General features: G+C 43.5%; 2 protein-coding genes and 2 non-coding genes across 8 annotated transcripts; 2 read left to right on the top strand and 2 right to left on the bottom strand.

Annotated features, from left to right (window-relative positions):
• Positions 1-27,099: 27,099 nt before the first annotated feature.
• Positions 27,100-71,366, bottom strand: CSNK1A1 (casein kinase 1 alpha 1). 5 transcript variants are annotated; one of them, XM_069483938.1, is made up of 11 exons: positions 70,452-71,366; positions 69,700-69,806; positions 53,438-53,564; positions 49,147-49,245; positions 46,663-46,746; positions 41,925-42,064; positions 40,493-40,571; positions 38,835-38,909; positions 36,001-36,107; positions 34,893-35,041; positions 27,103-28,095 (listed from the first exon to the last, which is right to left on the bottom strand). In XM_069483938.1, the coding sequence occupies exons 1-11, from the start codon at positions 70,572-70,574 to the stop codon at positions 28,088-28,090; spliced, it is 1,098 nt and encodes a 365-aa protein (XP_069340039.1). In that variant the 5' UTR covers positions 70,575-71,366; the 3' UTR covers positions 27,103-28,087. The 5 variants fall into 5 exon arrangements, with proteins under 5 accessions (XP_069340042.1, XP_069340039.1, XP_069340041.1 ...); XM_069483940.1 differs by having other exon boundaries at positions 27,105-28,095; positions 34,929-35,041; positions 70,452-71,365; XM_069483941.1 differs by lacking the exon at positions 46,663-46,746 and having other exon boundaries at positions 27,100-28,095; positions 70,452-71,362.
• A 15,625-nt stretch (positions 71,367-86,991) lies between these two features.
• Positions 86,992-132,468, top strand: ARHGEF37 (Rho guanine nucleotide exchange factor 37). The gene is made up of 13 exons (XM_069483937.1): positions 86,992-87,066; positions 100,262-100,458; positions 101,665-101,788; positions 109,840-109,987; positions 115,118-115,317; positions 116,727-116,857; positions 117,524-117,628; positions 119,682-119,792; positions 120,476-120,805; positions 122,385-122,513; positions 126,160-126,355; positions 127,832-127,989; positions 129,479-132,468. Exons 2-13 carry the CDS (start codon positions 100,273-100,275, stop codon positions 129,686-129,688), a joined length of 2,028 nt encoding a protein of 675 aa, XP_069340038.1. The 5' UTR covers positions 86,992-87,066; positions 100,262-100,272; the 3' UTR covers positions 129,689-132,468.
• Positions 108,552-108,656, bottom strand: LOC138393298 (U6 spliceosomal RNA). The gene has a single exon (XR_011235124.1). It is a non-coding gene; the product is annotated as a U6 spliceosomal RNA (small nuclear RNA).
• Positions 110,617-110,723, top strand: LOC138393313 (small nucleolar RNA U13). The gene has a single exon (XR_011235139.1). It is a non-coding gene; the product is annotated as a small nucleolar RNA U13 (small nucleolar RNA).
• Positions 132,469-144,179: the final 11,711 nt, after the last annotated feature.

Below are 144,179 nucleotides of genomic sequence, written 5' to 3'. Positions count from 1 at the left end.
CACTGCATTATCTCAAGTGTTGGCAGACAAAGAAAATCATATGAGCTCAGCTGGAGATGAGCATTTTCCTGATTCTGAATTTCACAATGAATTCCTTCACACAGGCAATTAAATCCTGGGCATTTCCTGACATGGCAACATAGCTCCACCTCCATTTTTATATAGATACGGAGACATCCTTCAAGTATACATTTCACAAGTTGCCCACCCTTGAAAGCCAAGGACAGAACATTTTACTGCCCCAAGAGAAGGCAATTTCGCAGGTTGCTTGGCACACATGTTCCTGCTGAGAGGCTTCCAGATATCAGAATGGTGTCTGTCAGCATAGAGAACGGAGAGGCTGTCCCTCTCTAATATCAGCCATCTCTCTGAGCCTTCCCTGCCTTCCCTCAGCAGTCTTCCTGCTCCATGCCACTCAAGTACCTGTTTTGGGCCTAGGGCAACTGTTCAGACCTCTGCTATAGTAATAGAGGATGGGGAACCACAAACTCATGGACTTTTAGAGCTAAAAGCGCTGAAATATCATCTACGGAAGAGACTGCTGATTGTTCCTCAACATCCATTCTCCTTTTCCACAAAGATGGATTTGTTAGCTGAAACAAACGGCTACCCAGAATAAAGACTACATTTCCCATGCTCCTTTGCCACTAGGCACGGCCATGTGACTAAATGCTGGCCAATGAGATGAGAGCATATTCATCCCATGGCAACTTCTGGGAGCCTGCCTTTGCCCTTTCCATCTTAGTCCCTCATCCTTTCGACTCTGTCCCTTCTTTCATCCTGCTTCCTGAAATGTGGATATGCCAGCCACCATTCTGGACCATGAGGATGAAGGGCCACACCACAGGGAATGTGGGTGTGAAAAAGAAGGGGCATGGGCCCCCACAGATCAGGCAGAGCAGAGCTACCACACCAGCCCTGGACCACCCATTTGAGACTTTTATGGCAGAAAGAAGGCAGCATTCGTGTTGTATAACCCATTGCTGTTTGGAGCCTCTGTTTCCTGCAGTCAAGTCTAATCCTAATTGATGACACATCATCTCTTCTAACTTTTCCATATCTTTTACCACCATCATCCCCCCCAAATACAAACATCTTCCATCCAAGGCTTGAATCCTCTCCAAACCACTGTGTAAAGGGTAACTAACTGTGTAGTCCACACTACTAGAGTGATGGGTGCTCACCTCTCAAAGTGACTTCACTTTGGAATCGACTTATTAGAAAAGTGTTAGAAAATTCTTCATCATATTCATCCAATCTGCATACAAACCAAGTTCTGTCCCTTCTGAGGGCCACCCAGTCTTGTAGACAGTGCTCAGGGCTCCCAGGGCTTCTCTTTCCTGTTCCCTCAGCTTTTCTGCAGGACTTGCCTGCTTTCAGCACATCCCTCATGACATTTCCTAAAGCCACATGGAAAAAAATGCCCAATATTTGCCTCTCTGACACATGGGTGAGGCTGTAGATTTGCAAGCTTTTGATTCCGTGATGTAATATATTCCATATCAATGCAGCTCCAAGACACTTTGAATATGTGATAAGAATTCCTCACATTGGCATAGCAGCTTACACATTTGAAAGCATTCTCCCACATTTTCATTTTTCACTTGTAAGAGACTCACACATCATAATAATAACCGTTAATAATAATAATGTCCCCTTAACAGAAATGTAAAGGAATACATAAAATGTACCATGAAAGTACAGGCTGGGCATGGCAGCTGAAGTATAATCATCCCAGCACTTTGGGAGGCTAAGGTGGGAAGATTACTTGAGGCCAGGAGTTCGAGACCAGCCTGGGCAACATAATAAGACCCTGTCTCTACAAAAAATAGAAAAATTAGCTAGGCATGGTGGTACGTGCCGGTAGTCCCAGCTACACGGGAGGCTGAGGCAGGAGGATCGCCCAAGCCCAGGAGTTTGAGGCTACAGTGAGCTATGATCTTGCCACTGCACTGCAGCCTGGGTGACAGAGGGAGACCCTCCTTCAAAATAAATTAATCAATTTAATTAAATTTAAAAAATTAAAAAATAAAAACAAGAGCAAAAGAACACAGAAAACCAAAGAGAAGTGGGTAATAAAATATAACCAGACTAACAGACAGAAGTCATACCTGCACAGAGCATGACTGGGTACTTCAGTGTCATTTACTGAAAGCTCAGTCTTCATAAGGCCCTGAAATAAGCAGGGGGTGCCACATAATTAAGTCCTTATGGTATCGCTAATTTAGCTTTGCGCGGTGACAGTATCGTAGCCAATGAGGTTTATCGTAGCGATTACTGCTAATTGAAAACTTTTTAAAAAATAAAAAAAACATGATATCGCTAATTTGCAGATGATGAAAATGAGACGGGGTGGGTAAGGGTCCTTCCCAAGGTCCCACAGACTGGATGGTGGAACAATCCCTTAGCCCCAATTTTCCCAACCGACTTTGTACCTCATTCTGCCGGACAGGCTGGGCCCCTCGGCCTGGAACGCTTTTCCCCAGCCGTTTCGTGACACTGGTAACATGTCTTCCTCCACCTCTCAACTTAACTGTCACCTCCTGGCCCAGGTTTTCCCTGTTCCCTCCCTCACAACTCTTCAGCGCACCGCAGTTCGCGATTAGGTATCCGGTCAGTGCCCGTCTCCCTCGCTGAGGACGGGGGCTGCACCTGTCTCGTTTGCTGCTACACCTGCAACACCTGGGAGGAGCCTGCCACTGGCGCTGAGACCGCCATCAGTGCATGGCGGCCAGTGCTCTAGCCACCAGGTGACCCTGCCTTCAGAGGAGGCCTCACTCAGGCTTCGACTCCCTGGAGGGCCTCGGAGCACACCTCACCCAGTCCCCTCATAATAGAAAGGGGAACCCGAGGCCACAGCAGGCAAGAGACTCATCAGGGCCTCGCAGCGGTTAGATACAGACCGGGGGAAGGGCCCTGGGTCCTGGCTCCAGGCCAACAGCCTGACACCAGCGGGTTGTCCCAGCTGTGTCAGGGTTTATATCTGAGGAGGGACAAAACGAGGCAGGGGGAGCCCAGAAATGTGGCTGGCAAGAGAGGCTGCCTAGAACAATTGCAGCCAGCTTGGGGAGGAGGGGGGGAGGCCTGCTGGCCGGGCAGGGAAGGGATCCAGCAGGGTCTTGCTGGGTTTCCTCCAGCACAGGGGAAGTAAACACATTCCTCCGCTGTCCCTGCCTCCAGCCGCCCCGGCCAGCTGTCAGAGCTCCGGTCCGGCCAGGCGCCAGCTGCACTCAAGAGGGGAGGGCCCAGAGAGGGGCCATGGCTCACCCGGGGTCACAGAGCAGCGCGTGGCCCCTACCCTTTGCCAGTGCCCCTCCTGTCCCAGTGCACAGGGAGGAGAGAAGGACATTAGTGTCTCCTTTTCCTCCAGTCTTGGCTGGAGCCTTGCAGAGGCCCAAGGAGAGCTGAGCTAGCTCCCCCCAGGCTGGGCCTCTCCAAAGACCAGCATCTGGGTCCCCTCCATTGGCCAGGAGAGTGCGGAGGATGGTACCGGGGACCCCTGAGAGGGCAGGAACGGCCTGTAGAGAGCACCCAGCCCTGCTGCCCTACCGAACTGATACGGAACCCAGGCCCAGAAGGGCAGGGCCCTGTCCCAGGCTCCACAGCAAGCACGTGGCCAAACCAAGACTAGAACTCAGGTCTCGTGGGCCATGGCTTCTCATGTCCCTGCTGCCCCCAGCCCACCCCATTCTTCCTGCTGCTCTGCCTGGTCCTCTACTCATGCTGATTCTTCTGCCCGGAATTCCCCCCTTGAACCTTCTCACCCAGGCAAACTCCTACGTGTACTTCAAAACATTTTGTGCTTCCCCACCACACAGGCCAGCACAGCCAGGGCGAGGGGATCCCACAGCAGCAGTAGCTATCCTGAGATGCCAGCACAGGGCTGCAGTCACAGCAGCCAGGAATGACTCAAAGGGAGTGGGAAGACAGGAAGGTTTGGGTGTCACCCTGCATAAAAATTCTCAGTGTCGTGAAAAAGTGCCTGGGATCTGGCTGGGGAGACCTGGTCCCAACCTGCCTCTTTCCTCCGGCCGTGGGGCCTCTCTGAGCCTCTGTGCACTGGGAGATGTCACCAAGGCTCAGACTTCTGTGTCTGGAGTTAGAACCACAGGGCAATTTTTAACTCTTGTGCCATCGCCAGTTGACTGATAGTAGCTGTCCAGGAGCTGCGTTCAGATAGTAGCTGTCCAGGAGCTGCGTTCAGGATTCTAAGTAAGGGAGCCTCATGTTCAACTGGCCATTTTTTGACACCCCTGAGCTGCAATGTCTCTCTAGGGGCCTTGTCTGCCCGGGTGGATTTCCCCTTCTGATCCCCTTCTGATCTGAATCAGCAGCGCTCCAAGCTCAGGCAGGGCCCCTCCCTGGCCAGGCAACAGGGCTGGGCCCACCTCCCAGCCTCCCCCTCCCTGCCATCACACACAGGGAGCCCAGCCTCTCCAGGGAGATAAAGGCTCTTCCCAGGCAAGGGGGCCTCTGGCCGCAGGCTCCAGCCCTCTCCCCTGTGTGGGCCCCAGATAAGCATTCTTTCCAGCTTGTTCCAGCCACTGGTTTTCCTCCTAAGCTGCTGCTGCCGCTGCTGCTGGCTTGTTCTGGCCAGGTCAGCACAAAACAGACCTCCCCGGAGCATTAGGCTAAGCCGCTTCCTGCCTGCTGCTGGGAAGGGCTGGGGTCCTCAGGGCTGGAGATAGAGGGGAGGAGGGCTGGAGGCTGAAGTCCAGTCCCTGAGCTGATAAGCAGCCTCGGACATTGCCCTCAGCAGGAATTTCCTGTTGTTACTTCCTCCTCTTGAGCATGGCTCACATCCTTCTCCGGTGCCACAGTGGCTGGTCACGGTTAGGGACACGGAAGCCTTTTGTAGGTCAGAGAGCTGGGTTTGAAGCTAGCTTGCCATGTGGCTTTGGGCTGGTCTGTGCCTCAGTTTTCTCATCTGTTATGTGGGAGAAATTAACAGCACTAAATTCATTCTGATGAGGTGACGACTAAGGCATTTGGGGGGATAGTGTCCCCTAAAACTTCATGTCCACCAGAACCTGTGAAGGTGACCTTATTTAGATACAGGGTTTTGCAGATGTAATCAAGTTAAAATGAAGTCACACTGGAGTGGGGTGGTCCCTAAATCCAACGTGACTGGTGTCTTTATAAGAAGAGGGTAATTTGGACACAAAGACAAAACACAGCTATGCACAGAGAGAATTCCATGTGACGACAGAGGCGGAGACTGGACTTACTCTGCCACAAGCCAAGGAGTGCAGATGCCACCAAATGCTGGAAGAGGCAGGGAAGATTCTCCCCGAGAGCCGCTGGGGCAGTGGGCCCCAGCTGACACCTTGATTTTAAACTTCTGGCCTCTGTAGCTGTGAGAGATACAAATTTACGCTTTAAGCCGTTCAGTACGTGGTGATTTGTCACAGCAGCCCTAGGAAATGAATGCAGGAGTGTCCATAAAGCATGGGACTTGGTTCCCAACACACAGTGGGCCTCCGCAGTGACACACAGTGGGCCTCCGCAGCGTGGCTGCCGCTGCTGCCCCTGAGGCTGTTATTGTCCCCTGCCTGGCCTCCCTCCTCCATCCCTGCCTCCCCACAAAACACCCAAGACGCAGTGGTCTTCCTGACTCACAGCCCTAACGCTGCCCTGCTCTTGGCCACTGGCTCACAGGCCAGCCATGAAATGTGATAGCGGGACTAGATGTGAGGCAGATGGTGGTCTCCCAAAGGTTGGCTGGGACCAGACACAGAAGAGACCAGTTTCCCCACAGTGTGAAAGATACACGTGCGGCAGGGGCCTTAGTGACCGCTGAATGCTAGACTGTAAGCTCTGCAAGGACAGGGGCTGGATCCACTTTGTACCCTGAGCACCAGGCACAGGGGCTGCCATTTAGTAGGATGGGTTATGTGCCAGGCGCCATTCCAAGTGCTTCCACTTATCCCTCCCAGCAACGCTGGGAGGAGCAGTCACCACCACCATGCTACAGCCGAGAAAACCGAGGCGTAGAGCGCCCACCTGACTTGCCCAAAGTCACACCACTGGTAAGGGGCAGAACTAGGATTCAAACCCAGGTGGTCTGGGTCCCGAGCCCAGGCTTTTTAAAAATCTATTCACCATCAATATTTATTGAAGTAACGAAAGGGCCAAACCAGACTGCAGCTGTGAGAAATTTATACACATTTTCTTAAGGTCAAATCACCGCCCCAAGACAAAGAGCTGTTACTAGACCAGGCAGATGAAGACAGGTGGCACGGGGAGGATGTCATGCTCTACCCAGACCCTCTGTGGCCCAGGAAATAGACAGAGCACAGGTTCTAACTGAAGTCATCTGTCACCTCCTCGGTGATCTCGCAGGGAGCCCATGTAGACCTGACACCCACAGCTGGCGGCTGGGGCTGAGCAGGTCCGGAGGGCGGGCCCCAGCCCTCGGCACAGGACAAACCCCTTTAGCCAGAAATAGATTCAGTGGGTAAAACACCAGGCATTTCTTCTTACCCTCCCACGCCCGCACCCACGGCAACTCCAGGGAGCTGCCTTGCCAGCTGCGGGAACTGGGAGGTCATCACGCCAGGGTGTATCATCACCCCCACTCTCTCTCCCTCTCTCCATCTTGCTCTTTGTCATTTTACAGCTGTTCTGGTTACCAGCTGTTCTACTCTGTGCCTTGAATTCTCATTCCCCAAAAGATCTACTTGATCCAGTTAATTTTCCCATCAGTCTTCCTCAAAGACTCGTGAATCAAAGACCTGTTACGAGACCTGTTACCTGTAGATGGGTCCCCACCCATGTCCAATCAGCTGGAGAGGGGGTCACCTGCCACCAGCCTGGAAGCTTCTGAGAGGGAGGCTGTGGGAGTGGCAGGCACACCAAGGCTGGCCTGAACATCCTGCCTTCAGCTGTCTCCCGCACAATTCCACCCCCTTTATAAACTGCAGGGCCCCAGTTCTCTCTCATGGGCTCGCTCTGGCCCACAGACTAGATTGAGGATGTCAGCTAGAGGCACAGGAGTTCGAGGCACAAGCAATGGTGACTCCTTGTTTCCCAGCCATGGCAGCCATTACCAATCGACCGATTCTGGCCACAAATGCAGAATCATTCCCAACAGTGCCCTCCAGGAAGCCACTGCCAAGCGACTCCCGCTGACATGAAAGAACTAGACAGAATGGGGTGATCTCTAAGTTGCTCTGGGCGCTGGTGTGGTCTGAGTGAGTCAGCGCTCTCCCCCTGAGCAGAACACGCAGCCAGGGAGGGTCCTGTAACCACCGGTCAGTGTTCTAATTACCTATCACCCTCAGGATATTGGCATCAGCCAGGCTTGTAAAGGGACGCCCGGGCCAAGGGCAAGGCTAGGGGTGAGATGCTGACTCACTGGCTCTGGGTTTGAAGTTCGCCACTTGATCTTTTGTCTCTGTCTCTGCTGTGAGTCAAACAGGCAGCTTTCCCTGCCTCCCCCGCCCATTACAGGGGTGCTCCTCAGCCACCTAATTGACACCTGCCCAGTGCTTTGAGAAAGCACCAAAGCATAGACGCTGGGGAAGCCCCCACGGTATCAAATGGGGACCATGGAAGTCCTGCTGCTTTAAGAAACAGCAGGACTTCTCAGAGCCTTAATATGTTCATGTGGTCTGTGAATCAACAAGAGGAGGACATACCTGCGTGGCTTCCTTTGACTTATTTTGACATACGGACTACACAGGAGTAAAAACAACAACAACAACCACCCACCTGTGGAAGGAGGCAGAGAACAGAAAGAGAGAAAGGAGGCGGGGGATACGGAAGCCGGTGGTTTAAAGCTGCAGTCCCCAGTCCCCGGGCCACAGACCCGCACAGCAGAAGCCGAGCTGTGCGCGAACCCCGCCCGCGCCCACAGCCGCTCCCCATCGCGCCATCACCGCCGAGCCCCGCCCCCGTCACGCCAGCGGCGGCATCAGACCCTCACAGGAGCGGCGCCCCGCTGCACACTGCGCGTGCACGTGCGACAGATCCAGGTTGCGCGCTCCCGTGAGCATCCAACGCCTGATGATCCGAGGTGGAGCCGAGGAGGCTACGCGCCCCGCTGGTCCCTGCAGTCAGTGGAAAAACTGTCTTCCATGAAACTGGTCCCTGGTGTCAAAAAGGTTGAGGATGGCTGGTTTAAAGGATCCCGAGAAAGGGCACAGGGCTAAATCAGGCCAAGGGACTCAGCTCTTGCTGAGTTTTTCTGGGAGCGCAGGCCTGGTGCTACAAATTTTCCAATAAGAGGAAAAAAATCCAGATTTTTTTTTTTTTTTTTTTTTAGACAGAGTTGCCCCGAGTGCAGTGGCATCAGCCTAGCTCACAGCAACCTCAAACTCCTGGACTTAAGCGATCCTTCTGCCTCAGCCTCCCAAGTAGCTGGGACTACAGGCATATGCCACCATGCCTGGCTAATTTTTTTTTCTATTTTTAGTTGCCCAGCTAATTTATTTCTATTTTTTAGTAGAGACAGGGTCTCCCTCTTGCTCAGGCTGGTCTCGAACTCCTAAGCTCAAGCGATCCTCCCGCCTCGGCCTCCCAGAGTGCTAGGAGTACAGGCATGAGCCACCGCGCCCGGCCAAAAATCCAGATTTTTATGTGACCTATTTTAATTTTCCCATTTTGACAACTACTCTGGAACGTAGGTGGTTCCAAAATGTAGTCCTGACAGTGCCGAGTGACATCGGGATCCGCATGATGTGCCAGACCCCCTGGGTGGGGCTGTGTCTCGTGTGTGGCCGCGTTGATGAAGACGGCAGCTTTCTAGCTGGGAGGCAGCAGGCCATCACAAGTGGGCGTAAGGTAGCTCAGGCTCCTCATCTGGAAGCCCAGATTGAATCTCTAATTGCTGCCTGCCTTCCGCACTTAAGCTACTTCCTCACTCAGCACTTCGTGAAGCTCAAGTTCAAAGTCCTGAATCAAAGACCTGATAATGAGTCTGACCCAACAAGGATACAAAGCTTTAATTATAGTGCTTGTAAAAGGATCCTGATATACGGGTACTTCCTTGTATTTCTTTTGGGTTCTAGTTGCTCCCCTGTGCCCAGTTATAAAAGTATTTTGAAAGTTGCAAGAATGGAGGCCTGAGCCAGCAGCCCGGGAGAGGTGTCGAGAGCTGGCCAGGAAATAGCTATGGACTGGTGTGTTGGGCAAAGATCCCATACCTCCTGTTTGGAGGAGTGTGCGGTGGTCTAAGCCATAATAAAAATAACTTGCATTGCCAAGCGCCTACCACGTTGGAATACCAGCCTCCTGGGTCATTTTACTGAATCTTTACAGCAATACCACATGGTCAATAGTATAATTATGCCCACATTTTACAGATGAAGAAAAGAAACGAAGGCTCAGTGAATTGCTCAAGGTCAACTTGCCAAGAAGTGGCAAATGAGCAATTTGAACACAAGCCTGATTCCAGGGCCCAGGCCCTCGCCCATGATGCTGGTCTGTTTCTGTGGGTGCCGCAAGGCACCCAAGGATGGAAGAGAGCAACCAAGTGTCTCTCTGGCCTGTGCATCCACATAAAGCCGGAGACCGGAGAACTGGGCGAGTGGGGGGCCTACCGTGTCCCCTGTTAGACCTGATGGCCTCTCCACTCAGGAAGCCGTGAAGAGGAATACTATGCAGCAGTAAAGAAAGGTTGACTCCTGTGAGTCACAATGTGGGTGAACCTCGCGGACGCAATGTTAGGCAAAAGAAAGCCAGACCCCAAAGAGCATGTCCTGCATGATCCCATTTAGGTAAAGTTCTAAGATAGGCAAAGCCAATCCACGGTGATAAAGTCAGGGAGCTGGTTACCTGTGGGGGAGCCCCCCGGGCGACAGAAATGGCTCACGTCCTGAATGGGGTGGTGGCTAGCCAGGTGGACAGACATGGGAAAACCCATCAAGCTGTATACTTCATGTCTGTGCCCTTTATCAGTGCTAATTTGTGCCTCAGTCACATTAAAAATGATGTGAAGAAACCAGAAAAGATTCAGAGAAGAGTGATGATTAGGACAAAAGAGTAAGACTAAGCTTGTTTCAGCAATGGAAGTATGTCTGGGGTAGGGGTGGGGGCGGTGATTGTCCCCGGTAGGTTTCATATCTGAGATCCTGACCCACGGTTTGGTCCGTTCTCTCTTACAAGAGTCCACGCGTTGCCCTTTTCAGGATTTGCACAGCTGGGAGGGAACCTCCCTCACTCCCAGGAGGGAGCAATAGCTTCTCATCACTGTCTTAATTAATTAATACATCACTTGTCTTTCCTTTCAATATTCAAAGATGTTTCCGGGGGCCGGGCTCGGTGGCTCACGCCTGTAATCCTAGCACTCTGGGAGGCCGAGGCGGGAGGATCACTTGAGGTCAGGAGTTCGAGACCAGCCTGAGCAAGAGCGAGACCCCCATCTCTACTAAAAATAGAAAGAAATTAGCCAGACAACTCAAAAATATATAGAAAAAAATTAGCCGGGCATGGTGGTGCATGCCTGTAGTCCCAGCTACTCGGGAGGCTGAGGCAGGAGGATTGCTTGAGCCCAGGAGTTTGAGGTTGCTGTGAGCTAGGCTGATGCCACGGCACTCTAGCCAGGGCAAGAGAGTGAGACTCTGTCTCAAAAAAAAAAAAAAAAAAAAAAGATGTTTCTGGGAAGTCCGCTGTGTGCCAGGCCCCGTGTTGAACAAAGCAGCAAAAACATCTGCTGTCATGCTGACGTCATCCCAGCTGGGGCTGAGACTATCACTACTTTAAAATAAGTAAAGTATGTAGTATGTGAGTTGGAGAAAAATAAAATGGGGCAGGGGTGAAGTGTGAAGGACAGCTTGTACCTTCACACAGAGTGGTCTGGGAAGTCCCACTGAGAAAGTGGCATTTACAAAGATGGGAGGCAGGATCCAGGCTGACTGCAGGTACAAATGCCCTGGCGTGGGCCCAGGTCTGTGTGTTGAGAAAGGGAAGGAAGGAGAAGGTCAGGGTGGCTGGAGAGGGTGACAAAGGGACAGCCACAGGGATGACATCTGGGGAGTGACAGAGGGCCAGAGACTGCAGGGCCTTGTTCTGACCTGGGCCTTGCTCGACCAAGAGGAGGCTTTGATGGGAGGGCTGCTGTGACCTGGGGAATGTTTGCAAAGGATCACTGGCGGCCACTGCACTGGGGAGAAGCCACGGGAGCACACAGCCAAGGGAGAGGAGAGCGCTCAGCCTCGCTCACTGCACTGTGCCCGGCTCTCCCAGCCTTGCTGTCCGGTCCCGTGAGTGGTGTGGACCTCAGCCTGCCGGGGCAGTGGAGAGAAGACAAGGAGGGGGCCTCTGCCTTCCACTCTGGAGGCTACCGGGAGAGGCTGGAAGCGGGTGAGGAGCAGCCTCAGCCTCTCTGGACATGGAGTAAGCAGCCCTTGCTGAGTGCAGCACGTAGGATGGACCCTGTTTCTTTGTATTTCTCCTGGAGGCTTTCCAAGGAGGCAAAGGTTGCCCAGCAAGAAGCTCCTGACTGCAGCCAGAGTGGGGAAGATGAGGCGGAGACCATGACATCATCTCAGGCAAGGCGGCACCCTCCTCTCCAGGATCTGCTGACCTCACCTCCTCTCCCTGAGCTGGGAGCCGGTCGCTGTGGAGGAAGGGCTCTTGGGCCTGGGACAGGTTCAGAGAGCCTTGTTCTGGCAGGACAGAGCTGTCTTTTACCTGCAGCACAGCCCTTTCTCAGGGGGGCCAGTGGCAGTGATGTCCACTGGGTGAGGGGGAGGCTGGGGTGAAGGGAGCCCCTGTTTCTGTGGGTCCGGCTCTCCCACCACCTGCTGTGCGGCTTGTGCACATGAGCTGTCACTCTCGGCTGTTCTCTGTGCTGTAAAACAAGGAGCTGGGTTAGAGGCTCCTGCCTTTCCTTCCACTCTATAGCCCTGTCCAGAGAGCCCCCTGCACACCTGGTCTCTGTGCTGGGGACTTGGCCTCAAGGAGCTCAGTCCAGGGGTCTCCTAGAGCCAAACCTAGGGTCACCTGTTGGCTTCTTACCTCCCCAAAGGGTGAACTGTGAGGCTGTTACCTGCTTGTGGGTGCATCCCAGGTTGGCTGAAGTTTTGCATTGTCCTCATTGTCCATGTCACCTCCCCAAGGAAACATGTCAAGCCTCACATTTGTTTTTTTCATTTTTATTTTATTAAAAAATATTTTTTTTTAGAGATAGGCTCTCCCTCTGTTCCTCAGGCTGGAGTGCAGTGGCACCAACATAGTTCACTGTAACCTTGAATTACCGGGCTCAAGCAGTCCTCCCACCTCAGCATCCCAAGTAGCTGGGACATGTGCCACTGTGCCCAACTAATTTAAAAATTTTTTGTAGAGACAGGATCTCACTATGTTGCGCTGGCTGGTCTCAGACTCCTGGGGTCAAAAGATTCTCCCATCTTGGCCAAAGTGCTGGGATTACAGGTGTAAGCCACTGTGCCCAGCTCCAAGCCTCACATTTGAAAATACAGAGCCCTGAAGTCATCCTCTAACCTCCTGCAGGTGCATTCACAGGCTCCCTATGACCTAGGAAGTAAAAGTCTCTCTGTATCTGGTATTTGTGACTCCCACAGTCTAGGTCCTTCCTTCCTGCTCCCCCTCTCATCCCCTGCACTCCAGCCCTTGGATCTACTCTTAACCTCCTCAGTCCTCATAAGGACATCTTTTCAGCCTCAGGCCTTTGACTTGCTTTTCCTGGAATGCCCTCTTCCCTCAACCCCTCCAGCTAAATGTTTGCATAGTCCTTTATATTTACCTGTATTTTACAAAAATCACTGAATTCTCATAAAAGCCCTGGGGGGCAGGAATCCTTCCCCCCTTTAGTGCTGAAAAGTTCAGCGATTTGCCTAAGGTCACACGGCTCATAGGTGGTGGGGCCAGAATTCACTGAGTTCTCCACCACTCACACTTGCCTCTCCCAGCGCCTGCTTAGATGTGGGGTCTCTGTCCTCCGAATGGACCACAGTAGACTGAGGGTGAGGCCTGAGCCTCCTTGGCCTCCCCAGCGTGGGCCAGCGCTATCCAGCACGTGTTCTTTCTCCTGCTCCACTGGACTTCGGCCCATCGTCTGCCTCAGGCCTGGGGAGAACAGGCTCATCTGGCAGCCACCCTCGGGCAGGCCTAGATTTCCCAGGTGGCCCCATAATTTCCTCCCCAAGGCAGGCAGGGCTAGCTGCTGTGCAGACATGCAGGTACCATGACTCATCCACAGCCTGGGCGCCGCCCTGGCCGGCCCTGAGAAGAGCTGTGGAAACAGGCTGGGTGGGTCCAAGCTGGCAAAGCAGCCCATCCACCACGCTTTTCCTGCCAGCCCAGGCCCCAGCAGTGTGGCCCTTGCTTTTCCCACTTGGTCAATGGACTTAAGGAAATAATACTTTAACCCTCTAGGTCTAGCCCACCAGAGATGTGTCTTCCTCCATCAAAACCCACCTAATCCACCACATTGCCTGAGATCATGCTAATGAGCTCCTTGTGAACCGGCCTCAAATTCTGGGGAATACTTTCCACTTGGATATGAATAATGGCCATTCACATTCACAGACAGCTATGTTCTTGGAACTCTAGTTCTAAACACGACAAAGCTTCTGTCTTATTAATCCTTGATTCCTAGATAGGAAGACAGGACAGAATGAAAATTTGTACCCAATTGCTTGGACACAAGAACTGAGTCTCAGGGTAAAGAAGGGAGTTAACGTGGGTCATTGTTAGTGCCCAAGTGAAATCTGTAATTTGGCTTCTGTCTCCACAAGTTTTAGTGCTATTTCCAAGGCATCAGTCTGCCTCCCAGGAGGGAAGGGGGTGCTGCTTTTGTTTTAGAGCAAAGGTTAATGCAAAAGAAAGGTACTAATATATGCAGCTTTTGATGTGATTTCACCTTTATCAGAAATGAGAACAATATCAAAAGAGAAGGAAAGAAGACAATTAAAAAAAGAGAGAGTGAGAGAAATGAGAATGAGGCAAATAAAGGGTCCTGGCGAAACCTGAGAAATTAATGTGGTCGGTCAGAAAAGAGGCAAGAATCCATTAGATTCAGATACAAAAGCAAAGTTAATGGCCTGAACTAAAATGCTAACGGAGGCGAGTTAGAGGCCAGCACCACACAATTTTCCAGAGTGTTTTAGTGAATTGGGTAGAGCCTGCTAGTTCCCTGCATTGTGTAAGAGCTGACAGTAAATGGCTCAAACAGCTGACACTGAAAGCTTTCAGCAAACTTGTCTTTTTGAAACCGGGAGGCGAGTGTGGTAGGCTAGCTTTCCCAGGCCACCTCTGTTGTTGATGTTGTTTTTAAGAGCAGCATTTTAGATCACTGGCTTGATTTGCTAATTATATAGGGTGAGTCTTTGTTCCAAAGAGGCAGTCAACTCAGGGGGAGGGTTACTAGGGTATGAGGCAGAAAACAATCTTGATTTTCAGCTCAAAGAAGTTTCAGGAGCCAGATCCAGAGATTGAAAAGTAAAGAGGGAAAAGAATAAGGAGAGCTGGAAGAAAACTATTGTGACCCCTTGTTTAGGACTCTGGAGTCTGAGGGCAGCCCAGCCCAAGAAGCTCCTACTCTCATGGGCCCCCAACCAGTGGGCATATTGTAAAACCACTCTACTTTATTCTAGAAGCTTGTCTTAGTACATTTGGGCTGCTATAACCGAATATCTGATTGAGTCATTTATAATGAACAGAAGTATGTTGGCTTATGGTTCTGGAGGCTGGAAAGTCCAAGATCGAGGAGCTGCATCTGGCGAGGGCATTCTGGCTGTGTTATAACATGGCGGAAAGGCATCACATGGCAAAAGAGAGAGTGTGAGAGAGTAAGAAGGGATCAAACTCAACTTTATAACAAACCCACTCCCGTGATAATGGCATTAATCCATTCATGAGGGCAGAGTCCTCATTACCTAATCATCTCTTAAAGGTCCCACCTCTTAACACTGTTACAGTGGGGATTAGGTTTCTAACACATGAGCTTTGGGGGACAAATTCAAACCATAACAAAGCTCCTAGGGAAATAGCCTTAGAGAAAAGAGGTTGCCATGATACAACACCACAGGAGGATCTGATGGAGTTGTTCACTGATTTCTGATAAAAGATCTCCAAATGATTTTTGGCACATATCTTGGAAAGAATCCATCCAAAGAATTGAGCAACACTGTAATATCAAAACTCCTTCCAGTTCCACATAATTTTGTGAACAAGGCTTCTAACTCATGCATGGATTAAAATTTAAAATAGAGATAGTATTGATAGTGACTCCTATCCCAATCTAGGAATAAATAACATTTATCAATGTATATATGAACATACATTTAAAAAATCTATCTCAATAAATAAAATGTAATTCTCTATATTCAAATTGTTATCAAATTTGTAATGTACATATGTAGTTTTGATCAATTATGTCTAATGGCAACTCTAGCCAGAAGAAATAACACTACAATGTTTTTATGGTCATAAGAAATTGAAAATTTCAATTAGAATTTAAGGTATTACATATAAACTATACAACCTCTTTGGAAAGTAGTATAGAGATACCTCAAAGAACTAAAGGTAGAACTACCGTTTGATCCAGCAATCCCACTACTGGGTATTTACCCAAAGGGAAAAAAAGACATTCTGTAAAAGAGATATCTGCACTTGCATGTTTATAGCAGCACAATTCACAATTGCAAAGATGTGGAAACAACTCAAGTGCCCATCAATAAAGTGCAGTATATATTTTTTTAGGAAAATCTGAAATGTAACTGAGTAAGTGCATATTTTTGTTACAAAAAAAATACAATATGGCAATCATTAAAAGACAATAAAGCATGAAAATGAATTGCATGTATGACTTAATCCTGTGGGGAAAGTGAAATGGAAACAGAAATTCAAGGAGAAAAAAAGAACAATGTAAAATTTCTGAAATTTGTCCATGTTTTCCAAGGATGATGGTAAGTAGAGCTACGCCAGGAAGGTGTGGGCTCCAGTTCCTCAGTAAGTCCACCAGCCCAAGATAATCCCACTCTGGATAGCTTTTATTGACCTTCCTTGGGACATAATTAAAAATAGAAATTTCAAATTTGAATCCTAATGGTGCTCAGAAAAGTCTCACACCCTGTAGAAACCCTCCAACCACATCCTTTGCAACTAAAATTATGAGAAAAAAAGTTGTGGCAAATCACTAGAGCACAGAATGGAACCAAAGTAACAAGCCACCTTAAGCGTGGGCTCTAGGGTGAGTTATTAAATAGACTGGACTAAGTTTTCAAGTCATCTTCCATGGTCTTTTGGGAAGCAGAAGGATGGTAAGTCCGTGAACAATAGGCAAGCACAAGAAAGCACTTCAGTTTTAAAGTCTGCATGAAAGGCCAGCATGAATTGGAAAAAGAAAAAGAATTAAAGTTGTCAGATTTAGGCCTGCAACACTGACCTTTTGAAAACATACTTTAAAAAATAAAACAAGAGCCAAGCAATGTGACGTGTGCCTGTAGTCCCAGTTACTTTGGGAGGCTGAGGCAGGAGAATCACTTGAGGCCAGGAGTTTGAGGCTGGAGTATGCAATGACTGCACTTGTGAATAGCCACTGCAGCCTGGGCAACACAGTGAGACTCCTCTCTAAAAAAAAAAAAAAAAAAAGCCCTGGATCAAGTATTGGTAATGTTCTTTTTACGGTTAGGGAAAGGATTGCAATTCAAGGAGCTGAATCTAGGGGGATTTTGCTGATCCTTTTGGGGGGGGGGGTACTGACTTATGGTGGGACCACTTTAAAGCTTTGAATCTAAAATCAGCATGCAGGTAAAACTATATATATATATACATACACACACACACACATATATACGTATATATATATATATATTTTTTTTTTTTTGGCGTAAGTCCAAGATAAATGTGGCCTGGAAACAGATCTTGACTAAGAGATAATGCAGGGTTTTAACTGACCACAAATCCAATAAGTCAACAGTCAATAATACTGCTGAAAGAAAGCTAATACTATCCTGATCTACATTAACATTCAACAGAGGTTTTTACTGATCACCTTCTTGTGCTAGACTCTATGAATACAAGGAAAAAAGGAGATATGGCTTCTGCCTTTAAAAAAAAAACAAAAAACCTTCCTATTCTAGCAGAGGAGATACATACTGTCTTGTCTTCCTTATTCCTATGTCACCACCACAGAGACATAGCCCCCAAAAGTCAAACAGCTGTTGGTCATTTACGGGAAAGTTGCAATGCTAAACCCTCAACAGATGGGCAGATTATTTCTTGCTATGTTTATACATTTCCTAGCAACAGAGAACTGCATGGCTTGTTTTCCTATGTGACAAGCCCTGAAAGAGAGGCAAGGAGCCAGTGGAGAGTCATCTGAGTTTACCAGCCTTGAGGCTCTGACTTCCTGGAAGATACAGCCTGGATACCCGAGGGTACAAACAACCAGAGACACCTCCTCTGACACACCCGATTTTCTCTACCATGGTACATGCAAACAATCTGTGACAGAGGACATTAGAACTAACCAAATACCTATCCCTCTAACTTTCCCTTAAGCTCCCTCTGTAAATAGATTGGGGCTGACTAGTTCTGGCCAATGGTCTGTGAAAAAGTTGTCATTTTCCAGCGGAGGCAGTTCATTGCTTGTGTGCCTCCACCGTTTCTTTTCCCTGCTGCTTCAACATGGAAGGCCTGGAGTTCCAGATGGTATAGTTAGAAGAGGGAAGGCAGGCTACTTGGCTCACGTTAGGGAAAAACACATACTGCATAAAGCTATTATTCAAGAGTTTGTCCCTTGCAGCAATTAACAGTTAAGTGGCTTGACTAATAATACAGCTTCCTCCTTCACTTCTGCATAAGGCACTGCTGACTTTCTCAATGTCCTTTGTGACTACTCCCGTTCTTCAGTAATTCAATATTCTTTATCTTTACAACTCTCAGAGATCTGTTCAACCCTATTCACAGCCAGATCAAAACTCTGCAGCCTGGAAGAATTCACCTAGCTCTGGAGCTTCAACTATCAACTTTGTCATAACACCTGCCAAACCTGCCATCTCCGGCTTTGGGCACCTCTGACCCCATGCCTGGGGAATGCGGGGCTTCACAGGATTCAGGTATATTTGGCTTTCATAGAAAATGAAGTCCTGTTAAGATATATGAGCTAGATTTCTCCCCTAAATCAAAGGAATTCGACAATCACTCAAGAAATAATTTTAGCTAAAGTCCTCATAGTTACAAACTAGGAAAAAAGAAACTCGAAGAGTTTGTATTCTGGAACCAGTGGTGGGCTGGTAAACCAACTGGGGATGGGAGGAAGATCCCGATTGTAGGGTTTTCCAATTTCCCACTGCAGCTAATTTCAAGCTACCAACATGTCACCAAACAGAGTTGGGAAGAGATGAACAATTTTTGTGAGCTAAGATACTCCTTCAGCTTTCCACTGTCTGGGGCAAGTCTTTACCTATATGGCATGAATGACTTTATACTATAATCACAACCAACACCAGAGTGACAATCTGGGGATTATTCCCCTTTTATTATTTATTTTTTATGATGACCCTTTTATAGATGAGGATACTGAAACAAATCATAGGTCTGCGCCAAGCCCCTTCCCAGTTCATTCTGCCATCCTTTTGCTTTCATTCTCCTTTGCCAGTGGTTCGCAAATTTTATTGTGCATCAGAATCACCTGGTGGAAGGCGGGGGGGGGGGGGGGGCAGTATTCTTAAAACACAGACTGCTGGACTCCACCCCTGGAGTTCCATTCAGTAGGGCTGGGACAGAGCATTAGAATCTGCACTTCTAATGCCCAATGCTGATGCTGCGGGTCCCGGAACCATACTTAAGAAAACACTGCCCTATGCTTAGAGCAGCAGTTTAGTGGCAAAAGGGCACCACCTGGGTTCTTTCTTGGCCCTGCCACTAAACAGCTCTGTGACCTTAAGCCAGGTATTATCCCTCAGGAAGATCAGAGCTTCAAGGGTCAATGATCTCATTGTTGACTTTCCATGCGCTGCCATTACCTTCTCATTTAACCCCCTTAGCATATCATCATTCCAAACATAGTATCGGGAGACAAAAAAGCACAGGATAGGGTATCTATCTAGATTTCACAAACAGCAGAAGTCCCCCTGAGGCTTCACATTCCCCTGGGTGACAATACACATTTGAATGTGACTTTACAAAAGGCTCCAGGAATCACTCAGAGTAAAATTAATGTACCGCATTTTCCTTCCTGATGTCCGATTACAAATAAAGCACACTTTCCTCTAAGGATAGAAATTGAAGACAGAGGCATTTAAAAAGACATTAAAATATATTTATCCCATAGCGGAAGATTATCAGCCTTAAAACCCAAAACTTTCTTCAACATGTAATAGAAACCAGAGTCATTAACCACCAATTTATGAGGTTATTAAAGTAACTGTACCATGAACAGGACTTTTTAGGTTAGACTACTTGGTGTGAGGCCATGAGGAACTTCTGATTCCCTACCAGTGATCAGAAAAATGCCCCATCAATGTTCTACCCTCAGGACTGCTGCCTGCTCTGAAAACCATACTATTTCTCCCCCAACACATCTCCCTAATGTTGGGTTTATGCTTGCTGCTTGGCTTTTCTCAGACCTTATCATCCTTCTCTGTCCCTAATATTTAAGTCACTTATGATCTCATTATTGTCGTTCCCTCCTCCTCAGTGGCAGTGCAAGGATTTGTAGACCAATAAGACTGTCATTGTATAGGGTCGTGACTGGCTGAGGCTTCCTTTCCATATACTTCCTATTTCAATTTTTGGCAAAAATTTGTGTATTACGGATGTGCAACCAAGGGCACTCTCATTATTGAACACGTGAACTCCAGCACGCACCTCCTGTGCCAATTAGTTGGCTCTGTGCTGAAGGAATGGGTACTCTGCTGGCTACAATGAGTCGTGGTTGTTTTGCCCCCATTCCTCCACGATTAATTTCCTCAAGGTGAAGTCAGTCGTCATTGTCTGGTGAAATCTTACTCATCCTTCCAGATGCAATTCATAGATTACCTTCTCTGGTCTCCACCTGCTCCACTAGTGTTGCATCCATAATACCTCATATTGCTATACAGGCACGTATGAACTGTCGCCCACAAGTTTTCAGGGACTAGCAGAGTGCCCGGCACTTAAGATTGTCAGTAAATGCTCTTTTTTTTTTTTTTTTTTTTTTTTTGAGACAGAGTGTCGCTTTGTTGCCCAGGCTAGAGTGAGTGCCATGGCGTCAGCCTAGCTCACAGCAACCTCAAACGCCTGAGCTTAAGCAATCCTACTGCCTCAGCCTCCCGAGTAGCTGGGACTACAGGCATGCGCCACCATACCCGGCTCATTTTTTTTTCTATATGTATTTTAGTTGGCCAGATAATTTCTTTCTATTTTTAGTAGAGACGAGGTCTCGCTCATTGCTCAGGCTGGTCTCGAACTCCTGACCTTGAGCGATCCACCCGCCTCGGCCTCCCAGAGTGCTAGGATTACAGGCGTGAGCCACCGCGCCCGGCCAGTAAATGCTCTTTAATTAATTAATCTGTGAATAAAATTAATCCCTATTACTGTTGGTATAGAGTTTGTTCTTTTGTCATAGGCAAGAAAACTCCACAAAAAAACCCAAAAACAAAAACAAAGAAAACCATGCATGCCATCATATGAAGCAGTAACTTACACATTCTTCTTTTTTGCAGGGGCAGGGTAGTCAGCAATATTAAAAATTAATAGTTACTAAAAATGTTAAAATTTAAGTTATTTTTAAAATATTAAAAAAATTGTCCATTTCACAAAGTACATGAAAGTACATACTTTCACCTTTTTTTGTGGCACAAAAAGAACTAGAGGATAATTTTATCAGTTTTACTGTCTAAATCTAGACTAACAAACTCTTTTTTTTTTTTTTTTTTTTTTTTTTTTTGAGACAGAGTCTCACTTTGTTGCCCAGGCTAGAGTGAGTGCCGTGGCGTCAGCCTAGCTCACAGCAACCTCAAACTCCTGGGCTCAAGCGATCCTCCTGCCTCAGCCTCCCGAGTAGCTGGGACTACAGGCATGCGCCACCATGCCCGGCTAATTTTTATATATATATATATATATATATTTTTAGTTGTCCATATAATTTCTTTCTATTTTTAGTAGAGACGGGGTCTCGCTCTTGCTCAGGCTGGTCTCGAACTCCTGACCTTGAGCGATCCACCCGCCTCGGCCTCCCAGAGTGCTAGGATTACAGGTGTGAGCCACCGCGCCCGGCCTAGACTAACAAACTCTTAACAAAACATTGCACTCTTAATAAAAAGTCACATATGTTAGCACAGTGCAAACCAGTTTTGCAACAAACTATTTACTTAGCAACTGTTAGGAGCAGTTCCTGAAAATACCTACCTCCCCCCTTTCTTCCAATGCTAAATATCTAATGCAGCACCAAGATTTGTGCCCCTGCCCACTGGCACACAGAACCAATGGCTGGCTGCCTGAAATGCACAGAAATTGTTTCCAACAGTTATTAAAACTATTTTACCTCTCTGAACTAGTAACACTGTAGACTTAATATGGTAATGTTGAAAAAAGGCTGTATTTTTTTTTTTTTTTTTTTTAGAGACTGGGTCTCCCTCTGTTGCCCAGGCTGGAGTGCAGTGGCACTATCATAGCTCACTGCAACCTCAGACTCCTGGGTTCAAGTGATCCTCCTGCCTCAGCCTCCCAAGTAGTTCGGACTACAGGCATGTGCCATCACACCCAGCTTAATTTTTAAATTTTTTGTAGAGACAGGTTCTTGCTACATTGCCCAGGCTGATCTTGGAACTCCTGGCCTCAAGTGATCCTCCTGTCTCAGTCTCCCAAAGTGCTGGGAATACAGACGTAACCACCATGCCCGGCCAAGAAAAGGCTACATTTTTGTACCCTAGAGAGTCTACTAACATAAATGATAGGCTATAAAGGTACCACAGTACTACAGGAGAAAATACTTTCCATGAATACACTGGTATGTTACATCTGTATAAACCTGAGTGCATGGAAATGCTCCAAAAGTGTAAATTAAATATTACTAATAATTTTAGCCAACAGTTTCAAGCTGATTTATAAAAAACATTATTCCAAATTTTAATAAGATGGCTAAGAAGGAAACTGACATTTTACTTTTTGCCATCAGCACAGTATTGATAACCAGGTAAAGGTTGGCTAATAAATGCACTATATAAAGCAATCGCTCTACCTCAGTGCTGCCACTAGGAAATACATACACGTTTTTTTTTGTTTGTTTGTTTTTTGTTTTTTGAGACAGAGTCTCACTCTGTTGCCCAGGCTAGAGTGAGTGCCGTGGCGTCAGCCTAGCTCACAGCAACCTCAAACTCCTGAGCTCAAGGGATCCTCCTGTCTCAGCCTCCCGAGTAGCTGGGACTACAGGCATGCACCACCATGCCCAGCTAATTTTTTCTATATATATTTTTAGCTGTCCATATAATTTCTTTCTATTTTTAGTAGAGATGGGGTCTCGCTCTTGCTCAGGCTGGTCTCGAACTCCTGAGCTCAAACGATCCGCCCACCTCGGCCTCCCAGAGTGCTAGGATTACAGGCGTGAGCCACCGCGCCCGGCCTACATACACGTTTTAACGTTAAAAACTATTTGGCCTGGGTTCTAGTCTTAGTTGGAGAACTTGACTACATCTGTACATCTTTTGGGGCTTCATTTTGGTTAAATGATCTCCGAGAGACTGAAGAAAAAGAGGTCTAATATTTGGTTTTCATTCTACTGAGACATGAAATTACCAAACAGGTCAGTTGGTAAATTAGTAAAAAGCCTGATTATTTGTCCCTTTCTCTTTTGGACCCTAGATGTTTTTAGTGGATGGATGAGGGGTAAAGAAGTTTAAGGACTCCTTAGGAATGTCAAACCTTTGCTATTTGAAGGCCAGTGGAGCAAGACACCAGCACAGTCTTGTAGAACATACAGAATTACTTTCACAACATAGACAAAGTATTTTCCTGCCTCCTTGACCTCCTAGAGCCATTCCCTCATACTTTTTTCATCAAGGCCCTCACTCCATTCTGCGCAAACCGTTCACATGCCTCTCCCTCCACCTCAATCCCCAACCCTATCATGTAGCAGCTTTGTGCACACAGCAGACTCAGTTCCCATCTGGTGGATGTAGTGAATAATTCACGACTAGATTGGAAAATTTCTAAGACTTTTACGTAAGTTAAAATATTAAGAAAAATATTCTGCCACCTACTAAGATTAACGTATCTAAGTAGTTCAAAGATAGGCTTATCCTGTTGTTAAACCCATTGACACATTTGTTTTAATAGCTGAGCTGTTATTCTTCTGCAACTCTTATTTTCTGACTCTAAACAATTAAGCAAACTGATATTCTCTAACCTGATGTACATCAACTAATAAGTCAGAAAATGCTACAAAGAAACAAAGCCAAGTTACCCCAAACATTTTACTTAAGCCCAACATTGCTTTATTACTTTCTGCATGTGGGTTCAGGAAAGCTACTCACCGCCCTTGCCTTTTTCTTTTTTAAGAGATGAGGTCTCACTATGTTTCTTAGGCTGGACTAGGGCTGGGCTCAGGTGTCTTCCCACCTCCTGAACAGGTAAGACTACACAAGCATGCCACTGTGCCCAGCTTGCTCTGGCCTTGTAAAGTGCCTGGATCTTAAGGGTTCAAAAATGCTCCAAGAATCAAGGTATTTCATTGTTTGTGTAAAGTTTAGGACACATGCAGAAATTATCCACTTGCTCGTTATAGATGGGTTCTGCCCTGCCCAAGTTTGAGGGGTAGGGGATGGAGACAATATAACCAACACAATTTTCTGACCTGCAAATTAAGCAGATCCCATTTTCAGCCAATTTAATTTTGCTAGAGACATTATAAAACACATCTAAGGTAAAACAAAACAATTGCAATTTAAGAAATCTGTTGCCCACTCTCCCAGTCTTTAAAAAATAAAGTTTATAAAAAATCCCTAATCTCACCACTTTAGATTTTAATCCTTCTGGACTGCCATCCTATTTATTTATATTTTATGCAAGACATACAGACAATATAAATTACTTAAAAGGGTAAAGGTACGATCTTATGAGAATGTAAGGGAATATAATTACCTCCCTCCAGCCCTGTGCTTTGGTATCCTCGCATGTAACATGGAGACACAACTCACTTCATGGGAAGGTAAGGATTAAGCGAATACATGTAAAAGTACTTAGTATAGTGCCTAGCATGTAGCATTCAACAAATGATAGCTAATCTTACCTGAGGTTAAGAGGGTGATACAACAAGAGCACCACAATTTGGTTTAACAGTATGAAAGCCAAAGGGAGTCAGATTTAGGTCCTGGCTCAACAAAGGTTATCAAGATGCCCCAACTTGGGTCGCCACATGTAAGAATCCTGAAAACCATAGTTTGCAAAATGGTGGTTTTTCTTACTCATCATTCCTTTGACCTTTATTAGTTGACTTTCTACTTCAAGGATGAGCTTCCCTTCTCTCCATATGGAATCACAGAATCTTACTCAATGAGTTATAATGTTGCTATCAGCTTACTTCAATAATGGTAATTGACAGGCTTAGCCTGTACCAACCCTTTAAGGTCACATTTATCCACCATTTTTTGAGATTTCCTTTCAGGCACAATAGATGTTCCAGGTTCATCTTCTCTTTCTCTGCCCTAGCCCTGACATTCCTCCAGGAGCCACAGTTCCTTTCATATTTAGCTCTTCCACTGCTCCACATTTTGAGTATTTTCTCAAAACTGGTCGGTTTGAAGATTAAACACAAAAATGTATGGGCCCAATTAGATCAATTTATGCTTGGCTCAACTTCATCTTTGGCTGTTTATTTCCTTTTTTAAGAGATGGGGTCTCACTATTTTGTGCAGGCTGGTTTCAAACTCCTGGCCTCAAGCAACCCTCCGGCACTGGCCTCCTGAGTGCTAGGATCATAGGTGTTAGCCACCTCATCTGGCCCATCTTTGAAGTATACTGTACTAAAAAAATTGTCACTAAAAATATTACAGAAGTGGAAATATGGAGGGATCCCCAAAATGTTGAGCAATGGTACTGCATTCAAAGTACAGATTAACAGAGTCTCCTTCGAAAGATGATAGCACACCTGGGGCTTATACATACCTGTTTACACTTCTTTATTATACTTCGTACCAGTTTCCTCACATCTTGGTCACTTGCTTATCACTGTTTAAAAACTGGCAAAGAGAAAACCTAAAATATTGCTACATACCAGCTAGGCACAGAAAGAGCCAAACTATACCAGACTAGCTGAGAAAGGGCCACCAGGAGTTCACCTGCATCGAGTACCGCTGAATTTTCAGCTGAAATAAAAATGTCTAGGCCAGCCCTTCTTAGAATTCCCGTGGCTCATATTATTCTTGTTATTCTACCAAGCTTTAGGGAAAACTACCTCATTGTCTTGGATTCTAAAATCCTTTTGATATTTTTATTACAATGGAATTCTTATAATTATTACAGTATGATCTGCTTGAAACATTTTAGCAGTATTGCAAGGACTAGTAGAAACAGGAAAAATCTCAATATTTGTTGATAGAAAATCATAGTAAAAGCAAACCTCCAAATACCCATTTGTAGGCCGTAAGAGCGTAAGCACAACCATATGGGAGGAGATAACCAGTCTCTCCCTTCATATATATTCTTTTTTATTTCTTGTTATACCTTCCCAAAACAGAGACATTCAACAGTAGTTAGAATGGCCATCTCCCAACATTTAAAAAACTGCACCCCCCAATGGGTGAACAAAGTAAAGAGTAGTAACCTAGAGTTCAGCTGAGTAAGCCACTGTGCAGCCTTAAGTGGTGAGGTCTTCCAATTTCAGAGTGATGTGTCTTCAACTTGTATCATTTTAGTGGAAAAACATAATTTAATTTTGCTGAAATGAGATTCATCTCCCGACAGGATTAGTAACAGCATTCACTGAATTTCACATTCTTCTTTTGTGAAGTGTGAAGAAAATGAATGGTAGCTAGAAGATCAATGGGATTCCAGCTCCAGCTGCAGATGGAATGAAGATATACCAGGACAGAAACACCTATATTTTGATTTACAAAGCTAACAGCAGTTTTAAACCTGCAACTTAATTACAGACCAACTACACCACAACCTTTTCAAATGGCAAAAATACAAAAAAGTGTTACAAAAATATTTCAGAAAAAGTGCATAGTCTAAGTGCATAGTAAATAAAAGCACTGAAAAATATCTTGCTAGAGGGAGTTTAGCTTGGAAGTTATTACCAAAGCTAAACATTTTTATTTTACACAAACTATACTGAAAAATAGCTTTATGAGACTGATTTCTGGCTAAAAGTATCAAAGGGTTTATTAATCAAGAAACAAATACCTTAACTGACACGGGTGGATAGGAAAGAAACAAAGAAGCTGCCCACCCCAAAATATCAGACTTAGAAGATTTCTTCAGTATTATGGTACTAATATATCCCTTAATGGCAGAATATGGTAATTATGGAATTAATTATTGCTAAAGTAGTTTTCAAATTAAAAAAAAAAAAGAAAGAAAGAAAACAAAAACAAATTAAACCTGACACAATCTGACCAAACACGTGTCGATTTACAATTTCAAGGTTATTTTACAAAATACCTACATTTACACAATAGGCTCCTGGCAGCATTTCCAGACAAATGTTCTTTTAATTTATCCTGACATGCTATAAATGAATAAATTACACTATTTAAAGAATTATCATCAATAAGTTCCCCTTCTTTTGAGTCGGAGAAAAAGAAAAGAGCGTGCAAATAAGATTGAGAGAAAGCGCACGCATACAGGTAACTTAAAGGGACGCAGGAGGGGTTTAGGGAGGGTCAACAATCACTGAACCTCACGCAGTGTGATGCTGTCCAAGGAAGAGAGTCAACTGCTCATAGCTGTTTCACAAGTATTTAAAAAAAATGAAAAACGTTTTGTAGTCAAACCCTTTAACGCTTTCATTCCTATTCAAAATCAGTCCAGCTGCTAGTCAGCGGGCAGGAGTTACAATACTAAGTTCTGGCAGTTGCAGTACTAGGTATTATGCCTGCAAGTCATTAAGAAAAGAAAAATGAAAGAATGCCTTTCTTCTTCAGACAAAAAAAAAAAAAAATTACTTTTAAAATTAAAAAATTGAAGAAAAGTTATAACACTAACTCTAAACTGACTTGCAAAGGAATATGTAACAAATGGCTTGATGTAGTCTATCAAAAAACTGGGGGAGATTTTTATTTCATAGTGAGTCAGCAAGGCATTTTGTTGTTTAAAAAAAATCTCATTTCTTTACAGAAAGTTTTTAGTTTTTAATGAACTTGTAAACAAAAAAGCTCCCATTTCAGAATAAAAACAAAATCCCAGATCATATAGATGTTTACAGTGATTACATTTATCTAAGCAACATACATACATGTTCAGTTGTAAGATGTTAACTAAATTTCTGTGACAAATATGCTTTTTTTTTTTAATACCAAGAACATTATAGAGTTAATGCAGAGTCCTAAGGATAATCTAGTAGTCACTAAGTTTTTCTTAAGTCTTCACTTTAAATGCTGTTATTTCTAGCACAGGTAAGCAGGCAGAGTCTTTCATATGCTCAAACACTGGAATCTTTGGTTGCTACCATCATCAGCTGGCTTGCAAACAAGAAGCCAACCATTTTAAGAATGTTTTAAGTGAACAACTTGCAAACCCCAGGGATGGAAAAACCCTAAGAATGCACAATTGTGAGCATTTACAACCATCACAGCTGTGGCTGAAGACTGTTCATGCCGTTCTTCTGAAATGAGATCTCAAAGCAGTATAGTTCAAAATAAAAGGTTTTAACAAAAAATTGGCATATGCACAATTTCTCCACCAATTTGTATGTGTCAACCATTTAGTTAACTTTTCCACTGAAAAAATGCAATAGAAAACCGGACACCATGTTTCACTATCTCAGTTAATATTCACAATTACAGCGGCTACAACTCGGGATACAGCATCATCACTGCTGCCCAGAGTCAGTTTATACTGAAATTAAGTTCTTTACACCAAGTAAATGGTTGTCCACAACCACTGGCTAGTGTACATATGAACTAAAATTTCTAGATTTGGGGAGAAACAAATGCTGTTCCAATCATCTGCTCTGCTTCTTCTGTTCCTCAATTCATGCTTAGAAACCTGGTAAAAAAAAAAATCAAAACAAAGAAAAGAATGTTAAAATTCCAAGCTAAAAAAGTTTGTTTAAACTACACCCAAAATAGGGAGATTGGGTGGAACTGGGCCAATAACTACTTTATAGTGGCTCATGTTATTTTCATCTATTTGAAAATCAGTAGCTCAACCTTTTACAACAGAAATACATGAATCTATAATTGAAACAGATTTTTCTGTTTAGGATGACTCTAGGAAGGAGCAGTGTACAGTGAATTAAAGCCTCTCAGCATACAATTCTCAACCTAGAGAATTACTGGTAATTCAAATGAGCATTTCTGTTCACACCTGTATTTTCAGTGCCTAGAACATATGTTCAAATATTTGTAAAATGAATAATAGACTGCTTTAACAACTGAAGAGTACAGTTTTAATCCTATTAGGAGCACAAACTTTTCTGCATAGTTTCTCATACAAATTAAAAACAGTAACCTTTAATAATAAATGTATTTAAGGCATAATTATGAGTTACTCCACTAAACACAGATTTGAGAGATATATGACTTCTGTACAGAAACTTTAGCTAGACCAGTAAAATTTCTCTACTTCCACAAGCTGCATTTAAAAGATTAAGTTTCACCCCTAATTTGAAAATGTAAACAAATGATGCTCTTTGGGCTCTATGTACTTCTCAAGTCTTCCCATCCTGCATATACTCCCCTCATCCCCTGTAAGTAGACAGACCCCTAGGGCTTCTACATAAAGGCAAGTTGGAATACAAGAAGGCTTCAGGCTATAGTAACTGCACGCTTTATCTAGGGGTAAAGGCTAAGAGAGTAAATACGCCTATCTCTTAGGAATAGCCTGAAAATCCTGTAAGCACCTTCTTCCCCTCATCTACAGCCACTCTTTCTTTGAGGCGCCAATGCCCTTTTGTTCATCTACTTCCAAACCCTTATAGACCTAATTATAGCTCATTCTAGCCTACTCTGATCTCTCCTCACTTTTCTTTAGCACAAGCCATATTCTCATCACTCAAACTGCTCCTTTTCTTTTACTTCTCAAACATTTGTTGAGCCATCTCCTATGGGCTTCGCGGGATAAATAAAATATTTCTATTATTTACTTTTTATGCACATTTATGCCCTAGTTTTTGAAAATAACCTCAAATATTCATGCATCGTTTCTTGGCCAATATTCTCTCACTTGTTAACTAGGAGCTTTTTCATTTGAGGGCAGAAACAATCATCTTCATTCATTTATAAATAAATATATTGTGCCAAGCCCTGAGGACAAAAATATGAGTGCCTTTACTTCTTTATCTCTCCATAGTGCCTATCAAAGTGGGTGCATAATAGACCTTTGGCGCCTGGATGCTAAGTCCATGAAAAGTAAATGCCAAAAATGAAAGATAACGAAACTCTGAGAATGTACTTCACCACAGGGAATATTTTCTATCTGATGCATGTTATTAAATAAGATTAGCAAGTTTAACATTAAAAAAGGATGCCAAATAAAACTGCAATTAAATTTAAAAATCTGACTGTATTGTGACCTAATTCTAATGTTGTAATACAGGATAAGAAGCTGTGCAGGTTAAGAAACTACGGATTAGCTAAACAGAAATGACCCTTACCCCATCAGGATTTGGTTTCAACTCCTACAATCATTCTTTAACATGACCAAAAGAAACATGTTTTCTTAACTACTAAAGTCACTGGTTCATCTTTTATCATAGTTTGCTTATGCAATCTCATCATAGTGAATAGATTGAGATGAATATACCAAGTGGCTTTCAAAAGGAAAACCACCATCATTAACAAACTAAAAAGGAAACATAAGTTACACTGTCAAACTATTAGAAAACTAGTGTCTTTAATAATAGGGAAGCTCTAGGATTAAGAATTATCTGTTCATCTTTTAATCTGATATTTGAGGGATTTCTGGGTCAATTAACAATTACAACTGTTTAGGAACTAGTTAAAAGCTAGCCTAACAATATTCCAGGTAGAACAGAGCAGTCAAATCCAGATTTAACTCTTCAGATGGGCCAACGGTAGGATACTCCACCCAGGGATCAATGTTACTCCAGTGAATCGTCCTAAAATGTCATTGAAGTTTGTTTAAGAAAAACCTCAAAAGGAACATTCAGCAGATATTCATCCTTCAATCTTCAAGTACTAAGGATTTTTTTCTCCAATGTGCATTAGTCCTTGGTTTTAATCTTGCTACTTGAGTGGCTTCTGCCGTCCAAGAGTTCAAAAACCCAACTTCACTGTAACATCAGTTAAAATGAAGGATGGATCCCCTTGTTCCTAAAAAAAAAAAAAAAAAAGAAGGGAAAAAAACTTACAAAAGGAAAAAAATGTTTATTTTTATATAACAAGATTCTATCCTTTCATCTAAAAAGTATCTGTTCTTATTTATAAATTAACTTCAGGTGCCCCTGATTTTTTTTTTTTTAATAGAACCAGAAACCAGTTTAAAGGTTTATTAAGTAGTAGTAAGTTTGGCGATGGGCTTTTGGAATTTAAGTTCCTTTCATACTATAAGAAAGACATAACTTTTTAAAAGTTATTTTGAACACAGTATTCACTACACAATGCTATTTGTATTAATTTTTCCTATAACATGCTAGTGTGCTTCTTTTTGTCACACAGAATTAAGGCTGGAGACTTCTGAATCAGATTGGCAGTATCTGAAGTTAAAGAAAAAAATACCAAAATATGAAACTAAAATAACTTTTCCTTTGTCACAGAAACTACAAAGTATTAAATTGAGAAAGATAAAGAAAGTATTTTATTTTTATCACTACAAATGAGATGACAATTTAAGCATAGCAGGTAGGTATCATTCCTAAACTGCATTAAGAAACAGACTGATGATCTGAATTCTTTTGTCTTCCCTATTATAGGAATGCATTCTATTACAGATTTCAGAGGTTATTGAGTTTTAAAATACCTGTTAGAAATGACTCCTTCCCCAACTGGTAGATGGTCTGCATTAAACACCGAGTCACAGCAACACTGTATTCTTCTAGGCCTTCTGACAGTTGTACCATCCAGACAATCTGACAAGTCGCAATGTTTAATAGGTCCAGCAAGCCTGGAGACGTGGGCTCCAGATGGGCACAAATCAACTTCTGCGCTTTTATGTGCATTTCTTGTTGGGTTATTTATTTATTTTCTCTCCAGCTTTATTGCCCACAGTGAAAAAAGCTGACAAAAACTCAAGATTTCAGCAAGCAGATGTCGTTCTTTGGTACTTCTTTGGACTGAACATATTCAGAGCAGATCAGGCAGTCTCTCCAGATTATTTCAAGATCTTCCCCTGTGATTTGGGTTACGTTGCTGAGTGACCAACGTGTTCCTTAGCAGCAATTAGTGAAGTCAGAAAAAGTTAAGCTAGACATAAATGGTAAGTAAAGCCCAGTAAATACTGGAAGGTAATTCAAGGAAGACCATGGATATGTGGTAGGTTAACATGACAGAAAATATTTCTAATCTCCTTTAAATGCCAACAATTTGACATCTATCTATATCATCATGATAAAACTATGCTTAGCATTGTGGCTGAGGCAGTGAACAGATGGGTTAAGTAAGATGTTATGAGCACAGAAGAGAACTATGTCAGGATCCACTTTTGGCTTCACTACTTTCTGAAATTCTCCCCCACCTCTGCCCTCAACTAAAGAAATGGTGAATTGAACTGGATTTTGAATGTCATAAAAATACTTCCTTTTCTTCGGCTACTTTTTAAGTATCTTGAAAAATACTTTTCTTATAATCACATATAGTTGAAGAAAATCCAGTGAAATGGATTTGGAAATGTGTCGGGTATGGATCTTATATATTTTTCTCTCAAATATGAATAAAAACAATCATAATTTTGTGGTACTTGAGCACTGAAAAACTAGTACACATCACAATGGGCATCAGGAGAAAAGCCTTGTCTTTTGGATAGGCTTTCGAATGGAGTATTTTAAAAGATCTAAAGAAAAGTAATCAAGACAGAAGTCTGCCAATTACATAATAAGCCCACATTAGCCAAATAAGCCACGCTTTAAGGAATCTTTGGACATTCTTGGTGAATTGCTACAACAACTTAAAATTTTCCATAAAGAAACCTTAGATACAGATTTTTTCAAAAATAACCATATAAAATACACTAGTGAATGCCACCATTTGGGGGATTTTTCCATAAATGACTATTTCTGCAATAGTAGATCTCTATCTACTTGCTGAAGATTTGTGAAACCTAATTTATTGATCTGAAAAGTACAACTTCATGAAGAACAAATGATAAAATGCATTATAAAAAGTACTTTCTAAAATTTCTAACTATAAAAATGTAACATGGTGCTTTCATCATCATTGAAAGGATTTCTTGGGATCAATTTATTACTGAGCTGCATGAGCTCTTCCTTAAGAATCCACTGCAGTGGACCCTACGATACTATGCTTTTAAACACCCTTATTACTTGGAGATTGAAATCAGGAATAACCTAGAGCAGTTGCTTTCAAACTCCAGACTTGCTAAGATTTCTTAAGGGATGACCCAGATACTGGGCTGGGGGTAGAGGTTAGGGGAATAGGCTCCTCCTCATGCTTATTCCATGCCACCCTCAGACCAGGGTCATATTTTCATAGTTTTATATAGAAAGGGTTTTGTGAAAGATTCATTTGGAGCAATCAGTTCTGTACCCAAAATAATATAGATGTTTCCAAAAAGTCAAAAGGCAGAAAGATTATTGTTTGTACTATGTTAAGTGGCACATTTTAGTAGCAAGTGATAGTTTGCTTGGAGTCAAAATATATTGCCTGGACATACATCTCTGAAAACAGTCAGTGATACACGCAGTGTGTTATAAAAAGCCTGATTTTTCAGAATGTTTCCAGTCCATGTTTATGAAATAATCTGTATGACCACTGTGTCTAATGATGCTATGAAATTTTTATAAGATTTTTAGTTGCTGTTATGAAAAATAGCTCCAATACAAAATAAGGATTAAATTTAAGTTTAATTACAATTTTTTTTTTTTCAAGAAAACATACTAACTCTGTGGATCCAACTTCTCATCTTTAAGACCTAGATAAGGCAGGACAAAAATTCTGCTTATTTATTGAGTAAGAGATAAACAGTAAACAACCAATAAAACTAGCTCAAAAAAAGGTAATTCTTTCTGAAGGCTGCTGAATGCCTGAAGTGATGTTCTAGGTCAGATGAGATTTCAATCTAATTTTAGTTCTAGAAACTACAACTCGTGATGATCCTATTATCCCAGCTAGCTTTACGCAAAAATTGGTTTCATTTTGTAAGAAAACGCTATAACAAGTCCTCAGTTTAGATACTCTATTTGGTCTTACCTAAATGGTAGGACAGTTTCTCAGTGGCATTAGCCATCCACCTCATTAACGAACTTCTTGGCACTATGTTTAGTCATACAATGATTACAACACCAAAAGGGGGCAATTGGGGCCCAACTGAGACGTAGAGGCAGAGCATTAGTGTTTGCTATTCTGAGCTTAAATTTCATCATCTGAAAACTCCCATTACGATAAATCTTCAATTTTGAATCTTTCCCAAATACAGAAATATGGAAGGGAAGCATCTTAACTTCATTCCTAACAGATGAGCTGCTGGGATAAGGATGACATCAGTTAATTATATTTGAAATTCCTCAAATTAGAAATGATTTTTGAATCATAATTTTGTTTAAATACAACACTAAAAATACGGAACAAAGATTAATTTGTGAAGGCCAAGTTCAGACTAGAGCAGTCATTCAGAAATTAAAAAATCAGAAACCAAATCTTACCTACCCACTACTTCGAGAAAGTAGGCAGGTATCAGGAGGTAGGCCCCAGAAGGGGGCAAATTAAAACAAACAGAACAACATGAAAAGAGGAGTTGAACTGTATAGCAACAGTGATAAGAAATAAAGCTGTGCCCTAACAGTTCTACTCCTCACAAGCACTAATAGTGCTAGAGAACGAGAAAAGGAAACAGCAGTTTCAATGGCATTTGCCCCAGTTATCTTCAATTTGCAAGGCCTAATTAACTGCAGACTTCAACTCCACATCAAACACCTAGAGCCTGATATTTCCAACATTTCCAAAAACAAAGCAAAAACAAAGAAACCATTTTGAAATTAAGTTCATATGTAGTTAAATTGCAAGTATGAGAAATTTATTTTTGTAACTACGAAAGCTGTGCCAATAAACTGTGCAGTTATTTGAGCATTTAAGAAAGTAAATGAGGTGCTCTGCAACTGAGAAGATAAGACACTATGAGGGCAATGCCAGACTCATCTCTTGAAATTAGATTTTCTTCACAATTTTCCATTTTAAATGCTAAAGCATTAACATGCAAAAAAATTCTTAACACTGTTAGTCTAAAAGGAAGTCAAAATACCATGGCTAACCAGATTCATTATTAAAAATCAACAAGTGTTAGGTCTAGGATTTTGGATTGATTGAATATATTATATTCCCAACACCAAATGTTTATTTTGGAAAAGGGTTAATGAATGAGTAAAAAAGATGCAGTTGTTAAAAATGACCCAAAATCCCAAGAGAAATGATATAATATACACACATATATGTATATACAAATACATATACATATATATGAACAAGGACATTTGGGTTTAAAGTTAGTAGTCAAATTTTCCAAGGACGTCTTTTATTTTTTTTTAACACAGAGCCGAATTTTTATGTATTTTAAAGCCACCTCCTTGATCTAACACTGTTAGAAATAAATGAGTTACCCAATTTTGTATTCAATTTTTTCCCTGTAACGTCACTTGGTTCTTGGCTACTAACCTTTCATGTTACTCTTGGTTTTGTCAGTTTGCTTGCCTGTGGGGGTTTGGGCCTGCTGACCCTGCCCACTGGAAGAGGCTGCCTGCTGTGCTGCTTTCTGCTTTAACATTGTCCAATCAAATGTGTAGTCATACTGGTGGTTCAGGGTCCTGGAAAATATAAAATTATGTATGTTAATCCTTTAATAAGAATCTGGTTAAATAACTTGACTTACCATGAGTATTTCCTTTTAAGTGTGGTAACTTCTAAAAAATTTCTCTCCCTATAGATGATTTTTTAACACTGTTACATATAACAATTGAGGAAAAATGATGTCACCACTCTATTTTGTTGTACTGTAAAAAAAAAAAAAAAAAAAGTCCTCTTCCTTTTTAAAATAAAAGCTGACTATAAACTTCCTTGCAAGGGGCAGGTGAGTGGCAATGAAAAGGCAGTGTGAAAAACCAAAGCACTGAGCCAAGCAATTATTTATCTAGGGCGATGTTTGCAATAGGAGGTGTAATTCTTAGAAGTTATTAATAGCAGGTATGGAATTGGAAGCCTGTGAGTGAGATGTCTGTGCTGGTGCCTTGGGAAGACATTTTTTGGGCTAAAAGATTACTTCAATTCTTATCCTCTTCCAACTAAGAGTTTGACTATATGTGATCTATTTGTTCCCCTTGTTTAATGCTAATCCTGGGTTGTACCCAAGGAACCCTACTTTTGGACTGCTTCCACACTATCGGACTCCATGACTAAGTGGCATCTTAATTGCTTTCTTATTTAGTACTGAACAGTCTTTGGTACCAAAGCTGGAGAGTTCCGGGGGGCACTGACAGCCACTTATTTCTAGTGTGAATTACAATTATTTTAGAAAAGTTAGATCCTGCTTTGAGTTTGATTCAACTGTCTCTCCACTCCAAACTAAAATCATCTCAAGAATAGTTGCACTACACGTAGACAAACGCCAAATTAGCCAAAAAGAAATCAGTTTCTTAAAACCGTTATTCATATTGGTTAGATCTGCTTTACTTTAGTTTACCACTTATCAGAACAGATATGTTAGATGGATTTAACCAGTTTCCCCTCACTGGAGTTTACAGTCTTAAAAATACCTTAAAAAACTGACCTGAAAAGAATGCGGAATAGCTGCCTCAGATACATGTAATCCGGGGCTTCCTCAAAGCGCAGCCCACGACAATAGTTTAAGTACATGGCAAATTCTGCAGGAAACCCCTATAAGTTCAAGGATTAAAACAAAGTAAAAAAAAAAAATATTTTAAGATAGGAAAACAAATGTATTTAAGTACAAGCAAAAAGTGTATTTGAGTAGGGTATTTTACCAATTTGTAGGAAGAAATGAGAGCTAAAATAATTATGACTTGGTTTCCTTATAAATTTAAACAAAATTTCATCATCCTACCCACTCTATTATGAACAATAACTTCTTACATTGGTAGATAAAATACTACATGCTATGTTCTTAAATAATTTAGATATCCCATTTGTTGATTTATCATATTATTTTATCAAAGTCTAATAATCCAATGGCGATAATGAATAAATGGGAAAAATGGAGGCCAGTAATGATTCTTTGTCAGAACATGATAATGAACATGCACTTTCTACCCACCCTCAGAAGTTGATTACTTTCTTTTTTCACAAAAGTACTCTATAACCATTAAAAAAAAAAGAATTGCCTAAACTAAAAGCTACAAAGCAACCATTATTAACATTTGTGATACGTGTCAACGGATACATTAGGTTTTTCTTTTCTTTTTTGTGTAACTGTTATCCTGTTGCATACATAGTATATTCTGCTCAGTTCCATTAACATTATATTGTAAGTATTCTCTTATGCTATTTCCCACCTCTTCATAAACATCTGAATGGCTGCATGATATTCTACTGAGTAAATACACCCTAATTAACTTGTTCCCTGTAATTGAACATGCAGGTGGATTCTAATTTTTCTCTATTAACAAAATACTGCTAAGGACATCTGAGGGCATAAAAGTTCTCCCCATTTAGTTTCTTAGGAACGATTCTCAAAGATATATAAACATTTTTAGGGCTATAGATATTAGGCACCAAAAGGATTTTGCCATCAGCTGTGTAGAAGTGCAAAGTGCTATTAAAACATAGCACAAACCTCTACATGTCCTCTCCTGCGGTCAATGCAAGTGTAGAGAGAGTTAAAGCTAAAGTTAAAGGAGGACGTCTCTTCCCATCACCTGACAATTTTGAGAAATGTCTCACATTCTGGGGTCATGGCAGGATCAAATGGAAGTATCTGCAACATTTTTTATTGATTGCACTGATGTAAATAGATTTAATATTTACAAAGTACTCTTATGCTTATTTCATTTTTTGGGTGACCAACTGAAACTGAAGTAATTTAGATGTTATACATTTAAAAAAAAACTCTTAATAAGACTTTTAAATGGTCTGTGTTAATGGGAAAGAGCATAACCATGAGACTGAAAAACAATCCCACTACTTATAATACCTCATACTTCTGTGTTGACTCCATACTAAATCAATTATTTACAGCTAATCCAAAAAGGCACAGTTCACAACTTCTAGATCAAAGAAGCCCACAAGCAGAGAATGTACTAAATCCTCTCCCTTTTCCCTATAAAAATGGCTGGTTTCCAGGGAATCAAATGAATCTTTCTCTTGCATAGAGATAGCACTGCACAGAAATTATGATGTTTTGCTTCCCGAAGGTGTACAGACTTAAAAAATTTATTTGGGCAGAGTATACATGTAAACATTTTATTCATTAACCTAAAATGTACTATTTCCTAATTTAAAACAAACCCCAAAGAGTTTCAGAAAAGACCATAGTATCCCATCCATCCCTCCCTTGCTGCAGATATGTAGGAAAGGGAAAAGCAATTTGTGGATAAGAAGACACATGAGGATATCTCCACTTACCCGCCTTCCACAAAGCACTGTTTTAACACTCACTGATCCCTCCTCCTTTCTATCACCCAACTATTTATCTGTATACTATTTTCTAATTACTTTCAGGTATACAATTCTTGTCTCAAATTAGAACATATGGCCTTCTTTCTATGGAAGAGATTATAGTTATGCATCCTAATGAATACCTCTCCATTCTAAACTCACTTGCCTTTCTATGGAGTTTGAAATTTCAAAGAAATGAGCCTGTCTTCTATATTTCTTCTGTATTGTTGGATAACTGCTATTTTTGCTCCAATCTGTCTGCCTATTTTCCTATTCCTCCATGTATCAATTGCTGATATCCCTTCTTTTCTGGCACTGGTTTAGGGATAAGGAGATTATTTATTAATTTAATTTTTCTCATCAGTTAATGAGGTTCTACTAGAAATGTTTACCTGCCCTGCTAATTTTCCTCCAATTTTTAACAGATTAGAGAGCCCAATCAAACCAGAAACATAAAACACTTATTTAAAATGACTCATATGCTAAGCCATCGTTAAAGAAAAGATATTTATAATAATCAAAATGTAAATATAGGCCGGGCGCAGTGGCTCACGCCTGTAATCCTAGCACTCTGGGAGGCCGAGGCGGGTGGATTGCTCAAGGTCAGGAGTTCGAGACCAGCCTGAGCGAGACCCCGTCTCTACTAAAAATAGAAAGACATTATATGGACAACTAAAAATCTATATAGAAAAAATTAGCCGGGCATAGTGGCGCATGCCTGTAGTCCCAGCTACTCGGGAGGCTGAGGCAGTAGGATCGCTTAAGCCGAGGAGTCTGAGGTTGCTGTGAGCTAAGCTGACGCCACGGCACTCACTCTAGCCTGGGCAACAAAGTGAGACTCTGTCTCAACAACAAAAAAAAAAAAGTAAATATAAAATGGTACATAGGTATCTATTACGATGTTTATGTTCCAGGGCTGGCAAGTAAAATGTTTCTTTTTGTTCTTGGATGATACTTATACTTTAAATAATATTTATCATGCATACTTACCTTACATAAAACTTCAACAGGAGTGGACATCTTCTTTTCACTAATCTTTTCATATTTTTGTTTCTTTGTTGCAGCCTGTGGAATCAAATCATAAAGATCTACTCAGTACTGCTTAGTAGAACCTGCATAGTTCAACACATTAGGCATATAAACATACACCTGAAATTCAAGAGAAATTTTAACACAGAATTAAAAAGAAATCCAAGTATAATACATCTAAAAATTTTTTCCCCCTAAACTATTAGGTAACTTTTGATGAGTATCTATTTAAAGACCATAATTTTAGCTATTAGGAAAGGGTGAGTCTAATAGGATCATCAGGAGATTTTTTTTTTTTTGGAGACAGAGTCTCACTCTGTTGCCTGAGCTAGAGTGCCGTGGCATCAGCCTAGCTCACAGCAACCTCAAACCCCTGGGCTCAAGCGATCCTCCTGCCTCAGCCTCCCAAGTAGCTGGAACTATAGGCATGCGCCACCATCCCTGGCTAATTTTTTCTATATATATTTTTAGTTGTCCAGCTAATTTCTTTCTATTTTTTTTTTTTTTTTTTTTTAGTAGAGATGGAGTCTCGCTCTTGGCCAGGCTGGTCTTGAACTCCTGAACTCAAACGATCCACCTGCCTCGGCCTCTCAGAGCACTAGGATTACAGGTGTGAGTCACCACGCCCAGCTAGGAGGTGAGTGAGATTTAAGTAAAAATAGGTGGTGTCGAATTTAGAAAGCATTTTTTAACTCTTTTGTTGTTGCTGTTTTTAGAGATGAGGTCGCATTATGGTGCCCAGGTGGAGTGCAGTGGCTATTCACAGGCCTAATCATAGCCCACCGAGGCCTTCAACTCCTGGCATCAAGTGATTCTCCTGCCTCAGCCTCCCAAGTAGCTGAGACTACAGACGCATGCCACTACACCCAGCTTAAGAACATTTTCTTAATCCACGATCAACACAAAGGCAAAGGCATAAAGCAGACCAATACAAAAAATGTGTTTATTATTTAGTGACATTAATAACTACAGTCAACTGTAAGTCACCAACAGTTTTCCAATGTAACAATATTGATATTGGATAAAGCTGTTCACACAAGAACTGAGCACTGTGCCTAGCATGCAGCCTCTCAATAAATACAGGGAACTTTTCCTTTTAAAGGACTAATAAAGTATCAAAATAAGCATTAAATTTTAAGACACAGTGATTTATTATTACACACTCGCAAAAGTAATAGTGAAACTCCCACTTAATATAAACAAACAAAATGTTAGAATAATTGCATAAACAGTATTGCTGGTATTGCTGGATAAACAGGTTTTACTGTACATAAAAACATACATTTTTAACATAATGGCAACCCATCAAAATAAGAATGTTTCTACCTTTCTTAGCCCATGTCAACTTCCATCTAGATAGAGCAAGTGGTTACCAATGGGTACCAGCTTACTGTCTTTAAAACAACTTGTTCTTCAACTATGACTGTGGGCTTCTATTAATGAAGTTCTTACTGAAATGATCAAGTTTTATTTTCCCAAATAAAAGGCAAAAGTAAATTACAGTTAGTTCAATCTTAGAAAAATCTCAGAATTGGAAGGATCTTAAATGTTATCTTCTACAATGTATATTTCTATTCTTTAAACAAAAACCCCCAACTGGTAATGTAAGTATGATTTACCTTTAGTCCTTGCCATGGCAGGCTGGTTCTATTAAAATACATCAAAACATATCCTAATGATTCCATGTCATCTCGGCGACTAGAAAAGAGAATGTAATTTTATGAAGTAGAGCTATTATGCAAAGCATGAAAGAAAGCCAAGTACAGAAGAAATTTTCCCAAATGAGGAGAAAGCTATTTGCTGTCTTACGCAAGAAGGCACTTGTTGAGGTATTTAAAAAGCTCATGTGTTACCACCTCTACACAAACTTTTCTCAGACTCCAAAATTATGTAAACCCATGGCCTTACAATTTAATTTTTAAAGAACAAAAAAAGATTTAAATTGTCTAAATGAGGTGAATGAAAAAGAATAAAGTAAACAGAACACTTCGAAGTTTTGCAGAAGCTCATGAAGATAACTTTAGGAATGCTGAAATGAGTCAACATTTTAAAGGTAATTAAACATCTATGTGAATACATGTATATATGTATATACACATACATACAAATATATATTTAGATAGATATATTTAAGGATAGGTAATATTTTGGGATACAGAAAAAGTGAAATTATAGCTTAACCTAGGGTATTCAGATATTTATGAATGTTTTCTAAGCTTGAAATTCTTCTCCTGAGAAACCAGCGGTGGTAGTTCATGCCTGTAATCCCAGCTATTTGGGAGGCTGAGGCAGGAGGATTGCTTGAGTGCAGAAGTTCGAGGCTGCAGTGAGTTATGATCATGCCACTGCACTCCTGCCTCAGCCACAGAGGGAGGGTGGGAGAGAAAAGAAAGAATGAAAGTTGTTTTCATGAGGTCTCCTAACCTGTAATCTGAAGACATATCTTGTTATTTCTATGCTTGTTTTAAGGAGCAAAAAATGATTGGTAAAAGGCATAGGGAACTTGAAATTATAGAACTCACGTGATGAACTAGGAAGAGAGGAGAGATCATGAATTTTTTTTTTTTTTTTTTACTTTAAACTAGATCCCACGAATTTATGAATTTGAGTGAAAGAGTGTAACAGGAGACAGTCCAACAACCCCTTTTTGGTTTATTAGGGCTCTCGTAACATTTCCCTTGTAAAAATAAATACATTCTTCCGAAAACTCAATTTGCATCACTAAAATAAAAAGCACAAGATCAGTATTTAATAAAAAAAGGTACTACTTTCAGCTGAAAAAAAAAAAAAAAAAAGTCAAATTTGTACCTATGCTTCTTAACTTTCCATCATGTAATATTTTCTCCCCAAGAGACAATCTTCAAAAAAGAAAACAAAAGATCTCATTTAAATGGCTTCTCTGTATTGGCTGAAGCAGCAGATAAAACGATTACTAGGCATCCTTCAAATCCTCAATCCTCAGAAATTGTAAGAAACTAATCGAAATACTGCAAAAACCCATTTATGGCTTCTGCTATGGATGTGGTAAGTACATTCAATTTTCAAACTCACCTCTGCTCAATACCAAGATGTGCATTGATGCTAGCATATCGAGCCGTGCCAGTAAGGTTTTTATCTTCTCTGTATGGTATGTGTTGCCTTGTCCTGTTGTCTCTGTACTTTTTGGCCAAACCAAAATCAATAAGGAATAACTTTAAGAGAGAAATAAAGAGACATTAGGTTCCTAAACTTGAATCTTCAATTAAACTGCTTCTTATTCATTAAATGGCATGTATTCTGTATATTCACATATATAAAAATAAAGTATCATACGTAGAACAGAAAATGCATAGACTTAATACCCCAATAAGCTTTTACTAGTCCTCATCAATAAATCAAGTTAAAAAAAATATAGTTAAGTCTAGTAGTTTATCCTTGCCATTTGCAAATTACACAGGCCCAGTTCACTATACACTCAGGAGCCTGTCTTTATAAAATAAGTGGAGATATGTATACATGTCTGACAGCAGAGCTGACAAGCGTGCTGTCTGCCATAATGATACCTGATATCCTGCTATTGGTAAACCAGCATGAGGTTTCAAAATCTAGACATAAGTTATCTGGAACTCTTCCCTCCTACAAAGGCCACTCTGCAGTATGCTAACAGAATGCTTGTTATCTAAAATAGATAACCCTGAAAGTTTGATATTGCCAACAAACCCAAGACTTTTCATTAACAAAAAACACTACTTAGCACTGACATTATGCACGTGATCAGGTTAAAATTCTGAAAAATGAAACAAGCTGATGTAAAAATTCTTAAAAAGGTACTTAGCATTTAAATCAAGGTGGTTTACAACAGTTTAAATGAGCTAACTAAAAACAAAAGTAGTATTTTAAAACAAAGTAACATGTAGTACTATCTCGTCTACATGGTACCAACGAATAAGGCACCCATTTAAAATGTAGTTAATGTTTCTAAGTAATTCAAGTTTTTACTACAGAATTTAAAACTTGAAAAGAAAAATATTTTCAATGATAAAGAAATACAAAATACATTCACATTTACCTCCTTTTTAAAGTAAAATAATCTTTACTTAAAATTTTGGCTCATCATAAAATCACTTATAAAATTAAGTGCTGTAATAAAATTATGTCTACAAAGATTATTGAGCTGGGCCCTTAAACAATACAGCCCTAGACTATTGTTCTTTTCTAGGTATGTCTAAATTTTCTTTTTTTATTTTACTTTATTTTATTTTTTTTATTGTCACTTTTTCCATTCAGCCTGTTGCTACAGGTATGTCTAAATTTTGTAGTTCTTTCCATTAGAGTATCGGGTCCCTTCTGCCAGTCTATAATCTGCGACGGGCTGGGAAATCCAATCACCTAACCCCTGCGGGGTTTGTACCAATATATAAATAAAGCAGTTTACTGATTTAGGTTAAAAAGATCTGACCCAGTACCTCTCTTAGGAGAATGAGTAACATCTATTTCAGACACTGTAACCTATTCTCAATTATACTTTGGATCGTAAAGACACTGATATTCAAGCTTCTGTCACTATGTCAACAAAGAGATACTTATTTTCATTTGATCTACTATAAAAGAATGAAGATTAAATTATTAGTGAATGCAACTGGATAATAAAAGCTCTCTAAAGAGATTAAACCTTCCTAAGCAAGGAAGTAATTTTAGGAAAGTTAGTGTTATAAAACACTAAGAGAAATAAAGCTCACATGGTGTTTCTTTTGATAAGAAAACCAGCTCAGTTCATAAATATTAAAATGAGCAAATCACACTTCTGTTAAGCCAAACAAAAACGATGCTTAAGCTCTGTAGATTCACACAGAAAAGAAAACACGGAAAAATAAATGCAAAGGACACTCAGCTACATGGTATTTTTAAAATATTCCTATGAAATATGTGGATTTTTATGAGCAGTGATTAGCACATAGAATTTCCTCTAGGGGATATTTTCTAGGATGCTTCCTTTACAACTTCAAAATGAAGGAGAAAAAGGGAAGAGCTGTCATGACATGAGTGTGTCTAATAGTTTCATTCATGTCTAAATCTACATTCAATAGTTCCATTTCCAACTCAATAACCAGACACTTTCTCACAAGCAAAAGACTGCTTTGTAGAAATTCAGTGTTCACTGGAGAGTTCTTTCCTTCTACAAAGCCAGAGGAAGAAACCTTATTTATCAAGAAAACTGAAAATATATATACATTATCTTCTTAAATATCTCAATCTTTAATTTCAGAACAAAAAAGTAAGAAGCAAATGAACCAATTTTTCTCTTCTTATAAAAACTTTAAAGTCAGGGGGAAAAATGTCACGGCTGAACAAAGGTATCCTAGTCTCAGCAAACAACTGAAAGGAAAACTACTTAAAGTAAAAATGAAGTATCTCTTGGTAGTTCATGACCTTTGGGTACCTAGCAAGCTTCTTTTGTAGCTCTTTGTATACTTTGAACTTAAAAACAAATATAAACACATAATGGAGGTGTTTACAAGCATATAACACCAAAAGCTGTAATATGTAAAGGCAGAACCAAATGAGAAAAAGTCAGTAACAAATAAGCATACAATAATGTATTTTTTGAGACAGAGTCTCACTCTGTCGCCTGGGCTAGGGTGCCGTGGCGTTAGCCTAGCTCACAGCAACCTCCAACTCCTGGGCTCAAGCAATCCTCCTGCCTCAGCCTCCTGAGTAGCTGGGACTACAGGCATGAGCCACCATGCCCGGCTAATTTTTTTTGTATATATTTTTAGTTGTCCAAATAATTTCTTTCTATTTTTTAGTAGAGACGGGGTTTCACTCTTGCTCAGGTTGGTCTCGAACTCCTGACCTCGAGTGATCCTCCCGCCTCGGCCTCCCAGAGTGCTAGGATTACAGGCGTGAGCCACCGCGCCCGGCCAATAATGTATTTTTTAATTAATTATTATTTTTTGAGACAGAGTCTTAACTCTGTTGCCCTGGGTAGTGTGCAGTGACGTCATTTTAGCTCACTGAAACCTCAAACTTCTGGGCTCAAGGGAGAGCCTCCTGCCTCAGCCTCCCAAGTAGCTGGGATTACAGGCACATGCCACAATGCCCAGCTAATTTTTCTATTTTTAACAGACATGGGGTCTCACTCTTGCTCAGGCTGGTTGGGAACTCCTGAGCTCAAGCAATCCTCCCACCTCAGCCTCCCAGAGTGCTAGGATTACAGGTGAGAGCCACCATGCCCGGCCAACACAATGTATTTTTACAGGTTTGTATGTGCAAAGACACAGTCAAATTTCTTTGGTGGGCCAAGCTGCTTCTCTGTGAATTTTTATTAATTACATCTTGTGAGTAAAATTTATGCTTGTTTTAAAAACTGCAGCCTATTCTTCAAAGGCACATGAAAATGAGTTATTGTTTGATAAATTAGGGTAAATTCCATTCAATAGAGGTATACTGTCTTCAAAAACACTATTGCTAGTTTTAGTTTTCAGTACTTGCAGCAATTTTTCTAACCAGGGGTCATGTTTACCCTTGCCCTTCCAAAAAATTCACAACCTATCTGACCTGTATATACAAATGATTTAATACAACTTTATAAATAAATTATTAAATGATTATGCTATAAAATTTAAGTAAAATGTGTTAATGAATGGGTAAAGATGTGGCACTAGAGCTTTAAAAAATTATATTCTTATATGCCTAATTATCCATCTGCTCTACTTCCCCAACTAAAATTTACTCAAAATAATTGGTACTACTTTGCCTGAATAAAAATAACTTGTGGTCCCCGGAATAAGGCTGGGCAGTATGGAAAAGAATTAAATGATTGCCCAGGTGATACATGATGTGGATAATTAACCTATTACCAAGTACGTTTTTTCTTTTTTGATTATTCATGGCAACACTTCCTTTTCACCATATACTAAATTGAATGATCAAGATTCATTTGTTCAGGAGTGTCAAAATTTAGGTACATAAATTTGGTGATTAAAAAAGCATTTATTTTCCTTTGTCTTAAAATTCCCATCTTAAAAAGCTATCTAACTGCCACAAAAGTATAAGAAAATATGAAGAGTTCTGCTTACATTGTCTTTAAAAATTTAGAAAATTACTAGCCTGCCAAAAACTAAATCATCATCAGATTATGCATTCATTTAACTTATCTTAACGTATTTTAATACTAATGGTAATCTACCATACAGTTTGATAAGTGCTTAAATTATGTTGCTGTTGTATTATTAATAGTGCAATGTCTTCTAGTTCCAGAGCATATAATGCTCTGTAAGTATCCCTTTGGTAGAAGTTGAGAATTCACAAAGCCATTATAGAAACACTAGATCTGAAATCTGATCTACACTTACCTGAAGTTCCATAGGGAAGGGGAAGAGAGGTGAGGTAGAATATATTCATTATACAGTACTGATGCAACTGAATTTAAATATATTTCGTGCATTAAGTTGTGCAACTCCAAATACATTTTTAAAAACTAAACAGTCTATCTCAAGTTTACTATTAGGTAAAGAATTTGAATACTAAACCAACATAATCATTTCCTCATATGGATATAGAGATCTAAACATAATGTCCTATTTTCATTTAGGTTTTCTCTAAACTTTACAAGTTTTAAGCAAAAGCCACAAAGAAACATCTTAGTAATGTTATGTTTGCCAAGTATGTCTGAATAATGCCAACGTAAGAGGTGCTTGAGCAAGATCTACATTCTCCAGAATTAAAACAAAAATAATAAAAATAAAACAATAAAAAAGAAAAGCACATGAATTTGGGATTGAGGTTGGAATAGGAGACAGTTTCAGACCTGGTTTAATCCTGAGAAAGATGGGTCCTGAGAAGTACTAACAGTCATGCTTCTTTTCCTCTTCCCCACTGGAGATTCTAAACACTAAACAGACAATAGAGGGTGGCAGTGCATCAAACAGTATTGCTTACATTGCAACAATGGCCGGCGCAGACAGGCAACACCGAGGCATTAGAGAAAGAACAGGGTAGCCAAATGCCATCCTTCTTCCACCAAGCACTGTAGCTTCTCAGTTTTCCAAATAAGAACCACATGCTCAAGAACATTTGAATTCTGGAAAATACTCAAGTTTTTAATGCCACTATATAGTGTCACTGCCTGAAACAGGGATAGCAATGGTGACATTTGGCTCTTTAATTTTTTCATCAAAAATGGGGAATTTAGATCTGCAATCTTTGGTACCACAATCTGCCCTTCCCCCAAAAAAAGATTGTACAGGGGAAAAAATCTTCAGTAAGGAAGAGGTAGAAGGCATTTAGTCACCTTAAAATTTATTTTTGTAAACATGCAGGGCTGATTACTGGAAGAGATGAGCAAATTCACTAAGATTGGAGTGGCCACTCCTAAATATCAAATTCAGAACAATTCTCCAAGTAAGAAATTTAGCTTTAAAAAAAAGACCTCAAAAGCCCCCCAAAACCTTTTTTTCCCCATGAATAGAAAACTACTAGAACAAGCTTACCAAAGAATCCAGTTTCGTACAACTGGCATTTTTCAAACTATAACACAGAAAACACTAAAAACCAACTACATAAACAAAACACTAATTTAAAATGTTGAAGAGCAGCATTTAGTATTTGACTCTTTTTAAGTAAAACAGTTTGCTTCTACCTCACGGTCTCTCTGGAACTGTTTAATAGCAAGCAGCTTCACAAAATTTTTAATATCTGTAACGAGGATACAGATCCTAAAAAGGTTTTTTTCACTTTTATTTTTTTAACCACCAGGTAACTTAGACTTCCTAACACAACTATGTGATTAACAAGCTATTCTTAAGGAGGAAAAAAAAAAGAAAGTGGTATCTAGGCCATCATTTAAATTTAAGGCAAAAACCATGTACTGCAATGCCAACATGCAGAACAGGGATCACACAGGGATAATGGGTTTTTAGGGGTAAGAAAATGGGAAAGAGAGGGCAGGAAATCGCCAAAAGAAGATTAGAGTCAAACTGACAAAAACTGCCTAAAAACTTAAGATCAGTAATTTTTTTTTTCAATTAAATTACCAGGCTTTGTAATAATAACTAAGAACCTGGATACATCAAAGAGAAAAACTACATAGTATTTTTTAATGCAATTTGGAAATAACAAAATAAGTTATATGTAGATTTAAATACCTTTCATTACTTAAAGCTCAACAAAAAATTTTGATTTCCTAAAACTTGGTCAGACCAACACCAATATCTCACACATTAACAAATAACACCAGTTCCAATGGTAATGGCTCCAAGTTGGCATTCATACAGGCAAACAAAGGTAAACATTTATAGCTAAACCTAAAAACACCAAACATCCCCTAATCATTTAATAAAACAAATGGGAATCTTCCTTCCAAAAACAAACAAACAAAAAATAATACCACAAAAAAACAAAAAAGCCCCCGAGTTGTCCTGAAGTTGAGAATTTCTATCGGAATCATTAGATCATAACATGCTTAGTGCATTGCCAATGCTGCCTGTCTGCCCGAGCTCAACATTGAATTGATAAAGCAATTCACTCAATAAAACTAATCATTGCAGAAAAAATTTCAACACAATTAATTTCTAACTTCAATCATGCGTCACTAGCTACAACCCAATCACCCCATAAGTTGAACCATTCTCAGAGACCCCAATGAACACTAGTTTTGTTGTATAAATGTTCATTTCACTTGTCTATGTTTTCCTGTAAAGGAGGGGGGAGGGGTGAAGAACTCACCCAACTTGGCACCCAAGTAAAAAAACTATCGACTACTTTTTAAGCAGGCCCAAAAGGTATCCTTTTAAATACACAAATCCAAGGACTGAAGAATTCTAATTATCAACCATGCTCAGTCAGGAAATGTTAACGTCATGGTGACAGATGGGTCAGTATTCCCACACTGGCACAAGCACATATATTACAAAAATCCACACTTCAGAGCCAAGGTTAAAATCTGATTTTTAGCATCCAGGAGGAAAAGAATATGGGGATTTTCACTATTTAAGTGAATGAAAAATAGATACAACTGTTCAACAGTTAAATAACAGACGATTACAGATCATTATAAAGCCCTTGGAATTTTATATTTCCATATAAGTACCTAACCTTGGTTGGGTAAGTTGGAGAGTACTTCAGGTTACTAAGTTAATAGAGTTAGCTGATTATCCTTCTAGCACAATCTTTTAAAGAAATTATCAACAGCAAATTCAATTTACTATGGCTTTTTAAAGATTCAAAATTTACCAAAGCAATTCTTGTTGATATTATACTCTTTGTTCTTTCATGCAAAGAGCATTTGACTAACCTTATTACAATGACGCCCAATACCCATTAGGAAGTTATCTGGTTTAATGTCTCTGTGTATAAAATTCTTTGTATGCACATATTCGATTCTACTGATCATCTGGAAGAAAAACGGAGAAGTAATTGAGAAAAGTGATAAATAAAAGCAGCATATTATTTCTCAAGTATTTCAATACCTGAATTATTTATTTAGAGTTCACAAAGACAATGACAGAAAAAAATTTAAATGGAAAAGACATCTAAGCTCTCCATTGATTTCTAGATTGAGGGTTATCTATGCATAAACCTGCAGTGTCCTTTTGGCTTGTCTTTCCAGTATTAATGATTAAAACCCTGACAAGGTCTAACCTGATAGGAAGACGTGGTGTTTCTGATTTTCAAATTATAAAACTAATACATTTAAAATCATTTCAGTTGCCATAATATAAGAAAGAAAGTAAAAGTTTTTCACCCTCAATTCTACGTCCTGTGAAGTAACCAGTGCTAAAATGGCCTGGTTTTACCCAGACCTATACTATTTCCATGCTATTCTTACAGAGACACATACACACACATAAACTCAGACATATACATATACTTGGGAATCGGGGGTGCTGACCAATTGTTAAATATAGCTATTAAGTAGTTGTTACTATTTCAAACTGAGATAAAAGCATTATATTCACTTTATTTTTGTTTGCTTGTTTTAACTAAACATATCCCAAACATTCCTGGGAGTTGGTAGCTACAAGATAAGCATATACATGTTCAGGCTTTTTAGACTCCTGTGCTTTTTAGACTCCCCCACGTTTTTCTCCATGCTTATTATTAATATTAATCCCATTCAAAAGGTGAATATTAAACATGTCATTTTTTTTTTTAGAACTTCCAGTTTTTATTTTTAAACATTATTTAACAAGAAAAACATTCAACCAAATTTTTAAAAATTAGGATGGATTAATTTATAATAAAATAATCAACTTAAAATAACAGCCCTTCCATTTAGGGCCAAGGAGGCCAATAGTTCCCATTTAAACAGCAGAATTGCACAATTGATATTTTAACCTTTATTTGATGGCACTGAAATATAAAAGTCATACAACTTCCACTGACACACACTCCATGTCATTTTAACAAGCTTTTCTTAACTTCTTGGAAATTATGCCAAGTCAAATGATATAAGATAGTTCTAATATTCTTTGTAATGGCTACAAATATTCTATGGTATAGAAATGTTTTCCCCAATTATTCTCCAACTCACATCTTTCTCACCTTGTTTCTAATATTTTCCTCACTATAAATAATGTTATTAATATACTTAGATATGGATCCTTACCTACTGATGCTTTTATTTCTATAGGTTTTAAATTCCATAGAATTACAGGGAGTTGCTGGGTTTAAGGGCACATTTTTCATTTTGTTAAGATAACTCAGGCTGCCTTTTATAACAGGCTGTAACAATTCCTATTTCCACCAGCAGTAAATAAGAGTATTCATTACCACCACCCCCGCCCCAGAGAGAGTCTCACTCTGTTGGCCAGGCCAGAGTGCCATGGCGTCAGCCTTGCTCACAGCAACCTCAAACTCCTGGGCTCAAGCGATCCTACTGCCTCAGCCTCCCCAGTAGCTGGGACTACAGGCACGCACCACCATGCCTGGCTAATTTTTTCTATATATTTTTAGTTTTCCAGCTAATTTCTTTCTATTTTTAGTAGAGACGGGGTCTTGCTCTTGCTCAGGCTGGTCTCGAACTTCTGAGCTCAAAGGACCCACCCGCCTCGGCCTTCCAGGGTGCTAGGATTACAGGCGTGAGCCACCACGCCCAGCCTGAGCATTTTTTTTTTTTTTACGAGTGATTTTAGTTCCTCCCAAATTTTGCCAATTTGACAGGTAAAAATTATTACCTTACTTGTACTTCCCTAACACTTAGCTTGGCCATTTGATCATTTTTACTGGTGATTTGGATTTATTCTTCTATGAACTAGCAAACTATACTCTTTGCCTATTATTTTTTTGGCTTGTCCTTTTCTTGTCAATTTTTAGGGGTTCTCTGCATACAATAGACAACTTTTCATTTGTTATGTAAACAGAGCTGCAACTTTTAAATGTCTTTTTTCATGGCACCTATTGTATATAAGAGAAGTTTTAAAATTTCAAATTATCAAATATGGTTGTCTTTTCCATAGATACCTAGAAGTTATATTTTAAAATGTATTCCACATCCAAAGACTGCCATCATTATCTATCCATATGTTCTTGCTCTTCTCAGTAGTATGTGTCAGAATTCTATTTTTTATTTGTCCCCATTTTCCAGAGCTTTTGTTACCACGAATATACAGATTCTAAATTGTGCTCTTCTATACGTTGGCCAATGTCTTTTGAAGCCAGACCAGTAATCTCTGGCTTAAACTACTTAAACCTTCAAAGTAGTAAGTGTGTACAATGTATAAATACCACCTTTATGTGCAGAAGCAACTTATAAAAGTAAAGCAAAAAATTTAGGTGACATACTTGACCTAGCTAAATAATACCCATCATTAAACTGTGCCTATTAAATCACTGCAGAAAAGTTGAGTAAAAGATAATTAATGGCATCTACTGCAGACTATTGCCTGTATCACTTATAGAGCAAGATTCAGGTGTTAAACACCTTAAACGAAAATGTTCTGGTAACTCTCTCCCTCACAATTACATTTTTTCTTATGTTACCAGTGCACCCAACAGAGACTTCTATCACAGAACGCTGAACATCTCATTTTTCCATCTTTCTCTACTAGACTGTAAGTTCCTGGAGTGAAGGGACTAGTTCTTACTCTTCTTTGCATCTCCCAAGTGGTAAGTACAAAGACAGGCCCTCAATATATGCTCAATGTATGAATGCTTATGTGTTACCAAGCCTACAAAATATAAGCTATAACTCTTATTAGGATTCACTGACATATGTTAGTTAAGACATATTAAAAGCTTTTATCTTCTTAACGCTTGAATTTATAATGTACCACAAACTGAACATTATAATTTGCTAATAGTTGCTCCTGCCCCGCAGTAGATTTTAGGTTAAGTTAAACCGGGGGATTATCAGGTGCTGATTACAGAAAATGAGCCCTACTTTCTAATCCCTTGAATTTATAGACTTTTAAAATATTTTTTAAAAACCAATCTTTAATAGTTGTATATATTTTGAGGTACATGTGATATTTTGATATATGCATACAATGTGTAATGATCAAATCAGGTTAATCAAGATATCCATATTATCAAACATTCATATTTTCTTCTCTTCCAGTTATTTTGAAATATACAATAAACTACTGTTAACTATAATCTCCCTAACTGTCCTATCACATACTATAACTCATTCCTTCTATCTAAATGTATTTTTGTACCAACTAGCCAACTTCTCTTCATCCTCCTAAATTTATACTTTCTAAAATTCTGTGTCAACTGCCAGTTTTATGATCTCATTTTCCTTTATGACATCCAATCTGTATTTTTAAAAATGTCACTCTTTCAGAGCATTTTTATAAGCACACCGAGTTTAACTTGAAGCATTTCCAACATTTTTCCATCCTTAAGATAACAAATCTTGACCAAAGTTCAAAATTATGAATTCCTTGATCTTCACGTATTGTTTAATATAATATATTATCTTTCCCCTCAAAGTTTGTACCTGACCCAATCCCCCCCCCCCGCCAACTTAAAAATGTTTTAAACTAATTCTTTCTCATTTTCCTAAGATCAAAATATCTAAACTTTGACTGAAGAACCATTTAATCTAACCTATAGCCAACGCATCAAGTTCATAACATCTCCAAAATTTCCTAGGTCTTGCTTAAATGATACCAGTGGCTAAGAATCCATTACTTCAAAGAAGCATATTACTGGTCAAAAATTCTTCCTTGAATTATTTCAGTACCTTATTTGCTTCAAAAAATACAGCTTTCATAAGAGTCCCACACATAAATACGTAATATTCAATTTGCTTAATTCATCCAAAATTTCTCTCTCTATATATTTATGTACACATACATATATACACTCTGAACTCTTCCTGCAAACGAGATCTGCTATATTTAACACTAAAACTCTATCTGAAGGAGCAGCCTGAAAACTACTAGTTTATAGATGAGTAATAATTCCAGTTTTGGTCTTACACCCATAGGAAAACATCTACAAGTCATATTATTAAATCTTTTTTTGCTTATCCTATGGTTAAATAGTGATGATAAGATCATAATACCCTGGTTTAGGAACACTGAAATACAGTCAACAGACATATTCTTAGTTTTTATTCTCATCAAAATGTCACATACCTGGTCAGCTAACATAAGTACAGTTTTCATTGTGAACCTTCTTGAACAGAAATTGAAGAGGTCTTCGAGGCTGGGTCCCAGAAGATCCATGACTAGTACATTGTAGTCTTTTTCCTGACCATACCACCTAATGAAACAAAAGGATAGGGAGGGCATTATCAAAAGCTATCACTACCACCAAATTAATTAATTTTAGGAGACAGGGTCTTACTCTGTCAGCTGGGCTGGAGAGCGCAGTGTTGTAATCATAGCTCTCTGCAACCTCAAACTCCTAGGTTCAAGCAATCCTCCTGCCTCAGCCTCCCGAGTAACTGGGACTACAGGTGTGTGCCACCACACCTGGCTAATTTTTCTATTTTTTGTAGAGATGGAGTCTCACTCTTGCTCAGGCTGGTCTTGAACTCCTGACCTCAAGCAATTCTCTATACCTTGACCTCCCAAAGTGCTAGGATTATAGGCAAGAGCCACCGCACCCAGCCAGTATCACCAAATTTTTAAAATTCATAAACTCTAAGAAGATAGTTTCCCTCTCTGGTTAGGGTTTTATTTAAGCTAAGTTTTCCTCTATTCAGAAGACAAACCCACTGGTCAACTAGATTGCCCAATACAAAACAAGGGTAATACTTCCCCCCCCAATCAAGTGACCCCACTCTCCTATAAAGACATGACGTGTATGGCAGCCTTAACAGTCCTCTTATCAGGGCAGCTGAATTCTATCTATACCCATCTGCCACTGATGCCTGTAATCTTCAGCAAATTCCTTAACCTCACCTGGATTTACTTCCTAACTGAACAAATGAAGACTATTTTCAGTCATTCCAAATGTTGCAGAAAGCAAAGATCCCTTTTATCATAACTCCTGGCCCAATTCCCACCTAACTGCATTTACTCAATTACCTGCCCCTTTTCAAAAAGGAGTTGCATTTTTTCTTAGTTTCAGATTACAGAGAATAACCAGTATTAATACAAGGTGTGATAACATTTATTTGCTTTTGACTGGAATACTATTTTAATTATCTCATGCTGTATTACTGTGGATACATATACAACATGTCCCCAGTAACATAAGAAATACCAACTGCTAATTTCATTTACTCCAAGGAATGGGAATCATTGCAATAAATGATTTCAAATTGCAATAAATGATTTCAAATTTCAATGTCTTATGATTCTGGTAAGGGGTACTTTCTTAAAAATTAGCACTACCGTTTGTATTTCAAACTTTTCTAGATTACAAATTCTGCTTGGAAAGAAAAAGTTACAAGTAATTTTAAAGCTGAAAATGGAGCCATTTTTTTGTTAACTCCAGTTAATAAGCAATACCAACTATATCCGGAAAGTTTATATGTTTTAAAAATGTTCAAAAAAAAGGAGCAAAGCTTTTTTTCTTAAAAAACCAAAATCTGATCGCTTCTCGGCCTTTTGGCTAAGATCAAGGAAAAGAAAAGGAAAAAAAAAAAAACAACACCAAAATCTGTGTCAAAATTATAACAAGTAAATCAGTCTAGTGGGAAAATTTAGTGCTTTTAGTGCTACTTCTTGCTGTTTTGCTAATATATGCCAATGATTCAAAGAAAACCAAGATTAAAACTAGAGTATGAGGATTAATATTTGAGCAATGATATTTTTCCAGAAAATGCAAAATTAACTACTTTGCACCAGAGTATACTATTCTGTTGTCTTTTCTTTAAGAAAATAGTCTATTCTAACCAGTGGTCCCAAATACCCACTAACAGTATCTCCTGATGACATCTACCAAAACTGCAGGAATTTCAGTCATGGTACCCAAGAAGGGAAACAAAATAAATAAGCCTCAAATCAGTTAGTTTTAATTTCAGACCTATTCAGATAAGTCCCATAATATAATGAATACATTCCCTAGAATGTTATGCTAAGAGTAAAAGATCACAGTAAGTCCAAAAAGTTCAAGGTCTTTCCTATGTTCACTTGTTCTTGAGAACTACTTTCCAAACACAAGACATGTATAACTGCCATTAAACACACAAAATAGAATCTATTTTCACATCCTCTTTGCAGAAAAGTAGTAACTGAACAAGGAAAGGGTGTTTGCTTAACTCTCTAGAGGTCTTGCCCACTAGCCTAAAAAGGAAACAGATGTGCCAACATGACAGTGGTAGCATTGGTCTGTCCTTATCGCACCTAAAACTGTGCACCAAAGCTGCTGTTATTTTCCCTCTTCTACTCTATTCTCCACATGGGAATTCAGCACCTTACACATTCATTCAAACATTTACTTGAAAGAAGCTCACAGTGATGTTTTGGGTAACATAACAAATAACAATATTAAAATTAGGTAAATGGTAAAGCAAATAAGTTGTCTTCTCCTTTCCCTTTTCCTCTTCATTTTAGTTTGCCCTTTCCTTTTTCCACTCCCTTTTATACTACTTAAGTGCAGAGGCAAATCTGTGCTAGAGAGCTGTCAGGAATCTGCCATTATAAATGGTCAACATATTAAAAATTATAGCAGATTTTTAATATAAATCTAATTTACTTAAGTTTTTAAGAAAACACCACCAAATCCAGACAGAGCTAAGGAAGTGTGGGGAAGGCACAAAAAGTCAAATAGGCAAAAAGGAAAGCATAAAAACGAACTCTCATAAGACTATGTCTCAGCTCTACATAAACAGATTTCCACTATGACTAAGAGACATAAAACTACTTAAAACTACTTATTGTAACAAGCAAATGTTACAACCATCCAAACCCAAATACAAACTGGGATGTGAAAGGCACTAACTCATACCTCATATCTTCAAGCAATTAACACCATTTCATAAAGCACTTCTTAAATCATCTGCAAGTAAGCCTCTAGCTCCCTCAATAATTAGAAACTGGGAAGAATTGTATGAATTCAGAAATAAACATTTTAAAAAACGAAGTTATTGGACATTCTTCTCCTTAACTGTATGAACAAAAGAATATGTCTTTTGTTCTCAGTGTCAAGAGGATGAATATTCCATAAAAAATAGCTAAAATATATACATTTCAAAGGTATTTTTCTCTGTGAGCAAACATGTAGCTCTAAAATAACTAGGTCTCTCTGCTCTACAGAGACTGGCACTATAACTCCAAACCTAAGAGACAGGTGTTTCTTTCATACTTCCCTTTGGTTTCAAGGAATATATAGCTTAATTCTCCAAAGCTAATACCTCACACTTTCTATCTGTGCTTTTCATCTGGACTAAGTCATTCAGACATTATTACACACAGATGAGAAACTAGGAAGAGTCTTTTGCTTCTTCAAATCCTACCTATTCTTAGTTTCTACCTTCACTCTCTGTTTCCCACTTCTATTCTGGGCTTCACTCTACTTTCAATCTCAACCTCTTAAAACCCGGATGCCAAAGAAATCTTTCTTATGTCACCTATCCCACATTGATCTCCCATTTCCCAGAATCCCCAAAGTCATTGACTATTATTGCTTGTATCCACAACACACCCCTTAACAACACAATATTCACATATGATCACTTTGGCATTTCTGACTCTACACCTGGTAAGACTGAGCTTACACTCTTTATAGAACCTGAAAAAATGAACAAGCACTAACTTGATTCTCTGCCATCATTTACCTTTGTAGACAATCTGAAACATACCAACACAAAAATCTCACTCTTATTCTCCACTTTCTAGGTACCTTCAAGCTAGAAACTCAGGCCTTATCTTTAGACATTTTTTTATATTAAGAAGAAGAAGTGTTGCTACTAAGTACACTGTGGTAAACTGACGTGGCATGTTGTAGGTACTCAGATTATCTATGAGACTAAAAAAAGAACTCCAGTTTTTGATTCGGACCTTATCCTTCCTAATAATTTCAAAATATCCAGAAGAACGAAGTAATTTAATGGAGGAAAGTAAAAAAAATAAATAAAATGTTCAGGGGTCTCCTTTTCCATTTGTTTGGTTCAAATCAATACCTTTAGACTTCAATGTTACCTGAAAGTAGGCTGAGTTCACAATGTACACAACCATCATTACTTACTTAGAGCATAAAAAAGGTACCTAAAGTCTGAAGGAGATGCCAAGAGAAGGCAAAGTCCATCATTCTGTTCTCATCTTTCCCCTAAATACATACCCAAGCTAAATCTAGTCTGGAAATTAAGACATACACAAAAAGCACAAATGTAAAATGATACATGCACTTGTCAATGAAGCTGACAAAAAATGCTAACAGAATTCAGACAAAAGATCAAAGGGAACTAAATCAGTCTAAACAGATATTGTGAAAATGGTCTGCTGCCCATTAGGTCCTGAAGGATGGATATTTTGATAGGGAAGGCAGAAAATGGCATACCAGGCAGGCATAAGAATAAACTATTTTGGACCATGGGTTCCCACAGAGGGAAGAGTCAAAGTGGCAGTTAGTTTGAGACTGTATTATGGATTCTTGAATGCTGAGCTAAAGAGCTTTATATTCTGTAAATAACTAGAGGAATTGTCAGTAGGGTTTGTGGCCAAGATATAATTAAAATCAGTATTTTAGCATTAAGTCTTGACATCAGTATACAACATAGAAATAGAAGAGTAGGGGAAAGCGTGATAATGACATGGGGACCAATTAGTGTTATATGATAGCTGGAGAATTCAAGCTAGAGATTTTCTTTTCTCTGAGAAATCTCGTCATGAAAATGAAAATATCTGAGAAAAGAAATAAAATATCTGAAATGAAATATTTAAGTATTGTATGAGACCTAGGAACTTCCCAGAATAGTAAACCAGTATAATTATTATAATACACAGTTCAGATTAAAGTACCCAAATATGTGTTGGTTCTATCACTATGACTAGGACAAAAATAATAGCAATAGATTAATTATTTCTTTAATGTAGAGTCTCCCCTTCAGACTATCAGCTTGATAGGGGCAGTCATTGTTTATCTTGTTCATAACCCTGTATTCTCCAGCATTCAATGACTTATAAGAAATCCTAAAAACCTTTGCTGAATGAAAGAATACAAAGCCGTTAGAGGCTGTAACAGGCTATGGAGTGCTTGATTTGGCAGATGAGGAAAACAAAACAAGGAATGCAAAACACTCCCTGTACTCAAAGAATAAAGTTATCAGGAAGTATCTACTTAACTCATTTTTGATACATGTAAGCCAAATAATTATAAAATTTTAAATGTGACAGTTTTAACAAAGGTAAATACAATTCCTATGCAATGTATCTTCTCATCTTTCTGTTATTAATGTCAGAGTCTTCACTGAACTAAAAAGTATCAATATTAAATCAGTGCTAAAATACATCCAATTTTCATAGCATCTACAAGACATATTCTCAAGACATTATCTCTCAAACTTAGACTCTTGCCAATCTATCACCATCCAACCTTCATGTTCCTTTTTATGGGGTTAGAAAATAAGAACTTTGGTCTAGCACACTCTTGCTAAACTCTAACAACCAGCCCAAATTCACCCTTTAGGATGCTATTGCTAACAGTTCTAGCTACTCTGCCTCCTTTTCTCTGAATTCCTTTTAATGTTCCTATACAATAATACTTACGTGTGCCATTCTTAACAGTATTTGCCACTCATTATAGAGATACATTCTCAAAATCATAGATACCTTTTCTTCCCACATATCCCTTCTCAGAATGTTTTAAATGCACAAAATAAAATACATACCATAAAGGAAACCAATTATAGTGAAATTCATCTAACATAAAATTACTTTCAAAAAATCAATTTTGGGATATAGTATCATAATATGCATATTCTCCTTATTAATGCATTAAATAATATGATATAGGGATAGGTTTTAAGTGCCATAGTTTGGAAGTACTAATGAGTATAAACCACATTTTAAGATACTGGCAACAATAAAGTGATGTAAAAATATCTGTGATTTCTACTGGTGACAAAGTACAGGTTCTGCTAAAACTAATGACGGTTTTTGCCTACACTTATAAAAAAAAATGCCATATTTTAGAGGTTCGTGAAAATAAAGATGTAATTTTTTTTACCTGTCCAAGTTCACGGATCTCATGAGGGATGGTGGCGGGGGTGCGAGGGGAATATCCCTGGACCAAGTTAAGACCTCCTTCTCTAAACTAACTTTTGAGGTAAACACACCTAAAATTTGAAAATTATGTGCATGACTTTTTAAATAGCTTTATTGAGATAATTTACCTACATGAAGCTTGACCTGTTTAAAGTGTACAATTTGGTTTTTGCTATATGTACAGAGTTTTGCAACCTGTTCTGTTGCCCAGGTAGAGTGCAGTGGCGTCAGCCTAGCTCATAGCAACCTCAAACTCCTGGGCTCAAGTGATTCTCTTGCCTCAGCCTCCCAAGTAGCTCGGACTACAGGTGTACACCACCACACCCAGAAAATTTTTACTATTTTTAGTAGAGACAGCCTATTACTCTTGCTCAGGCTGGTCTGGAACTCCTGAGCTCAAGCAATCCTCCCACCTCGGCCTCCCAGAATGCTAGGATTATAGGCGTAAGCCACCTCACCTGGCCAGAAGGACCTCTTGAGCCCAGGAATTTGAGGCTGCAGTGAGCTATGATCCTGCCACTGTACTCCAGCCTAGGCTACCTCTAAAAAAAAAAAAAAAAAAAAAAAAACCACCAACCAAGTAAAATAAAAAGTGGTCAAGTAAACCAGCAGTTGGGTTTAAGAACAAGAAACCGGCTAAGTCGACAGTATGTATATGTAACAGTACCAAGAATACTGGTCAGCAGCCAGAAAGGATTCTAGTTCTGGCTTTGTCATTTTCTTGCTTTATGACTGTGTAAGTTGTCACTGGTCAAAGATTTTTTTTTTTTCTTTTCTTTTGAGACAGGGTCTTGTTCTGTTGCCCGGGCTAGAGTTCAGTGGTGTCATTATAGCTCACTGCAACCTCAAACTCCTAGGCTCCAGTGATACGCCTGCATCAGCCTCTCCTGTAGCTGAGGCTACAGGTGCATGACACCATGCCTGGCTAACTTGTTTTCTGTTTTTTCAGAGAGAGGATCTCATTTTGTTGCCCAGGCTGGTCTTGAACTCCTGGCCTTAAGTGATCCTCCCGCTTTGGCCTCCCAAAGTGCTGTGATTGATGACAGGCATGAGCCACTTCACCTAGCCAAAGATTTTTATTAACTGTCTCTACCTATCAAGAGGTGGTGTGGTAATTATGAGATAAGTCTATGTAAAAACATTTGGTAAATTACAAAGCATTACACAAATAAGGGATTATTACTTTTACTACAAAAAGCAGTAGCCCAAAAATTATAAAATGTCAACCAGCAAGACAATAGCATTTCCTAAAATAGCCACAGCAATCTCAGCAAAATTCACTCACTACCACCAACAGCTCAATACGATGGAGTACCAAAACCTTAGCACAGAATTCCTCAAAGTGTGGTTCTCTGGTCTTTAGCAGAAATTACTTTGTGTACTTGTAAAAAAAATACAGCTCTTGGGCCCCATTCCAGAACTGGTCAAATGGAAATCTAGGGGTAAGGTGGTGTAACCTGCATTTTTAACAAGCTCTGTAGGTAATTATTACACATGGTCAAAGTTTCAAAAATGCTGACTTTGCAGGGTTCACATGAATAGGGCCTTAATGGGGTACTAGTTGACCTGACAAATCAAGGCAATCTCTAAATGCTCTGAGGTACTATTTGAGGTTCATACTCAGTACACTATCCCCTTGATGTTAAAGGAAACATTCATGTCCTCGTACAAGTTGAGACTTAGACATCTTTCCTCCTAATTTTCCGCAAGAGACAAATTTACAGCTATATGCCATGCTCATGGCAGATGCTCAAAAAAAAATTAAACCTCACAAAATTTTTGTCTGTTCACTGAAATGTACCAGTATCTTAAACTTTGCCTGGCACATAGTAGGTACAAAGAAATGCTCGTTATCCTCTACAAGGTACCATACAAAGTGTTATGAAGTATGTTAAGATGTTAAAACAAGTCTCAAACCATCAGACCTTTCATTTGAAGAGTAGAAACTAACAACATCCACTTCTATAAGAGAGATACAAAGTATTAATATTATGGAGGTTCACAAGTAGAACACTAGGATTTCAGTAAGTGGAGCTTGGTCATAATTTCAATCAACGGAGAACAGCCAAACACAAAACAAAACCCAATCTGAATAGTAAAGATCATAGGGAAAAAAATGAAAAAGGAAAAAAATGATAGTCCCCTAAAAGTATGAACTTTAATTAGAAGAATTTCATTATTTCAGTTGTTACTAAGGACAATGTATTAGACATCTCTAATACAACTAAGACTTCGAAAATATGGAACTTAAAATCTATAAAAATTTCATCCTACTACTTTCCAACAAAGTAGCTTTAAATCAGATCTCATACTCCCCTTTTCATAAAAGCCACCAAGAGGGCAGAATGCTTTGATAGTATAGGGAAACGTAATAGGTAAGTACAGTACTTAGAGCAGGTTTCAGAGGAGCTGAAATACAGGACAACTTCAATTTCAGAAGGTTTATACGCAAACCTCTCCACTGTACATTTAATGATGGCACAAGTGAAACATGGATGATTTATACTATGTATACTTGATTTATACTATGCTTACTTCAGCCATTGTCACTCTCATCATCTTCTCTCTTAAAAAAAAAAAATCCTTCTTCAGTACAAAAGTTGCTGTAAGAAGCAACTTCCTGATGTTACTGAAATAAAACCAAAAAAATTCCAAATGGCCAACACCATTAATGGATGCTAACAGATACTTAAGCTGATGAACATCCACAATAGTTAGCCTTTACTGTGAAGTTAATGGACATTAGCTTTTAATGATACATTATTATCTTTACACTGGCATTCAAAGCTAAATGAACTAGTACAGCCAGGTTTCCATTTGTAAATTGGTGGCCAGCTAGTGGGTTCAGTGATATTTAAAACAGTAAGTACCACAAGAGATGGTGAATATTCACACTGTGAACTGAAGAACTGAACCATACATGCTCAGGTACTTCTAAAATTCAATAAAAATGTATAGTAGCCATAACCTACTGCAGGATTCCATTAAAAAAAGTAAATGTATATAGATACAATAAAAGCAGAATTTCATTATTCAGTGCCTTCTTTATACCCAGTACTATGGTAAGGAACACAAAGATGCCTCTGTCAGCAAGACATAGTTCTTTCCCTCAAGGACTTTCCAGAATACATTCTTGTAGGTATGCACCTTAAACATGTGAAGAGGTAAACTGTTTCACCTATCGATTTTAGATACTTTTCAGAAATCAAAGAATTTGATTGTACAGGATTACAGTGTACTTTCCAGTACCATGCTGCCTAGTATAGGATTTCTTGAATTAACCTCCTAATTCATAGGAGGAGGTGTGTAAATTAAGAATACAGCTTTAGGCCGGGCGCGGTGGCTCACGCCTGTAATCCTAGCACTCTGGGAGGCCGAGGTGGGCGGATCGTTTGAGCTCAGGAGTTCGAGACCAGCCTGAGCAAGAGCGAGACCCCACCTCTACTAAAAATAGAAAGAAATTATATGGACAACTAAAAATATATATAGAAAAAATTAGCCGGGCATGGTGGCGCATGCCTGTAGTCCCAGCTACTCGGGAGGCTGAGACAGGAGGATCGCTTGAGCTCAGGAGTTTGAGGTTGCTGTGAGCTAGGCTGACGCCACGGCACTCACTCTAGCCTGGGCAACAGAGTGAGACTCTGTCTCAAAAAAAAAAAAAAAAAAAAGAATACAGCTTTATCACAGTTGTAGTTCTAGGAAAAGATGGAGGTTGATGGGGGTGGGCAGGGAGGCAACAATTATTAATTCCCAAAAAATGATATAGTACAATGGTTCCTGAACTTTGCTGCACATCAGAATCATCTGGGAAGCTTTTAAAAATCATGATATCTAGGTTGTACCCCAAACCAGTTAAATCAAAATATATGAGGTTAGGTGTCATATTGTTCTAAAGATTCCCATGTAGGCTGGACACGGTGGATCATGCTTATAATCCCAGCACTTTGAGAGAACTGCTTGAAGTCAGGAGTTCCACACCAGCCTGGGCAATACAACAGGACCCCACCTCTACAAAAAATAATTTTAAAAAATTAGCCAGGCATGGTGGCATGCACCTGTACTCCTTGCTACTCACGAGGCTGAGCCAGGAGGATCTCTTGAGCCTGGGAGTTGGAGGTTGCAGTGAGTTGTGATCACACCACTGCACTCCAGTCAGGGCGACAAAACAAAATATCCCCATGTGATTCCACTGTGCGGCAAAAGTTGAGAACTATTGGTATAGTTGAAAGACATAGTAAGATCTGTTCAAATCACACATCAGCTGTGTGACATCAGGCAAATTAACCATTTCAACTCACACACTTTACATGAAACTCCACCTTATAGGATTGTTGTAACTGAAACTGAGTACAATGCCTAGGTAATACCAGACTCTTTCTTGCATGCAGAGGGGAAAACGTTTAGTCAATTGTTCCCTTGTTTCAATAGTTGTCAATGTTATGAATAAATAAAAGGCAATTACACCTTAAAGTTAGAACAAATTACTGCATCAGAGAACAGAAGAGGTATCTTTTATCCTACTGATTCTATCAATTTATACAATGCATGTAAAAACTCTTAAGACCTAGTTGATCTTACAGAAGCCTTTTATAAAAGAAAATTCGTGTTACAAATTGTAGAATTCATTCTAGGTTCAAATCTAGATGGCATTACAGGCAGAACCCTAACTCTGTCAATACAATGCTTTTTCCATTTCCCTTTATATTGAGGATCAGAATGTACTCTCTTCAGTTAAACCTTTATTATACAGCACTTCCAAAGTCCCCATTAAAACAGCCACAAAATAACTCAACTGACCTCTCACAGAGAGGAAAAAGCAGTACTCTAGTTCTTCGAAGGAGAATAAAGTAAAGATACCACCATCACCTGATTATTTCGTCAGTTATATTCCATAGTGCACTTCATGGTGATAAACAGACTATTCACTTGTAGTCTTGCATATGAGTAAATCAACATCAAATTCAGAAGAAATGTGTAACTATGATCCAAAAGACTAACTTTTTAAAAAATAAAACTAATTTCCTGACCCTCAGAAAGTGTGAGATAATAAATATTGTTCTAAACCATGAAAAAAAATAAAAAAATAAAACTAATGTTACAGAATGTAGCATACTAAGAATTAGCAGTGTCTGTGTGTATATAAATAAAAATCAAATATCTCAATGGGGTGTGGGCTGCACCTTTGTATGCATTTGTCAAAACTGATCCAACCACACATTAAGGTCTGTGCCATTTCACTGTATGAAAATTACACTTCAGTTGTTAAAAATCCTATTAAGACATGCATTAATTAGTCCATGCTACGTTAATACTGGTCATTCAAAATTTAAGAGCCATCTGAGATTGCATTAGAAACAGAAACGGTAACCAAAAAAAATCATCATTTTAACAAGGTTCTCATTCATTGAAAGCTGTAAAGGCATTCAAATAACCTCATAAAAACTTCCGTTAAACTCAAGGACTAATTTTAGAACATTTGCTGCAAATTCTAGTTTTTTTTAAATAGAATTCTTGATGGTAAAGTTATTTACTAAACATTAAGAGATCATGAGAAAACCAAGACTTAATGATATTTAGGTACAGCTTAAATATGCTTTGAAACCAAATGATGTAGCTCTAAAAATGTCTAAAGCCAAACATGTAAAACCCATATACTTTATACGGACTCACAAGTACTTACTCCAAATTAATAATTTCCAACAAAATTTTTATATTGCAATCCACGGATTCAAAAAGAATAACAACAACCTGAATTATAAGCATCTAGTTAAATATACAAATAATAGATTACTTACACTTATAAAAAAGCTTTTCAGCTTCTCTAAGGCCAAGTGCCATAAAGTGAGGGGGCAAAGTATAGCTCTCCAGCATCAAATGGAAAAGGTACGATTTGACCTTGACATAAAGATGATAATGGCTCTCAGGAGGACTGGGGGTCAGGAGACTCTAGTAACTCCTGAGATTTAAATATTCTAATTTGTATGAATGCATCTATTAGGTTTCATCCAGCTCAAACATGCTAACTAGCATTATTCCATTAGCCAATATAAAGCATCTCTAGTATACCATGGAGTCAGTTACCCTTTGAGTTAAAAATCACATTTCTCTAGTAGTAATCTGTAAGTTATCTTAATGAAGAAGATATACCTAGCGCCGTTATCACCTTTGTACTCTGACAACAGCCATTACAATCTTATTCACAGGATATTCACTTAGTGCCAAAAAGATTAATATTTAAGCTGCTTTTAACAGTGAAGAGTAAGGATTAACTAGTACTTTATAAATATCTTCTAGAATATTTGACAGAGAGCAAAAAAAGCGATTAAAAAAAATTAGCCAACTGTGGTAGCCCTGTGTTTCCAGCTGCGTGGGAGGCTGAGGCAGGGGGATGGCTTGAGCCCAGGAGTTTGAGGCTACAATGTACTATGATCACACCATGAATAGCCACTTCACTCCAGCCTGGGCAACAGAGGGCAACCTGGTCTCTTCAAATTTCCCTTGCCCTCTTCTCACTTTCTTTATACATGATTTCCCTATAAAAGTATATTTCATTATTTTACTTTCTTCTGATTTGTCACTCTATAGTTTACCTGAAAGAGATGACATTTCTAGGTCTTCTGTGGTACTTCACTCCTAAAATAACATTCAAGGGTAAGGTCTAGCCATATCATCGAAATGATGAAATGCTTTCTACCTACTATCCTCAGTGACTTTAGTAGTGAACCCTTGTTCAAACAAAAGCCTACCCAAATGCTCAGCATGCAAAAGCAAATGGAAATGAATATTTTTCTGGTAAAAGAAGGGTAGGAAGCCCTAAATCTTTCTGTTCAGCACTCTCCTTTCCTATCCCAACAAGTTAGAAAATTAACTTAGTAAAATCTTCTTTTTATTTTATAGGTGAGGAAACTGACCGACCCATAGATGTTAAGGGGCTGAGTGACTCTACATCACCCAGTCAATATCACATAGCAGATCTAGAGCTCAAACCTCTAACATCTTACTGTCTACTTAAGAACTTTTCAGTATATCATAATTGTTTCTTTAGAGAACACGTTAATTCAATTCAGAGTGGCACAAAGACAAGGAGGGTTGTAACAGAAATAGTACAGTTGACCCCTGAGCAACACAAGTTTCAACTGTGCAGGTCTACTTACATGTGCATTTTCTTCTACCTCTCCCACCCCTCAAACAGCAAGACCAATCCCTCTTCCTCAGCCTATTCAATGTGAAGATAATGAGGATGAAGACCTTTATGATGATCTACTGCCACTTACTTAATACTAAATATATTTTTTCTTCCTTACAATTTTCTTGGTAACATTTCTTTTCTCTAGCTTACTTTATTGTAAGAATACAGTATACAAAATATATGTTAATCTATTGTTCATGTTATCAGTAAGGCTTCTGGTTGGTCAACAGTAGGCTATTAGTTGTTAAGTTTTGGGGTAGCCACAAGTTATACATGAATTTTCAACTGGGTAGATGTCAGTTGGTGCCTCAATCCCTCGTTGTTTAAGCATCAATCATAATTTTAAGTGAGCTCTCAGATGTCAATTCACAAGGTTCAAGGATTCAGTTTCTCAAAATATCAAGAGACTGGATGCCATTCTCCCATCCTTGCTTTTTACACTGGATGCTATGCTCCTACTTAATAGGTAAGGAACTGATTAGGCAGGTCAGCTATGTAGGCCAGGTAATTTCCAGCCCTTGTTTTAGGATACCCCGAAGTATCTTAAAGCAAATTCTTTACAGAGTTTCCTAACAGGAAATTTGAATTTGAGAAGGGGCAGAGAGGAAATGTGTGTATGAAGGGTAAATGCAGCAAAATCTAAATTTTTAAAATTAGTGCCAACACTTCTAAACAATGGATAACACATAAACTGCATTATTTAATCTAGGCAAAACTAAACAGCCAACCTAATTCAATATTTACCAAGTAAATATTAAGTATATACTACGTATAAGTGATATAGAAATAGTAGGGAACTGAGAGGATGGGAAGATGTTGCCACCCAAATAAAGAACATTTATGTTAATCTGTCTTATCCTTTAAACTTCAGTGGAAAAATCTTTTTTCCACACTTTACTCTAAAAACCAACAAACCACTTTTGTTTCTATGTACCTGAACCTACTACTCCTAAAACAAATTTACCCTTTCCCCACCCTCATTCAATTACTATATTCTGCCTTAGAGACTACTCCCCAAAGCCACACTCTATTCTTGGATGCCCTCCCCAACCAGATCACCAAGCTTTTTCCCTAGAGCCAGATCCTGAAATCCCATCTCCTCTCCCAGGAAGCCTTAATTTGAAAGCCAGGTTAATCTCTTTAGCCCCACCCAGACAGCTTATAACTACCATAACTCTCTCTGCATTCACTATCTTATAATAGGCACCTATTATGCTACCTCCAAGTTAATTTCATTTATTCATGTGCTTATTCAGTACATTACTCATCGCCCTTATTGGTGTGTATCAGGTCTTCAATAAAAGCCACCAGATAAAAGGGCATGTACTTAACTTGGGTTTAACACTGAAAATGGCAGATGCTTAATGCTTTTTGGAAATGATCTCAAATACATTAAATCCAACATGATTTGTGAAATCTATAAAATCTCCCAACATGGATGAATCTCAAAAACATTATGCTAAGAGAAAGAAGCCAGACACAAATGACCCCATAGTGTATGATTCCATTATATGAAATTCTGGGAAAAATGACAGTGATGGAAATCAAATCCACACACAGTAGGGGTTTTTTTAATGGATGGGAATCATTTGAAATCCCAAATCTGGATCTTCCCAGATTTCACATTAATCTTTACTTCATAAACTTGGAATTTTCTTCCAAAACATTTACTTGATCACTTATGACCAATAGTACATTTTATCATTCTATTTCTCCATTAAAAATGTCTACCAACATTGGAATTTTCTTAAAAGATAGTTTTATTTTGACTGTTTCCACATCAGAACTAATGTATGCAATCCAGTTTTTAATTCAAGATTTGAAAATCACAAACTGTAGTAGAAAAAGAAGCTACAGTCAATACCATTCAATCTTAACTATTCTGAATCTTTTTTGCAAATGTTATTTCTGGAAAATGGCTGGGTTTTAAACTATATCTTAGTCTCTGTGCTAAGAAGCTCTTTAATCTCAGAAATCAAAAAATTTAAAAGTCAACCATTTGAGAGAACATAATGTCCTTATCTGGTCATCTTTTATCCTGATTACTGTTACTACTTGCATTTACCAATATCCCATTTCAAAAGAGGCTATAATTTCCCTGATGTGAAGTTTTACTGACAAAATAACTCAACAGGTTAAAATTACTTATGAAACTGTGGTTAAGTGATTAAGCTTTCTTTTAACACAACTGATACTGAGTAAATTTCAACACAGTTGGTGCTACTCAAACTGCCTTTGTCATTATCTATAAAAATTTAGTACAGACCGAACTGTACCAAACATTACAAATAATAAAAGCTTACAGTAATTAACACCTTTAAGAGGAACAGGAAGGATTTTCCACAGAATAACTTAACAATTTCGTGTCGCATCTGGTGCAGAGATCACAAACATACTGTCATTATGCCATCTCCTTCCTAGAACCCCACCGCCTCCTGCAGCTTTATTCCTGGGTTTTCAAAGGTATAATCCATTCAGGGTTACTAAAGGAGGAATCAAGGAAGCACAGTTTGTGAACCCTGAGAAAAGGGCAGGAATATGGGGTTGAGTCACGTCGTTCCGCCATTTTCTAAGCGGAGGAGGAAGACATGTTGGAACAAAAACACAACAAAAGAGCAGCCATTTCCCAAGCCAGTTCCAATAGCAACCCGGACTGGCTCAGCCCGGTCACTTCGGCACCCGCATATCCACTTCACCGGACAAACCTAAAACATCAGAGGTGCTGCCGTAAGGAAAACAGCAGCCAGCCTTTCCGCGTAGGGCCCAAAGATGACCTGCATACCTTACTGCAAAGGAAAGCCTCGGGAAGAGGAAGAATGACGGAAGCTAAATGGAGCAGAGTGTAATAAACTGAAATTGTAAACTAAGCTGGTAAACTAAAATTTCCTCGGCGATCGCAGTCACTTACGGGTCACAGGAACCACCAGTTAGAGGGAACCCAGGTAACTCAGATACCAAGACCCGGATCCAGCAGGTCCCACTACCTGCCTCTGCCCATTTCCCCGTTCCATTCTTCCCTCAGCGGATTGCCTACATGCTTATGGGTTCTTACCGTATGTGGGGGATGCCAACCCCACCTTGAAGAATCTTATAGAGTTTGCTCTCGTACAGCAACTGGGGGTGCCTGGCCTTCTGAGATTCTAGCTTCACTGCCACTTCCTGCAGGGGAAAGAGGGGATGATGGCATCAACATCCCTACGGATTCAATGTCACTTGGGAAAGGAGGGGGACATGAACAAAGCTCCAGGTCGCGACTGCAAGAAGAGAAAGGCTGGGAGGAGGAAGCTCTCTTTGTAATCATAAAAACGAGACAAGCAGCTTCAAAGGCCTCTTCAGGGGGTAGTGACGAAATCGGGACGTCCAAAGTGCAGGAAAACTATTCACCCAAGGAAAAGAAACAACCTCTGAATGTAACGAGAGGTTCTGAAGGAACTAGGTGATCGGAAACTGCTCTAATTGGAACAAGAACCCCAGTGGAATTAAACATTAAAAAAGTAAAAACATGGGAAATCACGGAACTATGATTTCGCTGTTTCCACCTTAAACGACAGTTAAAAAAAAGTTCGACTAAGGGACATTTACGGGACATGTTTAACAAGCTGGGAGACGAGTACACCCAACCTTTCTATTGAGTTCTTTCCCTTTTAGGGCAAGAGAGCGGGGGAGGTTCCCAGGCCAGGAAAGCTGGCTCTCCGCACTCCCCAGTGCGTGCGTGCGTGCGGTGGGGAGAGGCCCGAGCGGTTTGGGGGTTGGGGGAGTGAGGACAGGCGCAACGTTATGGTGAACCCCCCACCCGGTGATTACCTCGCCGTTGGTGATGTTGATCGCCAGATAAATGTCCCCGAAGGAGCCAGACCCGATCTTCCGTACCAGTTTATATTTCCCTCCGACAATGAATTCGGCCTTGGAGCCGCTGCTGCTCGCCATCCTGAGACACGAAGATGGAGGCTGGGGCCGAGCCCCGACACCTCTGAGGGGAGGATGGAGGCCTCCGGGGCTCGTCCACGGGGCAAGGCTGCGGAGGAGGGCGGCAGGAAACGGAACACGGAGGCCTTCCCCGGCGCTACGGGGCCCAGAATCAGTCAAGGGGAAACTGATCACAACCGCTCAGTCGGGTTTCTTTTTGCCAGGCCGCAGTTTGTGAGGGGTTCTCGCGGTTACCAGGCCAGGCCACTTGTTTCTGGGCGGCCGCCGCTGCCTCGCCTTCGCGGCGACGTTGCGGGCTGGAAAAAGGGGCGCGGTGAGCTAGGGCGGCGATACAGTTGCCACCACTGCCGCCGGCTCCGGCCCGGAGGGACCCCTGTCACTCCGCTGACGCCGCCATCTTGTTACTCCAGCTCCAGCCAACACAAAATGCCCCCAGTCCCCGGGAGCCGCTTCTTCACGGCGCAGAGCACTCTGGGAAAAGGATCTCGAGCGCTGGCCGGGAAGGATCGGCAGCTAGAGGGAGGGCGGAACCGGATCCGTGAGAGTGGCGGCCCACGCTCCGAGCGACACCTCGTCACCGCCCGGCTACGCATGAGCGTTGCAACCCCTTGCTGACTGCGCAGGCGTGCCTTGGCCTGTCCTCACCCCGCCCCGGGCTCCCTTCCACTTCCGGTCGGCCGTGGTTCTGCTCACGCTTTACTCACCTCAAACCTGCCCAGTCTCTGTATGACTGAGCGGCCCCGGGCCTCGAAAGCCTGTTAGGGAGGAGTCACCTTCATTTTTCGTGGCAGATAGAAGCTTCAGGCTTCCTTGGGTGTTGGGTGTTGACCTTTGCTCTTTGTTTGAGGTGGTTTTTAACCTTTGATGTTTTTTCAGGCCACTCCCCGGGACCGGCCTATTCCAGCTCAGTTTCTGTTTGGAAAGAGCCTGTCGCCTCTGGTGGGAAGGAAGAGAAAAGCAGCCTAGGACCGGCTGGATTTGAGGGACCTGTACAGGCCTCTCGGTTTTAGCAGAGCCTAGCAGATTTCTGCACCCTACAGAGTGGTGGAGATCCTCTCTTGTACAGGAGGAGGGAAAGGGGAAAAGCAAGAATTACTCCCTTGCCCTCTGTCTTTGCGTTGTTGCCCCACACATACATTTGATCTTCAAGAAGAAACTTAATATCTGATTCATAATGCATATTAGTGATAGATGGAATCACCAGAAAATAAAGTTGGCAACAGTGAAAAAACAGTAAAAGTTGTTACAGCTCCCCGCAAAAACCAACGAACAATCAGATTTGGGTCACGTTGAAAGCCGCAGTATTGACCCAAACAGGGTAGAAGTAACTTAAAACAAAATTAACAACGTTTAAAACTTTACACGGTAATTTTTTATTTATTTATTTATTTTTGCCAGAAATTGATGAAAGAATCAAATCTTTACCACATTTTATTTTACAGAATTTGACCTGGGAAAGTTGGACTTAGTAAGAATGTTCACAAAAGAAAACTCTATGGTTGATGCTATCATCTGTAATTTGAGTCAAACCTCAGTTGTAAAAATTTGAACAAAATCCACCCTAAATAAGTTCATTAAAATAGAAATAGAAAAACTAAAGAGTTTTAACTGCAACTTTGAAAGTTGATCAAGCAATTTGTAATAGGGTTCGTCCTGGAAGATACCTTGTCTGAACACAGGGAAAGAGACTTTCCCTAAGATTTAGTACAAAGTTTTTTGAGGCACAACCAAAATCCAGGGAACCTAACTCTCAGATCAGCACTATTGGACATCATTCTCCTTTGATGACTCTAAGGCGTGTTTTGGTCAACTTAAAAGCCTCTGCTGTTAGATTCTGGTCTACATTTTTTTTTTTTTTTTAAGCCAAGTTTAAGCATCTTGAGTTTTCCAGGCATTGCTACCATTCTGCTGATTTCCTATCATAGTCACCCTAAATTTAATGGATTCCTCATCTTGAGGAGTTCCCCATAAGTGGGTGGGGTATACTTTTAAAGGGATTTTTGGGTGTAGTGATACGAAAGCCTAATTGTGGAGGTGGGTAGGGGTGGACATGTAGTGAACTAAATCAGTGATTCGCAAAAGCCTATGTAGGGATTGGTGCAAGTCTCTAACATAGTTTTCCATAATGAAGTTAAAAAAATAAGGCCGGGCGTGGTGGCAAATGCTTGTAATTCTAGCACTCTAGGAGGCTGAGGCGGGAGGATCACTGGAGGTCAGGACTTAGAGACCCCATCTCTACTAAAAATAGAAAAAATTAGCTGGGCATGGCGGTGCATGCCTGTAGTCCCAGCTAATTGGGAGGCTGAGGCAGGAGGATTGCTTTAGCCCAGGAGTTTGAGGTTGCTGTGAGCTAGGCTAATGCCACAGCATTCTAGCTCAGGCGACAGAGTGACTGTCTCAAAAAAAAAAGAAAAGAAAAAGAAAAGAAAAGAAATAATAACACTCTGGGAGGCTGAGGTGGGAGGATCACTGGAGGTCAGGAGTTCGAGACCAACCAGAGCAAGAGCGAGACCCCGTCTCTACTAAAAAAAAAAAATAGAAAGAAATTATCTGGACAGCTAAAAATATATAGAAAAAATTAGCTGGGCATGGTGGTACATGCCTGTAGTCCCAGCTACTCAGGAGGCTGAGGCAGGAGGATTGCTTGAGCCCAGGAGTTTGAGGTTGCTGTGAGCTGGGCTGACGCCATGGCACTCTAGCCTGGGCAACAGAACGAGACTCTGTCTCAAAAAAAAAAAAAAAGAAACAGAAAAGAAAAAGAAAAGAAATAAGAGCAATATAATGCATTTTTCATTTACATATCTGATTTCACATTGTATTTTATTCTGAGATTTTAACTTCCTACATATATCATTAAAATGCCCTTTTTATAAAATGGTGCTGATGGTAGATGGTTATTCTGTTTTTTAGTATAGTATCTGTATTTGGCAAAATAAAAAGTTGACACTTCTATGTCTGACCCCCTCACCCCCTTTATTTTAGAACTTTCCTAAATCCATGAAATCCCCCACTCTGGGACTCACTTGTCTAAATGAATTTTAGAAACCCTCCAACTCTGAGATTCTATGATTTTATGTATATATTTGGTGTGAGTCCTTATTTGTTTCCTGCCTGTGGCAGTCACTATTCTAGCATTGACAATGTCCAGCAAAACGTACTAAAATGCTATATGAACGGCTATAGCCTTTTCAAATGTGATTTCAGTTGGATCCATCTTAAGATTTAAGTTTATTATATTTAAGAAGAGAAAATTTTTTAAATGTAGAAAATGAAAATTTTAGATGTTGCCTATGACTCAGTCTTCTCCTTAAAGTCAAATATCATTTGCAGTAACTTACAGCCTAAGCGATTGAAGAATAATCCATTTTTGGTGCTGCTATTTTAGTATTACAAATCATTCGGTACTTACTGAATCAGCAGCAGCTTTGGTGTGATGGAAGGAGTCTTTTCAATGTACCAAATAGCAATTCCTGGCTCCTAGACCAGAGGAATTCACTAAAACCATATCAGAAGTATAGAATAAAAATTTGAGACCTTGAGGGAAATAGATCATCTGGTTCAATAATCATTATTTTTTTTAATGCTATGCAATTTACAGAGTGTTTTCACGCCCATTATTTGTGCCCCAGTAAGACAAAGTGGCTTGCCCAAGATTATACAGATCTTAGTGGCAAAGACTGGACTAGAATTCCAACTACCTAACCAAATGAAAGAGAAAAAGGAAGCCCAAGAATTCGAGGCTGCAGTGAGCTATGATTGCACCACTGCACTCTAACCTGGGCAACAGAGCAAGACCTGTCTCTTAAAAAAAAAGGAGAGAGAGAAAGAAAGGAAATGGTAAAACACAAATTGGGACAATGAATGGGACAGTCATGTCCCATGATTACTTCTGTGTTCATAAAGAGTTCAAAATGAATTGAAAGGCATTTTTTTTTTTTTAAGGCCACAGAATTTACTCAAGGAAAGGTCACTGGTAGCCAGAGTGTGTTTTGAATAAAATGATAAAAGACAAGCACAAGAAGTATAGGTGGATGCTAAAAACACAAGGGTAGCCTGCCCATATCTGGAGTTGTTTGATACAAATAAGTAGAAAAATGTAATGCCTTAGAAAATGTTAAACAGTGTTTCAGGTGGTGTTTAACTGTTACACAGTCTTGTGCATAACCAGTATTAGATAAGTGGGTTAATGGAGTGATTGAAAACATGAAGACATTAGAAATGTACAGTTGGGTCAGAGAAATAATCCATTCAGTCTGTTTTCTAGCCTTTGACAGTGACAGCAATTTCTATGTCCCTTTCTTTTCCCTCACCCAGCCTAAATAATCTTCTAAAACATAATTTTTAATGTCTGTATGTTAAGCATGTATCGTATTGATGGAACAACGTTTAACCAATCTCAAGTGAATATTCTGATTGTTTCCAGACTTTTGCTAGTATAAACAATGCTGTAATGAATATTCCTATAGGTAAATCTTTGCTCGAATCCAAATTGGTTAGGATATAGTTCTAGAAATGCTACTGATCTTAAAACTCTTCGGATCATAAACAAAAACTTCCACTTCTATTTTGGTACAGTTAATGGTGATTAAACCCATATTTACGGGCTACCCAATCTTCTCACTTAAATCTATCTTTACAGACTTAAATCCTAATCCTTTCATTCTATCCCCAAAAGAGCTAGTTAGATTTTCTTTTCTGACCAGCCTACTGCTATAAAATGTAATAAATTCAATTTTGCAATTCCCCTATTCTCTCCCTCACCCCAATTTCAATGTCTCAAGAATTTTGCAAGTCTGTGGTTTGCAAGAATGTGCTCAGGCTATTAAAAATGTCCCTTTTATGACACAGCTAACAAAATACATTCTTTTGCCCATTAGTGAAGCAATTGAGTTCAACAGATACTTAGATTTAGTTGAAGGAGGGGGAAAATGAGTTTCCTGGAAAAGAGAATGGAGGTCAAAGGGCCTCAAAATCAAGAAAACAGTTAACCAAGTATGAAAAAAAAGAGTAATCTCATATGTGTTTAAGTCTCCCATATTTTGCATAAAGTCACAGAAATAAATATGCAAGGTCTTAGAGATAGGAAAGAATTCAATTTGTCATTGCTCCAAAATGAGATCAGCCCAGACCTTACCACAGAAATCTGTTAAATGCTTGAGTTAGGCATTTCAGCTCAATGTACTTTGATAAATGAGAAAGTACCCTTTTGGCCTATGTGAGGAAAACATTGTCATCTACATTTAGAATACGTGAGATAGGGAAGTTTCCCAAACTTTAAGCAAGAGCCCATGGAAACAGTATTAGAGTAGTGGAAATTTATTTTATTCTTAAAAACTAGTTTGGGGCCGGGCGCGGTGGCTCACGCCTGTAATCCTAGCACTCTGGGAGGCCGAGGTGGGCGGATCGTTTGAGCTCAGGAGTTCGAGACCAGCCTGAGCAAGAGAGAGAGACCCCATCTCTACCAAAAATAGAAAGAAATTATATGGACAGCTAAAAATATATATAGAAAAAATTAGCCGGGCATGGTGGCGCATGCCTGTAGTCCCAGCTACTCGGGAGGCTGAGACAGGAGGATCACTTGAGCTCAGGAGTTTGAGGTTGCTGTGAGCTAGGCTGACGCCACGGCACTCACTCTAGCCTGGGCAACAGAGTGAGACTCTGTCTCAAAAAAAAAAAAAAAAACTAGTTTGGGTGGGAGAAGAGAAACCAAATTATTCCTTTAGTTGGGTATTTAAGGGGTAGGTTAAATAGAAGGAAATGTATCCCAACTATAGTCAGGAAATCTAAATTTAGTTGTGACTCTACCTTAAATATTTTCCAGGGCTTCAATGTTGTAATCTTTTAAAAGAAAAGTTAGAGTCTAAGGTTCTTTCTAGCTTTAAAAATATTGTGCTGTTTACTAAAGATGACTTCTATATTTTGAAGTAAAAGGAGGAAACTAACACACTCTTTTCCTTTTACAGCTTTTTAAAATTCAGATGAAGTGTAAAATTCTGACGGTCAGATCCTTACCTGTGCTCCTTAATACTAAACTGTCAGGAAAACCAGATTCCCCCCCCCTTTTTTTTTTTTTTTTTTTTGAGACAGAGTCTTGCTCTGTTGCCCGGTAGAGTGCTGTGGCATCAGCTTAGCTCACAGCAACCTCAAACTCCTGGGCTAAAGTGATCCTCCTGCCTCAGCCTCCCAAGTGGCTGGGACTACAGGTGTGTGCCACTATGCCCAGCTAATTTTTTAAAAATATATTTTTAGTTGCCCAGCCAAATTTCTTTCTATTTTTAGTAGAGATGGGGGTCTCACTCTTGCTCAGGCTGGTCTTGAACTCCTGAGCTCAAGTCATCCTCCTGCCTCAGCCTCCCAGAGTGCTAGGATTAGAGGCATGAGCCACCGCACCCGGCAAGGAAAATCAGATTCTCTAACAGTGAAATATAGCAATAGATAGAAATTAGAAGAGACTTCCAAATTAGAGGGGATTGGGAAGTAGTTTCCTTTTTAAAATATTTAAGAGAGGCAGTAACTACAGCTTAGTTTTCGGCATGGCTTTCCCTGGGGGTAGGGGAGGGGCATCACTTAAATGACCTCTGTAGAGCCTTTCAGCCTAAAAAATCCTTGCTTAGATATTCAGAGAGGGAAAGCACGAAGTGACTTTTACTCTTCATCACAGTCTTACTCTTGGCAAGGAGTGAAATCCACTAGCCTTCCCACCCCCTCAGAGTTACTCTGAAATGGTGCCTAAGGCTTTAACATATTTGTCTGCAGTGAACATTCTGCAGTGCCAGAGCTATGTCCTGACAGGGAGGCAATTCAAATCGCTGATGTTCCATCTGCTCATTGAAAACCTTACTAATAAGGCCAGGACTTGAAAGGCACACTAAAAGATGAAATGCTGCATTTAGCCTGCATCCCCTATCCCACTCCCATTATCTTATTCTCATCAGTCTGACTAGGCAAGATTTAAATAATGAAATTATATTTTAAATGTTCTATTTTAATCACACAAACCATTAATTCCTGGAAATGTGCTATCATGCATGGCATCTGGAGATATTTGTGTTAACTATTTTTATTTGGAAGAATTTTATTAGTATTTTGGGGTTTCTGCAATTTCTAAGCCCCTTTCTCTTCCTCTGCATTGTTCATTAGCAAGGGCATGAAACTGCTCCCTGTGACTCATTATTGCTCACTATAGTAATCTACTCTTTTTTGTGAGACTAAATTTGGAAGATGCTTGAGTTGCCATTCCCGAGGAGAGCTGGTCCTAAGAACACATCCTGTTAACTCTCAACTGTCCATGCTAATGCCGGGAAGCACTGATACTTATCACAGAAACTGGAATAACTGCTCCATTTGATCCTGGCTAAGCCCAACACCACTGCAAAAAGACTTTCTGCAGTGAATAATCAGGGTCCTGGTTGGGCAAAAAACAAGCTTTGGGTTGTAGGGCCCTAATCCACAAAGCATAAAAAGTCAAATTATACTAATATAACCCTTTATAGCTCATAGAGTATTTTGTGATGCACTAATTGGTGCTTTTCCTGACCATTATAAGAGGTAGGTAAAGCATCTATTGTTATATCCATCTTATGTGTGAGGAAGCTGAAGCTCTGGAAGGGGGTGGCAACTTACCCAAGAACACCAGTTTTTGAGAAGAACTCCCACGGTCCACATCACTGTTCTATAACGTATGCCTGTTCACCTTCACAGGGAGCATGCCCTGTCCAGAGCCCCGCTGCCTGTTCTAGAGTTGGATTGGGAGCAAATTAGCTGTTAGGACCTAAGAAGGCCTACATTTGACTTAAATCATCCCCCACTCGGCTTGCTTACCCAGCCCATGGTAGCTCAGTTGATCTCTACAGTCTAAGTTCTGTAACTTAGTGCTCCAATCAGGGTCTGACTTCCAGCTGGAACTTCCACACTTTTGAGTGCCAACCCCCATCTCCTTCATGTCTGAATCTCAAACCCGGAAGTTCCTGGCTCTTTATCTGGTCCCTTGATCCTGGCTACCTGATCTCACTCATTCACCTCTATCCTCCTGTCCCCAGCTTCAGTTTTTCCCAGACAATGCTGCTTACTCCTGTCTCTTCAGTGTTGATTTCTGCCTGTCCTCTGTCAGATTCAAAAGCCAACTTACCTATCTATATTGTAGCTACCTGCCAGCCTTTCTAAACCCTCGTCACTTCCCCTTGGACTCTGAACCTGATCTGAATTCCTAAAACTGCTTCTTAATGTGCTCTCTAGGCCAGAGAAATGATACTTAAGACCCTATCTATCTATCTTCTAGCCCCCACTAACCTATATGGAACCCATGTTTTGATATTTTATTTTTTTGATTAGAATTTCAAATTCTGTTTTCCTTCATAGTCTATATTTTCTCGCTCTTCACTGTATCATCAATTGCCATAGCATCTGCCCGAGTTGGTATAGGATAAGTGAAAGCACTTTGTTTAGGCCATAAACCTCATAGAAATATACCCTGCTGTTGTTAGCATTAGATAATTCGAGCCAAAGGTGACTTTCTCTAAAACTTCTGGTGGGCGGAGACCAGCTGTCATCTGAAAGAGAAACTTCACGTTTATTGTCCAAAGCTGAAAATAAGCAACATGTAACAACTATGACATTACCACAACTGATTTATTTATGTAGAGGATTCCTTTTGACAAGATCATCACCATAGGCTTTCAGATGTGTCACAGGAAACAAAAATCAAAATTTCTAGTTTATTGTAAAAGTCTCAGAAACTTTCTTCTAATCAATGTGAAGATACTGAGTTTTCATGTAGCATCGCCATCCTGATTGATTTTCCCATGCACAGATGATAATTACTTTCAATATTTTTACAGCACTTTATGCAATATTATGCTTACTTATATTATCTTATGTCATAAAAAATATTTCATTGGGAAAGTAATTTCATTGTTTTAAATTTTAGATAGGGCAACTTAGGCCCAGAAACTTAACTTGCCCAAGTACACTAAATGAGTTAGGGGTGCATTTTGTACTTAAACTCAGATTTTTCTGACTGCAGAGAACCTGCTTTCTCATTTCTCCAGTGCATGCATCTCAGGACTGTAGAACACCATGGACAAGAAACTGCTCATTTATTTCAACAGTAAGAGAAAATATAAAAGCAGACATCCCCTTAATAGATCCCAGAATATGCCACAGAAGGATATGTTCAAGAACCTATGCCATAGGCTGGGCACAGTGGCTCATGCCTGCAATACAGACACTTTGGGAGGCTGAGAATCACTTGAGGCCAGGAGTTCAAGAGCATCTTGGACAACATAGCAAAAAAAAAAAAAAATCTTAAAAAATTAGCTGGGCATGGTGGTCTGCAGCTGTAGTCCCAGTTACTTAAGAGCTAAGGCGGAAGGAGTGCTTGGGCCCAAAAGTTTGAAATTGCAGTGAGTTAGGATTGTGCCACTGCACTCCAGCCTGGGTGACAGAGTGAGATCCTGTCGCTAAACAACAACAACAACAACAACAACAACAAAAACTGACGAAAAAGAACACATGCCCCATCATTGTTTACAATGATTATACGATGCTGCCATCTTGTGGATATGATGACTCTTCGTTACTCTAGCCAGCCTTCCTTGGCTGAGCATGTGCGGCTGGGAAAATTACCTAGCTGGATCTGAGCAGTCAAATGTTAAATAAGCAGGAAGGGGCTGCAGTCAAGGATGTTAAAAGAATATTTGAGGAGCTAGGCAAGTGTCAGGAGCTTGAGTAGACCCATGGTGCTTTCAGAACAAGGTAAACAAAAAGGACCAAATCAGAGCACAATCCAACCACCTATGCAGGATAACCAAAAGGGGCCTTGTATGTCCTCCCAAAGCTCCCTGTTCTTCCTTCTAGTACAGTGCCGTCACACTGTATTGCAGTCACTGTGAACTGGTTTCTCTCTCCCAGCAGACCATGAGCTATGAGAGCAGAGAACAAGTCCTGTTATAGTTGTATCTGCATTGTATCCCTGGCGCTAGCACACTGAGTGGTGAGTATCCAGTAAATATTTTGTGACTTAATGAATGACAGGCATAGACTGTAGAGGACAAAGTCAAAGTCATGACAGAGCCAGTTTTCCAGATTCCCAGATCAGTACTCTATCCACTATAGGACATATATTTATGATTGGCATAATCAAAATGGCAAAAACTACTAAAAGAAATTGAAATATTCCTAACCTTTTAGGGGGCCACCAGGAAGGGTAGTGCTGCAGCATGTCTCTGGGGCCAGGAGCACTGGGCTTATTTATTGAGGACCACTTTGGACCAGTCACTGCACTAAGTTCTGGGGCTGTGGTGAAGAACAAAAGAGAGAGATAGCCCTTGCCTTCATGAAGTGTACAGTCTAGATCTAGAGACTATACTACCAATCAAATAGGGCCTTTCATGGTGGTTACAGCTAGGTAAGAACATCTGATTTCAAGATCTGGTCTTAGCTTTCACAGTGTAACAAACACTATTTTGTCTGTGGTTTCAGAATTAGTATAAATTCATTGAACCTTCACAAACACAAAGCCCCATGCGATAGGTATTATTTTTACTCTATTTTGCAGCATTCTAAAGTTTACAATTTTTTTCTCATATATTATTTCATTTTTTGTCCATCAGTCTGTGAAACACAAAGATTTTTATGTCCACTTCACACTAATGAAGAAACTGAATCTTAGATAGGCTAGTAAACTTGTCCAAAGACACGAAGATAGTTAAGTAGAGGAGCCAGTACATAAACTTTAAAGTTCTGTGTCCTTCCAGGGTGTGACAAGTTCCAGTTTGTTTAGTAGTCAATTCTTATAGGTTTCTCTATCAATCCAATGGGACCATGTCTGACTGAGAACTGCATCTCATTCACTTTTCACTTCTAATTTCATATGTATATGTGTGTGTATACCTTCTAATTATATATATAATCATGTCATTGTACATTAAATACTTCAGTGTATATTTCCTAATAACAAGGACATTATCTTTATAACTAGAGTAATTTATCAAAATCAAGAAATTCAACATTGAATAATAATATTATCTAATCCATAGTTCATATCCAAATTTCAAATGTCCCTGTAATGACATACATTTTTCTAGTCCAGGATCCCATTCAGGATCAAACATTACATTATTTCTTATCTTCTTAGTTTTCTTCAATCTGGAATCTTCAGACTTTATGTTTCTTCACCTTGACATTTTTATAGACTACACTCCAGTTATTCTATAAAATGTCCTTTAATTTGCATTTGTTTTGTTTCCACGGCATTAGATTCAGGTTATGCTTTTTGGCAGGAATACCTCTGAAGTAACATATGCCCTTTCCTTTGCATCATATCAGCAATCACAGGGTCTCTCGATATCGATGATACTAGCTTTTATCTTTTGGTGAACATGGTGTCCACAAAGTTGCTCCTCTGTAAAGTTACCATTTCCCTTTGTAATTAATAAGTAATGTGTGGCAATGTGTTTTGAGGTTATATATAAATACCCTGTTATACCCTAAACTTTCACTGTGTCATCCATTGAGGTTTTTCTAAATACACCGTTCCTTCTATATTTATTAGTTGTCATTTTACTGTAAGGAAGAGCTTTCCATTCTCCATTTCTTCTATATTCATCCAGTTATCTATATCAAGATGAACTTGTGGATTATTATTTTACTCAATGGGTTATAAACAGTTAATATTGATTTAGGTTATTAAGTATGAATGCCTAATTTCCTTAAGTAATAAGTTTGATAGTTGCTATCTCTGACATTTCACTTTGACACTTCTTGTTTTATGTTTATTGTGAAGGTATTAGACATCCCCAATCTTTCAAACACACGTTTGGGCTTGTGATTTGTCTTTCAAAAATTTTTTAGAGCAATTTTTGTGAAACCATGGATAAGTAAAAAATTCGTGTTATTTTCTAATGTGAGTGCCATCGTGGAATCAATACAGCACAGACAGCTTGAAATATCAACGAAGCATTTGGGAAGGATGAGACTAATAAACGCACAGTACGTCGATGGTTTGAGAAGTTCCATTCTGGTGATTTTAATCTTGAAAATGAGCCACTTGGGCGACCTGAAACCAAGGTGGATAATGATGAGCTGAAAGCTGTAGTGGAAGTGAATCCATCTCAACTTACACGTGAATTAGCAGCAAGGTTTGATGTTACTATTCCAACAATATTGGACCCTTTGAAACAAATCGGCAAGGTAAAGAAGCTGGATAGATGAGTTCCGCATGAATTACACAAGTGTCAGAAGAGAAATCATCTCAAAACTTGCCTTTCTTTGCTGTCACGACATAAAGGTGAACCATTTCTATGTCATATTGTTATGTGTGATGAAAATGGATTCTTTTTGACAATCGAAAGTGTTCGGTCCAGTGGTTAGATAAAGATGAAGTGCTGAGGCCGGGCGCCGTGGCTCATGCCTGTAATCCTAGCACTCTGGGAGACCAAGGCGGGTGGATTGTTTGAGCTCATGAGTTCAAGACCAGCCTGAGCAAGAGCAAGACCCCGTCTCTACTAAAAATAGAAAGAAATCAGCTGGACAGCTAAAAATATATATAGAAAAAATTAGCTGGGCATGGTGGCACATGCCTGTAGTCCCAGCTACTTGGGAGACTGAGGCAGAAGGATCACTTGAGCCCAGGAGTTGGAGGTTGCTGTGAGCTAAGGTGATGCCACGGCACTCTAGTCCAGGCAACAGAGTGAGACTCTGTCTCAAAAAAAAAAAAGAAAAAAATAGAGTTCAGCTCAGTTGCTGTGTTAAGCACTTTATACAGATTCTATTCTTTAATTCCTTCAGTTTTTGGCCTACAAATTATTAGAAGGTGACTGCAGAGTGGACATTTGTCATTTTCCTGGTTTCTCAGCCTCCAAATTGTCCTTTTGCATTTGGGAAACAGGCATTGTGTGAAGCAGAGCCCTGGATCTCACTGAAGGAGGCCAAAGGCCCTGGTACCAGCTTTCCCTGATCGCTGACTGCTTGGGACCCCGGCATGGTCGATCAGCCAGGCACCCTTGGATTGTGATTCTGGAGAGAGAAGTGAAGAGAATCAGGCAATGTGTAAAATTTATTCAGTAAATTTTAGTGAATTTCAGTGGTGGTGGCATTCTGTATCTGGTGGAGGTGATGATAGCTGGGTCAACTATGGCATCCAGTCCCCAGGGCCATAGCCTGAGTGGCAGGGCCAGTGGTATTGCCAGTGTCTAGAAGAAACATCCTTCCTGTGGTGTGGTTTCCTCTGTGGATCTGGCCACCTGGCCTTCCTTGGTGCCTGCCTATATTCCTAGCCTGGTTTTCTAGCCTTTCTATCAATTATTTGAGCTCCCCCATACTCTCTTCCTCCCTTTCTTAACAGGGTCTCGCCTGTTGCCCAGGCTAGAGTGCAGTGGCATCATCATAGCTCACTGCAGCCTCAAACTCCTGGGCTCAAACAACCCTCCTGCCGCAGCCTCATAAGTAGTTGGGACTATAGGTGTGCCACCACACCCAGCTAATTGTTCCATTTTGTGTAAAGATGAGGTCTCGCTGTGTTGCCTAGGCTGGTCTTAAACTCCTGGCCTCAAGCGATCTTCCTGCCTGAGCCTCCCAAAGTACTGGGATTACAAGCATGAGCCACCACGCCCAGCCTTCCAATACTCTTTCAATAAATTATTTTTCTGCTTCAGTTAACTAGAATCAGTTTTTGTTGCTTGCAACCAAGGACTCTGGCTAGTACATAGTCTTTAGGTAATTCTCAATCCCCAAGAGTCTCATGCTGCTGCTTTTAGTAAAGATCTCTGAGTAAAATCATGGTCAAATTTGCAACTGGTGGGGGAATTCTGTCTGGGCTCCCTTCAAGGTCTGTGCACCTCAGGCAACAGAAGAAATACCAGGGAAATGAGCTATTGCTCCTTGACTCTCAAATGACTGCTGCCCCACCCTAACCCACCTCTTTCTCTGCCTCTCACAATTTCTTAATTCACACTCACTCATCCACCCATTCAACAAACACTTATTCAGCACCTACTATATACAAGGCTTTACGCCAGGCCCTGGGCAGAATCCAAAGATCAGTAAGTCATAACCCTGACAGTATACTTTTGAATTTTGAACAAGGCGAATGTATTTTCTTTTCAAAAAATAGATAACATTTAAAAATTGATCACTCTTCTGAAGGCAGAAGTGAAAGGGAACTCTTTTTAACTTTAGGTTAGTGTCACTGGAGGCAAGGTGATGTCTATTTCTTTGTAAATGTTCTAGAAATCAATCCCAAACTGCAATTGGATTCCTTTGTTAGAGATTTCCAGTCAAAAACAAACAAGTAGCTCTCCAGAGCATTGAGAAGAGAATGTCTCTTCTGAAGTTGACAAGTAGATTGCTGCTCATCAAAATATTTGTGACCAGGATGCGAGATGGAGGAATTAGTGCCAGTGCATTAGAAATTTCACTCAAAATAACCCAAAGTTCTAAAATAGAATCAAAGAAACATCCGTTTCAAATGACAATATTATCCAGCTTATTTCCGTCTCCTTAAATTACCAAATAAATACATGAACTACAGCAATTGTCCAGGGGGGTATTGACATTTGTATCTGAGAACACAGAATACCCAACACAGGCAAGGAGGAAGGGCACACGTTAGAAGTGCAAAGTAAAACACGTGAAGCAGATGATTTCACACACCCAAGCGACCAGCACAGACACATACACACTTTAAGGAGCATGAGCTGAGGTGTTGAGCACGCACAAGACCCTCACCCCCAAACAATTAGGAAGTCTGTCTGGGAATCAGACTTGGTTTTGATGCCTGCTCTTTGCTTCCGAGTGACTCTGGACAAGCCACTTAACCACTCTATGACTCAACGTCTCTATCAATGGGTTAGAGTAGATAAAATACCAGAATTAGAAGGAACCTCAGCGATCACCACAAGCAGTCTTTAACTTTTACCTGACTCTTCTTGAAGCATCCCCAGTAAGCCTCTCTGCTCGAATGCTTACTTTTAGTGACAGGATACTCACTCTCTCCAGGCAACTGATGTCATTTTTGAAATACTCTAATTGTTACAAGAGTTCTTCCTTATTGTGGAGACTAAAGCAACTCCACCTTGGATGCTAATCTGCCATGTTGACTTCTGATTAACCCCTGTTCTGGGAATGCCTCTAGATTTTGACTTTACTGTTACTGTAAATCCTGCCCTTAGGCAGATTCACATAGCATTCCTGCCTTTCCCTGAGGGGTTGACTTCAGTTGTCCTACACATTCCTACCCTATGGGCTACAAGCTCTGGGTATGAGGAAGTCTAACCCGCAGGACTACTCTTAAAAAGCTCTCAACCTCCCTTGCTTTTCTCTTCTACAGGTTAAACCACCCATCTCTCTTTCAATTGTCATCTGTCACATTCAGATGCGACGCTATTCTGGTCTTTATATATTTTATGGGTGCAGAATAGTGGTTAAGCACCCTGAGGCCTCACACAGTCTGAATTTGAATACTGGCCCCAACACTTAGCATTTGTGTGACCATGGGCAAGTTATTTTCATCTCTGCAGGCTTAGTTTCTCCTCTAAAATGAAGAAAATAATAATCATACCCACCTCTTAGAGAAGTTGTGGATGAGATAAAGGACACAATATAAGTAAAATGTTTAGTTAGTACCTGGCACTTAGTAAGCAATACTACTACTAGCAGTAGTAATAATAAATAATGACAATCCCTAATAATGAGAATAAGAATAAACGTTAGAACTGGCAGGATGATTAAAGTTCATCTAGCTCATTCCTGACCTCACAAACAAGGTTTGTTGCCCTGCTATGAAACTTTCCATACATTTCATAGCAATTATCACTTTCAATTATGTGTTCAATGTCCAGGACAGGAGCCCGAGAGGGCGGGGACTTTGTCGTGTTAACTGCTGAATCCTCGGTGCCCAGAACAGTGTGTCTCTCACATAGCGTGAGACAATGGACAACACCTTCATGCCGCAGAAGAGTGGCCGACGGGCTCAGATTATGCGGAGAGCCCCTGGGAGCCTGGGCGAGAACTCAGAATGAAATCAAGGCCCAAGGCTAAAGTTAGGGGACTGGAGCAGGAGCACAGACACCCAGTGATACCGGGTCAGCGTGCCCACCGGGTGTCCTGAGCGCTGGCCCCTGTTTTCGGGGTGCCAGGAGAAGGCGGCTTAACTAGAGTCCGCAGGTGGGAGGGTCCCGGGGCGCGGCGCTAAACCCCGCCCGCAATGCTCCGCGCTGGCCGCCGGCCAGGGCACCGCTCCCCGGCCGGGGTGGCTCCGGGAGCAGCGAGCGGAAAACAACCTGGCTCCAGAAAGACAATTGACAAAGGCTGGAGACCCGCCACCCCCTCGCGGCGCGCGCACGCACGCAGCGGCGTGGGCAGAGCCGCGCCCGCCCGCGCCCTCGGTTGGCACAGCCGGCGGGTGTGGGAAGCCGGCGCCGGCCCCTCCCGCCCCGCTGCGCTGCGGCCCGGGCGGCCGAGCTGCGTGCGTGAGCGCCGGCAGGCACCTGGCGCGGTGAGTCCGCCGGGCGATCGGGCCGGGACAGGCAGGATGGGGCTGGGGAGGGCTGCAGGAAACAGCTGCTGGGCAGATCAGAAAAGGGAGGTGGGGGACCGGAGGGCAGGATGCGCGAGCGCCGGGTCCGGGTCCCGTAGCTTTGTGTTTGAGCCTTCTGGGAATGCAGGCCACCTGATCCATGTGACCCAACCGAATCGTTTTACAGGTGGGAAACAGACCCAGGGAGGTAAGCTGGGTTAGGAAAACATTATTATTCTTTGTGTCTGTTTATCTCTGCCTGCTTCCGTGCAGGATTTGAGGCAGCTTTTAGTAAGAATCCATACACTAAAATGATGGAAATATACAATCAATGGTAAAGAATCGTTGCCAAGCAAAATATAATAATAAACAGTCAAGGACAGGGTAAAAGAGAATAGAAGTCGACACTCCATAAGGTGCGGTGTCTTGGCCAAGGGCCCTCACCCTCAGAAAAGTGACAGCAAAGCTGGGACTGGAGGCCAGAACGTCCCTTTCCTGAGCGCCAGAACTTAGAGGGGAAGGGACGAGTGGACAGCATGCCCAGGCACTGGTTCTTAACCTTCTGGAGGTCCCTGACCCCTTAGAAATCTGTGTCCACTCCCCATAGAGGGGTTCACACATTCCCTTGCGCAGTCTGAGATCTCACAGGAATTCCTGCTGTAAGGAATGAGCGCAGGCTGGCACTCAGTCGGGTTTCAGGGCAGTTTCTTTGCTCCTTTGAAGGGAGGCAGCTGGCGGAGGAGTACCCGCTGTGAGTCCAGACCCGCTGTGAGTCCAGACCTGCTGTGACCCTGCTAGCTCTGTGATCCAGGACACACAGTTTAACCTCTTCAAGGCCCAGTTTTATTTGTAGAATGGGGTTAAGATTGCCTGCTTCTTCCTCCAAGCTGTTGTCAGACTTAAGAATGAATGCAACGCCCAGTGCCTGGCTCATAGTAGATGCTCAGTAAAAGTGCTGACCATGCCATATGTAAAGAAATATTAAAAAAATGGTTTATATAAACTATAGGGTGACTATAATAATCTGTTGTATATTTCCAAATAGCTAGAAGAGAAGAATTTGGTCCTAGAATAAAGAAAAGACAAATATTTAAGGCGGTGGATAACCCAAGATCACTGATTTGATCTTTACAAATTTTATGAATATATTAAATTATCACATGTACTCTGAAATTATGTACATCTTTTAGGCATCAGTTAAAAAAAAAGTGCTGATGCATATAAAACCCGGTGAATCAAAGCTGGGTCAGTTAGGAAAGGGTGATGAGCTGGAAGAAATTGGGTAATATCTGAAATAAAATAAAACGAAAATCTTAAAAATTATAAACATGCAAATATAAAGTCAACCCTAGGATGACTTACAAACTGCAGCACATGCCTTGGTGATAGTATCCTAAATAAGGGTGCAGCAAAGCACTATACTACACTCACTATTTGACCCAAGGTCGAATGCTGAAAGTAGAAATTACCAGATGCTGTGACAAAGGCTGTTTGGGCTGGACTTCACTTGCCCCTTTCAAATGGAGCCAGAGGAAAGCGGACATAAACTGGGACCTGGGCAACACGCAATCTTGCCCAGCAATGGAGGCTCGGCTGAGCGTCTGCCAGGGACAGGAGCTGCTGGGGCAGCTGGCTCACATCCCCGTGTGTCAGCAGATTACTGTGGTAAACAGTGCCTTGGTTGATTCTGCTCTAGATCAAATAAATGGCTTTTTATTTAACTAATGAGGAGGGGAGTGTGTTTTTGGGTGCTGTAACAGAAGCAAAATGGCATTTGTACAGCTTGATTGCCCAGAGTCTATTGCTTGTTTATTGACAGTTTTAAGAACTTTAAATCTATGGATTCAAACTTGGGAGAACAGAACCTGGGCAGGCCCATTTATCTATAAAAAGAACTGCTTTTTAAAAAACACTGTGTTGTGTCCTTTCTCTTTTGGAAGAATTTTTTAGCCCTTCCAAATAGAGCCAGGGAAATATGGCTAGGGGCAAATAGCTGCTATTTAATTTCGGTTAAGACACATACCACCTGTCTGGTGGGTTACATTCCTCTCGATGTATTTATAAAGGGGAGTTTTTCTCCAGGAGAGAGAGAGAGAATGTGTGTGTTGGGGGGCGGGGGGAGGCGGTTGTCACTTGCCCTCTTTCCACCCCAGTTCCAGTTAGTCATTTCTCAACCCAGAGAAGGCCTTTTTTTGCAAGTATGGTGATGTTGGCAACTTTCTTCCCTTCCTGGCTCTGTGTCTCTATTTTGTTTCACAGTAGTTTCTAAAAAATTAGGATTTTCTTTTTCTAATTTGACTTTTAGGTTCCAAACTTTAGGCACTCCACAGGGCAATACAGGGGAAACACGCTCGCTATTTCAGGCAAAACTCTTCCTTATTTGAAGGCAGCCATGCACCCCTTCCATGTTTTTTCCCCTGTATACCCACTGCCTTCGTTCCTCAGTTGGAGAAGAGTAATAGCAGGATTTCTCAAGAAATGATCTGCAGACAGTTTGCGTCTGAATCACTTAGAGGTTTTGTTAAAATGCCCCACTCCTGACTTACTAAATCAGAACCTTCAAGAGCAGGAACAAGAATTTGCATGCTTAATAAGCACTCCTGGCTATGCTTACGCACCTCTGGTTACCTGTGTGTGTTGAGGGGCGGGGGTAGTGGTGGGGACTGTTAGCTATTTATGTTTCTGTATTGTTTGTCTAGTTTTAGAATGAGTGAGAGCCTCTCTCATAACTTAAAGAAATTTTTAAAAATGTTGTCCAGAGAAAATACATGGGTAGGGAATAAGCACTTGAAAAAATATACAAGATCATTAATCATTAGGAAAATGCACATTAAAACTATAATGAGATATTGAATGAATCACTGAGTAATAAAACAAAGAGAATAAACAAAATAATTATGGGGGGGGACAGGAGTGGTTCTTTAGAAGTGTGATGGAAGTCAGGGAAGACTTGTCTGGGTTTCCAGGAGAGAAATAAGTTGACCAATTTCGAGTTTTTAAAAGACCACTCCACTCTGCTGCTGTGCACAGGCAGGAGGCTGTTGGGCTAGTCCAGGAGAAAGATGGTTGGAGATTTAGACCCAGGTGGTCCTAGAAATGGAAAGCACCAGAAGAATGAATGGATATCCTTAATAAAAAGGGCAGAGCCTGGAGGTTGACAGTGATTGACACTCTTTTGTTTATTATTTTTGTATGGGGGTACAAATGTTTTTGTTACGTGGATAACTTCCGTAATGCTTAAGTCAGGGCTTTTAGTTTGCCCATCACCAGAACAGTGTTCATTGTACCTGATAGGTAAGTTTTTACTCCCCTGCTCCTTCTTGATTTCCAAAGACCTTTACATCTCTTTGTGCCTATGTGTGCCCATCAATTAGCTCCCCATTATTAGAGAGTACATATGGTGTTTGTTTTTCCATTCCTGAGATACTTCACTTTAGAATAATGATCTCCAGTCCATCCACGTTGCTACAAAAGACATTATTTCATCCCTTTTTTTTTTTTTTTTCTGAGACAGAGTCTCACTTTGTTGCCTGGGCTAGAGTGAGTGCCATGGCGTCAGCCTAGCTCACAGCAACCTCAAACTCCTGGGCTCAAGCGATCCTACTGCCTCAGCCTCCCAAGTAGCTGGGACTACAGGCACGCGCCACCATGCCCGGCTAATTTTTTCTATATATATTTTAGTTGTCCATATAATTTCTTTCTATTTTTAGTAGAGACAGGGTCTCGCTCTTGCTCAGGCTGGTCTTGAATTCCTGACCTCTAGCGATCCACCCGCCTCGGCCTCCCAGAGTGCTAGGATTACAGGCGTGAGCCACCACGCCCGGCCTTATTTCATTCCTTTTTATGGCTGAGTAGTACATATATATATATCTCACATTTTCTTAATCCACTCATGAATTGATGGGCACTTAGGTTGATTCCACATCTTTGCAATTGTGAATTGTGCTGCAATAAACAATCAAGTGCAAGTGTCTTTTTTTTTTTTTTTTTGAGACAGAGTCTCACTCTGTTGCCCAGGCTAGAGTGAGTGCCGTGGCGTCAGCCTAGCTCACAGCAACCTCAAACTCCTGAGCTCAAGCGATCCTCCTGTCTCAGCCTCCCGAGTAGCTGGGACTACAGGCATGAGCCACCATGCCCGGCTAATTTTTTCTATATATATTTTTAGCTGTCCATATAATTTCTTTCTATTTTTAGTAGAGATGGGGTCTCGCTCTTGCTCAGGCTGGTCTCGAACTCCTGAGCTCAAACGATCCGCCCACCTCGGCCTCCCAGAGTGCTAGGATTACAGGCGTGAGCCACCACGCCCGGCCTGCAAGTGTCTTTTTGATAAAATGACTTCTTTTCCTTTGGGTAGATACCCAGCAGTGGGGTTGCTGGGTTGAGTGATAAGTCTACATTTATTTCTTTGAGGAATCACCATACTGTTTTCCATAGAGGTTGTTCTAATTTACAGTCCCACCGACAGTGTATAAGCATTCATTTCTCTCTGCATCCACACCGGCATCTATTGTTTTTTAACTTTTTAATAATGGCCATTCTGACAGGAGTAAGGTGGTATCTCATTGTGGTTCTAATTTGCATTTCTCTGATGACTAGTGATGTTGAGCATTCATTGTATGTTGATTGGCACTCTTTGCATTGAGTAGTTTTATCAGTTTTTGGCCCCTATTACTGTCCTATCCCCTGCCCTGTCCCCAGCCTCCACCACTGCATCTTATTCCTGATCTGTAAGGATGTCATGAGAGACTGACTACACCTGCTGGTCCAGATATGTTAGGCTGCCGCATTCCTTTGATCTACTGATCTAACTGACCTTCAGTAAGGGAACGAGGATAGTCTGGAAGGACCTGTTTGGTTTTTTTAAATTAACCTATGCTGACTCCAAGGGATCTCTGTTTCCCTTTCCAGGGGCCAACAAACCATTTGTTTTAATCGAGTGGCAAAAACCCAACTCAGAGTGGCTTAGGCCAAAATGGGGTGGGGAATGAAAATGTATTAGTTCAAGTAAAAAAAATTAAAATTAAAAAACCAAAGGGAATTGGTCTCCATCATGCCTGGATTGAGTAATGTCATCAGGGCTCAATCTCTCTCCCTATCTCTCAGTTCTATTTCTGTGGTGTTAGCCGCATTCTCAGGCAGGCTGTGATGCATAGTTCTTATTACTTATTATTGTTACCGTGATTAGCTGTCCTTGCCATCTGCCTGAATGAGATGCATCTAGATCAGCCAAGTGTCCTCAGACAACTTCTTTATATATCTGATCAGTGGTAATGCCACCCTTTCCAATTTAACAATAATAGTAACAAAAAACAACAGCTACTATTATTGAGAGCTTACCATATACCAGGCACTCTGTTAAACATTTCACATAGATTATCTTATGAAATCTCATAACAAACCTTATATAAATATCCCAGGAAAGCCAGCCAATGGATTGCAGAATCAGAATTGGAAATCAGTTTTTTTCTGGCTGCAGGGCCTGGGCTCCTAATCTTCATGGTGCCTCTCACAATCAATCTTTAGAGATAAGGAGACGAAATCAAAGCCGTCCAATAGTGCGCCTCTCTCTTACTTTTTCTGAACGTGAATCTTAAAATATGCTTGGAAGTGATGGTAGGGACACGGCTTTGGAGCTTATCCTTATAATTTTGTCAGTTCCAGATCCTTCTGGGTTTAGAGTTCTGGAAACCCTTTGTACAGGACTCTCCCTTCTGACTACTGCATGCACCTTTATAAACCAGCTCATTAGCCAGGTCCTTGTGTGGCCATATCGTTCCCTCCTTTATTCTTCGGTGGGGTCTTTTGCTCTCATGATGCTGGAACTTCACCTTTGACAGCCTTTCATGAACCATCCTAGAGTCTGAGACCAAGAGGTCTTACTTCCTTTTTTCCCTTAGATGTTAAATTGCCCCACCCCTCCCCCGCACAAAGCCTAAGGTAGGCAGCTGATGGATGCTCAGCTTTTCCTGCCCCGACATTGTGACTTCCGAAAGAACTTTCAGGTGATTGTTTCACTTTCCCCAAGGATCTGCTTAGTTCTATTTCTTCGTTCATCTCTTCTGATTGCTCGGAATTAGGTTTGGAGATTCCTTTTGTTACCTCCTCTGTCTTGAAAGGGATGAAATGATCAGGATGTCCATAGGAGGTTTTTTGGTTTTCTTTTGTTTTTAATTGACACATAATAATTATACATAATGTTTTAGTTTAGGTAGTTCTTCTGCTTTTAGTGGAGTGAAACTTAGAGCAAATAGCCAGATATTTTAAGTATCTATCCTGATGGTAGAGCCATTTTTTCTTGATCTTTGTATTCTCAGAATCCAGCAAAATGCTTGGCATGTTGCTCCAAATACTTGTTGAACGAATGTGTGAATCTCTTTGTGCCAGCGTGGACAGAACAGAAGAGGCAGAAGGAGAAGAGAATTAACTCAGTTTTAACCTAGCCTAGAGTCAGAAGCAAGAGCTTACTGCAGAAGCATTAACTAGAGAACATTCAATATTTTTTTAGTACTAACTATGCGCCAGACTGATTTTGATTCTTAATTGCCCATCACAAGGCATCAAGGAGATCGCAGGACTGAACATGGACTGGACTGTTCAGATTCTTTTTCCAGTGCCGTGCAGGCACCTGACTGGCATTAAGGAAAGCCACATTCTCCTAAGTATGTACTCTGGAACAAGCCTCCTTATCAGACCAGGCAAGGAAATGGAACAAGAGCACCTTGGAACCGGTTCTCCCAGGCTTCTAAGCCGTCTTTGTCCTGAGAGTGTTGCAAAGATAGTGGATAACTTAAGCTATACAGACAGTCCCTGACTTATCATTTTTCTACTTTAAGATGGTGGGAAAGCAATACGCATTCATACGACCTTCTGTTTTTTCACTTTCAGTACAATAGTCAAATTACATGAGAGAGTCAACACTTTATTATTATAAAATAGGCTTTGTGTTAGATTATTTCGCCCAACTGTGTGCTAATGTCAGTGTCCTGAGCATCATTAAGGTAAGCTAGGCTAAGCCACGATGTTCAGTAGGTTGGGTGTATTAAATGCATTTTTTCGTTACGAAAGTTTCAACTTACAATGGGTTTATCAGGATGTAACTTCATTGTAAATTGAGGAGCATCTGTATAATATTTTGTTTGTTTTTAAATTTTTATTTTGAAATAATTATAGATCAACATGATTTTGCAAGGATAGTACAGAGTACAGAGAGGGCCTGTGAACCCTTCACTCAGGTTCCTCCAGTGGTTACATCTTATTTAAATATCACACAATATCAAAACCAGGAAATAGGCATTGGCATAATATATGTGTATGATTGTTCTATTTCATTTTATTACATGTGTAGATTTGTGTAACCACCATGTCAATTAAGACATGGAACTTGCCAGGTGGCATTGTGAGGCACAGAGGAGGATACAAGGTGAGCAGGTACATATCTTGCCTCCAAGAGCTTAGGGTCTAGCCAGGAAAATGAGCACAGTCACAAATAACCTGAGTACAAGGTTGTGTGGGATGTGTGCCACTTTAAATATTGTGAAGTATTTTAACCATCCAGCAAATAACAAAGAACAATACAACAAATACCCATGTACTTACCTCCTAGCTTTGTTTAATTTTAACATTTTTGCCATATTTGCTTCAGATTTTTTTAAACAAATAAAACATCTTAGATACTCAGCAATAAAAGGGAAAGCACTACAGTTATTGATATACACAACTTACAGGAGTCTCAGGGAATTATGATGATTGAATAAAGCCAGTCCTAAAAGGTTATATGCTGTATGATTCCATTCACCTGACGTTCTCGAAAAGCCAGGATTATAGAAGTGGAAAACAGATTCACGGTTGCCAAGGGTTAAGGATGGGATGAGGGCTGGAGCAAAGAGGATGAAAAGGTAACATGAGGCATGTGGTGATGGAATTGTTCTGTGTCTTCACTGCATCAACGTCAGCGTACTGGTTGTGATATTGTACTATAGTTTTGCAAGTGTTACCTGTGGGAAACTAGGTAAAGGGTACATGGAACTTCTCTGTATTATTACTGCATGTAAATCTATGATGATCTCAAAATAAAAAGTTTAATTTTAAAAAGTTTCAAATACCATTAGGCCTTGCTTGATATTCACTTCCATTCCATTCCTCCGCTTCCCTTTCTTGTAGGTTACTGCTAACCTGAATTTATTGCTTTTCATTTCCATGAAAATTTTAATACCTGTGCTACATATGTATGTATCCCTAAACAATAGTCAGCATTGTTTTATATATCTTACTTTATTTTATTTTATTTTGAGACAGAGCCTCGCTCTGTTGCCTGGGCTAGAGTACCGTGGCGGCGTCAGCCTAGCTCACAGCAACCTCAAACTCATGGGCTCAAGTGATCTTCCTGCCTCAGCCTCCAACATGCCATCATGCCCAGCTAGTTTTTTCTATTTTTTGTAGAGACAGAGTCTCACGCTTGCTCAAGCTGGTTTGGGACTCCTGAGTTCAAGCAATCCCCCCACCTCCGCCTCCCAGAGTGCTAGGATTACAGGTGTGAGCCACCATGCCCTGCCTGTTTTATATATTTTAAACTTTAAAAAATAGTATGTATACCCTTCTGAGACTTGCTTTTTTCTTGCCTTTACAATATTTGTTGAGATATCCATGTTCATTCATTTTCACTGTTCAGAATTCCATTGGTATTAATAGTATAATTGTGTGATTATACTACAAGTTATTTATCCATTCTCCTATTAATGGACATTTAGACTATTGCTAATTTCCTGTTACTACTAACAGTGCTGCTGTGAACATTTTTGTCAACATTCCTTGTGCTTATGTGGACAAATTTATTAAAGGCAGGATATTCTAGGAGCAGAATGGCTTGGCTTGACAGTGCGTGCATTTTCAACTTTTCTAGATATTGCCAAGTTGCCCTTTACAGTGGTTGCAACAATTTACAACATCATATCAGTATATAGGACTTCTCACCATTCTACATGCATCTACATTCTCACTGATACCTTTTTTATATTTTGCAAATCGATGAGCATAAAGTGGCATCTCATTGTGGCTTTAATGATTCACATTTGCCTTTTTTAGTAAGTTGATCATCTATCTTTTCATTTGTGTAGTAGCCATTAAAATGTCGTCTTTTGTTAATTACCTGTTTATATATGCATTAGCCGGGGTTTAGTTGGAGAAAACACAAATCATTGCATTTTAAGCAGAAGGAGATTCAAAAGAGGGTTTTAGGTACTTACTAAATCATTGGAGGGCCTGGAGCTGCAGGCCACAGCATGGGTTCTAGGAGGGAGTCCGGGGCCATACTGAAGGAATAGCCCTCTTGAGCTGCTACCCTCTGCAACAAACAGCGAACTGCAGAATTGGGAAGGTGCTGTCCCGATGCTTCCTTCAGGATTCCACAACTTTAGCCATAATCTCTTACCAGAACTGTTGATTTTAGACCAATTTAGTATCTGCCCTGTTAAATGGATACCTCAAGCACCACCTTTCTTCCTCCTTAGTTTAGTTCTAAATTCCAGGTTTACACGAGAACATCTGATTGGTGGGGCTGAAAATACATCCCAGAGAGTTTGGGAAGCTGGTTTCTGGCTCTCCAATTTCAGTCTAATAGCAAGACCCAATAGAAGGAGGTTGGAACTGATGCTGCATGAACCAAATTACGTGTTTTCAACAACAATAGCCTTTGTCTATTTTTCTATTAGATTGCCTTGTTTTAATGATTCCTAGATGTTCTAGATATAGTCTGGATATTAAACTTTTGCAGATTACATTCATTACAGATATCTTCTCTTGATCTGAGGTCTGTGTTTTCCTTTTGATTGTAGAATTGCTTGATAAACAGAACATTTCAATATTAAGGTAGTCAGATTTATCAATTTCTATCAATCTCTTATTTTGGGATTTGTATATTCCGTATTTTGTTGAAGAAATTCTTCCCATCTGGAGAGCATAAAAATATTTTCTTAATTTTTTTTGTAAAAATTAGAGTTTCACATTTAACATTTAGGTCTTTAATCCGCCTGGAATTTGTTTTGGGTGTGATACAGGATTGCATTTATTTATTTTTCTATATGGGCAACCAATTATCCACTTATCCCATGGACCACTTTTTTTAATTAGGTAGTAAAATAGGAATACTTTTAGCTTTTTTCGCACAATTTTTTTTTATTTGAAAGTTGTTATGACAATTGTTTGTTGGTTCGTATCTTAGTTTTCTACATATTGCCTATGTAATTATCTGTAATTAAACACTGGCTTCTATGCCAATTCAATAAATCTGTTCTCAAGACATTTTAGAACCTTCTGGAGTGCTCTAGTCCAGCCTGGAGCCAGTAGTCAACCCTAAGATTTCCCTTCATCTATCCTGAGGATTCCCATTCCCCTCTTCAGTGTTTGGTCACCAATTTCTCTTATCTTCCTCTTTTTTGATTTATTTCTTTGTTTTGGAGGACACATTCTCCAGCAGTTTCCTGGGAACAGGACTATAAGAAGAAAATGCTCTGGGCTTTCAAGGTTCTGCAATTGCTCCTCAACTTGGTTAAATGTGGACTTTAAAAAAAAAAAAAAAATAGCTTATCCTGCTTGGGATTTTTATTGATACTTCCTAGATCCAAGTATTCATGTCTTTTATAAATTCTGGACAGTTCTTAACCTTATGTCTTCAAATATCGCCTCTCCTTACTCTTTTCATTCTTGCCTTCTGGAATTCCTATTTGTTACATGGGCCTTTTTCTTTCCAAATCTACATCCCACCAATTCTCTCTCACGTTTTTCATGCTTTTCTCTGTTAAGCAGTATGGTTCATTTCTTTAGATCTCTCTGCCCTTTTACTATTTCTTTTTCTTAAACATATCTGTCCATTCAGTTTTTAATTTCAAAGAATAAATTTTTAATTTTTATAAATTCTATTTGGTACTTTTAAAAAATTGTACAGGTCGCTTTTTTTTTTTTTTTGAGACAGAGTCTCACTCTGTTGCCCGGGCTAGAGTGAGTGCCGTGGCTTCAGCCTAGCTCACAGCAACCTCAAACTCCTGGGCTCAAGCGATCCTCCTGCCTCAGCCTCCCAAGTAGCTGGGACTACAGGCATGCACCACCATGCCCGGCTAATTTTTTGTATATATATATTTTAGTTGTCCATATAATTTATTTCTATTTTTAGTAGAGACGGGGGGTCTCACTCTTGCTCAGGCTGGTCTCGAACTCCTGACCTCGAGCGATCCACCCGCCTCGGCCTCCCTGAGTGCTAGGATTACAGGCGTGATTTTTTTTTTTTTTTAATATAAACAGGGTCTCTCTCTTGCCCGGGCTGGAGTGCAGTGGCATCATCGTAGCTCACTGCAACCTCAGACTCCTGGGCTCACGCAATTCCCCTGCCTCAGCCTCCTGAGTAGCTGGGACTACAGGCATGTGCCATTATGCCCGGCTAATTTTTCTTATTTTTTGTAAAGATGGGGTCTCACTACTGCCCAGGCTGGTCTTGGACTCCTGGCCTTAATCCATCCTCCTGTCCCAGCCTCCCAGAGTACTAGGATTACAGGCATGAGCCACCATGCTTGGCCTCTATTTTTTTATATTAATGTCCTTCCTCATTTCCCATTTCTTTTATAGTTTTTATCTGATCTTTTGATCATCTGATGTACTTGAGGTCTCATCTCCGTTCTTTGTTGTTTCTGCTGCTGCTCACTCACAGTGGAATTTTTGTAATTTGGGATTCTAAACTCACCTTCAGGACAAGGTTATCTGTGGCCTAGGTTAAAGATGTATCCTCTTGAGAAATTTTATTTGTCTTATGGCCACTGAAAGGATAGCATTAGTCCAAGGACTCCTTTTTGTATAAATTTCTCAGCTTGGGCCATTTGGACCACATGCATAGTCTACATTTGAATCTGAAACCCCATGAAGGCAGGCCTGTTGTTATGAATTTTCAGAGAAAACTTCTCTCTTCACCCAGGACCCAACCCAACCCTCGATGGGGAAGCATCTTTGTCATCTTCTGTGTGGATGGATGGATACTTTTTCCTGATCCGCCATTTCACTGACGTCCGTGGGGAGCCCCAGCCCTGTGAAGGAGCTTGTCTCCTGCTCCTGCCTGGGGACTAACGCCGAGCCCCTGGTTCACTGGGACTGGCAATGCTCTCTTCCCTGCCTGCCCCTCCACTTTGGGCCACAGCTGCATCAGCTCAGCTGCTCCTACTCTGAGCTTCAATTTCCTCTGTCTTGGGGCTCTGGTGATTTCTTTTCCTCTCTGGCAAGTTACACCATGCAGTTAATGGGAAGTTTGCTATCGCTGATCTAGCATTTCTAAGTGTTTTGTAGTAGAAAGGATTTTCAGGCCATCTTGTCTATGGTATTGCCCTTTAGACTTTTTAAATTTAGAGATAAAGGGATTGTAGGAGTTTCAGAGAAGAAAAATGTAGCTGATGGAGGTGGGGAAGGGGGAGGATCGGGAATGGCCTTAGAGAAGATGAATGTTGGAGGACAGAGTCACAGGAGCGGGCACAGCAGGTGCCATGGCGCAGAGGCAGGAAATGCCAGCGCAGGTACGGAGAAGAGCTCTCGACTCCCTTTCTGCTGGAGGACAGTCTGTGAAGGGGAAATGAGGTTGGGGTCGGACCACTGAGCCGCAGGGAGCTACTAAAATCTTGCAGCAGGGCACACCACGATCACAAGCTTTGTTTCAGGGAGTTTAAACTGGAAGCACATCCAGGAAGAATGGTGTGGTGGCAGGAGAGAGAGGGGTTTGGAAGGAGGATCCTTGGGCCTGTGGAAATAGCCCAGGTGCAGGTAGTACAGCCCCTGAATGGCGGAGTGGGCGGGTCGTACAGAGGAGGGGACCACTGGGAGAGAGAGAGAGAGGATGAAGGAGACTCAGCTGAGCCAGATAAAGAAATCTGGGTTAAGAGCTGGGAGGAAATAGAAGAAAAGCCAGGCCAGCACATTGCTTGAGTCCTGGGAAATGAATTTAAAATATCAGCAATTATCTCAGCTGCTGTCTACCTTTTAATATTGTTCAGATACTGCCCCCAAATGCTAATAAACAGTTCATCTTCACTCTATTTGCCGCTAAAGATGTTTTTAGGCCTCCTGATGAACAGTGGTCTTTAAACTGAAGATAGCATGTCCCCAGAGTGCTCCTGGAAGTCAGCTGGGATGGTTTTGCTTTTCCCAGAACCCTCTGCCATGGCCAATCGTGGGGGAGATGAGCCGTCCTCCAGGTCAGGGAGTCCAGACAAGGAAGGTGGGGTCTCCGAGGACCGATCATTGCTCCGCCAGAGACTGGCCGTCAAGGAGCTCATGGACACCGAGGTCACCTACTTGCACGTGCTCCAGCTCTGTGCCTCCGACATCAGGAGCCGCCTCCAGCAGGTACTTGGGACGGGTCACACTCGGTCTGTCTTTCTAGGGACAAATGTGGATCCCAGCTGCTGAGACCTCCCATCTGCCCCGGGGCAGGCTTGTGGAAAGGAGGCATGGTGGATGTGGAGTCTGGCAGGCCTGGATTAAGCCCCGGTGCTTCCATTTATTGGCCACACCACCTTTAGCAAGGCCTTTAATGGCTCGGAGTCTTAGTGTAAACCTCTGCTACATGGGGAGAGGAATAATCACCTCTGAGAATTAAATGAGCTAATGACAAGCCCTTTTCAAGTTTAGAACAGACTGCTTAAACTGACCTACATTCTAATGGTCTCATTTGCAGGGTGGCGACATGGAGAAATTATCACTATGATGGGTTCTTATTATGGTGTTCATTTTTTACGTTTTTTTTTTTCTGGTTTCAGAAATAATACAGGCTCTCGCTATAAAATTTCCAGCATCCCCTAGCATGTGAGCGCCATAAGGAGCTCCTTCCATGCCTTTGCATATATATATACGTATATGTCCTGCATATTTTTTACAGTGGTATAGCCTGGTTCGTAGAGGCTGGAGTTTAGAATGCATTTTTTTCTCTTTTTTTGGCATCTCGTTCCATTACTCTGGGTAGAGTGCAATAGGGTCATGATAGCTCACAGCAACCTCAAACCCCTGGGCTCAAGCATCCTCCTGCCTCAGCCTCCCAAGTAGCTGGGACTACAGGTGCATGCCATGATGCCTAGTTAATTTTTCTATTTTTAATAGAGACAGGATTTGGCTCTTGCTCAGGCTGGTCTCGAACTCCTGAGCTCAAGAAATCCTCCCGCCTTGGCCTCCCAGAGTGCTAAGATTACAGGCGTGAGCCACACACCCGGCCTGGAATGCATCTTGAGGTCATGGTGTTAGGCCCCAAGTATGTCAGGGCTGGAAGGAAGTCTAACTTCCCACCCTCGGATGGGGAAAACTAAGAGAAGAAAAATGGTAGTTGGCAGCAGACCTAGGATAAAACCTAGTTCAGCTTTCCTTCCATGCTGAGCACGCTATCTCTTAGTCTCTTCTTGTAGAGTAATGAAAATACCTCATTCATAAAAGTTCAGAACCCTTGCAAAAATGCCACTGGGCCCCCGATGGTGTGAGTGTTCTGTGCTACTCTCCAGAGCCTGCAGATGCAGTCAGTCCACGGAACTCCTGGTGACCTCCAAGCTTCTTTGTTCCTTCCAGTTGCCGCAGGGAGATGTGGACATACTATTCTCAAACATCGATGATATCATCAAGGTTAACGGCAGACTTCTTCATGACTTGCAAGAGACAGCCTCCAAGGAAGAGGAACAAGTGTCCCTAATTGGTAAGCAAGAGACCTAGGGAGTTGTCAGCCTTAGATTCCTGTGGAATTGTCTTTAACACGTGGTCATGGCTGAACTGTCTCCAGAGTTCCAGGAAAATGCAGCTCAATGGGAGTTTATTTTTGGGATCTCTGAACACAACATCTCAGAGCCAGCAGGGCCCTCAAATAATATTTAGTCCAATCATATCGCTTTACAGAGACCAAGTCCCAGAGACAGGCAGGGGCACGTTCATGGCCACATAATTCTCAGTGACACAGCTGAGTCTTAGTCTGGGTCTCTTTCACATTCATTCATTCAACAGGTATTTCCCGAGCTCCTGCAGTGTGTCGTCACTATGCTATGTGCACAGTGGCAACAAGAGAGACACTTGTTCTCATGGAGTTGACAAGTTAGTGAGAGAGACAGAAGATAAACAGATCAACAAAAGAATTTTAGGTAGTGATTTGTAATTTGAAGAAAATAAACTTTCGTAGTAACTTCCAGGTGTGAGGAAAGGCCTCCTGAGAGCGCACATTTGAGCTGAGGTCTAAATCTTAGGAAGGAGCCAGCCATGAACGTATCTGGAGGGAGACAGGGAGTGTAGCTATGCAAAGGCCCTGGGGCAGGGAGCGCCTGGACTGTTTGAAGGACAGACAGAAGGTTGGTGTGGCTCCAGGGGGATTAGCGAGGGGAGAATGTTAGGAGATCAGATGGAAGAGACAAGCAAGGACCAGATCGAGCAGAGACTTCTAGGCCATGGTGAAAAGTTAGGGTTTCATTCTAAGTGTGGTGAGAAGCCACCGGACGATTTTGACATGGTCTGATTCAGGTTTCTTAAAGATCTCTTTGGCTGTTGTGGACAGCGGATTATGAGGGGGTGGTGAGGGTAGAAGCAGTGAGACGAGTTGGGAGCTTTGCCGTGGCCCAGGCGGGAGATGAGGACAGCCTCCTGATTCTGAAACGGCTAGGATGACCAGAGCATAGCGAAGGGAGCAGTGGGTGCAAACCTCAGACCTGTCTCCTCGGTCCCATCTGCTGCCAGGATTTCCATGGCCAGGGGTTCCCTAGTGAGGTCAGGGGAGGCAGGTGAATGGGGCCAGTGGCAGAGAGGAGAAGGGGGTCGGGGGACGCAGTGCAGTGGCCACCCAAGTCCCCTGGCCTTTACACTGCCATTTTTTTACCGTTTCCTAGACATGTACGATGATGATAGGGATTAAAAGTAACAAACACATTTTTAAAAACCACTGTCTGAATGTTTACTAAATGCTAGGCACTGTTCTGATGTGCATATATGAACTCATTTCGTCCTCACAAGAACCCTGCAAGGTAGATCCTGTTGTCCCATTTTACAATTGGGGAATCTGAGGCACAGAGAAAGGAAGGAACCTGCTGAAGATCACGCAGCTAGTGGCAGAGCCAGGACTTGAATACAGGCAGGTGGCCCCGGGAGCCAGGCCGGCACCTGCCATGCTGACTCGTGAAAGCCTGGGGATTGTGTGTTTGTCAGCCCTTTGAGAAACAGTTCTTTACTAAAATGGTAATGTGAATGAGTTACTCTTGCCTGCAAATGATACATGAGTACAAAATTAAAGAACAAGATTTTTTTTTAGTACTTGTAGATGTTTTCACCTTTTATCATTTTATCCTGGTTTCTGTTAATAATTAACACTCATCTGAGTGGAAGTGGATATAGGCTGAGGCTGAAGACTTTCTAAAGGCCTGGGGACTCTGAGGTCAGGCTCTTCTGTTGCTGTGTGTTCAAGGGTCCACATGGTTCCGTGAAAGGAACCTGCCGCACCCACAGATTGCAGATGTAACTGTCTGCCGAGCACACCTGGCCACGTCTCCCTTGGCTGCCCTCACCACTTCTCCGGTAGGGTTTCCCAGTAAAATATAGGCTGTCCAGTTCAGTTTGAATTTCAGATAAACAAGGAATGATTTTTTAGTATGCTTATACTAACTTTTTATATACTTATACTAAAAATGATTCCTTGTTTATCTGAAATTCAAATTTAACATCCTCTGCTCCCCCCGACCCCAAATTTGGCAGTTTTCAGGCCTTTATTGTCTTCAGAAAATACCCTCCTCATCCTTTGTCCCTTGTGTTTAGCCAAAAAGAGGCACAAATGGCCCACATGGCCTTTCTTCTCCTTGGTGCAACCATGCGCCGGGTCAGGCCACTCTGAGTCCTCCCAGCTCTCTGTCACCCCCGTCCAGCCACCAGGCCGTGCTGTGCAAGGAAAGCCCTTTGCCCAGTTGGACAGCAACAGCATTTTGAAAGATTTTTGGACCTCAGGCAAGACTGTTTCTCACAGACCTTTTTCCTCCCAAATGAGTCATGTTCCCTGTCTTTATGAACAATTCCAAACACCACTTGGGCATTCACAGGCGTCCCCGCACCGGGTTGTGTCGCCAGAAGGCCCCGTGGGCTAGGGCAGTGCTGGCCAAGAGACATGTAACGTGAGCTGCAAATTGAATTTAAAATTTTCAAGTAGCTACATTAAGAAAATTAAAGATGCAGGTGAAATTCATTTTAATATCTTTAATCCAATAGATCAACATGTGATCCACAGAAAAATTATTCATTAGCTATTTTACTTTTATATGAAGTCTTTGAAATCCAGTGTCTTTTTCACCGAGAACACGTCTCAGTGGGGGTTGCCATAGTTCAAGTGCCCAACAGCCACGGATGGCTGGTGACTGCTGTATGTGAGCACTGTAGGTCTAGTGCTTAGAACAGGGGCTTGGGAGTCTGACTGACAAGGCCCTGCCACCCATAAGCTCCTTCCCATCTCTGAGCCCCAGTTACTGCCTCTTTGAAATGAGCGTGAAAATAGTACCCATCCCTGTGTCAGCCGTAGGGCAGAGTACTTAACACCAAGTACCATTTTCATTCTCGTAACATCGTTACTTGTTGATTATTATTATTATCATCGCCATAGAAAATTACCAAAGAAATTACTAAAGCAAAATCCGAGGTTCAGAGAGGTTAAGTAACTTTCTCAAGGTCACACAGCGTGTATTTGAATCCAGCTCTTTTGATCTCTTGAACCCTAGCTCTTTATCATTCTGCCTTCCTTTTTCTCCTTTCTGACAAATCCCAGCCAGGTCCTTTTGATGCTGGGAGTTAATTTCTTTGCTAATCTGTGACTGTGGAAGGAGAAGTTGGGAGACATAAGCCTTTACTTTGGTGTTCCAGACGTTCCTGCCTCTTTGGACAACTCTGCTGTCTGGGAGTTTGCCTTCCTCCACCCTTCAGCTACTGAAACACCCTTGCCCCCGGCCGCACTGGTATGATACAGTATCTTTGCCATGTTTGTCGTGTTCCCAGAGACACGCCCATGTTGAGGAGAAGGTGGGGACAGCCCTAGGTTTCATGGCCACTCCCAGGCTATCTCCTAGCAGGGCCATCTCTGCAGTTGGCTGATCTGTCACACGCATTCTCCCTAGCTGCAATTCGGGGGGGTCCTGTCCTCCCTGGCTCTAGAGGATTCTCCTGGGAGTCCCCTCTGAGGCTTGGCTGCACCAGCACTGGGTCAGGGGTTGGTCCTGGGGTGATAATCTTGCCGGGGAGATCTTTGCTGAGAGTTGGACCATGCTCCTCCGGGCACCAACTGATGTGTCCCAAGGGAGACCTGGTCCAGGCCAGAGGTCCAGCCCATGGCTTTGGCCGGCAGTAGGGGCGGCTGGGCTTCCTGGGGGCCCTGGCTCCCCACCTGCCCTGTTCTGGTTACTACATTTCTCTTCACCTTGACCGCTTCCTTCCTAGAGGGGCCGCCAACTACTTTTGCCTGGGTGTTTCTTGTAGAGTCTAACAGCTATTCCTCTTACTCCTTTGTCCCCTAGTTTAGTCTCAACATGGTATTTATCTTTTTTAAAAAAAATTAGTAGACTTTATTTTTTAGAGCACTTTTAGGTTTATAGAAAAATTAATTTAAAAGTACAGAGAACCTGGTCAGAAGGTAGTGAGTTAACTCAGTTTATTGTTCAGTCACAGGTCAAACTGCTTGTTCTACTCTTTCCCCCTTCTCACTACTGCACTTGACCAGTCTTTAAAATAAAAGTACAGAGAGCTGTCAAATACACTCCTCTCCACTCTGCAGAGGTTACCCTATTATTAACATCTTGCACTGGTGTGGCACATTTATTTATTTTATTTTATTTTATTTTTGAGACAGAGTCTCTCTCTGTTGCCCAGGCTAGAGTGAGCGCCGTGGCGTCAGCCTAGCTCACAGCAACCTCAAACTCCTGAGCTTAAGGGATCCTCCTGTCTCAGCCTCCCGAGTAGCTGGGACTACAGGCACGCACCACCATGCCCGGCTAATTTTTTCTATATATATCTTTAGCTGTCCATATAATTTCTTTCAATTTTTAGTAGAGATGGGGTCTCGCTCTTGCTCAGGCTGGTCTTGAACTCCTGAGCTCAAACGATCCGCCCACCTTGGCCTCCCAGAGTGCTAGGATTACAGGCGTGAGCCACCTCGCCCGGCCACATTTATTATAATTGATGAATGAATATTGATAAATTATTAGTAACTGAAGTCCATAGTTTGTTTACATTAGGGTTCACACTTTGAGTTGTACAATTCTGTGGGTTTAGACCCATGTACGTCATGTATCCACCGTTACAGTATCAGACATGATCGTTTCCCTGCTCTGAAAATCCCTGTGCTCTCTCTGTCCATCCCTCCCTCCTATTCCCTGGCAGCCACTGATCTTTTTACTGTCTCTGCAGTTTTGCCTTTTGCAGAATGTCATATAGTTGAAATCATACAGCATTTAGCCTTTCAGAGTGATTTCCTTCATCCAGCAATATCCATTTAAGCTTCTTCCTCCATGTCTTTATATGGGTTGATAGCTCATTTCATTTTTCAGTCACTGAGAAATATTCTATTGTATGGATAAAGCACAGTTTATGTATCCATTCACCTATTGAAGAACATCTTGATTGCTTTCAAGTTTTAGCAATTATGGATAAAGCTGCTATAAACCTTCACGTGCAGGTTTTTGATCTTTTTAAAAACTTTTTTATCATGGTAAAATACACATAACATAAAATTTGCCATTTTAGCCATTTTTAAGTGTACAGTTCACTGGCGTGAAGTGCATTCGGATTGTTACCCCACCATCCCCACTTCCCATCTCCAGAACTTTTTGATCGCCCTAAAGTAAAACTCTGCCCGTTAAACAGTAGCCTGCCTCTGGTAACCAGGATTCTATTTCTGTCTTTAAGAATATGACTATTCTAAGTACCTCATATAAATGGCATCATACAATATTTATCCTTTTGTGTCTGGTTTATTTCACTTAGCATAATGTTTTCAAGGTTCTTTTTAAACTTTTTATCTTGAAATAATTTTGGATTTACAAAAAAGTTGCAAAAAATGCGGAGAGCTCCTGTCTACCCTTCATCCAGCTTCCCCTAATTTTAACATCTTACATATCCATAGTATAATTACGGAAACCAGGAAGTTAACACCAATGCAGTACTATTAACTATTCTCTAGACCTTATTCAAATTTCATCAGTTTTCCTATTAATGTCCTTTTTCTGGTCCAGGATCCAATCCAGGATAACAAATTTTTTTGTCACGTTCTCTTAGTCTTTTTCAGTCTGTGACAGTTCTCCAGTCTTTATTTTTCATGACTATAACAATTCGGAAGAGTCCAGCCCAGATATTTTATAGACTATCCCTCAGTTTGAGGTTTTACATTAAGATTAAAATTATTTATGTATTTCATAAAATTTTATATATAAAACATGTTTTATAACTTGTATTTTATAAAATAAAACTTTTATATGTTTTATAATTTTATATAACTTATGAGATTAAAATTATTTTCGTATTCAATTGAGGTTATGCATTTTCGGCAAGACACAGACTCCATGTCATGTCCTTCCCAGTGCACCGTATCAGGGAACATGATGTCATTATGTCCTACTACTTAATGTTCACTTTGATCACATAGCGAAGGTGGCATCTAGGGTTTTTACACTGTCAAGTTACGATTTTCCCCTTGGTAATGAATGACTATGTTGTGAAGAGAAACTTTGATATTATGCAAATGTCCTGTTTTGTTTTGTTTTTTTCTCAAACTTTGGCCCACTAATTTTAACATTCATCAGTAGTTCTTACCTGCAACAATGATTACTGGCCTTCAGCTAACAGAGCTAGGAAATATACGTGTGTATACTAACACATGCATATACACACATCAACCTTTCTTTCTAGCGCTATCCATCTGTACGTATGTATATGTTTAAAACCACGACCTCATGTTGATCGCTCCAATTCCAATCCAGCATCGCAGGATTCATTCTAGCCGTCCCCCTTTTCTTGTTTGTAACGTTTTCTCTGATAGGAGAAGCCTAGCCGTCCTTATCCACAGTATATTTACTTACTTGTTCAAAGTTAGCATACAGGTGAAGAAGTTTCAGAATTTAGTGGATTGTACTCCTAGGAAAAGCAGTTCCTTAAGTCAGTTTCTCCCTCCCTCCCTTCGGGGCGGTTATGCTATTCATTTGTAACAGAGTCAGGTTCATTCCTTGCTGTTTGTATTCCATTTGGGCTTCCTGCTCCTCATCCTGGTTGAGCTTAATGGCATATTTATTTTGGGAGTATGCGGAGCGTGACGGTGGCTCGGAGAGTCGGAACTACGTAGAAAGGTATTTTCAGCAAACCATGGCTCCCCTCTCGTTTCCACTCTGCTCGGCCAGGCCTTCGTCCTCCCCACCCTGTCCCATCCACCCCTATAGGCAACGAGTCTCCTTCGTTTCTGACTTGAACATACGGAACACCGCACGAGTTGGCTTGTCATTTTTGCTCAGGGGTCGTGCTCATCGTCTCTATGTTGTTACTTTTGTGGATGTGCTGCTGACATTGAGCGCCAGAGTGAGCCTTTTAAGCAGAAATCCGATCATGTCACCCTCGCTCAAAGCCCCCAGTTGCTTCCTGCTCTTAGTGGAATAAAGTCTGAGCACCCGACTACACCTCACTCTGAGGCCCTACGTGATCAGGCTTCCGTTTCCTGTCTTTCTCCTCTACTCTCTGCCGTTGCTGTCTCTGCTCCAGCCATCTTGCCTTCTTGCTGTTCCCCTCATGCCAAGCACCCTCCTGCCTCAGGGCCTTTGCACTTGCCCTTGCCTAGGCCTGGAGTGCTGCTCTTCCTAGACATGTTACCAGGGCTGGTTGCCTCTGGTCCCCGATAGACATTCACATCTTCCTAGAGGCTGTCCCCAGGTAGATCCCTCACCACTCGGTTTCTTTTTAATTCATGGCACTTATCATACCTGACATGCATAATATATTTATTTATTGTCTGTCTTCCCCACCAGAATATAAACTCCACGAGGCAGCGGCTTTTGTTTGTTCGCAGAGCTTAGCAGAGCGCCTGGCACATGGTCAATAAATAAGCAGGTGGTAAATATTTGGTGATGAAATTTATGTCAGGAGCTTTATGTGCCTTATTTCATTTAATACTCACCAAAAACACTTGGAGATGAGAACTGTTTTAATTCCCATTTTATAGATGGGAAAATGGAGGATCCAAGGGATCAAACACTTGCCCCAGGTTACAGGACCAGGGAAGGGCCTGGAGATCTGGCCCTCCTCTCTCTAGTGCCAGAGGCTGCCCTCGTAGGCACCTGTAGGATGCTGCGGCCGGCATGTCTTTGTGGAATGGTTTGTAATTGTGTTTGCCATGCACTGCTAATCAGAAAGACAAAATGAGCTAATGGCTATGAGTGTGTTTTGTACACTATAAAGCACTGTCCAAATGTGAGCATTATTAATGTTATTGATGTGATTATAGCCACCATTTATTAAGGGCTCACGGTACCAGCCTGTAGTCTATGTTATTCTGTCACTCAGTCCTCCCAGCAACCTTGTGAAACTGAAATGAAAAAATGAAAAGTCAGGAAGATGAGGTCACTTGCCATGGTGACACGCTGGTTAAGCCTAGCAGTCTCAATGAAGAGCTGGAGGAGCTGGCTCACTTACCACCTCCCTGTCCCAAGCAAGGGGACATGCAGACAGGCCCTTGGTCACTCCTTGTTGTGTGTTCACTCTCAGGTAACCTATTCCTGGAATTCCAGGAGGAGTTGGAGCAGGTCTACAAGGTCTACTGTGCCAGCTACGAGCAGGCCTTGCAGCTGGTGGAGGCTTACCGCAAGGAGCCGGAGCTGCAGCAGGAGATCCAGGGCATCATGGAGGCGGTGGTGTGAGTACAATGGCCAGGGAGCACTTGCTCCTGCCCCACTGCCCCGGGCTCAGGGGCAGTTACAGTCTCACCCCTACGTGCTGTCTTATTTACCTACCTTTTAAATGAAAGTTTCTTTTTATTTTACTTATATGTGTATGTATATATCTATATCCGTATGTATATATCTCCTAATCTTAGAGCTCTTTCCATTTCAACACATAACATTCATGATGTTTTAAACAGCCACATACTCTTGCAGTTACACAGTTTATTTAACTGGTCTCTGTTGATGGGAATTTGGTTTGTTTCTATTCTTTTTTTTTTTTGACAGAGTCTCTCTCTGTCACCCACGTTCGAGTGCAGTGGCACCATCATAGCTCACTGCAACCTCAAACTCTTGGGTTCAAGCAATCCTCCTGCCTCAGCCTCCCAAGTAGCTGGGACTACAGGCATGCGCCACCATGCCTGGCTAATTTTTATCTATATATATTTTTAGCTGTCCAGATCATTTCTTTCTATTTTTAGTAGAGACAGGGTCTTGCTCTTGCTCAGGCTGGTCTCGAACTCTTGACCTCGAGCAATCCATCCGCCTTGGCCTCCCAGAGTGCTAGGATTACAGGCGTGAGCCATGGTGCCGGCTGGGTTTGATCCTTTTGTAGTTCATAAGTGTGATGATTGGGTTTTCACACTCATATGTGAAATGTGCCTTTCTTAAACCTTGTCACCCCCATGTTGACACATTGCCTATCTGGTGTGAAAAAAAAATAGGGTTATGTCTTCCCCAGGACAAGCTCACCAAATGGAGGTAGATGAAGGTCATTTTCTGGAAATCTGAGTACTGTAGGAAGAGGAGGGGTTGTTATCCTCATCATTGTTATCATTTATTTATCTCACTCAGGCATTCTTATTATACCTAAGAGAAAGACAGTGTAGACCTAGGTCTTTGAAGACGAAATAATCCCACGTGGAGCCTCCTGCTACCTCCCCTCCTCCTCTCCCTTACCTTTTTTTCACCTTTCAATCACCCTCTTTCCTCTAAAGTCTCCATTACAAGAACCCATGTCCTAGCCCTTCTCTGCCTCCAAAAAAACTATACCCATTTTCCCCTTTGATTCATCTCTTCATGGGTCATGCAAACTTAGGCTTTTGCAAGGGTCACTAAATACATTTCTACAGAAGGGAGGCGGATTACAGCAAAGAGGGGAGCAAGGTGCCAGATGTGGGACACAAGGAAGTAGTGGAGACTGAGGCAAACCAGAGAGAGCAGACCCTGTGCAGAATACGGCTGCAGTGCAGCCTTGGCTGATCATTGCTACGTCAAGTGGCTTTTGCTAGGTAACAAACCAGCCCAAAGCACAGTGGCATAAAACAAGCGTTTAGCTCGCACTTTTGCGTATTAGCAATGCAGCTGGCCTAGTAAATGATTCTTCAGGTGCTGTCTGAGCACCACCACACGTCTGCAGTCTCTTGCAGGTCAGCTTTGCTGACAATTGGCTGGGCTTTTTCACGTATCTGGGACACATGAGCTGACTCAGCTCTGGTCACAAGGTCTCTCCTCTTCCTTCAGGCTAGCTTGTTCACGTGGCGGTCACAGCGTGCTGAGGGCAAAGGGGAGGGCAGCTGGCAGCTTTAGCTGGGAACTGGCATAATGTCACTCCATCAAGTCCTAAGGCCAGCCCAGACTCAGGGGTGGGGAAACAGACTCCATTTCTTGGTGGGAGGAGCGTCAAAGTCACATTCAAAGGGCTGTGGAGACAGGGAGGGGAATACTGCAGCCATTGTTTTGTAAACCATCTATCTGCCTCAACTGCCCCGTAGGAATGTGGGTCCCCTGCGGCCAGAGCCTCTGGTTTTTCAAGAGAAGCCAGAAGTGTAGCAGTAACATCTCCCAGGTGTTCAGGGTTGGCATCTAGTTCAGACGTTCTAGAAGTGCTATGTGTGGGAGCCCCAGCTGGTGCGGAGGCTGCTGTGTGTTGCGTCCTCTGCACTCTGGTCTTTCCCAGCCAGGCCAGCTGGGCTTCCCTCGTGGGCTCTGGAGCCGGGCCATGGGGGGGGTGCATCTGGTCAGCCCCTTACCACGAGAGAACCATTTCACGTCTCAGAACCCACTTTCCTTGTGTGTGACATGGGAGTGATACCAGCCCCTCATGGGGACACTGACTCATTGCATACAAGTGACACTCAGTAAACCCCAGCTGATATAGTTACCTTGTCTAGGCAGGGATTATGTTTTTCTGAGACCACCCTGTGGTTCTCAACTGTATCAGTCCCAGTGCCCCCTTTTTATAACAAATATTAAGTAAATTTATTATCCTGAGATATATCCTGAAAAAAAAGCACATATATATATACACATCTCCTACCTATATATGTATTGAAAAAAATCAATATAATGGCTTGACTATAATATAAAGGAAAAATAAAAGGAAAATGACATCTAATAAAATATATATTTCAATGTGCAAATGCTTGGGCACCACTGCACTAAAAGATATAATGAAACAATCAGGTGCTGTATCTACTTATGATAAATAAGTCTGGACTTAAGAAAAGTCTGAAGCCATTCTGTACAAAAAGTATAGGGAAATGAAAGAGCAGAGAATGTGTGTCCTCTGGAATAACAAACCTGACTTCCTTGTGTATGATGACAGAAACAAGGAAACAACGTCATTGAAGTAGGGATTTATAAAGGGTAGTGTCTAGGACAAATTAGGACGGACAAAAGAAAAAAAAGATGTCAAAGGTAGTGTCCTAGTAATTCGCAGTGTTATGACATGTGACTGGATAGAGTCCAAGTGTCACAAAAATATTTCGGTTCTTGAAATCGCAGCACATTTCGAGGCCTCTGTTCAGTCTCTGAATGTTCAGAGGGACGTGTGAGGCATGGAGCAATTCTCTGCAGAGTGGTGCTAGAGTGCAGTGGTGTCATAGCTCACTGCAACCTCAAACTCCCCAGGCTCCAGTCATTGCCTGCCTCAGCCTCCCAGGTCGCTGGGACTAAAGGTGTACACCATCACACCTGACTAATTTTTTAATTTTTTGTAGAGACGGGGTCTCGCTGTGTTGCCCAGGCAGGTCTTGAACTCCTGGTCTCAAGGGATCCTCCTGTGTCAGCCTCCTGATGTGCTAGGATTATAGGCATGAGCCATTGCTCCCGGCCAGGGGGAGTTGGTATTCCTGTGGGTAGATTTCTAGGGTAGAATTGGTGGAGCAAAGCATTTGTACAGTTCACAAATTGTCAAACTGCTCTCCAAGATGTGGCCAAGAGATACTCCCACCAAGAGAATGCAAGAAGGCCCTTTCCCCACACTCACTCGGCTCGTTACCATCTTTCAGTTTCTGTTGCCTACTGAAAGGTGACATGTGACAAGTTGTCCACATTGCCTAAGCAAGGCCATAGGTGTGAGAGGCCGCCATCGTTCTGTGGCAACTCCTTGATGACTGTAGGGTGAGGAAGGGATGTGATCATCTCTTTGAGGGCCCCTTGCCCTGTGGTTTTTGAGGCGACAGTTGTCCCCATGAGGCAGTTGGCTCTTTCCCATGGAGAGGATGGAGTTTTGCAAATATCTGGCAACTGTTTACACCTCCCCTGCCCACAATCAGCCAAGCTCCAAGACACCCGTGGTGAGAGCAGACGGTCAGCGTAGGCATGTCCTGACGGTGATGCCACCCCCTGATGCCCCTGAGGGGCTCCCACCTGCTCTGCCTATTCTTAGCCTCATGGCTGATCGTTCCTGGTCTGGAGACTTGGTCTGGAGACTTTTCCATAGGAAGAAGAGCAAGAGGCAAGACGACCATCAGGGAGGGCCCAGATGATGGTCCTGGGCAGGATTTGTGAGTCTTCTTGGAGGAGGCACAGTTGGACAGTTGAGGTTGGAAGCCCATGTGGGTTTCTCCGAAGCTGGGCCTATGGGCTACTGGTCGTAATCCAGGAAAGACTGTTGGAGCCTCTTCCCAGGCCACTGACTTGGGGGACTCTTGGAATTCCAGACAGCCCCAAGAAGGGGACTAGTCATCCAGGCATCAATGGTGCATCTGGAAGGGACCTTGGCACCATTCGTTCCAGTATTTCGTTTTGTTTTTTTACTTTTTTTATAATAAAAGATTTCAAACCTATAGAACAATAGGATAATGTAATGGACACTCATGTACCCACCACCTAAAATTAACAAGTGTTAACATTTTGCTATTTGGTGCGTCTGTTCTTATGCTAAACTATTTGAAGGAAATTATAGGTCTGATGACTTTTTACCCCTAAATACTTTAAATGTGTCTCTAAAAATTAAGTTCCTGTGATTTTAAACACTTTTTTTTTAAAAGCAGCAGACCATTTCATTTAAATGAAATATCATGTGGATAGCCAACATACAGAGTTGTGCTTGGGACATACCCAAGTGGAGATGTCAAATAGGCAGCAGAACGTGTGAGTCTGGAGCTCTGGACAGAAGTTGGAGGTGGAAATCTGGGTTTGGGATGTGTTTAAAGCCATGTAGGGAGACAGGGAGGAGAGGAGGCCCCAGGACACTCTGGCATTGGCGAGAAACCAGCAGAGGAACTGACAGAGCAGCCCGCAGAGTGTGAGAAGCAGGACAGTGGGTGTCCCTGGGGCCAAAAGAAGAAAGCGTTTCAAGAAAGAGGTCTATGGCCATACTACCCTGAACGTGCCTGATCTCATCCGATCTCGGAAGCTAAGCACGGTTGGGCCTGGTTGGTACTTGGATGGGAGACCGCCTGGGACCTGTAGTCCCGGCTACTTGGGAGGGAGAGGCAGGAGGATCGCTTGGGCCCAGGAGTGCCTGGATGACAGAGCAGGACCCTGTCTCAAAAAAAAAAAAAAAAAGAAAGAAAGAAAGAAAGAGAGAGGAAGAGGCATAGTCAGCCATGTCTGCTATTGAGGGGCTGAGTAAGTGGAGTGCAGAGAACCAACCACTGGATTTGGGACAGATGGGGAACCAAGGCCCGGAGCTGGCACTGCCCACCTGACATCTAGACCTCACACACTACAGATGAGGAAACTGAGGACCATCGAGGGAGGGTGACTTGCCTAAGAGCACAGTAAGTTAAATGGCAGAGCCAGGACTAGAGCCCAGGCCCCCTGCTGCCCTGAAGGGTGGGCTTTACCTGCCTAATACCAGCCTTCTCCCTCAGGCCACAAGCTGGATCTTCAGGCCTCGGTTTCCTGCTGGTAACCCCTCTGCAGAGGATTACCAAGTACCCACTGCTGCTGCAGAAAATCCTGGAGAACACGCCCCCTGATGCCAGTGCCTACCCGGTCCTTCAGAGGGCCACCTCTGCCCTCCAGGACGTGAACGCCAACATCAATGAGTACAAAATGCGCAAGGAAGTGGGTAAGACTTGGGGCGTTTAGGGGATACATCAGTGAGAATGGTTCCAGTTACAGAAAACTCATCTCAAGTTGGCTTCACCAATAAAGAGAATATAGTGGCTTGTGTAACTGTAAATCCAGAGGTAATGTGAGCTTTAGGTAGGGTTTGATCAGGGAGCTGTTTCATTTCCCTGTAACTCTCTTGTCTTTGCTCTTTACTGTGTATCAGCTGCATCTGTAGCCTGGCTTCCCTCATCATAGTAAGTGGCTATTGCTGTTCCAGGACTCACACCTGCGCACCACACCTTCCAGAGTAAGACAGGGTTTTTCTCCGCTTAGGCACAGAAATTAAATTGCAGCTTCACTCTGATCGGATCCACTTGGGTCATGTGCTCATCCTGAACCAATCACCCTAGTTAGGGTGCCGTGATCTGATTGACTTAAGACAGAGTTATGTGCCCGTCTCCGAACCAATCGCTGCTGCCAGGGGGATGGGATTATATGGATTGGCTTATGCCAGTCGGCACCCACCGCTGGAGTCAAAGTGAGGTCAGTCCCGTCCAAGTGACATGGCTGCTCCACTGTGAAGGAGAAACAGTACTGGGGAGGCATATATCTGGAGGGGTGGGGGAAATCCCTGCCTCTCAGGTTGTTAAAACAGAAGAGTTTGGAAAATAAAGCTGTGCCCCAAGGAGAGAGAAACTCAACTGCACAGCTGAGACAATATAAAAATGATAATTTAGCTGATGTTTACTACGGGCTAACTGCTATGTTTTTCCTTCATTGTCGTATTTGATCCTTGCACTGCCCTCCGGGGCTGGCCCTCTTGGCCCCATTTCACAGTCAGGTAGAATTGAGAGCTTCCATCATTTGTTCTCCGTCACAGAGCTGGTAAGGGACAGAGCCAAGTTTTAAACTCAGGCCTGGAGTCTCCACTGCCATGCTGTGCTGCATTCTGTAGCTTCAGAGTTCCTCCCTACTGGCTTCTCCGTCCAGGTCAAGAAGCGACAGATCAGTAGGAAGCACTGAGTCAGGAGCGGGAAGTCTGGCTCCCGGCTGGCCTGGCCGAGCCTGGCAGAGGCCCCAGGCAAATGGCCCTTCACTGCCTTCTTCTTTAGGAAGTCCATTCAGACCTGCTCTGATATGTGACCGTCCCAGCAATCCTATGAGGTTGCTCGCCTCATTTTACAGATGAGGAAACTGAGGCCCCAGGGAGTAGTGACTTGCCGAAGTCACAGGCAGGAAGCTCTTCCGCCAGGGCTCAGACCTCAGACGGAGGACCCTGCGCTTTTCCTGCATGACTCACCGTTCTCACAGACGTGACCCCAAGGGAGCAGGGGGCCCAAGCAGGTGCCTGCCCAGCGTGTCAGTGACACTTGCTTTCCTAGGTCAGCATTGGTCTCAGGCTTCCCCTCTTCTCTGTCGGTGCAGCCTCCAAGTACACCAGGGTGGAGCATCTGAGCCTCCAGGAGCGGCTGGCCCGCATCAACACGCACAGCTTCTCCAAGAAGACCACCCGGCTGAGTCAGCTGCTGAAGCAGGAGGCGGGGCTGGTGCCCAGAGTGAGCGAGGGTCTAGGAGGAAAAGTCGCACCCCAAGGACTCCCAAGGGGCCAGACCCTGTGCCGTGGGTAGGACAGGAAGCTTGGGCTCTTTTCAGAAGTGAGGCAACTGAGGCTGAGAGAGCGAGGGGCCAGGGGGAGGCAAAGTTGGCCCCTGCACCTGATTCTGCAGAGCCTGTGCAGGGCTTCCCCACCGAGCCTTCGGCCACTCTTTCTCTGGGCCTCTTGACACAAATAGGAGAGCTAGTCTCTGGGTCTGAGCAAAGAACCAGCCTCCAGTAGCTACTGGTAGCAGCTCAGGCTGATTGAGTGCTTACTCTGCACCAAGCATTATTTCATGCACACAATGAAGCAGGTGTTTATTATTCCCATTTTACAGATGAGAAAATAGAGGCTCAGAGCAGATAAAACACTTGCCCAGAGTCACACAGCTAGGAAGCGAGGGAACCAGGACTCCCATGCTCGTGTGTCTGATTCCATGGGCTGGGTGCAAATCCACTGAGCTACCCTGCTCTCTGACGGTCCCACCCAGCTCTGAGGCTGTTAGAACTGGCTCTCGTGGGCCAGTGGAAAGGTTGTCCCCAGTGAGGACCTGGGGCACAGGTGCTGGTGTGCACTGCCCCCATGTGGATCTTCCCAGCCTTCACACGCATAACTTTACTTTCAGACAGAAGACAAGGAATTTGATGACTTAGAAGAGAGGTTCCAGTGGGTGTCTCTGTGTGTGACTGAGCTGCGGAGCAACGTGGCTGCGTACCTGGATAATCTGGAGGTGAGGACCCTGCAGAGTTCGTGGTGGGCAAGTCTGGGCTGGGTTCCCTGTGTAGGAGGCATAGGAGGCCCCGCCCATAAGCTGGCAAAGGCACGAGCTGCTGGAACCGAACGGATGAGGTCATCTGGCGAGCACCCCTCAGCCCCGGGGGGCAGCTTCTGAGCCCACTGGGGTTCCTACCGGGCAGGGTCAGAATTCACTGGTGTCAGACACCCCCCCCCGCCCCCCGCCGAGGGACCCTGCCAGACCAGCACCTAGAGCAGGGGAGACGCTCAGGTGCCTGCAGGGCCAGGCAGGTCATATTATCAAGTGAAGTGTGCGGGTAGCAGGCAACCCCTGCAGTAGAAGCCAAGTGTTGTCTGTAAGGCTTTTTCAGTAGACTTAAATAGAAAATAGTATTTGGAATTTGAATGGCTGGATGAATGCATAAATGGATAAGATCTAAAGGAGCAGCACGTACTCAGCTCTGGGGGGGTCACTGCTGTGTGGGAATGTGTCCCCAGTGTGGCCAGTATTTCTGATTTTAATTTTTTAGAAACCCTGGAAATTCAGATTTTTAGGCAAAATCTCCTGATGTGTCCATGTGAGCAACGACTCCAATAAAGATTTTCTTGGGCTATAACGGGCCCAGGAAAATATATCTCTACAAACCGAATTCAGACCGCAGGGCCGTCAGTATGCAGGGCCCTCCGGCGTGTCGCTTTCCTCAAGCCCAGATGCCCCCTTCCTCTCGTCCTCAGTGGTGACTCATTTCATCCACCCTGCCTCTGTTACGAGGTTTTGTTCCCAGTCACGTCCATTTGCGCAAACCGGCTGGGTCAGAGATGATAATGGGCTCCTTGGATAAAGGGATTTGAGTGGCATTATTGGAAGGACGTAAAAGGAAGGCGGTCGCTGTTCCACGCTCCTCCGTGTGGGGCGATCCCGCTGCATGTTCCGTCCTGGGCCCCCCGGGTGGCAGGAGCCTGGTATAGCACAGTGGGCCCGAGGGGACGCACGCAGCCAAGCCATGGAAATGGGGGGAGGGCCGGTGGGTGTTGGGCCTTGAGAGAGAGAATCCAGAGGGACAGGAGAGAGACATCTGGCTAACACAGAATCCCACGGTGAGAGAGGGATTCCCTCTTTTAATCCTCTGAGTCTAGGAAAAGCCTCTTTGCTGGTATGTCTTTAACACGTGCAGAACGAGTCTCAGGCTGGGGGTCTTCAGCAGGCAATGATAGCCAGACAGTAAAATTTAAGAACATCTTTTTGTTTTTAGAACAATTATTTGTGGATGCCTATCTATGACAGTTATTACTCGTTTTCTCTTTATGGTAGCATCACAAGGTGGTTTTGATTTTTTTAAAAAATGTATCCATTTAAATAGGAATGGTTAGTTGGTTTAGAGAAAAGTATTAATAGAACATGTGGAATATGGACATGCCAAAAAAAATCACAAAGGTGACATGCAAATGTGTACAGTTCAGGAAGTGCTGGAATAGGGAGAAGGATGTTGGCTCCGTGTAAGGAAGAACTTTCTATTTTTTTTTTTTTTTTTTTTTTGAGACAGAGTCTCACTCTGTTGCCCAGGCTAGAGTGAGTGCCGTGGCGTCAGCCTAGCTCACAGCAACCTCAAACTCCTGGGCTCAAGCGATCCTCCTGTCTCAGCCTCCCGAGTAGCTGGGACTACAGGCATGCGCCACTATGCCCGGCTAATTTTTTCTATATATATTTTTAGCTGTCCATATAATTTCTTTCTATTTTTAGTAGAGATGGGGTCTCGCTCTTGCTCAGGCTGGTCTCGAACTCCTGAGCTCAAACCATCCGCCCACCTCGGCCTCCCAGAGTGCTAGGATTACAGGCATGAGCCACCGCGCCCGGCCTAGGAAGAACTTTCTAATCACTCAAGTTGTGCAAGGCTAGAACGGGCTGTGTGTGTTCCTGTCACGGGGGCGGGGGTGGGGAGGGTAGAGAGCCTGGACAACCTCTTTGGGAGGTACAGAAGAGGGGGATTCAGGCATAAGACGGCTGCAACAGGCCATGATTGGATGTCTCCCCTTGGTCCTGGCGCCAGATTTTCCTCGGATGCAGGCCGCACGAATGCAACCTGGACATCCCCGGGGGGCCCGCGGTGCAGTATTGCAACCTGGCCAGAGACCTTCAGCTCGAGGCCTTCCTGAAGTTTGTGAGTGGAACTTCTTTCTCCTTTCTTTCTTATCGGCTCTATAGGTGGCAGAGCCTACAAGAATAATGTTTACATGTCAGGCACTGTACACAATTGTCACATCCATAACCACCTGGGTGGTCAGGAGCATAGAGATTATTATCAGTGCGTTTTCCTGATAGAAACAGCCCAGCTGATGTTTAGTGAGCCTCCCTGTCTGCAGGCACTGTGCTAAGCCCTTTACTTTCTTTGCCTCATTTAATCCTCACGGCATGGCTTTGGGGGTAGATACTATTAATAGCCCCATTCTGCAGATGGGAGCTGAGCCTCGGCCAGGGCGACCTCTGGGGTTATCTATACAGATGGTCAATGGCTAGCTTCGATCTGAGCACAAAGACTGTGCTCTTGGCCACCACTCTGGACAAAATCCTTTTCAAGATCTTTACATGGTAATGATACTAAGAGGTGACATGTACTGAAGGCCAGTCCATGCCAGGCACTCTGTTAAGCTCATTACTTGCATTGTCCCCATTTTTCAGATGGGCAGATTGAGGCCCAGAGAACTTAGGTAACATGCCAAAGGCCACAGCTAGTCGTTGGAGGTGGAACTGGAATCCAGGCTCGCCTTCCTCCAGATCCCCTTCTCCCAGCCCCTGCCCTCTGCCCCCTCCTTTCCCAACTCCCAAGCTCATCCCTCCCTGCAGAAGCAGCGGCTGGAAGGCCTGGTGTGGCGGCCGCTGTGCAGCCTGGCCAGAGCCCTCGTTGGCCCTCGGAACCTAATCAAGAAGCGTCTGGACAAACTCCTGGACTTCGAGCGGGTGGAAGAGAAGCTGCTGGAGGTGGGCAGCGTGACCTACGAGGAGGAGGCCACCCGGCACACGTACCAGGCGCTCAACTCCCTGCTGGTGGCCGAGCTCCCGCAGTTTAACGAGCTGGTCATGCGGTGGCTGGGCCAGATCCTGCGCACGTTCGTGGCCCTCCAGAGGGATCTCGCAAAGCAAGTGCTACAGAGGGCAGAGGGCGGCATGGCCCAGGTAAGGCCGCTGGGACCGGGGTGCCTCCGGGGAATAGCTGGGCCAGGCCTTGCAGTCCCTTCAGCCAGCTGTTTGCAGGGGCTGGGAGGGAGGGAGGTGGAACCTTCCAAACGGGCCATCAGCACTTAGGAGGAGGCAGTGGAGACCTTCTAGATCTCTCTCGTGCCTATTCTCCCTCCGTTACTGGAGTCAGACCATGAAAGCAATGATCCGACTGGGACTCAGAAGCAGAAGTTGTTTGCTGGGAACATAATAGAACTTGTGATCAGTCCCTGGAGTGTATTGGAAGTTGGTGACAGAGACAGAAGGTCCCTCTACACAGTAAAGAGTAAATGTCTCAAGCCAGTGTTTCTACTATTGTTACTACTTCTAGCAGCTACTTCTCATGAGCCCTCATTGTATACCTGTTTGGAGCACTTCCCATGCTTTGTCTCATTTCATCCTCACAACAACCCTACAGAGTAGGAATTATTATTATCTTCATTTCAAAAATAAAGGAGCCAAGGCACAGAGAGGTTAAGTAGCTTGCCTAAGGCTGCACAGCTAATAGCAAGCTTTGAACTCTCACAGTTCAACTCTAGAGCCTGGGCTCTGAACCACGATGTTCAAGAGCCTGTGAAGGGAGCTGTCGGCTGATAGCATTACTGGGTTCCAAAGAGGTTTGGACAGACCTCCAAATGCAAATGTGGATTTTGGAATTTGAAGACTGGAGTTGATACAGGAAAGAATGCCCGGCTGCTTCCAGATCTTGCTCTCTGATGTCAACATCAGAGCCGAGTGGCTCCTGGTTCCGACCTTGGGAGCAATTTCAATACTCCTCATACCACATGCTGTGTCCTGTGGTTCACAGTCCCTGGCTCAGCTTTCCCCCTCCAATTCTTCACATGAAAATTCCTCTGAGACTTGCCTTCCCCACCTGTCACCTCTCCCACCCACAGCCCCACTCCACGCCTGCAGCCCTCCCCTGCAGCACACGGCCGTGTTCCCTTTGCACGGGCCCTTCCTTGCCTGGAATGCCCCTTTCGTCCCCCGGGCCTTTCCTGGTGTCTGGCTGTACAGTAGGAGCTTCCCAAATAGGTGACAGATGAATGAGTCTCTCAACGAGCTCTCAGGATTCCTGAGGGCTGGGACTGTGGGCTTTTCCTGCCTTGGGTGGGCTTTATTCTCAGGCAGGTGGCAGAGATGACTACGGACAACTCCAGGCATATACCTTCACATCCCATAGTCCAAAGGAAGAGCAACCCCCTCATTCCCAGCCTCCACACACTAAGTCTGATGGAGGATTCCAGCTGGCCTTGCTCAGTCCGTTGTCCATCCCTTGGACCCATCACTGTAGGTGGGAGGAAGGAGCCCCTGACCACCAGTCCTGTGGCTCTGGCACCATGGTGGGCAATGCTGCTGGACCCTCATGGAGGGATACTTTCTTAAAGGAAAGTGGGCCAGGAGGCAGACAAAGCAATAGCTGACCATGACAAAAAGGTGCATCTGAACACACCAGGGGCTAGAGCGTGGGCAGCCAGGTCTCCCTGTCCTCTCTCTCCCAAAGAGGGCTCTCTTGACAGTGCCTGTCGCCACCTAGCTGCCCCACCACCATCTCTCTGAGCCGGCCTTCAGGAAGCTGGTGGAGGACGAGCTAGGCCAGACCAGTAACCAGCTCCGCTCCTTTCAAGAGACCTTCGAGAAAGTGCCGCCACCTCCCACCACGCAGGTAAGTGTCCCTCCCCGATAAAGGCTGTCAGTTCTTCACCTGCCAGTGCGTGAGGCTCAATCTTTCCTTTCCCCAGTGTTTTCTGTTACCCATGGAAATATTTTCTCTTCCTCTCTTTCCATTCTCTGTGCGCCTGCAGGAGCTGGGGAACATACACCCACATACACACACGCTCCGCATGGCCAGTAAGCAGAAGAGCAGCACAGAACTCTTGGGTCAAGAATAAGAAAACCCACACTTTTTTTTTTTTGAGACAGTCTCACTGTCACCCAGGCTGGAGTGCAGTGGCATCATCATAACTCACTGCAACCTCCAACTCCTGGGCTCAAATGATCCTTCTGCCTCAGCCTCCCAAGTAGTTGGGACTAAAGGTACAGGCTGCCATGCCTGGCTAGTTTTTTAATTTTTTGTAGAGATGGGGTCTTGCTATATTGCCCAGGCTGGTATCAAGCTCCTGGCCTCAAGCGATCCTCCTGTCTCGGCTTCCCAAAGTGCTGGGATTACAGGTGTGAGCCACCACACATGGTCCCCAAATATTTTAATATTAAGTAAAATTAAGATACAATAATGAGCAGCACAATTCACAATAGCAAAGATGTGGAAACAACCCAAATGCCCATCAATACATGATTGGATTAGTAAACTGTGGTATATGTATACCATGGAATACTACTCAGCTATAAGGAATGATGAAGATACAACATCTCTATGGTTCTCCTGGAGAGAGTTGGAACCCATTATATTAAGTGAAGTATCCCAAGAATGGAAAAACAAGCATCACATGTACTCACCAGAAAATTGGTTTCCTTGATCATCACCTAAATACAAATCTGGAAACGACACCAATTGGACATTAGACTGAGGTGGGGGGTGGGGGAGGGGATGGGGGTATGCCTACACAATGAGTGCATTGCGCACCGTTTGGGGAGTGGTAACACTTGAAGGTGCTGACTCGGGAAAGGGGGGGTGGGGAAAAAAATATGAAACTATTGTTTTTTAAAAAAAAAAAAAAAAAAGGTACAATAATGGACAAGTAGGATTAATATCCAAAAACCTGGAACTTCTTCAGATTTGTTATCAAAATGTATCCTCTTCCCTCCCCACCTTCTAATACTAGCTTCAATACCAGCATTCAAGATGAATAAAATGTTTGAATAAGAAGTCATTCAGATTCCAATTTTTGCTATGGTATTTTTTTTTTTTTGAGACAGAGTCTCACTTTGTTGCCCAGGCTAGAGTGAGTGCCATGGCGTCAGCCTAGCTCACAGCAACCTCAAACTCCTGGGCTCAAGCAATCCTACTGCCTCAGCCTCCCGAGTAGCTGGGACTACAGGCATGCACCACCATGCCCAGCTAATTTTTTCTATATATATTTTTAGCTGTCCGTATAATTTCTTTCTATTTTTAGTAGAGATGGGGTCTCGCTCTTGCTCAGGCTGGTCTTGAACTCCTGAGCTCAAACGATCCACCCACCTCGGCCTCCCAGAGTGCTAGGATTACAGGCGTGAGCCACCGCGCCTGGCCTGCTATGGTATTTTTTGATCGCAAAAGACAGTGTTTCAGCTGCATGATGGTTTACAGTCTCTGGCTGGCCAAATGTTTGTTTGTTTGTTTTTTAAGTATTTTCTGTAGGCCGAGTGCAATCGCTCATGCTTATAATCCCAGCACTTTGGGTGGCTGAGGTGGGAGGATCGCTTGAGCCCAGGAATTTGAGGTTACAGTGAGCTGTGATTGTGCCACTGCACTCCTGCCTGGAAGACAGAATGAGAACTGTCTCTAAAAAATTTTTTTTAATTTTTAAAAAAAAATATTCTCTATAACATAAGGACACACATCTTCCAGTCACGTGCAGAGTACACGCAGGTAGTCTGTGTCTTAAAGTAACTGAAGCATCTCTAGGGAGAAAGGGCTCCCAGACTCTGACAGATCTGGGATTTGAGATGTGAAACGAAGGGTGGGGAGACAGCCCCAAAATTCCCCAGAGGGAGAAGGAGGCCCCAGGGACACGGAGAAACAAGAGAAGGAGCCCAGCAGAGCAGACACAGGTGGTCTTCGCACCTGGCCAAGGTGCAGAGAATATCAAAGACCATCAGGGACTAATGTCGCTGCATTTGGGAGGCTGACTCCTCCCGGGCCACAGCTGTCCCCACCTCCTAAACCACCGAGAGCTGCGCCCAGCAGTGGTCTCCCGGGGCCGGGGGTGCCTGGGCCCTGTGTCTCAGGGCAAGGGTGCAGACAGCGAAGAACAGAGCAGCTCTTGGGTGCATCGTGGGAAACTCCTCTCTCTTTCTACTTAAAACAAGTTAACATAACATTTTTTAAACTGGGAAAGCAATGCATACTTACTGTAGAATAGTTAGAAGACACAGAAAGACGAGAAGGAAGAAACCCATGGAAGCATCCGTAATCCCAGTGTGTGTTGCCCCCTGGTAGGAAGACACCCCTTTCCCAGCCTCCCACCGCCCCCCACGCACAAACCTGCCAGGAATTCCTGCCGTATTTGGCGGAGGGCACAGAACCCGGCGGGAGTGAGGTGCCCCCAGGACAGGAGCAGTCCTGGCGATGTCACTATGTGCCCTTCCCAGGGCACCCCAGGGGCACGGCTGTTCTCCATGCCGGTGGGGCTGGTTGGGCTGGAGGACAGAGGCCTGTGTTGGCTACGCCACTCTCTGAAGGAAACGACCCCAGCACCACTGTTCTGAACAGAAGCTGCCCGTGTCTACACTTCCCTTTAAGGACTTGCTTCAAAACACTGGGCTCTCCTGGTTCTTAATCCTGACTCAGCATCCCCATTGGGGTGGGGATGTGGCTGTCTGTGCCCAAACGTCCCTGGAGGGCACCACTGCTACCTCCTCACACCAACACCTACCCCCACGAAGAACACAGTGAATGTGTATGCACACGTGTGGGGGGAGAAAACAGTAAATATATATTTAGCATATTTAGTTTGTGATTGGTTTTACAAAAAGGGGACAACCACCCCTGAGTCTCTTCTTGTTGATGCTTTCGCTGGAGGCAGTGTCATGGAATGGAAAAACAGGAAATGCCAGGAGATTTTTTGGATGAGCTGAAAGTGCCGTCGCAGCACTCCCCCCAGCTAGATGGCACTTTCCCTCTGGGCAAAACTGTCCCTGTGTTTCTGCTCCACTGTTCACAAGGCTTCCGCAGTGCCTTGTAAATGGTAGATGCTCCGCAAATACTTGTGGACTGACAACTCATGAGATCAAAGATAACGTCCCCTCCTTCTGGCCCCGGGCTGGCTATTTAAGATGCCACTTGAATAGGGCCTGGTGCCCACGTGAGGCTCACAGCTTCATGGGCTTGAACACCTGTACGAGGCATTTTCCTGGGGGATGACTTAGCTTGATGTATGGGCAGAAATAAGGGCTCAATCCTAGGAGTTCTATAACTGAGAAATTTCAGAGCTTACATTAGAATTTGAGAGAATTCCCAGAGTTAGAAGTGTCTTCTGAAATGCCATTGGATGCTATGAGCCAGCCGCCTACTAGAGAGGGCGCTATTGCCCTGATGGGGACGGGCCCTTGGGGGGTGCAGGGGGAGTCAGGCCCAGTGCTCCTGGCTCTCAGTGTGGGCTTTGACACGTTCATTCAAGCACCTGTGTCTGTCTCCGCCCTCCTCTCCCTAGCCACTCCATCCAGGGTCTGAACGCCAGGTGCAGGCTCTCCTGAGCAGGTATGGCCCCGGGAAGCTGTATCAGGTGACGAGCAACATCAGTGGGACTGGAACTCTGGACCTGACACTGCTGCGGGGCCAAGTCGTGGCCATTCTGCAAAACAAGGACACCAAAGGCAACAGCGGCCGCTGGCTGGTGGACACTGGGGGTACGTGGGCCTTTGTGGGCCCTTCCTCTCTTTCTGGAGACACGGGCTCCCTTGTGGACCAAAGTCTGGCTGTGCAAATCCAGGATGGGAATGAGCACAGGTGACAAATGCAGGGCTCGGGGCACGGTTAGCTTAGGGTGACTCAGTGGAGCATGAAACACCAACAGGAGGAATTCAGTCTTTCATTGCAAGGACCATCAGCAAGCACCTACTGCGTGCTGGGTGCCATGCACATTAGATGAGGACCTGCCCCAGGGGCCTCACGGGCCATCAAGTTGGACAGAGATAGATGGAGAGAACCCAGCACCGCCTGCGAGAGGGGGATACGCACAGAGGAGTGCTCAGATCCTGGCTACAGGACAGAAGTCTGATGTCCGGAATGAAGGAAGTGATTATCCTGCCTCCTCTGTACTGGCCGTGGCCTTGGGGTGTGCTGCTCAGGTCTGGGTGCCCTAGTGTAACCAGGCTGGAGGCAAGTGGCACCACGAACCCAGGAAAAGACGGCCCAGCAGAGCATCTTCCAAAGAGGGGCGTGTGTCCCCCAGATGAGAGTCGCACAAGATTATTGTGGGGGGATCCACAGATAGGTTTTCCTCCTTCAGACAGTTTATGATAATTGTTACTTAAGTATTTTAACATATCTTAGAAAAATATATAACTAGTCCACAAGCTCATGATTATAATTGTATAATTGTATAGTACAAGGCCACGTTTTAAAAAGTGAGTCAATGAAAAAACTCAAGAAGGTGGTACAAATCAGACAGCAATCGGGAAACAGCACTTTCATGATGTAAGCTGGGAACAAGGGAATGGGTACTAAGCAAGGCCCCGGGGCCAAGAGGGCTGGGTTCGGATTCCAACTCTGCCACTTTACTGTGTGATCTTGGGGGTTCATAGAGCTTCTCTGAGCTTGGCTGCTTCAATGTAAAATGCAGATAACACCCACCCGTGAAGACTAGGTAATCAAGTGTTGGTGCTGGCGCCTAGCAAGCCCGGAAAGTGATAGCCATTCCTAACGACAGCAACCAGAGCAGCACCGGAGTAGCTGCCCCAGGAGGAGGAACTGGGGCTGCTTGGGCAGGAGAAAGGCACTCTCTGCCTCCTGGGAAAGGCAGTCCTAGGGAGAGGAAGTGGCTTTGCTCTGGGCGGCCACCAGAGGGGTGTGGAAGTCGGTGGTGCCAGCACCAAGAAGGCAGATTTCATGCTAGTCCCAGGATGAACTTTTTATCTCTGTCAGAGCTGATCAAATGGGTGGGCTGCCAAGCAAGGAATGAGCCCCCTGTCACTGGGGGTGTGCAAGCAGAAGCTTGAAATCGTGTGTGCAGGGGCAGGGGGCTGAAGTTCCTAGATGACCTTTTCAGGTCCTCTGGGGTGCTGAGAAGCTGTGTTGGAGGCATTCACAGCCACTGACTTTCTCTACCACCGAAAGGGACGGGAAGATGGCCTGTAGCCTATAACCTTCTGCTTGTCCCCTAGGACAGCGGGGGTATGTGTCAGCTGGGAAACTGCAGCCGTACCGCACGGTCCCCAGTGAGGAGGAGCTCAGAGGGCAGGCGAGGCCGCATGAGGACTCCCGACGTCTAACATCAGAGCCCACCCGGGCCCCAGTGCTCTCTGTCCCCACCATGACCCAGGTGAGTCTGGGAGGGGCTAGGGGCTTGCCTCCCCTTGGCCACCTGCACTGGGGCTTGGATTTTCCTCCTCTGTCAACATCTGTGCTCCTCCCATCTGGAGGAGCCACCCTGTGAGGCTGGGGCCTCCATCAGTGTCCAGGCCGGTGTTCTGGCCAGGGGTGGGACCTGGAAAAAGTGGCCTCCCACCCTGCACGGCAGCTCCAGAGGGCCAACCCCTCGTCCCCCATCAGCAGGGCAAGTGGGACTCGTTTGCCTGTTCATTCATGCATTCATTCAGCATCTGCCAGGCACTGTACTAGAGGGGAGGTACAATGATGAACAAAAGCAAATCATGGTCTTTGCCTTCCTCAGACTTGTGATCTGGGGTGGGGAAAACAGTGATTAATAAAATAACTGCCTGAATAACTGTGAAGTTAACAGCAGAGATAAGTACCAGAGCCCTAGGTGTGGAGAGGTCAAGGAAAGGTTTTGCTGAGAAGAATGATGCTTTTTCTCAGCCAGGAAACAGCTCTCTGGAAAGCATGCTCAGCACGTGCAAAGGCCCTGTGACAGGAGAGTGCAGGGGGTGTATTAGGAGCTGAATGAAGCCAGGGAAGTGTGGCCAGGAAGAGAGAGTGATGGGCTGCTCAAGGGGCTGGCAGAGACGGGCCATGAGCCTTGTGGTGGCAGCCTTTCTCTGAAACACAGTGGGAACGTGTGCATGCATGTTCATGGCAGCATTCTTCATAACAGCCCCAAAGTAGGAGCAACCCAAGTGTCCATCAGCATGAATGGATGAGCACAGTGAGGTCTATCCGTACAATGGAATATTACTCGGCCATAAAAAGGGATGGAGTGCTGATGGCTGCCACAGCACGGGTGAGCCTTGAACACTAGGGCTAAGCGGGCGAAGGCAGACACCAAAGGCCACATTCCTCGTGATCCCACTTATAGGGATGTCCAGAAGAGGCCAACCCACAGGGGCAGAAGGTGGATTAGAGGCCGGCAGAGGCTCAGGGGAGGGGAATGGGGAGTGACTGCCGACTGGTGTTAGGTTTCCTATCTCTACTCCAAGCTGGGAAACTGGCCCGGGCAGATGAAACCCTTAGATCTGGAGAGGGGTGGGGAGCTGCAGCAGTGGATCAAGAACCCCTGTTCTGAGGTCGGACAGGCCTAGCTTCGCTGCTGTGTGATTTTGAATAAGTTCCTTAACTTCTCTGATCCTCGATTTCCTTATCTGAAAAATGAGGCAATTAGAAGGATAGAACTGTTGTGAAAAGCAAAACCCAGTAAAGTGCTGGAACAGTGCCAGTCACATAGCAAGTATTAACTGTGGTACTGGCAGATGTGGCCATTGTCCTTAGCACAAAGGGTAGACTTGGGAGGTGATGAATGCCCAGCAGTGGGGACCAGAGCCAGGTGGGACAGGAACAGGATAAACAGCCTTTCTGGATTGAGTGTGTCTGTCTGCCCGCCATGACCGTTCCTGTGTCGTTCCCGTGTGTTTCAGGTGGTGGCAGTGTACCCCTTTGTGGCCAGAAGCAGCCATGAAGTGAGCCTGCAGGCAGGCCAGCCCGTGACCGTCCTGGAGGCCCAGGACAAGAAGGGGAACCCGGAGTGGAGCCTGGTGGAAGTGAACGGACAGAGGGGATACGTGCCTTCTGGCTTCCTGGCCAGGGCCCCAAGCCCGGCTCCGTGGGGCTGGAGTCTGCCGTCTTAGGGCGCCCTCCTTGGAGCCCACATTGCCAAGGGATGGGGGCACCCAGAGACTGTGAGCCTGGACAGAAAAGGAGCAAAGAAAAGGTGGGGGTGGAAGGGAAGAGTGGGCCAGGAGGGTGAAGGGCACCCAGAAGGCAGCCAGAAGAGGTGGGTGGGACTTGCAGAGCCCTTGGCGTAGGTGGACACAGAAGGTTCCAGCCAGGACTCATTATGTCAGCACAAAGAAGCCATTCCAGCCTGGGGCCACAGCACCCTGGACAGCAGGCCACAGCTGTGGCCAGATGTACTGTGCCTCCCTCTGGGCCTGCCCGACCGTGGGAGCGGGTGGCCCAGGTGAACGTGAGCTGTGTGCTGTGTGGCTGCAGGGAGGGGCTCTGGGGAAGCCCAGCGCTGCCTGGCCGGGCAGTTCACTTGCTGCGTGTGGTGTCGAGAAAAGACCCCAGACTACCAGTCGGCTTTGATTTCTCCGTGCTGGGAGCTGAGTTCCCGTGGGCAGTGAAGCACGGGCAGCCCTCTCCCGCAGGGAAGCCATGGGTGTGTGTGACTCAGTGGAGAGGTTCCCGGGAGACTCCTGGCTGGGCCTGGGAATGGGTGTGACCAAGTCACAGTTCTGGAATATGTGTAGGCAAATTCAGAGGCTGTTCCAGGGAAGAGGGGATTTTGACGGTGTGTTAAGGAGGGTGTGTGAGGCTGTTGGCTGTTTTCCCTGCACCAGGGACAAAGGAGTATGCAAATCATAGAAGAAACTATGAAGTATAAAGGTCTGGTGGATGGGGAGGTTAGGCAATGGCTTGTTTCCTGTTTCTGGATAGAAGGGGCACCAGGGGCAGCCCCCAGTGGGTTCAGGGTGCCTCTGAGGGCCAGGAGGCAGTGGCGGATGTGATGCCAGTTGGCTGTGGGACCTTAGACACGGGGCACAACCTCAGTTTTCCCATCCAGAAAGCCCTAACTCGCAGGTTGCGTTGAGAATGATGTGAAGCCAAGCGTGTGGAGGCTCCCTGTAAACTCCGAACCGTGATACGAATGTAAATGCTGTCATTGTGTCAGGATGGCCCCAGCCATCAGCCGGCAGGGCTGGCAAGCGGAAGCGTCCACGCGGCCACTCCCCACGCCTGTGTCCGGGGCAGCACACGTTGCCAATCAACATGGCGTCCTTTCCTATAACCCAGGATCTACCTCGGGGTACCTCTCAATACTGCTTTCTAGTTAGCCGACTCTTAAACTGGGTAAGTGAGGCATCCCTTTCCAGAACCTGGGAGTTGGAGGCCCTCAAAGACTGTCCCTGTTTGCAAGGAAGACCGGCGCAACGGGGCCATGCTGGGTGCAGTCGCTGCGGGATCGTCACCTCGGGGCTGTTGCTTTGGGCGAAGATAAATTGTGAGACTCACAGAAAGGGGCAAAGGTAATCCAGTGTGGTCTTTATACAACGTACACAGTTTGGAACCAACCCAAGTTAGGGTGTATGTAAAACAGGTGGCAGTTTAGATTTATTTCCAGGAACACCTCTATGTTCTAACTATAGTGCCTAAAGTGATGCGCTCTGGTTTTTGAAGAGCTTTTAAGAAATATATACCTGTCTGTGTCAGACAGTCTGTAACGTGCCTCTCCGGGCTTGTTAAAGCATGAAGACTGCGTAGTATGAGAGAAACTCTGCCCCCACGATCCCTTTCTCAGCACCAAATTCATTTTATAGGATGCTCTTGACTCATTTTCCTTTCTCTTTCCTGCTCAGATTTCTGATAAAAATAGAAGCATAGGGGAACAGATAATAAAATAGGAAATCCACTGTGGGCTCCGCAGATACTTGCTGAGAGCCTGTCGTGTGCTTCTGGCACAGAGGTTCTCGGTGTGGCTGCTCAACGGGAGTTACCTGGGCAGCTTTCAACTATGGCAAAAGCCAGGGTCCCTCCCACCCAGAGATGCTGATGAAATTGGCCTGGGATCTGGCTCGGACCTCAGAAATGCCGACAGCTCCCCAGGTGCTTCTGAAGTGTAGCCAGGGGGGTTGAAGACCTCTGCCCTAGAAACACAGTGGTGGACAGGTAGAGCTGGGGTCAGAGGTGGCCGTGAACTCTCACCTAGCATGTGCCTAGCAGCGCTTTGCACTAGCTGTTTCAAACAGGCAGCTTCAGAGGCAGTTTGAAATGGAACAGCCTGTTCTGTCAGGTCCCAGAATGTATATTTATTAAGTGCCATTAAAAGGGACCTGAACAAAATTGGATGTCTCGTAGGCATAAGGGAGGAAAATGAAACATACTTGGAACCAAGTCTATCTCATGAAGGGAAAATAAAAATGTATTCAGTAGCACATGAGTTATGGTTTCTCATAGACCAGGGAATAAGATTAAAAGTCACTGAGGGGTGGGAAAATGCATATTGAGAAGTTGGAGAAGGTCTGTATTTTCTCCAGGGGACTCTGTATAATGTGCCTTTTCACCCTCCAAATGCCTAGAACCACTGTACTGTGTCTTACTGATTTCACTGTTGGGCTGCCACGTACTAAACTGGCTCAGATATTTGCCTGTGAACTGAACAAGACTTGCAGGAGTGGAAGACTGATTCGCAAGGGTACCCCTTGCTTCCTGCGATGGAGTGAGAATTCTTAAACCCTTTGGCCTCCAACTCAATTTTCTATATGAGGACAAGATTGCAATATCAAAAGAAAAACAAATGAATTCTTGGTTAATATGATGAGCCCTGGCTCAGTGAGGAACTGATGTGAACTGCTGGAAATAAAGGATTTCAAAGATGTAAATGTCGCTGGCATTCGTGTGACTCTAATTGTTGGGTAGTCAGATGCCCCAGCATGTCACTGGTTCGCTGGTCACTTGCTGTATATCAAAGTGTCATCTTGTTCACTCCTGTGTTCATTTAACAAGTGCACACACCCTTCATGCCTCCAGGAGCTGGGCTGAGCTGCTGAGAAGGCAGGAAGGAGTCAGAAAGAGGAGGCCCTGTCCTCCCAGAGCCCACAGTCTGGTGAGGGAGACAGACAAGTCAGCAGCAGTCACTTACATGTGGCGTAAGTGTCAGGATGCGGCAGTAGCAGGTGTCATGCCGGCCCAGGGGTGGGACCTGCCTCTGAGTCAGACTTGCTGGCCAAGGAAGGCTTCCTGGAAGAAGTGATATCCAAGCTGAGGGTGGCTGGGATTAGGTGAAGCTGGCAGGGCGGGCACATGCAGAGGCCCAGAGGTGACAAGTGTGGCATGTCAGGGAACTGAGATGCTGTAGAGCCAAAATGCAGGGCCTGTGCGGGGGTGTTAGCAGGCACAGTAGAGAGGTCAGCACAGTGAGTAGCCCTGGGTTTTATTCTGAAGGCAGTGGGGGCCACTAAAAGGTTTGAGGTGGAGGAGTGACATGCTCTGGGGGGTATTTTAGGAGCTCACCAGGCTCTGGCTGCGTGCTCTGTGAAGGTAGGAAGCTTTGATTCACCCCAGAGTCTCCCTGAGCCTCTGCCACATGGCTGGAGTAATAGATGTTCAATACACATTGCTCAGAACCTCCAAGAGAGCATGGGGACAGCAAAACCCCGCCTTCAAGGAGTCCCCAGCTGGCTGGAGGGTACAAGCGTCAAGCAGTTGTTTGGCCTATGAGGAAGGATGTCCTCCGCCCCAGGGGGGTGCTATGGGCAGGCTTGTGGGCGCTCTGACAAGGGGGAGATCTGGGAAGGCCCAGGTGGGCAGGGGCAGTTTCCCGGAGGAGGTGGGGCAGGTGCTTGGCTTATGGGATGAACAGGCTTGGGGAAAGCAAAAGGGACAGACGCCTTCTCAGGCCTGGGAAGCAGGTGGTGGCAGAAAAATGCTCAGCTCTTGGCCTTAGAAAACCTGGGTCCAAGGCCCACTTGACCACTGGCACGTAGCAAAAGCGTTTACCACGGTTTCCATCATGGAGAAGTCTGACGAGGGCCCCAGACTGCCCTGGCCTCCCCACGTGGACCCAGAAGCACCCACTGCAGAGTTCAGGCTCAGCTCAGGGAGCCCTGGCTCCCTCCACCAGGTCTTCACTTCTGACGTGGAAGAGTTATCTTAGGACCTGTCATGGCAGGGCAGAGCCTAAAATACTCTGGACTGGGGGGTAAGGAAAGCGCTGGATTCCACTCCTGGCAACCTCCCGGGGACTGGGATCCTGAAAAATCCACTCACTTAACCTTGTCATTTGTTTTCAGTAATTTCTCGTTTGTAAAATGGGTACAACAATTCCTGTTCTCACGGGGTTGGTAAGAGGACGAAAGGAGATGACCAGGGTGAATGCGGTGCACGTGTCGCTGTGCGTGCGCTGTGCGTGATGGAATAGCAAGCGTCCCTGCCGTGTACCGACGGAGCGTGTGAACTGTGGCCACCAGGGGGCAGCGGGGCTCTTCCAAGCGCCTTTGGGGTAATGGCAGGTGGTGCGAATGAGAGGAAAGTCCAGGTGAAAGACATTAGGGAGTGGCGGGGACTGTGTTGGAGCGGAGACCGCACACTCGGCCTAACGAGCTGCAGCTTCGTGGCTCCAGTCAGCTGCTGCCACTTCAGAATGAGAGCCCAGTGGTGCCAGAATACGGATTTTTCAAGAGAAGCCAGAGTTTTTGCTTATTTGTTTGTTTTTATTTATTTTTTGATGTAAAATCTTCTGTGTGGAGATTATGTGGTCCACGACAGGTATCCTCTGCATCTTCTGCCTGAGAGTGGGTGGACTGTTCCGGGTAGAGAATTTTCCCTGAAGAATTCGTATCATGTCTTTACAGTGCCTGCGAAATGCCTCCAGGCGTCCTCACTTTCCTCATTACTTCATCAGACATTAATCTCCCCTCCTTAGATCCCTAAGAAGCATTGTTTCTTTTTGCTATTGTTGTTGTCTTCAAGCTTTTATTAGAGCATTGGTCATCTTTTCTGACCCACCAGCGAGGATCCTCGAAGTACCTTTCTCAAAAGGTTCTTCGGTGATTAAACGAGATACCGATGTAAAAATCACGTAGCCAAGCACCTGGCTCATCGGTGCTCAAGAAACGTAGTTGTCGTTATTATGGGGACTTCAAAAGAGATGCATGAAATCTGGAGGTTTGCAGGGCCCATCTGCTGCCCGTATGTGGCATAGTGACGAGGCCTGGACTCTCCCCTGTGTAGAAGCAGCCCTGGGTCCTGAGGGCTTGCCTGGGCTTGGGCGCAGCTCTTCACTCAGGGGCTGCTGTCTCGCCCAAAGGCATTCCTGGGACCGCCCTTCCTCGCCCGTCCCTGGGGCTGCCGGTCTGGGGCAATGGCCACGGGCATGCACGGCCTGGATTCTCTCCTGCCTCTCTCCGGCTATAGCGCTTTCTGTCATCCACCTCATCCGGACAAGGACTAGTCAGACAGGTCATCAGACAGTCATCAGGCTTGCTGGCTGCTGCTGGAGCAGTTCCTGTCGTCTCAGGTCCAGGGCAGCCAGGAGCAGCCTCTCGAATGTTCCCAGGGGACCCAGCAGCTTTGGGCCCACGATTCCTTGTGAGAGGCTCCAATAGCAGATTAGGGAGTAAAAGGAACGGGGGCAGACTGGGTTTGTCCTCGTACTGACTTACGACCCTCGGAGGCTGGGCTCAGGGGCACCAGCTGCTAATGTTCAGTTAATAACTGGAGGTCTCAGGCAGCCCCCTGGTTTCCAGAACATCTCAGGGTGCTTCTGGGTTCCCCATCTCGGGCCTGTCATCGGTCCTCACGGGTCTTGGCTTCCTTGGGGCCTGTGAGTGGACACTGAGCTCTGAACAGTGACTGCGAGTTTGGGACAGCCCTGGCCCTCAGGAGGGCTGGGCCAGAGGAAGATAGAGTAGCAACTGCCCCTCCTGAGCAGCTCGTGTCTCCAGAGGAGGGTTACTGGCTTGCTTGCTGTCACATTCGTTCCCCGCCCCGCTCTGTCCGACTGCAGGGAACTGTATTTCCCAGGCTCCTCTGCCGCCAGGCTCCCTGGTAGTTTGGGCCCACAGGAGGCACTGGCAGGTGGGAGACGCCGAGGCTTTCCCCTCCTCTCTGCTTTAGGCAGCATCTCTGCCAGGGCTGCTCTCCTCTGTGGCTCCCGCTCCCGCTAGATGGCCCCTCTCTCATGGTCCCAGGGCCCATCAGACAGGTCTGGCCGAGCTCCCTGTGTCTTGTCAGGTGCCCCCAGGTGCTGGGCACTACCAATACTGCCTTTTCTCTATGTCCCTCCCTCCTAGGGGTTTAGTGTCTTTTTGTTCATCTCTGGGGTGCTTCTCAGATCTTCTTTCACCTGTGTAACCAACTCCCTATATTAAATTCCTTCTGTTCAGATGCATGGGGTGGTTTCTGCTTTCTGACTGGACAGTAGCTGATACACACTGATATATACTCAGGAGCCAAGGGTGCAGCCAGGGGCTGCGTCTTGGTTCTGTGGGACTCCCAGGTACCTCTGCCCCTCCGGCTGCCCGGCCCTTGGGGAACACTGGGGACCATCACCAGGTCTTCCTGCACCTTCTCTGGGTCAGGGGACTGTCAGCTCTCCCAACACAGAGCTCTCGGAAGTGTCTACAACCACAGGGAGCTAAGTGGGTCAGGGTCCAGGATCAATGGCTGTGGGAGTCAGCTGGGCCTACTAATTGCAGGGCCCAGAACAGACAGAGGAAATCCAAGGGCCACTGTGTCAGAGCAGAGCCAGGCTTTGGGCACGGGCCAGGCCCCACGGCCCTGGGGCAGGAGAAGGAGGACGAGATTTTCCAGCTCTGGTGCCTAGTAACATCTGTCCCTGGCAGTGAGCCCCAGGTCAGGGAGATGGGAAGGCGGTAGTGATTCTGGCCAGGGAAGAGGCTGCTGGTCTTGATTCTGGGGTCTCAGGGCTCCCAGACATGTACCGGGGAGCCTGTGGTGAGGGGATAGACCAGTGCATTAATAGCAGTAACCGCAGCTTCTAGTCACGACTCACAGGGCCGTTTGAGGCTTACATGCGGGAATCCACTTTCCATGATTAATCCGGTGCCTGGCACATAGGAAGCTCCCAAGAGCTGCAAGCTAAAAAGACCAAATACAAATCGCAGCAGCAGCCAGCCACCATGGGCCTCATTCTGTAGGCACGTCACAGGACAAGCAGTTGGGATCGAGCCTCGGGCCTCTGCCCTGGGGCAGGGCTGGGGCTGGGGACATAGATCTGGCTGCCAGGGCTCGAAGAGGGTCGAGTCAGGTGAAGGGGTGGTGAGGCTGGGAGGGCACGGCGACCCCGGGGCTCAGTTCCCAGGGACGCGGGGAGGCAGCAGGTGTCCAGCAGGCAGTTGAGCCCCAGTGGGACACTTGGGGACAGGCACCTCCTAGTGTCCAGGCAGGACAGAGGTCAAAGCCAGGTCAGAGAGTGGACAGCAGGGTTCCAATCTTTGGGTTAGGGCTCAGCTCTGGGGACTCCGGGATCAGGCCCATTAAAGATACAGAGATCACAGTAGGAGGCAGAAATGAGAACTGGGCACAAGCTAGGGTCCAGCTACCAGCACAGGGGACTGCATATTGAGCTCCCCTGAGGACAGGGTGGTCTAGGGAGCCAGGTGTGGCTGGGCTTGGAGAGGGTCTGGGGCCAGAGAGGTGGTGGTGCCGGGAGCCTGACTTCCCAGCAACGGGCCTGAGTTCAAATCCCGTCCCCACACTTATCAGCTGTGTGGCCTCGCTGAAACAAGTTACTTAATCTTGCTAAAACCTCATTTTCCTCTTTGTGGGTAAACCAGGAAATAGTCCCACCTCAAAGGGTTGTTGGGATGTTGAAATGGGATAAAGTACGGCAGCATTTGGCACTGTATCTGGTACACGTAAGTGCTTAATAACGACTTGAGCCTTGGTCACACAAGCCAATTTTGTTCCCTCCCACTCCCTCCCCAGTGTCCCTTCCAAGCTTTGCAGGCAGCGACCCCCGGCTAACACTTGCTCTGCCTGCAGCCTTTCCCGACGCCTGTGTCCCTGACCCTTCCCCGCCTGCAGCTCTGGAAATACCCCATCACTGCGTGAGCTCTTTCCAAACTGAAAGCAAGTAGATGTCTTAAGAGGCCAAAGGTTGTTCCCCTGGGAATGTAGCTGTGACCATGTCCTCAGATACTCTCTGGTGATCGGAGTCAGCCATCTTGAATTGCTTGGGGCTCTAGATGCTGTCCCAACCTGCTGATGGAGCAGCTGCTGATTGGCCAGTGTGTGTTGAGTATACCTTCCCCCTACTTTTTTGTGTTTTGATTTTTTTTTTCAGACTTCTAAATGTTTTTATTTCAAAATTTTCTTACCTTTCCCCCACCAAAAAAAGACATGGGTCAGAACAGCAACCGTAAAATAAAAATACCAACACACTCGAACACACACACACACACACACACACACACAACTGGAAAAATCTCAACATCCATCCCCTTCCCCTCACACCCCACACCCTCGAGACACCTCTCAGGCAGAGACTCCAGGGTGTGGCACTCCCCTTGGGAGCCATGTGTCCCCCACGCCCACGATGAGAATCACAGCTACCAACCAAAAACGCTTTGTCCAGATTTACTGTCTGTAGTTTGTGTTGTAAAGATATGCATTTCATTTTTCTTAATGCATTACAATGTGCATGTAATACGTTATTTTAAATAAAATTGGGTATTGATTTTGGTTTTCTTGTGTGGGCTTTTTTTTTTTTTTTTTTTTTTTTTTTCTGAGACAGGGTCTTGCTCTGTTACCCAAGCTGGAGTGCAGTGGCATCATCATAGCTTACTGCCACCTCAAACTCCTGGGCTCAAGCGATCCTCCTGCCTCAGCCTCTTGAGTAGCTGTGACTACAGGTGCTCACCAGCCACCATGCCTGGCTAATTTTTTTATTTTTTGTGGAGACAGGATCTCGCTCTTGCTCAGGCTGGTCTCGAACTCCTGGTCTCAAGCGATCATCCCACCTCAGCCTCCCAAAGTGCTAGGATTATAGGCGTGAGCCATTGCTCCTCGCCTGATTTTGAATTATATCATTTCCTCCCCCCAAATTCCATCACACTTCTTTAGCCCCCTGTAAGGTACAACATCAACAGATACCTAACCTGCAACCATGACCCCAAAGCCACTTTCCCCACAGTCTTCCCCTCTTGGTAAATGGGTAAATGGTTCCCTCAGCCACTCATTTATTTATGCAGAAAACCTGGGACTCATCTGTAATTCCTTTCTTCCTCACAGCCCTTCACATTCAATCTTTCAGTTTCACCTCCAAAACTCCCTGAATCACCCACTTCTCCTCCACCTGCACCCTCTCCACCACCTCCACTGTCATCTCGCATCTGGACTCCTGCAGTAGCCTCTTGACAGTCTCTGTTCCCACTGTGTCCTTCACCCACAACCCACTCTCCAGAGTAGTCAGAGTGAGTTTTTTGAAAAAGTAAAATAGATAATGTCACTTCTCTGCTTAAAACTGAATGAAACCTGGCCGGGCTCAGTGGCTCACACCTGTAATCCCCGCAGTTTGTAAGGCTGAACGAGGAGGATCACTTGAGCCCGGGAGTTCAAGGCTGCAGTGGGCTACGATAGCACCATTACACTCCAACCTGGGCAATAGAGCAAGACCCTATCTTTTAAAATACCAACCCCCACCACACTCCTTGCTTTGACCTAAAAGGCCCTGCATGATGGCCCTACACACTGTCCTCCCTCACCTGGTACGACCCTCCCCTTTGTCACTATACCATGGACACACTGGCTTTCTCTTTCTGTTTCTCAATCAGTCTCAGCTCATTCCTGAGTCAGGGCCTTTGCGCTGGCCATTCCCTTCCCCTCGATACTGTTCCCCAGACCTGCCCATGGCTGGCTTTTTCTTCCCAGGCAGGCCTCAGTGCGTCAGCTTCTCAGTGACATCTTTGCTAACCACTCACTCTAGGTGGCCTCTGGCCCTCCCCACCGCACCCCCCATCACTCACTCTGTATCACCCCAACTTATTTTCCTTGCAGAATGGATCACTCCTTATTATCTTGTTTATTTATCATCTGTTTATTGGCTGGCCTGTTAGGAAGTAAGCTCCTCAAAAGTAGGGACTTTATCCTCCTTATTCAATGCTAAATTCAAATAATTTGGGGGATGTATTTATATTTTAAAAGTATGCATTGTTTATCTGAAATTCAAATTTTACTAGGTGCCCTGTATTTCCTACGGCCACCCTACTTGAAGCCCGTGGTCTCACATCTTGGGGACATGGGCCCAAGAGAGTGGAGCTGGCAAGTGAAGAGGAGAGGAGAGAAGATGACATAGTAGAGGGAAAGTGAGGACACAAGGAAGACAAAATGACAGAGAGAGAATGAGACAGCAATAGAGAATGAGAGGGAATGAGTAAAAGTGACACCAAGAGAATAAGAGAGAAACAGAGAGAAAACAAGAGTTGCAGAGAGAGAACAAGACAGCAAGCGGGACAGACAGGGAGAACGATTGATCGTGAGAGACAGAGAGGGTGAGAGGAACAGAGACAGGAGAGAGAGGCACAGCTGGACCAGCAGACACCTCCGATGGCGTTTAAGCCCCAGAGCTCAGAGACCCCAGCTCAGCTCCACCCCCTGTCTTTTCTGTAGTTTGTTTACAGGCGCCAATAAATTCCGCTTTTGCATAAAAACAATAGTCAGCATTTCTTGAGCGTTTCTGCATGCCAGGCTCTGGGCCAGGCGCTGTGGATACACAATTTCCTTTTTGCCATTACCTCACAATGGTTCTGTGAGGACGTTACTGTCATTCCCTCTCCAGAGACTTCACATAATGTGCCCAAGGTCACAGAGACACTAGGCAGCAGGGCTGGGATTCAAACACAGGCAGTCAGCTGCCAGAGCACTTGACCAATACATGGGGTCACTGTCACTTGCAACCAAGGAGGGCCTGAGTGGCAATGGGCTAGAGCAGATTCAGCAGAAAGGCCGGCTCAACCCTGGGATGCTGACCCCAGGCCCTCAAGAGGGAGAATGGCGTGACTTTGGGAAAGTTCTTTACCTTCTCTGAGCCTCAGCTTCCTCTTCTGTAAAATGGAGCTGACAGTAACATAACTATGTTCTAGGGTTGACATGGGGATGGAATGATTGATGAGACACACACACACAGCAGGTACATCAAGTAAGCACTTGAAGATATTTAGACATTTTTATTATTTTCTGCTCATCTCTGACACCCGGCAGAGATCTGGCATAAAGCAGGTGCTCATTTGTGGATGATGATGAGATTGGAGAACCCAGCTCCATCTGACTTAAGGTTCAGTCTCTTTCCACTGTCCCCAACTTTCTGAACAACCACAGAGCCCCAACAAAGCATGCCATCCCTCAGATCTCCCCAAAACACCCACTCTTCATCATCCCGCTGCCAACGACTGACCACTCCAGGTCGGGGTTCCCTGAGCGCTCACCTCCTATCCCACAGTAGCCTCTGCATGTAGCTCCTGCTTCCAGTTCCTCCAGTCTCCCTCTTTTCTTACGAGGCCGTACCAGGGTCAGCTTTCAGAAACACAGACCTCACTCTGTCACTCCTTCCGAGCCTTCGTTTATCCTGCCCTCCCCACCCCCAATATCTATGCTCTGGCTGAGCTGAATCTTCTCCGTTGCCCTCTCTGGCCTCTTGTGCACACACTCTTCCATCTTCCCCACTCCCCCCACCATCCACCCCTTCCAAGCCATCCTTCAGTTCTCAGTGACATGTCCCTTCCTCCAGGAAGCCTTCCCTGCATGGTTCAGGTGTTCTTTCTGTATGTACCCCCTCGGATCCTTCCCCACCTCTGTTGAAATTGCCTTTTTTCCTTGTGAGTCTCTTTCACTGCGTCAGCTTCATGAGGGCAGGGGCCGTGTCTGTCTTGTTCACGCTGCAACCCCGGAACCCGACACTGTGCCTGATTTGTGGTAGGTGCTCGGTGAAAAGCTGTTGAATAAATGAGCAAATGCACCAATGAGGGTTCCATTATTTACTTATTTTTTGTATTTGGCACCAAGCTCGGTTTGCTGGCACATAGTAGGCTCGCAAACACATCTGTTGAGTGAGTGATGGAGGCATGAATGAATGAATCGGAAAACATGGCTCAACTTCCCACCGCCCACCACCATTTGCTCACTTCTCGCAGGCCTTTGTCACCTGCAGCATTCTCTTACAGAATAAAAGGGACCCCTCTCCCGTTTGAATGCTGTGGGGTTTTGCGTAGAAAGAAACACTGCTCCGTCGACAAGAAGACTTTCAGATGAGGGAGGCCTTTCTTGCTGGCAAATGGAGGAGGGAGCGTCAGGGCCTCAGCCCAGTTTCTGGATGGCCTCAGTCGGCCCCGAACTGCCTAATAAAGTGTGAAATTGACTTCATCCTCCACCTCGCCTCCCCAGCCAGTGTGTCCCCGTAGCATCTCCCTCTGCTACGGCTGATGCAGCTCCGCGCCATCCCCGCCGTCCCTGGCAGACAGGCAGGCCATCAACGCCCACGCAGCCCCAAGGCCCAGCGGCTCTGCAGAGCCCACGATGCCGTTTGGCCTTGGGCCAGGATAGGCTTTCAGATCCGGAAGCATCCGATGTGGCATGTCTGACGCACCTTCTAAGCCAGCCACTGGCTTCTCTTGTCCCTATTAACTCCTCTGGCGCTGTCTTCTAAGGCAGGGGCAGGGGCTGGAGGGGGACATTAGTGGAGCTCTCTGAGCCCCCACTCCCGCCCACTGCACCAAGTGCAGGTTACAGAATCAGCCCAAAGGGGCCCGGAGAGCAATGAAACCAGAGGGTCGTAAAGGGAGCTCGGGGAGCCTGGGGCTGCTTGGGAGAGGATGGGAGGCCCCCAAGGCCCTCTTTCTACCAGTACAGGGCTATCTTTGAGTCTATTTTGTTTATTTACTGCTGTTTAAGATTTCCTAGAAAGAAAGGCATTCCACAGCTCCAATGAGTCCTAAAACTAGTGATCTATCCAGCAGTCATTCTCAATCTTGCCTGAGAATCAGAATTAACTGGGTGACTTGGTAAGAAGCACAGATTCTGAGCTGCGTAGCATTTTGCCTGCCCAACCCCCGTTTCCTCTTCCCCTGAGCATAGCCCCTATGTTCCCCTGGAGAGCCATCCCTGCCCCACCCATCACCCTTGAAGCTCCAGGGGCAAACATGTTCCGAGGCCTGGCTAATCACAGACAGAGCGATTGGTCCAGGGGCGAAAGCTAGGCTGGAGCAGCAGCTCCCAGGATTTTGTCAGGGCTACAGAGGAAGAGAGGTTCTCTTTTCTCAGAGATCCTAGGCTGGTGGCTGTCAGCTTGGAACTGCTGGCTAAGAATGAAGCCAACACAGAGGGATACCACAACAAGGACTGAGACAAAGAGGAGGAGACGGGGGACAGAGAGAGAGAGACGAAGAAAGAGAGAAAAAAAGAGAGTGTGACAGAGACAGAGAGATGGAAGAGAGACAAAGGTAGGCAGGCAGACACATCTGGTGACATGTTATGAGCACCTGGATCCAGACATGGATCACCTGGGCTATTATCACCTGGGCTATTCAGGTACATGAGTCAATACATTTCTTTCTTTTTTTTTTTTTGCTTCAGCCAGTTCGACTTTACATGGGTTTCTGCTAGTTGCTCCTGAGAGAGTCCTGACTAACACACAAAACCCATCTCAGATGTATTCAATCATGATCTCCATGGATGGAGTCCAAGAATCTGTATTTCCCAAAAAGCTTCTCAGCAAGTTCTGATAAAGTTTAACCACTTTGTCAGTCATTGTTTGGACATCATTGAGATCCTGGCCCAGTGATGTACAGATAAAAGTGATGCTTCTGTACATGGTCATTATACTGTAATTGTAAGTCAGATGCCCTACACGTGGTCTCAATCCTCACAACAACCTGATGAAGTATAAGTTTGTCTTTCCATTTTACAGATGAAGAAACTGAGGCCTAAAGAGAAGATTCATTGTGTTCAAGGGCACAAAGCCAGTAAGTGATTACAAGTCTCTGACACTCATCCTTTTGCCGCCATTCTATACGGCCTCCTTAACTAAAGCTCACAGTGGAGATGTGGTTTTCCTAGAGCCTCAATAGCTGGCATTGAAGCTAACCTCTCCCTTCAGGGACTCTGTCAATCAGTGATGCCTATCTGAGTCACTTAGTGTGCTACGAGTTAGAGAGGACTCCAATGCAATTGGCCTAAACAATGAGGGAAATTTATTCTGCCACATCAATAAGAAGTTCCAAAGTAGCATGGCCTCAGGGTTGGTTAATTCTGTGGCTCAATGTCAATAAGCAAGGGCTCAGGTTCTTTCTGTGTTTCTGCTCCGCCCTTCTCAGGTGTCGACTGGCTCTCAGGCCGGCTCTCTGCGTGATTAGCAGACAGCTGCTGCAGTTTTCCAGCCTAGGAGGCTGGTGTGTTTGGTTTTATCAGTGAAGAAAACTTCCCCCCCCAATCCCGCAGCCTATCATTGGTCAAAACTGCATCACATGTCCACACCTAGTCCAGTTGTTGACAAGGGGGGCGGTGGGAGCATCCTGACGGGGCTGGACCAATCACAATTCAGCCCTGAGGCTGGAAGCCGAGCAAACACCTGAGCAGCACAGGTGCTCTGCAGGAGGAGAGGGC

Source organism: Eulemur rufifrons, chromosome 10 (assembly GCF_041146395.1).
Source record: "Eulemur rufifrons isolate Redbay chromosome 10, OSU_ERuf_1, whole genome shotgun sequence".
NCBI classification, from domain to species: Eukaryota; Metazoa; Chordata; class Mammalia; order Primates; family Lemuridae; genus Eulemur; species Eulemur rufifrons.
Note: the sequence above shows the minus strand (reverse complement) of the source record. Positions and strands in the feature narration are given on the sequence as shown.

Bases quoted from the DNA above. Each gene is read 5' to 3' on its own strand.
- CSNK1A1 (XM_069483938.1), bottom strand. From the start codon at position 70,574: ATGGCGAGCAGCAGCGGCTCCAAGGCCGAATTCATTGTCGGAGGGAAA. The intron at 49,246-53,437 runs GTATGTGACATT...TTTTTCTTCCAG, and splicing joins TACTTATGTTAGCTGACCAG to ATGATCAGTAGAATCGAATA. The intron at 42,065-46,662 runs GTCTGAAACTGT...TCTCTCTTAAAG, and splicing joins CTTTCTCAGGATTAAACCAG to TTATTCCTTATTGATTTTGG.
- ARHGEF37 (XM_069483937.1), top strand. From the start codon at position 100,273: ATGGCCAATCGTGGGGGAGATGAGCCGTCCTCCAGGTCAGGGAGTCCA. The intron at 109,988-115,117 runs GTGAGTACAATG...CTTCTCCCTCAG, and splicing joins GGCATCATGGAGGCGGTGGT to GCCACAAGCTGGATCTTCAG. The intron at 120,806-122,384 runs GTAAGGCCGCTG...GTCGCCACCTAG, and splicing joins CAGAGGGCGGCATGGCCCAG to CTGCCCCACCACCATCTCTC.